The 121960-nt window shown below is 42.2% G+C and overlaps 2 protein-coding genes and 2 non-coding genes across 4 annotated transcripts; 2 read left to right on the top strand and 2 right to left on the bottom strand.

Annotated features, from left to right (window-relative positions):
- The first annotated feature begins 3059 nt into the window (after nt 1-3059).
- On the top strand, nt 3060-31947 carry anos1b (anosmin 1b). The gene is made up of 14 exons (XM_068743824.1): nt 3060-3236; nt 11513-11560; nt 17837-17899; nt 18474-18681; nt 19611-19795; nt 20944-21073; nt 23633-23752; nt 23992-24212; nt 27765-27903; nt 28947-29189; nt 29792-29886; nt 30756-30918; nt 31194-31426; nt 31807-31947. The coding sequence occupies exons 1-14, from the start codon at nt 3060-3062 to the stop codon at nt 31945-31947; spliced, it is 2166 nt and encodes a 721-aa protein (XP_068599925.1).
- Nucleotides 31948-50088: 18141 nt separating this feature from the next.
- pde4ba (phosphodiesterase 4B, cAMP-specific a) lies at nt 50089-120868 on the top strand. The gene is made up of 15 exons (XM_068743921.1): nt 50089-50130; nt 54648-54886; nt 88041-88235; nt 88786-88822; nt 89178-89248; nt 91209-91258; nt 108675-108787; nt 116229-116322; nt 118250-118536; nt 118642-118806; nt 119230-119329; nt 119431-119585; nt 119676-119798; nt 120156-120338; nt 120446-120868. The coding sequence occupies exons 1-15, from the start codon at nt 50089-50091 to the stop codon at nt 120866-120868; spliced, it is 2277 nt and encodes a 758-aa protein (XP_068600022.1).
- trnan-guu (transfer RNA asparagine (anticodon GUU)) lies at nt 53139-53212 on the bottom strand. The gene has a single exon. It is a non-coding gene; the product is annotated as a tRNA-Asn (tRNA).
- trnan-guu (transfer RNA asparagine (anticodon GUU)) lies at nt 54086-54159 on the bottom strand. The gene has a single exon. It is a non-coding gene; the product is annotated as a tRNA-Asn (tRNA).
- Nucleotides 120869-121960: the final 1092 nt, after the last annotated feature.

Raw genomic sequence — 121960 nt, 5'->3', positions numbered from 1 at the left:
GAAGACTTTGAAGGTGAAAGTCTAACAGATGAGCTGCGGGTCATACCAGCTGCAGGGAATAATCTCTGACCGCTTCAATAAGACTAAATGGGAATGATAACAACATGAACAAATTTTGACAGAGTCAGTTAAGGGGATTTAGGACTCAACAGATGACACAGTTTGTGTAAGATACATGACATGCTAAATACATAAAGATTGTATTTGGAAATTGGAAACAGTCTCTTTGTTTTGTTTTTCATGGAGACAGAAAATTCTGCTGGCTTCAGTTGTGATAAAATGCATTGATGTGGTAGATGTTGTGTCGAAGGTCCACAAGTCAAACGTCAAACGGGTTCACTAGATTAAAAGTGGCCCTCTGTTTAGCTTCGCTTTGTAGCATGAATCATGAAACTCAATCTTCTCTGTGAACATTAGAGAAACCCGAGCGATTACACCAACGGAAATCTGTTCTTAGGTCATTCTGAGAGAATAAGATCCAGCCACACGCCACACAAACTGATTTATGCATCACAAAACAAACATGCTTCTGATTTTATAGACTGAAATATTCACAAATAATTTGTTTTGTGAAATGCAAAATAAAGCAGAGTTGTTTCTACTTTTCCAATTAATTGATAAGTTGTCTAAGCGAGTAAAATGGCAAAAATATGAATAAACTACGAAAACTAAGGATCGAAACAACCTTAATGCTAAGACATGATGCCCAACTGTTAACGGTCATCAGAATCAGAATTGGTTTATTATCATGAGGTCACTCTATGGCCGACATCAAACCTTGGTTGATGAACTGTAAGTAAAGCATAAAAGCTAGACGGCAGTCACGCCACAGATAAGTCAAGCACATTAAGCATCAAGGATTCAGACCAAGGAGTAAATCAGTTTTAATAAGAGGCTGGGCAGGCCGGGTGTGAGAACACACTCCTCACTCTTCTGACCCATTTCTTTCTTTCTGTTTGCATTACTCTCACTTGCCATGCAACTGAAAGACATTTGATTTGGCTTTGATTAAAACGCATATTCGGAAAGACGGCAAATTCCTCTTTTATATGGGTGTGTCGTTTGATGTTTGTATATATGCTGGGAGGTTCATTACTCTATTAATGGTTTGAGTGGGATGTGAAGCAAATATAAATTAAAACCAGTCTCCCTGTTCATTTAAATAATGGTCTTCTGTATGTTCATCTCTGTGTGACAGACAGTGTGTGTGTGCGTTGTGATCCGGGGCTTGCTTAGGTCTCCTGAGGTCAGGCTTACATATGCATGCGCACACACCCTTGAAGAAACCACACGTTGTGAGGCTTTGCTGCACATTACTTATTCTCTTTCTGTCTCAGTGTATATTTGCTGCTCTTGTGGTAGAGATGTAGCTTTGATCAGATCATGTCGTTGGGATCACTGGTTCCCTGTATGAAGCTCTGACAAACGTAGGGGGGGTCAAATAAGTGCAAGAAATACAGTAATAAAAAATATATTATTTGCCCTACTATCAATGGTGCATATTTGTTCTATCTTTGCTTTGTTTTTATCTGTAATACTAGGTATATCTTACAGTCTTTTGATAAAATAATCTAAAGCCCCTTCTCACTCATGATGAGGGGTCCTAAGTATCAATAGTTAGTGTATATATATAAATATAGAAGATTGTTTGACAATTATAAATGCTAATTCACTGGTTCAGGTTTCTTCAGTGGCAGAATTAGATGATTTACTTTGTCATATATGATATTTAAATGCTGTTAATTCACCTATTTTCTGAAATGTATTTTAAAAATCCTATCACAAGATATAATGAATTATGTAGATTTCTTTGGAAGCTTAATCACTTGTCTAGATTATTGCAATAGCTTACATTCTATCTAGTTTTTCTGTATGAAGAGCAAATGAAAACTGGTTCATCCTACAGGTTCCAACAGGAGTCCTGCCAGTGCTTACTAAATATTTATGTCTCCATTTACCCCCAATCAAAATGTAGGTGATTCTCTTTACATCTCGTTGCCAGCAGCGATGACTGGTCTGTTGGATTCCAGTCTCACAGAAACAAATTGGACTTTCAGCCATGTGTACTAAAACTCTCTGCTTGCGCCTGGATCCAATAAAGAGCCACTTGGCTCTGCAGTCACCATAAAGTGGTGGTAAACACACCGACTGGCTCTGTGACAGACACCTATTTCACAACATTCTTAAAATCCCCCCCCCATTAAAAAATGCCCTTTTATTAGTCTGCTGTAATAATTACACCTGGAGAAAATTCCAAGACTATAAAGGGAAGTTTGTTTTTCAAAATAGTAATAGTAAATTCTTAATAGACCCGAACACAAAAACCTGACACGGAAAGAATGAGGGAATAAATTTGTTCGATCCAGATTGTACAGGTGAAGAGAAACACGGTGCAGGTCGGTATCAAACCTGGAGCATCTCATGTGGAATTCTGTCTAATTACTATAGTATTGATCTGCATTTGATCAATAAGAGCAGAACGATAGTGACAAATAAATAAATGAATACAAATAATCGACAATTGTATTTACATTTTGGACATTTGAGAAACTGACACGATTTTAAAATTGACTGCAAGGTCAGATGATGATGATGAGGGTCACACGCGACGAAGAGGATGCTGTCGGGCAGGAGGATGAAGATGATGACTATTTCAGATCAAATATACATGAAAAGTGATGACGACGAGAAAGTGGACGAAGGTAATGACGATGATGCGAGATCAAACGGGGACGACATCATAATGAAAGCTGCACGTGCGCAGGTGATGGGCGTGGTCGACAGGTAATAATGGTGACGAAGGAGAACGTATCAGGTAGTGAGGTTGAAGATGACGACAGTACGGGGATTCAGACCGTTACTCCACGTGGCCCCACTTGTACCGGTGGTGGGAGTGTCCGCTCCGCGGGGAGGGTACAGCCGCGTCCCTCCCCGCCGGCGCGCACACAGGAGCGACGCTCGGACACTTTCCATCCCGAACTGAAAGAAGAAGACAAAAAAAAACGAGCCGGAGGAGTCAAAGAAAAGTCTGCCGTTGAATTCCCTTCATGCTTCTCTTAATGGCAGCTTGTCGGGCCAGTCTGGTGCTCCTGTGCGCGGCGTTGGCGCTGACGCGCGCCCGCAGGAGTTCACCGGAGCAGGAGGATGTGGAGGAGAAAACCAACAGCGCCAGATGCACGTCCAGGTGCCTCACTCTGCACATGACGCAGCTCGCCGCCGCCTTCAGACACCTCCAGGTACCGACGGTCACTTTGTTCCCGAAAAGAGTCTTAACGCATCTGAATGACGCGTAAAATCCCAACTTTATTTAAAAACATCATAAAAAGGCCAATAATTCCTTTCTGTTATTATTTGTGAGCAGCTCCATCTTTAATCCTCTTTACCATTCACATATGTAATGAACTGTTGCCTGCTGCAGGAGCATGCAGCCGCTCCAACTATGCAGCGATCATTAAAACATTTTAATAAAGCTTGCCCATCCTTTCCTTTTTAGGACGTTACAAATAATAATGACCTCTAAATGCTGTGTTGTGCAATGCTTTGAGATTGGTTAAGAAGTTTTGTTGTGCACGAGAGCAGGAAGAAGCACAGTGAAGCACTTACTGCCCGGGCAATTAATCAAAGGACACTGTGTGATCTGGCCTGAAACAGTGAATTATTCCCAACATGCTTTTCATCAGGATGCTTTCAAACTGGAGTTGCGCCCATGTCACTCAGAGGGCCAAAGGTACCCTGGATTAAAGTTTGGCTCCTGGCTTACAATAGTCGATCAAAATGACTCATCTCAGAGAAATCGCTGGGCCATGTTCTGCAGCCTTTGTAGTGAGGAATGTGAGATTAACGGGGACATTAGGACGTTACCAAATACGAAAAGCCACTTATCGTTAACGGCTTCAACATGTGCATGCTGTGTAGTGGGTGGGAAAGTCATTAACCAACAAGTTTAGCCACAGTGGCTCTGAGGTGTGTGGAGGAAAGTGTGTGTGTGTGTGTGTGTGAGGGGTTGCATTTGTTCACGTATAATAGCAAAGGTTTGGTCTGGTCTTCATCCATCTAGAAAAGAATCTCGGCACCTGCACATTGGGGAAAGAAGGTGGCCTTTGGATGACTGTGTGTGTGTGTGTGTGTGTGTGTAAAGGGGCTTCTGGAATGGAGGTAGGAGGAAGGGAGCGTTTGGTTTTAATTTTATAAAGTGGCGTGCAGTAGTCAGATGTTGAACATCAAAGAACAAAGATGGAAATGAGATTGTTGTGCGGCAAACGGCAGACCAGACTTACGTGCAGCTCCACCAAGAGAAGAAGGAGAAGGTTATGTAATGAATAACCCATGTTTGTTTGCGTTTTTGTTTGTCCACCAACATATCCTGAAGGTTGAAGGTCGTCAACAGAGTTTTGTGAAACTGTGTAGGTCCAAGAAGTTTGTTGATTCAGTTTTGAAGCGGACGCAGGAATGAATGTGGCTTCTGGACTCATTTCCTCCAACACAGTGTGAGATTTTTCCGATATCTTAAAAAATGATAGGCCAATCAAAACGAGAAATACAGTCTCAGGATAACGCATGATTTCCACCATCATAGATGATTTGATCCAGATGGGAACCATAATGCAGATTTGAGAGATTGAGGTATAGATTTGGAGGTGTGCAAAAACGCACTGGTTCCCAGTTTGGTAAAGGTATGGGTACAGATGCGAAACAGTGCAAACTCAAAGTCTTCTGAATGGACTTCATGAAGAGTAAAAAAAAACACTTTCATATTATTAGTGATTTGCAGGAAAGGAGAAAAAAAAGGAGAACATTTAAGAATACGACGAGCCACTGAAAACCTTTGTATTGTGCCAGACCTAAAGGTTTCTAAGCATTTAAGCAAACAAGAAAACAAGTTTTCTCTCCGCCACATCCTAGGAAACAACATCGCTCATATTTATTATAGGACCGAGCAGCGGAGTGATTAACAGCCGGTGGGGGGGGGGGGGGGGGGGCTAACTGTGTGTTAGACCATTCATGCATTCTAAGAACAAAAAAACCCAAAACCCTCCTGATAACATCTCCAGTAAATATAACAGGACCAACAGAGCTGCACTCATCCTATGCTGTCACCACACTCAGACACAGACACACCCACACACACACACACACACACACGTTGCTTCCTGTGGGTTCATATGGTTGAACCCTGTGTTTTTGGCTCTTTCTCAATATGTGTGTGTGGCTGCTGTGTAGCCACTAGAATTTTGAGTCACTGCTTTTCTATTTACACCTCTTCTTCTGCCGCTTCTCTGGATTTTCCACTACTTTCCCTTCTATGGTGTAATAGTGTAATTGTAGCCTTTGTGTGTGTGTGTGTGTGAGAGAAACTGAGCATATATATGCTGGTATGTTGTCATATGCCCAAATTCTTCCTGTAAACTCCTAAAAGAAATAACGAAACAACTGCAGTCTGGTCTGCAGGACTGGATCCTTTTGCACGTTCCTAGTAGATCCCATTTGACTGCATGTATTAAACACTCACGGGTCTGTGGTGCCGATGAATGGACGGCGAGCAGCTCGAGCCAGGGCTGCCGGCCAGTGCGAGGCTGAATGAGCTGCCTGTGCATTCAAAGTTGATGCGCGTGCGCGCGTGCATGTGTGTGTCCCAGCTGCTCTGCGGTAGGTGACTCTAATCAACCCAAAGGTCGGTCAGCCAACCAGTCATGCTCTGAAATAGGCCGGAGACAACGGGCAGGTCGGGTTGCAGAGACAGACGGTGGGGGGGGGGGATAGACACAGGTGGGTGGACGCAGTCAAGCACAAAGACGGGCAGGAGGGATGGAAAGAGGCCTGAGTGAGCACAGACAGGTGTGACATAGACATAGAAGACAGACAACCTGGAGGACCGATATAGAGGCTAAAAAGCAGGCTGACCTGCAGGCAGGCAGGTAAGCAGGGAGCCGGGCGGGGAGACAAAGGCTCGATTGATTCACCGCAGAGATAAAAGCTCCATCTCTTTCCGCAGCTTTGTGACAGCTCTGTCATTCGATCGGCAGAAACAGGGCCGTTCGGTGATAAAACTGTGGCGGTGTCGTCTCACCTGAAGCCAGGACAAGAGATACCAAGACAGTAAATCACAGCGGGAACTCGCTTAGCTTAGCTCAAACCCCGGGGACAAGTGGACACAGATAGCCTGGCTTCAACAACAAGGTTAGCGCTAAATTGCATTTACATGTTTTCATTTACTCAAAAACAAACATTGGAAGACATGAAGGTTTACTTCCCAAAAATACTGAACTTCTCCTTCTTTGACATGTTCATTTGTTGAATATTTCCTTAGCTTATAGAATTCCATTATTGCTGCTGCAGGATCTGAACCGGATCAGAACCGGGTCCAGTGTGTCGCGATGCTTGTTGTTAACAGGATGTGGGGCGCCACGATCGCCGATGGTGAAACACTTGCTCGGAAAGTCACAGACGAGCACACGCAATACTAATTAGGGGCTTCTGTCGGGAATGCTCAGACCTCAACATGGGCTTTTTTGGTGAAAGGTTAGAGTCTGTTGAGTGGAAGTTAGTCATGATGCACTCACACACACACACACACACACACACACACACACGCACACACTGGTCATCTGGGTATGATTATCAACGTTAATGCCTCGTGCTAAATAGACTTTCTACTGCACCTCACCGCACCACACTGATCCCAGCGCACACACACACACACACACACAGACAGACACACACTTTTTATCGCTGCATTTGGCAGATGTGTGATTTATATCGCACTCTCTTTCAAACACTAAAGGATGTGTGCAGCTGTGTGCGTGTTTGATTGTGCACATATTCCCGTGTGTGTCCTTTCTTCTCCTGCTGTTTCATCCAAAAATATCATGTTTTTATTCCACAACAATGATTACTGTGCACTCAGCAATCCACAGAGCCATGTGGAAGTCCTTTAGTGTGAGTCTTCCTCACTCTCTCTCTAAACGGTCTCTGGTGTCTCAGGCTCAGACACATTTCTCTCGCGGATCCCAGGGTAGGAACAAAAGTTTAACATCCTGTGTTTTTACTGTTTCTGAAATCCAGCCCTGTCCACATCCATCATTAAAATGAAATCTGATTTTTCTACATTTTTATCCAGAGTTATACATCATAAAATGGGTTGAAATAAAATTTTTGAAATGTATCTTGTGAGCAATTTTGTAAGGGTCTGTTTGGTGCCGGATCCAAAGGGTTTTAGGTTCTTTTACATACGTTCTGAGGTTTAAAAAGAAATATCAAATCACATACAATTTTATTTGCATTGTATTTATGTGATGAAACAACCCTAAAGCTCAAGTGGTCTGTTGACATGTTTCACAACGAGTCCTCGCCATTTTCCACCCTGTTCCTGCTAATTAGTATTTATTATTTCCGTCTATTACGTCTGTTGTTTTCCTCCCTCTGCTCCTTAAATTCCGTCCCCCTTCATCCAGTCCTCCCTTCCTCTCTCTGACTTTAACATGTGCAGCTGTTTTGCCACAGACAGACACGCGCTTGCTTTGAGACCCTACAAAACGCTATTTTGACCACTGTTTAACAGCTGTGCGGCACACCGCTCTGAATTGCTTTGATTGGCTTCGATGCCAAATATGTCCCATGAAATTCGACTTTGGAATCCGGGTTCTGTGTCTTCTCGGTCGTCAATGCGTCCATGCATGTGTGTTTCTGAGGGGCTGAGTAGTAGCGGCAGGAAAAAGGAGGATGTTCTGGCAAGGAAGTCAGAAAGAGAGAGAGAGAGTGAAAAAGATGAAGATGGGGGGGATGAAGATGTGAGGCCGGCAGGGGGGCTGCAGCTTTATATCTCCTCAGTGAAAATCTGCAGATGTTTAGCTGGCTGCTGCGCTGTCCTCTGTGTCATCGCTATCATTTCTACTGATCTCTGTTCATTTTTACAGTGGTTGGCTGCAATGTGGAGAGAGAGGGGGGGTTGGAGGGTACAACAGAAGGATTGAATGGCCGAAGGAGGTCAATCTGGACGATCTGCTGCAGGAGGAAGAAGAGGAAATGTGTGTGTGTCTGTGTATTCAGCTCCTCTTCCTGCTGTTCTATAGCTCAAAGTAAGACAGACGAGTGTTTGGTGATTTTGCCTAAAGACGAATGCTTGACCCACCTTAAGTTATAGCTTGTAGGATCAGAACAGAAGAGAGCAGTGCTGCCAAAACCCAAATATTTTTGACTGGGTACCTTGGATACTGTAAATTGGGAACATAATGATATATTTTGAGAAGTTTAAGAAATATTTAGGACTGCAAAGTGAATTTGATTATGATTAATGTGGATATGATTAACGTTCAAACCCATTTCGATTCATATCACCAGAGCGGCATAATGAATTTGGAAAATGAGCTCATTTAGAAAGAAGACGTACGGGAATATTTAAATAAACACACTGAATGATTTTTGTTCTGCAGTCAGGAACTACATTTTTTAAAGAGTAAGAAACAATTGTCTACTTGCCACAGAAACAGACGAGATTAAAACGCAGCAGTGAATTCAGAAACATCAATTCATCATCTTGAGAAGATTTTTTTTTTTTGCATGCTGCAACTTTGTACGAGGAGGCAATGCAATAAAAGCAGTAAATCATTCCATCCTCAAGGATACTGCAGGCGTGCACTGAACATCACAATCCTTTTCTGAAAGAGGGTCCGAGGGTGGAACCTGTTTAACTTTGAACCTTGTTGCTTTCACCGTTTAATTTCGATGCACATGAACAACGCACTCACACTCTCGTAATGAAATGATGCCGTCGTCCTCTGTGATAATATTGTTATATTATCTTTCTGAATGGCAGGTGGTCGCTAAGTATTATCAAAAGATTGCATCTAGTTTGATTTCGAGGGAGGAAAATAGAGTCGGTGCCATTTTAAGCCCACGATTAATGCGACACATTTTGGTGAGTGGTAAGAACTTCGCAGGATGCATAAAAAAAAGTTAGAGCATGACTAAGTCTGTGGCTACACTACAAACTTAAAGAAGAATTGTGTTCAATCTCAACAATCCTCAACATTTGTTTTTTGCCCCTAAAAATTCATTAAATGTTAAAAAAAAGCAAAGATTCTTTGGATTATTAATTATGGGAGGAAAACGTGAACTGTCTGCATGGTGAGTCGACATCCTAAACACTGTGTGAATAAAATGCAACATGGATGACAACTTTATTTTCCCATAAGTGAATTTATGTAGGAACTTTGAAATGCAGAAAAGAGAGTCCACGTATTTGCCATCCACTAGAATCCCAGGAGCGACAGCTTGTAAATAAATAAGGAAATAAACGGCATGTTAGAGAGAAAACCTTTTTTGCGTGAGTTACGCTGCTCTAGTTGGGTCGTGTCCACGGGGGAATTTGTAATTTATGATTCACGATCCGTCCCACCTGGGCAGCGTTACATTTGTGTGGTCGGAAAGTGCCATGAAGACAGGAGGGAGAAAAATGGTGTGGTGGAGGCAGGTGTTTCTGGCTCTGCCGCGGTACCATGACAGCCATCCCTCTGTTTATACTCTCATCTGTTCCTCTTTCCATCCATCCTTCCCCACAGAGCTGTCGCTAATATATTCATCAGAGATTTAATCATTACTCATCATGGAAAGCTGGTTAAGCAGTAGCCCAACATGAGCTCTTTTTACAGCTCCTATAGATTAACATGAAGACAAGGACGCCCACCCCATCAATACTCACTTTGAAACACTCACAAAGACAGAGAGAAAGTCACTCATATGACGCCCAAAAATAATATCAGAGCAAATTTTGTGGTTGACCGAGCAAATGATTTGTGGCCTTTGTTCAGAACTCGATCCTGATTTTGGTGGTACCTCTCGCTTCTCCTCTGTGGAAAAACTGCCGCCAACATCTGCACAGCTGAGGCAACAGTAAGCAGCTGTAGCCGTGGACGTGGCCAGGAGTGAGATTACGAAAGGAATAAGGCAAACAAATGTCACGGAGAACTTGGAAATCTCTGCAATCTTCACACGTATGCTCAGTGGCCGGTTTCTGCACAAGGCCGCCGTGACTGATGATCTGTCAGTTTGGGAGATTTACAAAATGTTCAAGTGGAAGCCCTTCCTTTCTTTCTTTAAAAGTGCACAAACATCACATCATTAATCGCACCCTCACTTTGGTTAAAACCCTCGGCTGTTCTAGTTACAGTAAAAAAAAAAGTAACCTGTTTTTTTTGTCAATTTAGCATCTTCTGTACCATGCAAGCCCTTAACCCTTAATCTCTGACCTTTAACCTCTGCACTGTTACCCCAACCCTAACCCCGTAACCCTCATTATACCAGAAGCACAAGTCACCGAAAGCTGTGTGTGTGTGTGTGTGTGTGTGTGTGTGAAGTGCTTGCTTCAGTCTAAATACAGCACACACAGAAGAGGCTTTAGGAGTCATTACAAGAGCTTATGCCATGCACTCACACACAATCACAGACACACACACACACACACACACACACACCAGTATTCTAATAGTTGTTTTGATGTTGAAGGATGGCATCATGATTGTGCCGACAATGACAAAGCATTCCAGAGGGAATGTCAGCACGTTTTGTCCCACCATCTCTTCCCAATGCAAATTTAAAACAGCTGATGGGATATTCAGCCTATATTTAAACAATTAATGTAAAATGATCCAAAAGATTTACATAGTGTTTTGGTGTTGTTGCTTTTTTCATTTTCTAAAACCTATTTATTTCCAGGTTCTCAAATGTTAAAATGTTTGTAAATCAAACATATTTGTTGGTTGAATTTTTTATAGCATGACCAATTTTAAGATTAATCAAATGCAACCAATAGATTATTCAACACTAAAAATGATAAATGTAAAAAGTAATAATATAAGAATAGTAATAATAGTGACAAAATATCTCTCATGTACTTCAGGTGTCAACAGCTACTTTGTGTTACTGCTAAAAACACGTTGTGGGTCTTTGTGCATTCCGTTCAAAGCATGGCTGACTTCGAGTTTCTATGAAGCGTTTCATTTTTGACAAATCACCTCCACCTCCGAGTGGAGGTGATTTAAGGACCGGTGGGGGTTAGTCCTGCTGTCCCTGCGGTGAAACGATGACGCCTTCCTCTGTCACGCCGGTCATGGCAGCCGTGTTTTCCGGTGCAGTCTTGACTCACTTGATTCACACATACACACATGGAAACACACACACACACAACCATCTCACTGAGTGAGATGCCTGTCTGGTTCCGTAACCACACACACAGTGTATTAAGTCATTTTGCACCCTGAGGATAATTATGTAAATAACAGAAAGGTGTGTGTGTGTGTGTGTGTGTGTGTGTGTCGGCATGCCGAGCTTAAATGGTCATGCAGTTTGGTCTGTGACCTTTTATTAACGCTGCTTTACTTTCTGGTGCTGTGACCGGGAGCGGTCTCGCATGGATGAGTCAGATGTTGGCAGGACTCGTCAAACACAGGGTTTGTCTGTGGACGTTTATTTCGCGCTCCTTTCTCGTTTTAATCCTCATCCTCTCTGTCTCCTCCAGAGCGACCAGGCTCTTGTATGGTGTGAAAACCACAGACGCTGTGTGCAGGTAAGCACACACACACACACACACACAACATTTTACTGCTTCACTTAGAATCATTATAAAAACTGAAGGTTTTATTGCACCTAGCTCTCGGAACAAGATGCCGGTACACTTTAAAGTTAGTGAACCTAAACGACTGTGGTAATGAGCTTTTCTTGGCCAGGTCTCCCCGATCAAAGACATTACTCAAAGGCTAAAAAAGTGTTGAGTCTTATTGTAATTGTCTGGTGGTGAACAAAGCCCTCTTCATCCCTGACCTGAGGGGTAAAAAGGAAAGGAAATCTGTCATTTGCTTCCTTGTGGATGGAATCATTCTGGCCACCACGCAGCTGCTGTAATAGCAGACGTTGTGATTTTAGTCACAAAAAAAAGTCCTCCCTTACATCCCTAAAAATGATGCCCTGTTTATTCACTTAACACCACCTGCCAGGAGGTCTCCCTGTACATGTGTGCGTGCATTTGTGTGTGTGGGCGTGCGTGTTAATTCGCTGTTTGATCGTGTGGTATTTTTAAGCTGCCAGTCTGTCCATTCTGGTAACAAATGCTTTTTCAGATGGAGGGATCCCTAAATTCCAACCTAGTCTGGCTCTTACCACGACAAGAGCCACAGAAAGTATGTAATTTAATACGTTTATAATTTTATGGCATATTTAAAATATAGACGATACTGCAGCGTTGGCGGCGTAGTGATGACACCATAAGAGTATTATTATCAGAACTTTATTTCATTCATCAACAAGTAAAATGAACACAAAGAATCATCCTGAGTGAAAATTAACGGCGTAGCGCAGTATCTATTAGGACAAATGTGCTTTAAATAATTTAATCACCGTGAGTTTCTGAATTTACCGTCACTGAAGATTTTGTCCAATAATTTCTGTTTAAAACTCTGCAAAAGTCCCATCTTGTTGCCGTTGTGTGGCAAACGGGACGATCCCTGCAGAGTTGAGAGTAAACGTTTTATTTTTTTCTAGAGATGAGAGACAGATTAGTGAAACAAAAAGTGTGAAAGTGACAATTTCAAGCAAGTAAAAATGCACCTATGAATAATAAAAACGTCTCGCTGCTTCCTGTTTTGGAGCAGAGACGTTAAACGGGAGCAGGACGGATGTCTCACTGCGCTCTAAATCTAGACGTCACAAACAGACACAAAACATGCAAATGCAGCAGGAGGAGTTTTAAAAAAATAATAATTTCATCCTCCAAACCTCATCTGCTGTTTCAAATCACTGGGCCTGTGCATGAACACAGTTGATGCTCAGTTCTTGTAGGAGAATGCCTTTGGAAGCAGTGGCACATTTTAGAACACACGCATGAGAGGGAGAACTTTCTCCCCCCCCCCTCCCCCCCACACTGATAACGTCATGTGCAGTCCTGAGGTCAGCCGGGGTTAATATCAACATCCAAGCTCATGCTCCCTGAAACTCCCACCCATAGACTTTTTCAGGGAATACCACACTGAGCAAACACCAGAAATCACCTCTCATCTTTACGCAACACCCCTTCAGCACCTCCAGCACAAAAACACAAACACGCACAGCTCCTTTGACCTTGCTCCAACTTGTATCTGCTCTTTCTTTCCTCCTCTCCCTCCCTTTGTTTCTATTCCTGCTGTCATTGAAATCAGCAGACAGCCGGACACTGTTAAGACGCTCACACAGCGTCTCTTCTTGCTTGTTTGAATTACAAAAGTTGTTAATTCTTCCCATTTTACAGTGTGTTTAAAGTGGCAGCAGCCCAGTTTGGGAGAGTCACACTAGCGGGCCAAGAAAATTAAATTAGAACGGAAAAGCACATATCCTGTCCCGAGCAGTTATCCAGCAAAATGAATCCAAAATAATGACTTGTTAATGGGATAAGTGGGAGATATTTAGGTTCCCAGAAGATGTATCTTAATGAATATGGGGGGATCTGCTTCTATGATCCTGGTCATGTGATCATAGATCTCTGTGGTTCCTATGAAAAATCTAAACACCTGTTGGATGAATGGGAATTTAATTTAATACTCCAATAAATTCCTGCTCCCATGCTCGGGCTACATTGGTATGAATTTGGTGACGACAGCTGTGGGGGAAGCTGCTGTGTTTAACGCAGTACTTCTTTGGAAACCTTGCGTTTAGAGATACGAACAGTAGCCACAGCTCTCAGTATTTTATGATTATTAAGTGTCGTCTACTTAAGACTACTCTACCCAGATGGTATTGCTGAAACAAGAAGAGAACGTGAGTCAGAGGGGAGGAAGATGTCAGCCCACTGGTCCTCAGCTGGGAAGTACATTTTTCTTGTGTTTCTAAAGCCAATTTTAGAGCAAATGTCACAAAATTGTGACTTAATCTCAGCCTGCATTCCACTGCAAGATCTCGTAAAACATTTTTGGCAATATAACATACTGAGCGATTTTTGACAGAGACTTTTACAGAACAATTTGAGGACTGGTATTTAGGTCCTTAGCCAGACTTGAAACGGCGCTGAACTAGGTTGTCCTCAGTGAGTTTGAACATGTGCGACACATGTCCACACACACACACACACACACACACACACACTAAGTGCACTGGCTTGTCATCTGTTTTTTTATGAAAGCTTTCAAGGATTGTAGTTATTTCGCAAGCAGTTTGCATGAAACTGAAGAAATGCCATTCAATTTTCTTTAATCATTGTCAGCCTTAGAGTGTGTTTGTGGATTTTATAAGTGCATATCGGAACTGAATGGTTTTTTTAGTGCTGAGCGTGGACTGTAAAGTCCTCCAAATTATACATTCTTCATTCTTCAACTTTTGGTTCCGATGGATAAGATGCAATCATTTATACGTGAAGACTGGCTGTAAATGCATTTTTAAAAAGGATTAAAAATGCTCCGGGGTCAACAAGGTAAAGGCAAGCGTGGTCTTATCGATTGTGGTGATGCATTGGGGCCTTTGTTCCGTCAGGCCTTGGGGTCTCCATTGTGGACACGCACACACACACACATGTTGCCTCCACACATATGGCTTGTGTCAGTGGACTCTCGCTCATGGAGACACACATGGGAGTTCGCTAACATTGAACTCCACCCCTCAATTTCTCCATCTGCCCATCTCCATGTTCTTTTATCTCTTTCCTCTTCTCTCTCAGAGACACAAGCGGAGTAGACGTAGTAATGTCTACCAGGTGCGTGTGAGTCAGCGGGGTGCCCGCTAACAAACAGATGATGCAGAACAAAGGAGCTCTCAACATCCTCTCTTCATCACGCTTCACAACCTGCTCATAAGGGGTTTGAATTACCTTTGGAATAGCCGTGCGGGTCGAGGGCCCCGGGGCAGGAGGTGAAGCAGGTCGCCGCATGGCGGGCAATTCCATATCTCACCCAACCCCGACCATTTGTCAAAGAGTCGTTGAGCGAGACGCGTGGCTGGATGAGATCTGCCCGCCAAGGTTTAGCGGATTTTACGTCACGCTGTATGTAAGAACTACGAGCCCCCCGAACCCGCGCTGCCTTCCTTTGAATCGATCGTCCTTCAACTGAGATGTTCTTCACGATTGATGAATAATATGCTGCATAAACAATGCACCGCAAAGTGAACTCATCTCATGGTTCCAGGGTGCTACGCGGTTGGTTGGATGGATGGATCCGTTTGAAATTAAATGAGCACCCACAGTGTTTTAATTTAAAGGAAATAATGGGAAAGGCAAATGCTGGAACGAGTATCGACAATTAAAAAGTATTTTGCTTATTATCACTCCATTTGGAAAACCCTGCTAATTATTCCCCCCCCCCCCCCCACATCTATTTCCATTCCAGCCAATGTCTGGTTTGGACGTCTTGCATTTACTTTTGTCATAAATCTGAAAGTATATTCAGGATTGCCAACTCATGCTTTGCCGCACAATAGTGGGAACATGCAAGGTTTTCAAATCTGCCCCCTGACTCATTCTGATTGTTTTCATTTTTGTCTTTTACAACAAGAAAGTAGCTAGTAGCAAATCTTACAAAAACAAAAAGCTCCTATGAGTTTTTTTTAGTTTAACTTTGGATTGAAAGCACATTAATGGTGCCTTTAGTGGAGGATAAAAATATATATACTTAAAAATTAGCACAAATAGCTGCACTGCTGGAGCGTGAGCACATCTGGTCTGTTGCTGTCTTTTTTTGTGTGTCTCTCTCTCTCTCCACCTCTTCTCTGGACCTGTTTCACTATTTGTCTTTCATCTCCTTTCTTTTTTCAACGGATACTCACTACTTTTAACCCCCCCACCCCACAACCACCACCACTATCCACTCTGAAACCACATCTCTCCTCCCCTCCCTCTCCCATTTCCTCTCCTCCCTCTTGCTGAGTGTGGCTGTCATCCCTCTATCGTGGCAGGTGAGGCCATAAAACAGCAGGGGAGGCCAGTGGAGGGCTGAGAAACAGGGTTTATGTCTGTGTGTCTGTGTGTGTGTGATTAATTATTATACAGGTATCAGAGCAGCTCCTTTTCAGACTGTGCCCATATACAGACATGGCCATTAATCTGCGTGCTCTTGTTGCTGTGTTGGCGTGTTAAACAGTAACATGTATGACCTCTGCTGCATCTACCGCTCTCTCTCACACACATAACTCATCATGTCGGCTTCAAGGCCAAAAGTGTCCGCTCTTCTCTCAGTTCCTCTTGCGCAAATACAGTGGATCTACTTTTCCGTGATTTACAACATCTAAGTGATACCTGAGAGTGTAAGGTGCGTGCGCCGAACATGCCAAAAGTGTTTTCGGCTTAAAGCCATTAGCCTCGGCTCCCAATGTTTCCTTCTGACGGTGTATCAAAAATGAATATATAAATCATGCTGATAAAAAAGTGGAATCATGTACTTCTTGAGAATTGTTTCAATCTGTTGTCATGGAAACGCAAAAATACAAAAAACTGTGAAAGATTCTAACATGCAAAGCGTGTGTTTAAGGCATTTGTTGAAGGTATGAAAGAGGATTAAAGTTACGGTCCAGATGGACGCACCACGGTCCAAACCGAATAATTTTTGTCAAATAAAAATGTCAGAATAGTGAAAGGAAACACCCTTCCATATGGTTGGTGTGTTAGTCACGTTTTATGGTATGGTTTTTGAGTCACGCTCCTCACTGAAAATGTGAGGGAAATCAGAATCAATACTGACTTTTGGGAATTTCTTAAAACGAATACAATGCTATTACCTGTTAAATTTTTGCTTAACAAATTAGTTCAGGCAAGATTGTGTATTTAACTAAGGATAAAATATTTTAAACATTAATCTGTTCAAAAATCACTCTTCTGTTCTGGTCCCAAACCATCAAGGTCAAATAAAGGTGGAGTAAAATGTAGAGCTTGTTCCTGTTAAATATGGTTGAATAGTACAGTTTGTTGATGAGTAAAACGGAATGTACTCCAGTAAATGTGCTTATTTAACGTTGGTGATGATGAACAGAAGGAGGCAGAGGAAGACAGATGAGAAATCATGGAGCAGAAAAAGAAGGGCGATTGTGTGAAGACGGAATCCAAAAAAGAACGGAAGTTTACAAAAAAAGGAGGGGAGGGGAAGACAGAAACGGGGGAGAGCTGAGAATGAGTAGAGGAATGAAACATTTACCATGGCTGTAACGGATCAAAGTGGTAGCGACGGAGGAGGGGGGGAGCTGAGTGGGCTGGGTTTGGATACAAGATGAATTGTGTGTGTGGGTGTGTGTGTGTGTGTGTGTGAGGTGTTTTTGTGGAGAGTTTGACAACCTGAGCAGCACGTGGTTGGATGAAGAGACCCTTGAGAGCTGAAGAAACACATGACACAAGATCTGGTTACAATAATATGGTTTGTGTGTGTGTTTGTGTGTGTGTGTGTGTCTGTGTGTGTGTGTCTTGCATTATCTCCCTACTCATTCCCAGACTGCTTAATTAGCATTCTGGGGAGAAAAGGGGGGGAAATAACTTCAAGTGACGTGTCTCTCAAATTGTTTCTTCTGTCCACAAGATATTTAAAGCTGTCTGTAAAAAGTTTGCGATGTGACACAAATGGTTCTGATTATCCGAGTCTTAATAACCCTTGGATTCAAATGTTCAGCCAACAGAATGGCTGCATCCCGTATATCACATTTGTCCATCTGCATGACTGACACGCAATCGAAACATCTGGTGTGCTGCTCGTTCCTCTGTTTTCTCGATTGATTATTTTCTAGCTTTGTCTGTAAAATGTCTGAGAAATTTTATCATATATGATTCAACACGTGTGGAAAACCCCTCGCTTTATCTCGCGGCTAAAGCCTCACATTTGGTTTATTTCTATTTCTTTGTTTGTAGTGTCTCCAGCCGTGTAAAGATCTGTGGGAAACCAGGAGGGTGCTTTCGCCAAAGTCCTGTGAGGTAAGACAGAAAGAGAGTGTGTGTGTGTGTGTGTGTGTGTGTGTGTTTAAGTTGCAACACCCTCGGTGGCAGTGCCACTCTTGCCACAAATGAGCATTTCTGTGTGTGTTTGTGGAAGGTGTGTTATGAATAACACATCTGTGAGCTTTTGAATGCCCAGGCCTACATTAGAGAGTGCACATCACTCATGTGTGTGTATTGTGTGTGTAGCCCTAAATTATTATTTGTAATTCCTGTTACTGTGGTCTTAAGATTAGTTTTTCATCACAGTAGCTGAAGCATGTTACAGGCTGAATGGCTGACTGGCTGGCTGCTTATGAACACAGGGTAATACAGGACCATTAGTCACTGCTTGTATTTACATTTTGCCGATCCGCAGCCATGCACACACACACATACATCCTTTCAGACCAGCTCTTAAAGGCTGCCTTCAAAGTCAGGAGTTTACCAAAGGAAGCACCTCCACCGCGGCGGTGTGTTTTTCTGTCCTCAAACGTGTGCTTATACGCTACGTATTATTTCCGTTTCATGTCAACTCTAGCATTAACGTTTCCTTCGCTGTTCTCAAACTCAGAAGCAGACGGAGTGTGTGACCAGCAGGGAGTTTCTGGCCTCCCTGAGGTCGGCCCGTCAGGGTGACTGCCCTCCTCCTCAGCGAGCCACTGGGTTCGCTGCAGCCTGTGTGGAGAGCTGCTTGTCAGATCACGACTGCCCCTCCTCCAGGAAATGCTGCTCCAACAGCTGTGGACACACCTGTCAAGCCCCAGCTAATCTTTATAAAGGTAAAAGCAGATTCCGGGAGCTCACTGGGACTTCTTCATATCTTATGACCTGTATTATAAGAAGTGTGTACACTAATGGAAACGCTTGGAATAGCTGGATGCTCATCAAATATTTTGTTCCCGTAGTGTTTAGATGTACTTATTGTAAATTGCTTTGGATCAAAAGGTCTTCCAGATAAGTAAAATATAATTTGACGTATTAGATATCCTTATTTTCTGCGCGCTTGACTGCATCAGAGGCCTCATATGGCATAGCTGCGGTTTAAAGCTCCAGCTCAAGTTTGTGTGGCGCACAAACTGCCTCAGAGGCCTGTCTGCTGAAGACAGAAATAATTTAACACAAACAAAATACACTATAAATGTGTGGATTAATGTATAGGCAAAGAAAAATATGTTGGTATTGTGTTATAATGTGTAACATCTCACTTTCTGAATATGAACGCTTTCAACCTTCTGTTTTAACTTCAGAAATTTAATTTTACATGAGTGTTATTATTTAAAAAGTGGTAAATGGGATTATCCTGAACTATAGGTTTGTTCTTGAAAAAACTTTCACAGCACTTTGATGATTATAGGTTGGGGATCCTATCGAAAACAAAACCTTTCAAAAATGCAAAAGGAATTTTCTTTTCACTGAAAATGGTAACCGGAAAAGAAGGATGGAGCAATTTAACCACTTTGTGAAAAATACGATGGCAAACATGTGTTTGTGGGAAAACCACATAAAGACAATGCTGGCCAGCATAGTTTGTTTGCAAATCATTGCATTCTGTTTTGTTGTTTATCTTTTACACAGCACCGCAATCTTTTGTAGAAATGAAAATGTACATCCTTAAAATCTGCCCATCATAAAATACGACCATAAATCACACAATCAGTGACTGACATCTTTAAATTCATTTGAAATGAAGCTCTTTCTTGGCTTCCAGGTGTTCCTCTGAAGCCTCGCAGGGAGATGAGCTTCGTGGAGGATTCAGAAGGTCGTGTGAAGGTGGCGTGGGTGTCCAAGTTCAATGTCAGCGTGGAACCAGTTGTTTACGTGGTCCAGTCCCGCTGGAATGTTGGGATTCATCCTAGTGAAGATGAATCCTCGCCGTGGACTACTGTTGCCATGGTAACTCCAGAATCCAACAGCTGCTCTCATCTCCGGACATTGTTGAAGATTTTTTTACATCATCTACTATTTCTATTACTTCTCCATGTTACTGGTGGATATTAGCAGAAGCTCATATCCCATGAGTAACTGAAGCTACGCAGCCGGTTCCCTGCGCCTTTAACAGCGTGACGCCGCCAAGTTTTTAAACATATCTTTACATCATAACTCTCAATTTGCCTCGAATGATGAAACTTCTCAGCTATGGGGATGGATGTTAGAGTCTGTTTCCACCTCATCCGTCTGCTGCCTCGCTGTCTAAACCTCTCCACCCCATTTAGTCTCCCACTCTGCCAGGGTAAACCGTTTGCCTGTGTGCGTGTGTGAGTGCGTGCGCGTACTGTACATCGATGCGTCTGTGCCTGTGTGAGGTTAGGTAAATAAGCAGAGCTTAAAAAGGAACCACAGGCAGCCACAGTCATTCCACCGGCTGACTCTGAATGACTGAATGCTCATTATGGACTTAAATAGATAGCAGCCCGTGTCTGAATATGTGCGTGATTGTAGATGAGTAGATTTTCAGCGGTGATTACATTTGCACCGTCAGGGAGACAACACAATTGAATCTTTTTTTTTAGTTCAGTTGTTTAATGTCTCTATTATAACAGCTCGGTAAATTGTACTTACTGCATATCTGTAATAATAAACAGGACTTCATCTCATGTTTTGGAAATATGATATGTTAAAATATTTTGAGATATGAAAGCGGGTCTGGAACGATATGGAATTTTCATTCATGACAACAGTGATTTAGATGAAAACTTAAAATCATGTCAAACAAATCGTTTTGCATGCTGGGAAATGTCCATATTTGCTTGGTAAGAAAGAGTGAAATGAGATATTTCAATCTTGCACACTAAATGTGAAGCTATCACTTGCAGATAGTTAGCCAATCTTAGCAGAGCGACTGGAACGAGAAGGACAAACCCAGTAAAACATCATCCAGCACCTCTAAAGCTCTAAGTTACACCGAGTATGTTCAATCTGTACTTGTGTAAGTCTGACATGTTTCTGGACTGGACAAAGTCACATCCCATTTTCTCTTGCACCTGTTAGATTCTTGAACTAAAACAGTTTTTCTGCCCTTCAATAATTTGCTCTACAATTAGACCCTGTCTGAAGACCTGGTCCTGTCGGATCTGAGGCCTCAGCGCTGGTACCAGTTCAGAGTAGCGGCCATCAACAGTCACGGCAGCAGAGGCTTCACAACACCCAGCAAACACTACATCTCCAGCAAAGGTAATGCAAACACTGTCTAAACACGCCCCCTCGCTGCCTTTAAAAAGCGACCCGCAGAGCAGACCCAGGGAGAGCGATGGTTTCTGTTGCACTTTTGATATTCTTACTCGAGCAATGGCGAAAAAGCTCAGACTATTCAGTCTGTGTCATTTTCACGAGAGATATTATACCTCTGTGAGGAAAAATCAGGAACATTTCCTTTCCTGTCCTTCCCTGTTCTTTCTCTCTCTTTCACTCGGAGATGATGGATAAGGTACGTGCAGCAGGAAAACCATCAGGCAGTCCATAAAACACGCCAAGGAAAAGCACAGCTGCACGTGCACCTATTCACGCATACTGTACAGAAACGTAGGTGTACTGTACTCATATTTGCTCAGTTGGTTTAGTGCCAGACTGAAATAAATAGAGTGGGTTAGTGACACACACACACACACACACAGCAGGAGGTCTTTGCTCTAATCGTTAGCAGATTTTGATCATATTGGTGTTGTGCCAAGATTGACTAGTGATATCAATCCCTTGACAGGAGTAGCTGGTGCATGTTTGTACGTGAACGATGGCTGCAGGTTGGACAGATCTGTGGAAAAATGTTCTTTATCGATCGAGCACTTATGGCAGATTATTATGGAGAGGTGCCGCAGATAGAGAATATGCCTCATAGAATATAAACTCTGTTTAAAACATTTACATGTTTGTAAGGGCTCTTGCTTTATAGTGGAAGTTGCTCTCGTGTCTGTCTTTTATACATATAGCTGGAATTAAGCTGTGTGTCATGTTTAAAAAAAAAAAACCCACAATGTAAAGGAAATATGGGAGAGATCAGGAAACAGCGATTATTCTCAGTATTCCCAGCGACAGTGAAAACAAACCACCACATCCTGAAAGAAATGGATTTATTAATGACCAAGTCTGGAAGAGGAGTTTATTTTCCTGCGCTCTAATAGAGGATTGTATTACTTATCTGACATGCATACAGAAACCCTTAAAGATAAATTAGGTATAATGTAGAGTAAATGCTCTGCATGATGTACGGGACCACGTCACAGATTTGGGAGTTTATGTTGGTGATCGTCCCACATGCATAGCCTCTTACATGTATCTCCGCTGAAGCTTAATTCCCCCATAAGGCTATAGCCAGAGGACGGCATGGGATTATTTAGGTTATTGCTTGGCTGGAAATAAGCCCTTCATGAATTTTCAGCAGAATTATATGCAGAATTGTTATTTTAGACAAGTGAACTATGTCCCTGTTTTTATTGCCCTGCTCATAACCAGCTTTCTCACAAAATATATTTACTTACATTTCACTTTTTATGCGCAGTTACGTTTTTTTCCACCCTCTCATCCAACATTTAATTTACATAATACATTGATTAAAAACTGTCCCTTTAAGTAATATGTGGCTGTGTGTCAATGTGAGTACCTTCTGAATGTGTTTGTATTTAGAGAGCAGGGTCAAAGGTTAAAGACACACCGCATCATTGAAAATACCATCTGATCGGAGTCAGAGTCTTGTGTTTCCAGTTCAGCGGTTTTGATTTGTCAGGGGCTCGAGGTCAGCGGTGTGCTAATCAGGAAGATGGCCCATGGTGACTCGCTGCTAAACCATAGACTCCCTCTTCCTTCTCTATTCAGATGTTGCACAGGGATTACAATTACAAGGTAACATCTTGATCTGAAAACTCATCCTGATGTCTTCATCTAATGATCAGATTGAAGGAGATACACAGAGAGGAAAAGGAGAAGAATGTGTGTTTTGGTTCTCATATGAAAGTTACTGCTGGCACTGAGAGTACGCACTTGGTATTCCAGAGGAAAAACCACACATGGACACACAAACAGGCCAGGTCTTCGCATATGCTTCCCCAACTTTGATCTCTGCATCTGGTTCGGCGAAGCATTGCCTGGGGGCCTGTGGGAGGCCTGAATGGGGGATGTAGTTCTAATCAGATGCATTTTGTAGTTTTAATCAAATACAGGACTTGGGTTTGAGGTTCTAATGAGATACAGATCCAGTGTTGAAAGAGCAGGGACCTGGGGGGTTTCCTGCTGGAGGTAGATGGTGACTTAGCGGTGGTCGCCTTTGGTCCGCTTCATGGCTGCTACTGAAGACGGAGGATCCAGGCTTCTCCAGAATCGCTCACCTTTCATTCTGCAAATCCAATTAACTTAGTCGACTTGAATAATGCTAAGAGGAAATTATCCTTTCCAGTGTCTCCTATATTTCCCTACAGCAGCACCTTGAAATTAAGTTATGGAAGAACTCAAGCTGGTGTATGACCTCTGCTTTGAGGGAATCACAATATTAGCTCCAATTAATCTCCAATAAAGTCTACAGTAGTTTTAATGGCTCCTCTCCCCTGGGACAAAAGATAGCCAATAGCCGAAGACTTTCTATACCCTGGGTTTGGCTTTGCAGGCAGCATACAGCGACATATTTTAATGGAAAAGGTTTTTGTCTTATGGGAAGGCAAAGAGGCGCTCTTAAAAATCTATTATTTTGATGAGAATAACATTTCCTCTTTTGAAATCATCTTTTAACCATCTCTCTCTTTGCAGACCCCTCTCCTCCAGAACCTCCAATTAATGTCAGAGTGACCAACCAGACCATAGAATTGATCGGCTCACAACCAAGGACCCAATTCTTAGAAAGGTATAAAACAGATGACAGATTGCTGGGTTTTGCATCTTTACACGATCACAGAAATTGTCTGACATCAAATAAATAAAAAATAGGAAACCCAATCCTGAAAGAATGTAACACAGAGGTCTTTGCACAAAAACATATTTACTTCTAAACTTCACATGAAAGGAAGTTCTTTTCGTGCTACTTTATTACCATAAATTTGTTTACGCCCATGCTATGTTGTTTGACTTGGTGCTGTCTCTCCATAGGTCGAAGGCAAGTGGGGTCGCAGTGGCGGTCTTTTTAACTTGGGAGCCCCCCAGAGAGGGAGACCTGCCAGTCCACAATTACAGAGTCACCTGGATGTCTCGACATGCACACGCGTCGCACAAACGCACACACACACTGCATGCACACGCGCATAAAGTGCACAGCAATAAACACACACGCCCCTCTCACTCTCGCATGGCGGACCAGGGTAAAAAGCAGAGCAGCAGCAGAGTGACTCAGGGGGTAAGGAAACCTTTTAAGAATCTCAATAGCACTAAATGTGTGATTGGATTTGTGTGATTCAACCTGCGCATCACTGCCTCTAAGCCTCACTAATTAGAAAACTGTATTTTATATGGGAATCTGTTTAAAAATGTCAAGTTATGGATTTATGGGGTGCTATGTGCAGGACTGTTGCCTTTCTTGGCCAGAAGTCTGTAGCGTTTGCAGAGTCTTTGCTGATTTCTTGGCCAACTTGTTTTAGTCATTCATGGCCCAAAGAAAGCTGATAAGCTAAACGGATTTAGCAAAGTGGTGAGTTATTTCTTGAACCTATAAAACCTATTTTTTAACCGCAAAATTATTTTCACACAATCGCCTCCGTTTCTTGGTTTAAATTAAAATGAGATCCATATTAAATGCAGAAATTGTATTTTTAATTACATTTTAGTAGGTCTGCAAACCAATGCAATATAAACCAAACACACATGCACGCACGCACGCACACACACACACACACACACTTCCACACATGAGAATGCATATGCAGGATGCATTTCTCATGCTATCCTGGTTGTCATTACCACAATTATTTTAAAGGTCTCTGCAACATTCAAACAAAACTAAAACGGCTTTTGATGGAAAGCGGAGGTGCTCGACCAGAATTACTCATCATGTGTTGTGTATTGTGTATGTCTGATCTACAAGTGGAGAGAAAACAACACACACAATATACACGAGGAAGTGGTGATGTGTTATACTGAACAGTCCTTCATATTCATACTTTATATCAAACATTGAATGATTACCTGGAGATTAAAAAAGGAAGTAATATATGAAATATATGGATGAATCCAATAAGAAAAAAAAGCTAATGTAAGCAGTGCTCCTGCTTTGCTGCATAATTGTTAAACTTAAATTCTTGAATCTGAAGCTTACATGACAGAAACTTGACGAAACCTTTTAAAGATAATTTATTTTCGACATATTCACCCTGAAAATGCCTTCCCGTTATCTCTGCAGGCCTTTTTTTTGCGTATGTTTCTCAGACGGACGTACCAGTATCTTCACGAGACATAACTTTGTTAGAGCCCTTTGACAACAGGCAGTCTGTACGGCGGTGAAATGACACAACAACTTATACATGTGGATGGACTGAAAGCAGCGAAGGAGCGGCTTTGTGCATTTGGTTAGCGTGTTAACTCAAGTCGAAGCATCTGGGAAGGTAAAAGAGGGACTTGTCAGTCACTGCTGGACGAGGACCCTTTGACAGAGAGCATATCGGCTATCATAGACGTGAAGTAGATGATCTGTGCAGAGATAGAGTTCTAATGTATGTTCTGTGTATATATTTGGGGGCCTTGGAATCTATGTCCAGGGACAACAGATGTAAAATAGCCTTTTGGCTAATTCTGGCACATTTACAGAAATGTTTATTAATGTTCGCTGTCCCTGTTAAATAAACGAATAAATGAAAAAAAAATGAAATAATGATTGATGGCTGTGGCTCACAGATTCCATCCACATGTGATCAAATGCATCATACCTAGAGGATGATGGATAATAAAGAGAAGCATTGCCAAGATGAACTTTATAATTAATGCTGCAAAACCAGTGAGAAGGGTTGATTTCACTTTTATGATTATAGGTGTTCCGAGTCCAGTCAGCAACTCCAAACTACGTTTAATCACAGTAAACAGCACGGATATTACACCTTTGACGCAACAGCTCTGATTGCCTCTGATCTCGTTAAACTCGCTCTTAAACGTTCACTTCAAGAGCAGAGACAAAGAAAGAAAAGAAAAAACAAACAGCGAGTCTTTAATACAAGTGCATTCTTATGGACCTAGCTATGCTAAATAGCGATGCTGATCCAAGGCTGAGCCTGGTGGAGCCATGTATCTGCTTTCTGGTCCTCAGTTCTGCTTGGTTGGAAGGCCTGGAATTTAAATGAGGCCCCCCTAACTTGTGTTTCTTACATGCAGCTGCATCTAGATACACGAGGAGGCAGCGGCATCTCAACAGGTAGGCAGGACAGCCAAAACAACATTTTTACGCTGTGCAAAATAGCTTTCATAGAAAATATTAATATCTCAGTGCTCTCCATTAACACGCCATAAAACACTCCCTTACTGTGGATAAAACAGGCATCATGTCAATCAGGAATGCCTGCAGGACTGGAGGGACTTAGTATTAAATTATAAAAAAAAAAGGAAAAGAGGAAGATTTCAAACATGGAAAAAAACGCTGCTTTTAAATATGCATCAAATCCTGACCTATAACGTCCGCGGACATTATGCACCAAAATAAAAATCCAGGCTTCTCTTGGTGTCTGTGTTTCTCACACACACACATGCACACACCTCCACACACACACACACACACACACACGAAGCTGTACAGGCCATATGTTTTGTCTATCTTGGGCATGATGGAAATACTTCAACCCCATTTCATCTGCAGGTCACCAAGGAACTGCTTTTAACTTGCTTTTGTCTGTTGTAAGAGTATACATATACAGAACCACACACATACAGAGAGAGAGAGAGAGAGAGAGAGAGACTCGCTATCATCCTAGCATCTCTCTGTTGCGACTAGCTCAAATCATGGCAGACAGACTAAGACCCTCATAATGAGCTGTCAGTCAAGCAGTGTGCTAATGCATCACAGGCCTTGATGGAAAAAGCAAAGTGAACACAACACTCAGGATGATGATGGCAGTATAGATGATGAAGACGGTGGCAGTACATACGCTGGCTATCGTGGTGGACTCTGGTTCAGCGGTTATTCGGTTTTCATTTTGTCTCCAAGAAAGTTCTAGCGAGTGAAAGTGAATCAGGACAGACTGGGAGATAATAATCAGTGTTTAAATTTAAAAAAATAGCGAAATAGAAATGTGAGTGGAGCCAGGTGAAGCTGTCTGGATGCTCACGTGCTGAGCCCTGATAGTTAAAGGTCACCCTCTCCAAAGATAATATATGATGAAAACAGTGCAGCGACATTAGTTTGATGGTAAAGCAATGATGTAACAAAGCAAAACAATAACATAGCAACAATAAGTGCATTGTGTCCCATGCAATCCTTCATCTAGCGTCATTGTTATTCAATGTACTGTACAATCATGATAGAACATAGGTTCTGTCCTCAGTTATGTATCTGTATATTCAGACCCGATAGTGGCACTTTTTTCGTGCGGAGACACTGGACAAAGCACAACTTCCTGTCCTTGAAGTTTAAATCTAAGGCAAACAGACCTCTGTTTTTTTTTTTTGCTTTGCTTCAGATTCAGCCTTCAAGGATGAACTTCCTGTCCTCAGATGCACAACAGAGGCTTAATGCATAGCATTAACTTGTTTTAACTTTCAATAAAGAATGGATTACAATTCAAATACTCGCAAGGCAAAACAATGATTACTCGCTGAGGGTTATATAACGTGATTATGACATCATATCAAAGTATAAATGAGCTGAATCAGTTTTAACAGGTGGATGGGCCGGACAAATAAGAGAGCTTTGATCTGTTCATGAAAATATAATAAAAAAAACTTGATGTTTCCATCCTGTCGTCTGCTCTAGACACAGTGTGAGCTGTGGCTGCAGGGTCTGCTTCCTGCTACAACCTACTTCCTATCTGTCCAGACGGTGGCCTACTGGGGCCAGAAGAGGCTGAAAAGCCACAGAGCTCAAACTTCTTGTACCACTACGACACAATCGGGTAAACACACTTCTTCCTGGGTGCTATGTCTTGTCTTGTGTGAAAGAATATTGGGTGTCTACTCTATGAGTCTGACACAAAGTATTATTGAAATGCATCACCGGATTTTAAAATCTAACTAATAACATGCTTTGCAGTGGTTATGAAGGGCTCTAGTAAATAAGCTGCAGTTTAATATGACTGACCATCATGCTCTCGCTTGCTTGTATTGAGTTAAGTGCACAAATACAGCCTGATATAAAGTTACTGAGACATGTATAACCTTTATGGCGCCACTAATACTCCAGCAGGTATGTTACTGTTTAGAACTGCAGAAATAAACACACAGGGTTGCACAGTTCAGCAAAATTAACATAAACTGTCGCTGTTTGTCTTCCACCTCACGCAGGTACACATTTTTCATCATTTCGTGAACTCGTCATGCCTTTACAGCGTCTCTACAGTGAAGTGCACTGACAGCACCAGAACCATACATTATTATTATGAGTTCTTAGCGGCTGTATCTGCTGACTTTCAGCATAGTTTGTCTCCCTGCAGCTGCATGATTTAAACACATATTCCATGGAAAGTTAATGGTCGTCCAGGCAACCGAGGTATTTATAGGTGACCTGTCGGTCATCCCGCCAGAGGATTGCAGCCAGCTGCAGCTTTGTTATCAAGCCGCATGCCTAAAAATATTATGTGGCGCATATTGTCATATATAATGTATAATGCATTTATTATATGACAGTCTTTAAGGTGGTTTCTCTTAATGCTAATGAGGGTCAGGTAGTCTTTTATTTAATCGTAATCCCAGCACAAAGTAATATATTTATAACTCATTTGCTGTAGAACAGGTTTCACGCATCGTCATTTGTGAAGTGCTTTTATGATGGTGCCACTTTTACATAATCAGGAGTATTTACATAATTAATGTGTAAATAACTCATGCTTACTGTTTTACAAAAGACACAACAGGCTGGTGATGAAACCATTTTGCTTTAATGTTATTGTGAAAATGTGATTGAAAAAATTTGACTTTCCTCTCCTCTCCTCTCCCAAAGGTGAAGACTTCTCCAATGAGCTCCCTTCTTTCTCATCTTCATTGTCCCTGCCCTCCTCTCCTTCCCTCTCGTCCTCCTCCCCTTCTTCTTCCGACCACCCCCATTCCACCTCTCTCTCTCACCCCGAATCCTCCCTGAACCCTGACGCCGCCACCCCTGGAAAGCTTCGCCTGGAGGTCGCTGCCCCTCATTACCATGAGGACCAGATGCAGGTCAAGGTGTTCTGGAAGTGGCCTAACCACGGTGAGCCGATCACAGAACACGGAACAACTAGAAAATGTCCCCAAGAAGAAAAAAGAGAAAGGAATAAAGAAAGGATTACAGATAAACATCACATTGATTGATTCCTTTCTCAGCGTTTTGAAATCCTGACATGCTTTTAAATAGACTGGAATGAGACATTTAGCTGATTACCGATATGACATTATTAAAAACAATATCCATCTGAGAAAACAGCACTCTCTCTCTCCTCCCCTCTTTTCCTCTGCAGCTGTCCCTCACGCGAGGTCTAGCAGCTTCACCACAGACAGCATTTTCTAAATTCTTCTCTTTGCGCTTGAAAATATCAAACGCATTTCTAATTAATTTTCTGTGGTTCTCACTAAGAAGCTATTTATCCTGCTACACAAAAATAGTGCGAGAGCCAGGCATTCCCGGCTGAGGCTCGCTTTGGCTTTGTCTTGACTTATAATTGAATCCCGCTGCTTTCACTTAGCACGGGCTATCACATCACAGCTGTCTGCATTGATCCTGACAGTCAGGCCTCATCCAACCAATAAGAGCCAAGTGTTTTCAGTGGCCATATCATTAGTACTGTATATAGTGATTGATGTTTTGATCTACAGGCAGGCAGAGATACACCGGTCCATACGTTTTGCGGTGGCGTCCACACACCTGCAGTACTAATGTTACCAGAGCAGAGCGAACGACAACTGTGCAGGTATGACACACCTGGTCAGTTCTTATGCATCTGTGTCTGTTGTTGTAATAGTGTGCAGTGTTTTGTGTCTATATGTCTATAAATGTCAGATTTCAGCTCCATAACTCATTCATTCATTCATTCATTCATTCATTCATTCATTTTCCTGACCGCTTTATCCGAAAAAACACAAGACAATTCAAACCATAAGGATACGCTAACTGCAACCCACAGCTAACCCCCGTTGTCTTATTACGACCTAATACAAGGAGAAAACAAAAACTTCTATGCCTCTGTTTGTGTGATGATTTGAGTTATCTATAAGAAAATGATTTGCAGAATCATCCCAGCAATTGGAAACCATTAAACGTGACATCAAAATTAAAATAGACAAACCAGAATCTACCTCAAATAAACATTAGAAGCGTTTTCTCTGAAAATGGTGCAATTTTAAATCCAAATAATGAACTGACATCAATAAAAAAGGAGCTTTTTTAATAAATTAACTGTTAAACTGGAGTTTATACTGTGTGCGTGAAATTTGCCAACAAAATGTCACCAAGAAAATAACTATATACACCAATGCTAGATCTTTTCCCACTGTTGCCCCAGCGGGCGAAGGTCGCAGAGTTTGATTTCTTTCATTAAAGTTCAGAGCTGCTCTTTTTTCAAAGCAGTTAAGTCATTTCTCACAATCTGCCAAGCAGTGCTTCAAACTCCGTTGTTTATTTTAACATGGAGCTAATGAGCTGCTTTTATTGTGCAAAAAAAATAGAGGTAATATGTATATTTTAAGGAACCTTGTAATACATCAGTTTTAACAAGCAGCTGTCTACATTTTACATACTAATCTTTCTTTTTGTCCCTAACTTGACTTACTCTCTCTGCAGGGCACCCACTACACCATCACAGGCCTGCTGTTTGCCTGTAAGTACCAGGTTGTTGTGGCAATGAAGGCTGACCTGGGGTCAGAGGCTGTTGCTTGGGTTACGACCCCGACTTGCTCCTCCATCAGGGTCAGAGGAGGCAAAGCTTTACCCTGCAACACTGATGGCAAGGGTAACCAAACACACACTTATCGTTACACTGATCGGCGATAATCCTGCAAATCCCAATTTTAAAACTGTAGCTGTGGAAAGTAGTTTTCTAGTCGTCTTTTGGGAATGGTCAGAACGTCAAAAGATAAAACACAACATTGGGTATGATTCCTTGCTAATGCAGTTCCAGATCATTAATAATATATTCAGACAGGGATTAAATATGTCAATTCATCGTATAAAAACCACTTGGAGGCATCATGAGTGAGGAAACTGTATTGTTTGTGTCAGAGCACCTCCTGTCAGGCAAGAAGGCGGTACTGCGTCCTGAACGGTTGACAGCTGACTTCCAGCAAGTCAATGGCACCCTGTCCATGACCCTGCGCTGGAGGATGTCCCAGCATGCACTGGGCCCATCGGCTTTGGAAGGGTTCCAGTTCACCTGGACGCTGCAGTCAGGGGTTACAACAACATCAGAAGGGCTAGAAGACACACTTATCTCCCAGACGCAGACAATCGCACTGGTGAGGCACTGGGGAAATAGACAGTGAGGGTATTGTTCTTGAAATGTGAGTGTTCTATGTGTGTCATGAGTCATCTGGGCTTTTTTTTTTCTTTTTAAGGCCTCTTTTCTATTATTTAAATTCGGATTTAAAAGAGGCAGCATCAGAATTCAAATGATCAAACTACATTGGCGCATACTTCCACCACCTTTAAGTCAAGCCTCGTCCGACATCAGACTCATAATCCTGCAAACATTGCAGGGCTTTGACAGGCTATCCCTTGTGAAGTCATATTTAACACTGGTGGAGCTACATTTTACTTTAACATGTCATTAGATTATTTCTTCTCTTGCTCAAATCGAATAATTGTGTTGAAACTGACCATGCTTCTCCCTCCACAGTCTCAGCGTTCGGTGTCAGTTCATGGTCTCCAGGCTGAAAGTGTATACCAGCTGCAGCTCCAGGTGCTAACGGCAGGGGCCAGCAATGGCGCTGTCGTCTCCAAGACAATACACACTCCAGCAATCAATGCCACACTTTGATGGGTAATGGCACTTTCTTTGTAATACACTGTACTTTTATAACATATATCAAACATGCCACAAATCATCTCTTCCAGGCCCGAAGTCCACAGCTGTCACTGTCGGCTGAACTGCAGTCATCTTGACCAACACTTCTCCACTGCCCTCAAACATGCGTTTCATGGCTGTTCAAGCACAGAACACATGACCAAAGCCGTAAAATAAGAATAAAAGATTAATCTGTTAACTCATCCAAAGGTTAAGTATATTGCCTAAAGCATTATTTTTTTTAATATTGTAAAACTATGCTATAAATAACTTTACCTGTACATTGTACTAGTTAAAATAATACCAAGTACTTACATTTATGCTCAGTTTATTTTATTGAAAAATATTTTCTTTTTTTTTATTAGAAGTCCAACATTTTTCATTCATGCCACAATTTTGCAAGATGTCTACAGGATAAGTGATTGCTTGGATGACTGCATCTGGAAATACTTGGTGTTTATATAGAAATAATAAATGAGAATTTCAAATCACCTGACAGCATTGGATCCAAATTCCACTTGCAGGCAACTTTAATATAGTGTGTTTTTGATCATGCAAATAGAGAATACTATAGCACTGACTGATCTTATGTACAAATAGTAATGTATAGCAACAGACTGAGTATTTTTTATTTTAATACATATTCTGCTGCAAAATTGTTGTGATTTGAGTTGGTGTGCTGTAGTCTAGAAGTAAACTCAAATATATTTTGTTGACATGATTTTTTTTATATGTAATTTTTCATTTAAATCTGTCTGATGCACCATGTGACATTTATTTTCATTATACTTCTTTCATTTCACCAAACAATGCCATGTGACAACAACTTAATAATGCAGCTATGCCTGTGGTAGATGTCTTTGTTTCACAAAAGTTGTAGCATTACTTTTAAATGCTTTGAAACTCCAGAAATGATCGAGTTTATAGTATCCCTATGTAACCTTATTTGACGTGTTACTGTTAATAATTTTGTACTTAATTTCTTCACTTTTTGACTAGTGGTTTTATTTATTGTTTTCCTGTTTTTATAATTAAAGTTTATCAAAATAAATCGCGATGTGTCAGTGATCTGGTGGTCAACTGGTAATAACATTGATCATCACCGTTTCGATTATATTGTGCATTGTATTTTGAGAAGCGGATGCATTTATAATATGGAGGAGAAAATGCTGACGTAACTGAAGCTGAGCCCAGCGCCGTGACGTCATCAGTGAGCGACGACAACTTGAATTGTTGATTCTTCGTGTCGTGGTGGACTATAATTCGTTGACAAGGTAGTGGATAATATTTCTTTTCGTTTTCACACTTTCTATTGTTTTCTCCGGCATGAAAACCCAGCTGATAATTTGTAGATTATTTTGCCAGCGAAAACCTCCCACTTCCTGGAAAGGAAGGAATGTGCATAGTAGTTGCGTTGTGTTTTCATTTTTGTTTAGACTGCATCGAGCTAACTTTGCTAGCCTCAAACAAATAACTAACTAATACGAAACTTTGTGAAATGTGATATTAGACCTAGTTTAATTATGTAATGGTGAGTATTTCCAATTGCACAGTGGATATGCTCCGTTTACGTGGTGCCTACTGTTAGACGTCTGGAGCTAGCCCATTTTTGATTTATCGTCAAAAAATAATTACTTGTGGGAATTTTAGCCAACACGACTGGATGCTATGTCTAGCAAAGGTGCTAATGACTAGTTCATCTAACTACATTAAATATTTGCTTCTCAACAATCATCAAATGTCGCGGCTATGTTGCTAACGCAGCTAACTGCGAGTTGAGTTTCTGAAGGTAAAATGTGACCCGTTATCTAATTAGAATTAACAAAATGACAGTGCTTGTTATTGTCTTCCCGTAATGATACAGTTGGGCAAGGAATACGGTAGCGGCAAGCTAAGGCAGTGAATAGTGATTCAATTAAAGTGCTAAAGTCGTAATCGGTTTACACCAGTAGAATAGAATGAAGTTTCACGTCATTTCAGATAGCTTATAGTGCTTTGGAAAAGTACTGGAACCTCTCTTGATTCTTGTATGTTTGTGTTTATCTCAAAAATGTGTCACATATCAGAACAAAGTTTATCAGAACTGTAACAAGCAAAAAAAAAAATGCAAGTTCTCAAGGATTTTTATATTTTCTTAACCCATTAAGTTACCAAATACTAACAAGGGCTCTGAAAAAGTATGTTTCCCCTTAGAAACTACCAAACCACATTAATAACTGGTTCAAACAGTACTAGATGCACCCAGGCCTTGTTGCTTAGTCAAATCATCACTTAATTTGACAATTTTCAGAAGCATGAAGTTGTCTCACCACCAGCACAGAATGCAAGAATCAAAATAAATCCCAGAGGAGATGAGAAGGAAATCATTTGAAATACATCCATCTGGGAAAGAATGCAAACTATTTCCAAAACACCAGATACCGCAGATCAACGATGGGACTCGTTGTGGAGGTGGTCAGCAGTACTAAGTTCCTGGGGGTGCACGTCAAAGACAAAATTAATTTGTCTGTGAACGCTGCGCCACTGGTCAAGAGGGCACAACCGTGCACGTACTTCCTGCGTAAGATGAGAGCCCACCTGCCCCCGTCCATCCTCACCAGATTCTATAGAACGGCATCTCTGTGTGGTGTGGAGGTTGCAGTGCTTCTGATTGGAAGAGTGGGGAAAGTGGTGAGGGCAGCATAGAAATTAAATCAATCCATTGGTTTTGGAGATTCTGAGTTGGTTTTCGCCACCATAGTTGAAAGATCAGGAAAGTTGCCATTGATTCAGTGAAATCTTTCTGTGATAATCATATGGAAAAACTATTTATTCAATTCCAAAATCTTAATAACAAGGATATCTGGATCTGTTGTGTTTCTTTTTTCATCATGAAGCTAATTGAGAGGTTCTTACTGACATGTTTAACTCTTGCTTTTGTTCTCTCTGTTTTCCAGTTGCTCCTATTAGGAGACCATGGTGGTGCATTTGTGTCACAAAGAGATCCCCCATCATTGAAGAACTCTCAGTTGCCTGTCTTGTCAGCTCTGTGGTGGGAAAGGCTTGAGAACAATTTATTTTCCGTACAGCAAAAAGCACTTCACAGAAGAATACTTGGAAAAATAGTATCAGGATATAAACCAAGGAAAGGACAAATCACGACAAACACAATCTGACTGAAAGGGGGGGGGGGAGCAGGTGTGCAGGAGAGGTGGTGTTTGTGATGGGGTTGAAGAGCCAAAGGAGGACGTCATGGTGCACAGCGGCTCTTCATCCCCAATGAAAACATCAGCATCACCTCATTTAACTGTCGCAGCTACGGCACCTCCTCTGCAAGCAGCTCCACTAGTTTCCCCTCCTGGAAATACCACGGATCAAAGCCTAAACCCGACACCTTCCAAATCCCTCACCGCAGAGTTTAACTCTGACTCGGACTTGACTCGGCCTCCTGCAGATGCAGATCCTGCTCCTGCCGATGCAGATCCACCCGATGTAACCCCAGCAGAAACACTTGCTACTAACGCAAGCGCAGCGTCTTCCTGGTCGTGTTCGCCGGCACTGACTCCTGCTCAGGGCCCGGTCAACGGCCGTACGTCGGGCAGGAAGAGGACTCCCAAGGCCTGTGACTGCTGCACCCCCAACAGTACAGGGCACAATGTCAAGACCACTGGTAGAGGGAGGGGCAGAGCAAGGGGGAGAGGGAGGTGTAGCAATAGCGACCTGTGGGACACGCCTAGAAGGAAAGTGGGTGGCCAGCTGACAGATATGGGCTTTGACTCGACCAGAGAGAGGATGGAGGGAATTGAGGATGACGATGATAAAAAGGAGGAGACCCACTCACAAATGCCTGCTGACCCCCCTGTCTGTGTCTCTCTGCAGCATGGGCTAATAACAAACCATGCTGCTCCAGAAACGGGGGGGCCACAGAAAAAGGAGGCCATGTTGATAGAAATGTCAGATGTTGGGAAAAGGTGTGGTGATGGGAGGGAAGAGGTAATGGAATCGTCAGGAATAGCAGGCAGGGGAGCACCGGGAGTTAGAGGGAGAGAAGGGATGGTGAAGCTGGGAGCTACGTCTGCATCACAAATGGAAGATGGAGGTTTGGGTGGTGGTGTTGATTCTAAAATGTACGCCCTACCTCAAAACAAAGAGGCAGAGATGGACCACGATCCCGACTGGGGTGCAGTTAAGTCTTCATTTGAAAACGGAGTCACTGTTGACCTCTCTGACACGGACACTGGAGAGGAGCTTGGGGACATTTTGAACATATGTGAAATGGAAAACAAATTGCTCTCTGTCTCACAGCATTTAAGTCTTGCTTCAGTGTCAGGATCTCCCCAGGACCTTGACTCTGACATGCAGGTGGACCAGAGTCCTGACCAAACCGATTCGGTGTCTGCACCAGCGAGTCTTTCCAACGGAAACCTCAACTCGCCAACAAATGGCGAGCACTGCTCTGCGCTGATGGAGGTGGAGCCTTACCATTCTGCTACAGTTGTTTCTGATTACCAAGGCCCTGTTACGATATCCGGCACGGAGCACTGCTGGGCTCTAAGAGACCACAGACTGTACTGTCAGCCCCAGACATGGCAGAGGGGAGAGACCGAAGAAGAGATGTTGAGAGGGGTAGGAGAAAAGGATGGAAAGGTGCCAGACGAGGAAGAGATCCTGTTGCAACTCGTAGATCTGATCCATGGTAAGACCAAAGAAATATGACTGCATTCCCTTACATCAAGATAATCCTCATCTTGTGAGGATCTTTTTACACAGAAAGTAAGTGCTGAGCTTCATCTTCTATCATGCCCGTCACAAAACATGTAGCGTTGCCCCTGGAGTGACCTTTTGGGATGAACATTTGGGATCAGTTCTGCTCGGTGACATTTAAATGTGTAGCCATGATAATTTTTTTATCTGACGCACACACACATTTCCCCAGATGCACCTCCTTCTAGGTCCAGACAGACATGGGAAATGTCTTCCTCAGTTATCACACAATCCATAAAACCATTGTGGCTTTTGAAATATATTCATAACACACCTTGCAGCTTAAATCCAATATTAAATGCAGCAGCACGGTTAGGATGACGGTAGACGTCTGCAGATTTATGGATATCTTATATCCTTAAATGGTTTCGGGGGGCCGCTCGATCATTGCAGGAACAGCCCTCAGAATTTCACAGGTTATGCACAGTCCCTTTATTTTGCAAGGTAATAGCTTAATACATTTTCAAGGTCAGAGACTGGCCTTTTCTAGGTCAAAGGGCATGCCCACTTTTTCTCAGTGCAGTCCAGGCATAATTATTTTGATCTGTTTCAGACTTTCTGGAGAGCTTCTACATGAAGTACGGCAGCTTCGTACCTCTCAGTGAGACTGATGTGCTGGACTATCTCAAGAAGAAGGGCGACTTTGACCTCAGCATCAGGTTGGTTCATTCAAAACACAATTTGACTGAGTGTTGGATGTTTTTTCTGTCTTTTAAGCCTCATTCTGTTCACGTGGAGCATAATGAGGTAAAACAGAGAAGCCACATGCTGCAAAGTCTTGGTGTTTTTTTGTTTTGTTCTAGGGGCCTGGACATCAAAAGGGAGATGACACGCTATCGGACGGGGCTGGCCTCCGCTCCTATTGCAGGTTTCATGTTAGCATACAACAAACACAACCTGAGTCTGGAGGACCTGGGAACGCTGGAGGAACAGAACTGGCTCAATGACCAGGTACGGAAGAATGAAGGGATAACCATCACTTCTCATTCTGTTCATCCTTCTAACAAGAAGGTCGCAATATAAGTGAAATCCATCAATAATAAAAATAATTCCCACATCTATTGTTTTAATTCTGAAATGTCTCTTTGTCAGATCATCAACATGTATGGAGAACTCCTCATGGAGACCACACAACACAAGGTAAATTAGTTTTCAGCCAAGCATGGACAAGAAGGTCTCTGAGCTAAAGATGCATGTTTTAATGGCTTTATGTAACTGATATATAATTTGTCTGTCTTTTATTATTTCTCTGTCAGGTTCATTTTTTCAACAGCTTCTTCCATAAGCAGCTGGTTGCCAAAGGTTACGACGGTGTGAAGAGATGGACGAAAAAAGTAAGAAGAGTTTCCTTCATTTTATTTTTTTTATTTTGAGGGTGCTGCTTTTAGCTGAACTTGTTTTTGCCCCGGCTCTGCCAGTAATTAGCCACAACATGCAGCCAACAGGCAGTTTAATAACAGCATTTTAATTTCCCCTTGGTTCAAACCAGATGAACACAACTTTTGGTGTGCTCCGCCGTAATTCACTCTGCTAACGAGACATAGCAGACAGTTTTCATGTTAAATGCATTATACTTGTGCAAGATGAGTTTGCATTAAGAATAAATGCTAAGTAACAATAATGATAATACCCCATTTGCCCGACAGTAGCATCGTGGAACATCTGTCATGCATAAAACAATTATTTGATGCGACCAGTTGAGCACAGCTGGAAGCATGCATCGCGTTGTTTCTCAGATATATAATCGTTGGGGATTTTTATTCCAGGTTGACCTATTCTCCAAGTGGCTGTTGCTAATTCCAATCCATTTAGAAATCCATTGGTCGCTCATTGCGGTCACCATGGCAACCAAAACCATCAGTTACTATGATAGCCAGGGCATTGTCTTCAGGCACACCACAGACGTGAGTACTTCTACAGCTGCGTCTTTGGGGTCACAGTTCAGTGTTTCAATAAAGGAATCTTTATTGTTATGAATTAAAAGCGCAGATGAGACGAGATGGTCTGATGCTGCTGCTGCTGCTGCTGAAACTTGTCTCTATCCTCCACCTTCTTGCTCTCCAGAACATTATGAAGTACCTTTTGTCTGATGCCAGAGAGAAGAAACAGACTGCGTTCCAGAAAGGCTGGAAGATAAACATCATTAAGGTGAATTTACACACAATATTGCTGCGTGTATGTTCGGTAAATACATGAAGAGTTTCTCTCTGACTGTGACGCGTTGACTCCTCAGGGCATTCCACAGCAGAAAAACGACAGCGACTGTGGAGTTTTTGTGCTCGAGGTGAGACACTATTCCTCAACCCTTTTCCCACTTCCGAAGCCGTCTTCCCGTCCCCGGTTCACCTTCCATCCCTTTTGTTGGTTTCCTTCCTTCTGTCCCTTTTTTCCCCGTTGATGTGTTTTATCTATCTTTTGTCAGACGTAAAGAAATAAAGCAGGCGTGGTTTCACTCGGGTCTCTAAGGAGGCAAAAGACACTGGAGAGATTTGTCTGTCAATGTCGACATCTAATTCAGTAACCCGAGCTGTGGCGGCGCGTTTATCACACCTCCACCGCTCTCTGTCTTTCTCCATCAGTACTGCCGCTGTCTGTCGGTGAAGCAGCCTCTGCTGTTCAGTCAGGAAGACATGCCTCGCATCCGCAAGAGGATCTACAAAGAGCTGTGCGACTGTCGCATCAACGATTGAACGACTGTATTCCAGCCGCCCCGGCTGCTGGCCGGGTTACCCGACGTTGTCAGACAACTCGTTTCACTGAGAGCCTGTTACATAAGCTAACACAACATTTTCCAGGGAGGCCAAACTTCCAGCCTGACGGCACAGTAGACTAGGACTCTTGGACTTCCTCTGACTTTGGAGTTTCGCCTGAAACTTACCAGTTTTTTTTTTTTTCTTCTCTACTTGCAAAGAACTACTGACGTGGTCCCCCTACTGACCCACAAAAAAAAACAAAATGCTGGACTATATCCATCTGGTTGTTTAGAGTTCTACATTTACCATCCCCGGCCGAACAGCCGCCTTTCAGGATAAAAGGGAGCTCTGGACGCAGGCATTTGGCCAGCCCGGACTGATGGGACGCAGCATCCGTCCCAAATAGAGAGTGGCCTTACCTCTGTGTTGCCATTTTGACCTGAGTGACATTTTTAATTGTAATTTGAATTCTACAGATGTTTCATTCTCACAATTATATGCCCGTCATGTCAGTAAAGTTAGGATGAAAGTTTTGTTGGACCAACCATTCACTTTAGACGTGAAGATTTCAGTTTGCTGCGTCCTCTTGGGTGACAGATGTTTGCACGCTTGGAGGCATATCAATTGAAGGGTCTAGAATATTGACTGAATGTACCGATCACATATTCTTCCGGGCTGCCTAGCAGGTTGGAGACCTAGCATTAGAGAGGCTAACGGCAAGTTTTGGCTGCGTCTTGAAAGAAGGTTTCTTTTTATGAGTGTTTTGTTTAAATGTGCAGATTCGTAAAAAAAGAAATATGACCAGAACCGCAATTTAGAAATGTCTTACTTTTTTGCTGGAAGCTGATTCACATCAATACAAACGCTCTAAATGTAATGAAGTAACTGTAATACGAAAATACGACTGTACCCCTTCCAAAACCCTCTGAAGCCACGTCCGATCCCATTCCGCTGTATAGCCGTTTAGGTTTAGGGACTGTCCAGGCGGCTGCGGCTATTTGAGAGAATGATACCTACATTAAAAGGGAAAAAACAGTCAGCTGAGCACTAGCCACTTGGTTTTTACACCCAGCTACCGAATAGTTTCCTCCCTTTTCCCCCCCATTTTGCACAAGCAATCTCTGGCCATTTCAGCTGGGAAATAAAGCTTGAAAATGTACATTTGAAACCATCCGTTTGATTTGGAACCAGCTTCTCATACTGAAGAGTAAGTGAGGACCACTGTTTTTTCTATTTAATCCAGCAGTTTATCCATGTTGATCATGTATTGTGAAGGGTTGCTGCTGCTGCTTCATGCTTTTACACAAGTAGAAAACCATGGTACAGTTATGAACAAATGAATTTCAGATATTTAGTTTTAAATCTCCCGTTGGACCTGGATTTTGTTGTTATATTCAGTTGTATTGTACTTTTACCAGTCTACTACTGTACGTGCTTGCTTTGGCTCAAAACCACAATTGTTTCTGAACTGTTTTTACTGTTATTAAAAGGCCAAGACTGCTGGGAATTGTTGCAGCTTTCCCCCTGAAGCTTTTTTGCACTGGTTTGATTAAAGTCACAAACATCCCTTCTAATCAAACTTTGAGGCAGTGCAGTACAAGCAATTGTAGCAGAAAGAAAACTACCTGATTAAAAAAAAAAATCAAGCAGAATGTATTAAAATTAAAGACACACATAAGTACAGTAAATGTATTTGAATGGCAGGAGGACAAATTGCATCACATAGGCAACTTAGGTTCATGTTCTCAGAATGGAAAACTAAAGGTGAACTGCAGATAAGTACAAGTGTTAAAATGCCGCTTGGCCCGGCACCACTGCATCGGGCATATCTCCTCTTCTGCCTTATCTTTATCGGAGTGTTAACCTTCCACAAGGGTGGTGTTGGAGCTGTCGCAATCCTTTGCTAAACAATTGCTAAACAATCCTTTAGCAATTGGATTCACATTGACATTAGTTTAGAATTTAATCATAAAAATCACACTTTCAGTAATGGTGGATTCTTCTGGATCAGGATCCGTAGCTTTTGAAGACCGTTCGTCCACTAACTTGACCAAAACAACGTTCAGCGGAATAAAAAAGCAGCACTTTAACACTGTCCACTTGAAATGTTTCCGAACATCCAGTGTAAAACACATTCGACCACATTCTGAGCATGACAGTTGGTGTCGATGACGATATCTAAGCTCACGCAGGGCGCCTCAGACGAGGATGGGATGTGGGTGAAAGTTCTGCCTTCAGTGTTCAGTTCCTGTGTGTGTGTGTGTGAGTGTGTCATCAGGTCCTATATGGACGTAAACGAAAATGAATCATTTGTGCCTCCACATTTTCTTGTCTAACCTGCTGATGGTTGCAAATGAGTATGTTTCAGTGTGCGTGTGTGTGTTCATGTGTACAGACATTATGCCGGTGAGTCATTCTATTGGTTGCAGCTGCAGTCTTTGTCACTGTGTGTGTGTGTGTGTGATGAAGATGGTCTGAGGGGAGCAGAAAGATTTTAGATAGGACAAACTGTACCTGTAGCTCATTTGGCCAAAATTTAGTGTGAAAAATGTTACAATTCTTTAACATGAGTATGGATAATTATTCCATCTTCCACATAGTAATCTACATCCCGGCTTTGCGCTGTGTTCCTGCTGAAGACAATTATTGGTACCGAATCATAGGAATTAGTCACGAGTGAGCTCATCAAATCGGGAGATGCATCCACAAAAACAAACCACAGAAAGTCAAAAGTATGCCTTTCCTTTCCCGCGTAGGCACACGCTGTGTCATCATTAAATTAACCACGTATGACAAAAGTGGGGGGGCGGCCTGGGTTCAAATCCACCTGAGGGGTTTGCTGGTTCTCATGTCTGTGTGGGTCCCTCCTGCTTATCCGGCTTCCTCTCATCAACACACCTCCAACCCACAATCAGCTGGGATAGACTCCAGTCCCGCCTCGGCGACCCTACCTGTGACCTTTATGGCAATCAAACCTATCGCTAACGTTGACGCCACTGCAGACCTGCAGTGGGTAATAATATTTATGATATTCATGACAGACAGGCGTTTTTCCTGCAGTCAGCGGGAGACTGGAGCAAATCATTGTTGAGCAAACACATAGTTCTATAAAGTGTGTTGTGAGACCGTGGTTGTGTCATCCATGTGTTACTGCATATAGATTGTGCTGGGGAGACAATAGAGGACGTTTCTCTGTGTTTTTGAATTATTTATCACTTTCTGGCATGTGTGTGTGTGTGTGTGTTGGCTTCCTTCTCAAACTTCCAGATGGTTTTGCTTCCTAATTGCGGTCGTGTTACTTAAGTAGTAAATCCCGCTGTTGGAAAAAAAAAAACCTGGATACACCAATGCACATATGGAAAAGTGTGACAACATACAAACACCCAAAGACACACACACACACCTTGTTAATGCTGAAGGCTCACCCGTGTCTCACACACAATTCAATGCAAAGACAAGGCCCTTCAGGATTCGTAGGTTTGAGTGGGAATCAGCCATCAGAAGAGTGTGTCTGAATCTGTTTAGAATGCGTGCCGTAGCCTAAATAAAACACAATGTAACATTTAATGACAGTTAATCAATGAATAAAAAACTGATCACTTAGAGAGGCATCCAATCCTCATCTGTCCTAGTATCCAGGGGGGTAAGCTGTGGGGGAAAGGAATTGTGTCAGTGAAATGAAACCAGTTGGAAGCATCATGAAGAAATGATCTCATTACAGTTGGAGGTGGTGTTTTAATCTCTGCAGCCTCAATACATGGCGATTCACATGCTCTAGTTTAGAGATGCTCAATACGCAAATGTCTAAATGTGAAACTGGCTCCATCCACAAAGATGCAGGGGGAGGGATTGAATTGATTTGCAATCAGAAACATCACTTCAGTTTTGTTCCCTTTCAATCCGGCGTAATCCTTTTCTCCCTTCGATAATACTAGCCACTAGCCGTCACCGTGAGGGTCGAGAAATTATTTCTAATATAAATAACAAATAAATCCATTGAGGTGATCGGCACTCTCGCCACAGTCCCATTTTTTTTTTCTACAGACAAGATACTGGCTTTATATTTTCCAGAACGCATCCTCAATTCCAGTCTTTCCCTTGTGTTTGATCATTTCTTGTCCCACAATATACCAGAGTTGATCCTTGACACAGGAGGTTACATGGGTCGGTGATCTGGTTGGCAGAAATGAGTAAATAACATTTGTATTTGATAGTCTGCAGCATTGCTGCTGAAACCTAATTTAAACAGAAACCTGCTCCTGCAGCCGTTGAGGAGATTAGACATGCTTTGTGGAGGCAGGGAGCGATGGGATTAGAATAAAAATGGAAAACCCCCAATTCACTGTGTGGGAGGGAGGGGAAAAGGAGTCATAATGAGCACTAATATTGTAGGATATATAAATAAAACAAAAATATATTTTTAATCATTCATGCTGTCTCTAAATTCTAATAAAATTGTAAATAAAATTGTACATGGCACTAATATGGCAATAAATACACTCTATAGCTATAGGTGAGATAAACTGGCGGCCTGTCCAGGAAGTCCAGGAATGTACAGGAATGATAAACTCTGATCCTCTCTCTCTCTCTCTCTCTCTGCCTCCACGTTACGCCGCTGAAAGAGGAGGAGGAGAGGAGGACGGTCGGAGGGGACGCCGAGTTTCTGATGTGTTTGCGCCCCCCCCCCACCCAGCGCGCAAACTGCTCGCTTTCGGATGGACACCTTTGAAATGCAACCGGGACAAACAACATTGAGTTTGATTAAACGCGTCCGGTTTTGTTCCAATTATGTTTTAATCTCTGGGAAAACTGGGCAAGCAGTAATCCAGAGATGATGTAAAAAAAAGAAAAGAAAAAGGAATCGAGTAAATCTGGATTACGCGTTTCGTCCAGGGACTGCGGAGTAAACATATCCCAACAAAGGATGACCAGGATAGTGACAGACACGGAACAAAACGGATCCTTTTTTGTGTGTTTTTTACGCGCTCTCTGTGCGTAAAAATCGACGCGCAAGAGGCGTCGGGATTCCCTTTGTCCCCACGTGTGGAGTGGACGAGCGGTGGGAGAGGAGAAGGTAATCAGGATGCTTTTTGATTCTACGCTGCGCATTTATATTGACTTTACAAAATTACAATCGCTCAACGAAGAGTCCCAAATCTAGAGCGGTCAAGAAAAAGGGCTGCGTAAAAATGTGCTTTTAGAAATGTGGACAAAGAATCTGACGGGCTTTGTTTGGCTCCTGTCATCGTTTAACTTTAGACTAATCGGTAACCTCTGCCTGTCCACGCATTATATCATAGGGCTATGCGTAAAGATGCAGTGCCCCCCCCCCCCCCCCCCACACGCAGTTCAATTTAATCAATGTATTTTTAAATCGCATTTTAATATTTGATGTAATCGCGCTGCCTTGCGTCTCTATCGAGGCGCCTGTGCTATTTTATCTTGAACTTTTCATTGGCTGTGGGCACATGCATGTCTTTGACAGGTGAAATAACACGACAGGCAGGTCGGTGGTAAATTGGCTTTATTGTGTTGCAGGAAATAGCCCTTTATTCCCAGGAGAGGACGCGCCAGCCATGTGTTTGTTCCACAGTTTATGATATAACCTGTTTGAAAAAGTGAATTATTGTCATTATTTGAAAGCGGTCTCCCTACCCTGCCTTTGGCCTTGAAGCTCGCAATAATTGGACTTTATTTTCAGCTTTCAGAAGTGGATTAAATTCCCGTTCTCTTTGTTTATGGGGAGCTGTCAACACGGCTGCCTGGATGGGAAACTTGGTTTGAGATCTCAGACATTTCTTAATGAGAGCTTGGATAAGAATAAATTAGAATCAGTTCATGAACTGAAATAGTGACTTTATATGATGGGATTTCCACACAGGCTTGTCCACGCATTCTATCATAGGGCTATGATCTTCATTCGTGCCTTTCAAATCCTCCAGCTCTGCTCGCATTCTGCTGCTCCGTTTTTTTTTGCCTTGTTCTTTGTGTGGAGCTGAGAGGTGCAACTATTCATCCCTGCAGAATGTGAGGAAGTACATTTAATACTGACGGGGTTGCGTTATTTACAAATACTTAATTCTTATCACATAATTGTGACTCACTCTGAGGCCTTAATGCAGTGCTCTATAACACGGGCATTGTGGTGTGTGTGTGTGTGTAATAAGCATCATTATGTCAATTGAAATTAGTTGTCAGAAATAAGACATTATAAGAAAACTAACCAACTATTTTTAAGTTAAGGAACATTAAATATTTAAATTAAAAATACATAGAGCATTTAAGTTGATATAATGTATTATTTTTAATTATTACTTTACTTAAATATATTAGGACCCAAACTTAAACGGTCTTGTGTAATCAGTTTCCAAAATATTTTTGAGTAAGTTGAACTTATCAGGGTTTACAGTGTGTGGTGGTTATGTGTACAATTTTTCCTATATTCATTATAGTAATCCTACATTTAGTAATTGAACACTCCTGATGGATATCAACCAATTAGCATGCTTAGAAACGTAGTAAGTGGATATATCGCTGTTCTATTCTCACGAGGAAATCAGAGGCACTGATTACATTCCATTCAGCTTCCATTCTGAGCTGCTTTCTTTATTGATTGATTATGTTTAAGAGAGTGGGCCCATCCACTTGCCTCCTTGGAGTCTTTACTGTGTAGATGGGGAGGGAGGCGGCGTATTCATTGAGATACACGCTGCAGGATTTAGTCTTGGTCTAAGTGGGAACATGAATAATAACTCCAGCGGTGATGGATTAGGTTTGAGCGCTACAGTCCAATATCCACTTGAACTCGCTGACCGTTTTCAAGTGTCATGAGTCACCGTTTAGATGGACAGCATTGTCGACAAAACCTTTTGCGCTCCTACTTCTCATGAAATGTAAATCTGGAGAGCATCCACAGAGAAGCACCGTGGCCAGATTCAGTGTTGTCAAAGCAGTTTTTGAGATTGCTCTCAAACATTATTGCCTCCAAAGTAGAGAAATGACAGGAAATGAGGCGAGAAAGCATTCAGATGTCACACTTCACAGCTAAAGCAACGCATGCAAATGCAGCAACTGGTAGTAAAGAAATAGACTCAGTGGAAGTGAAGAATGAGGCACATAGATTGGGCCAAGGGTAGCAGATTATTTGGTGCTGATCACTGGAGAAGGCACCGTTCAGCTCTTGATCCAGAGCAGCCGGACCGCCTCGGGAGAAAGATCCTGGATGGGAGCCGTGCCTGCCCATCTCAGGCCCAAGGCTGTTCTTGGCAATGTTCATTTGGAGGAAAATGAAATAACCCAGGCTGACTGCAGACTGCAGACTGTTGTTCCCGCATCTTCACAGAGATCTGTCTCCACCGCAACATCTCAGATGAAGCTGTTCCAGTCCTGTATTCCAACAGAGTTTAAGCCTCGGGGTGTATTCTAATTATTTAAGATAATACTAATCAGTTTACACTGAATTGAAATTCAATCCTTGTGTACATTGCAAGGTTGGAAGATATTTGAGCCTGGGCTTCCCTCCTAAGGCTGCTGCGCCGGCGACCCGACCCCGGACAAGCGGTTTGAAGATGGATGGATGATTCAAAGCATTTTTATCAGTCCTAAGATTATTGCCATCATGGCGCCGTGTGTGTTTGTGTGTGTGTGTGTGTGTGTGTGGAGACACTCCTCTACTAAGAAATATTGAACTGTAACCCCCCGAAATATTACAATTGCATCCTAAACTGACTCAGTAAACCCGTGTTGTGAAAAAATAATGCGTTGAAGAAAATGTGGGAAGGTTGACTATTTCTGGCGTTCTGACCTCCTGCTCTGTGATTCTTCTCCTCCACACTGTTCTCATGTGGGAGGCTTTCAGAATGATGTAATAACGTAACATCATCACTTCATCATAGGCTCTCGGTGTGGCAGGACATTTTGTGAATGCTTTTTCCCCCTAGGTCAACAGGAGTCAAAGCCTTTAAGGAGCTATTTAATGCTCTCCATTTTTAAATAGACTGATGATTCAATGAGATGCAAATTGCTGTATTTCTTGTTGCTGTGGTTTCGGAGACTCGAGCAGCTGCACCAAGCTGTTCCCCTTTGCTATTATGTAGCCCTGGAATATTTTAAGGAACATACAGTTAGTTTCCAGTCACTGTCAAATATGATCATTTTTTTATAAAGAAAAGCACAAGTGCATGACATCATAGTGGATCAATGGAAGCAGACAGGCTGGGTGCTGCAAGCGATGCTCCTTTAGCATGCAATCTCCTTGATTTGCATCTTTTTGCTGGGACATTAATCAAGTTTCAAAAGACAAGAGAGTCTCGTAATCATCAGTGCTGTCAGCGTCAGCATTATACTTAATATTCTCATTCAAGGTAGAAAAAACCCAGACAGCTGCCTGTGACTGAGATGTCCAGGCTCTATGTCTGGTAATAGAATCATGGGCTGGAGGGTACGCTGACTGAAAGTAGACAGACAGCTGCTTAGATCCTGCTTCTCTGCCAGGTGTCCCACTGTGCCTCTCAGTCAACAGGAAAGACGGGCGGAAAGCTTGTTATCCCTGCTCGATTGGGCTGATGTGCAGCAACACATATGTTGTATGTGAAAAGTGTTTGAGGGGGGGTGCAAGATGACATTTGACAGGGCAAGTTGTTTGATTTTCCTTGCAAAGCTGCCATGAAATTGTCTGGCTGTGCATATTCAAATGAAATTAACATGAAATGCAGTCTTGGGAATGACATGTTTTTAAAGGTTTACTGTATATAATCCATTAACAGCCTGATGGCTTGAAGAGGAAATGTTTGTGAAATAGTCGAGCACCCTACAGGTAGAAATTAATAAAGTATCTCTTGCTTTTTATGCTGTGAGCAGCATGCACAAGCTACAGTGAGCAACGCGCAGTAAAATCAACCTGCAGCAATATGACATTCTCATGTAGTCAATGTACACAACTTGGCCTTCCAGAGGAGTGCAGCAGTATCGGCTCAACCGTTATGTGTGTCTGTAGTGTAAGGGAAGATCTCTAGGCTCAATGTGTGGCAATGCTAATTTCACATTACATCAGTTATGCAATTTATCTTTCCCTGGGATCTCTTAAGTGCAACATGACAATAAATAAATATCACCACAAGCATCAAAAACACAGGAAGACAATATTTTCACCCCAAATACTTACCGGTAATATAATCTTAAATTAAATATATCCAGTGCAAGTGAAAAACAGCACAATCAGGTCATTCCTGTGTGTTTTTGTTTTGTTCTGTTAAGTGGAGAAGGTGTGAGGGGTTCCCGATTCAGTGGCGAGTGCAGACATCCACTTCCGAAGAGCTCCTAACCCCAATAATCCGCTCTCCTCCTCAGGCTACCCGTCTACCAGCGCTTTACTTTACAGCCGAGGCTACCGATGAGATTTAGAACAGATTCGCTACGCAGTCATGCTGCGCTCGTCCACGGCTGCTCTCTTGAGCCAGGCGGAAGAAACCAGCTTGGAACAGAAAGCCCCTCAGAATGAAAAGTAATTTGTGTATCTGCTCTGTAATTGTGATCCACTCCAAGATTTGATGGGGTTGCTTCTTTGCCCACTCTACTGGCAGCTTTCATGAAAATCAGGCCAGGATTTTTTTTCTTGATTGTGCAGACAGACTGCCAAATAACCGGAAAATATGACCTCCCCTGTGATTTACAGCACACGCATTCATTGAAGTGAGGCTGGCAGAGCGAGGAAGAGCAGCTGTCAGTAGAAGAGACGGTGCATGTTTACAAAGTATACAAAAAACATGCTTTCATGAGCTGGATGGTTTTCCTGCAGAGAACATACATGTAGTATTTAATTGTGTTCCCTCTCAGTGCTTTTGATTCCCACACATTGACGCAACTCAGTCATCAGAACAATCATCTCCTGGGGGTTACATCTCTAACCAGCCTCGGTCCAACTCGGCTCACTCAAAAAAAAAACATCTTACATTTTATTTAATTTATTTAAATTAAGTCCAACAGCCATAGAAAAAAGCATTAATAGGATTAAACGCACAAACTGAAATATGCTAATTAATGTAGCCTTTGGGCTGAAGTAAACAAGCCGCGTAAAGTCTTCCTCGCTAAATCTCTCGTGCTTCCTCTGCTTCCTAATTTTACACCTCATTCCTCAACCATCTTTATTTAAACTGTATTTGTTTGGTGTTGTCACTCATTTGCTTCTAACTCTATTCGCTTCCTTCCTTCCTCATCTCAAGTTATTCCTAAATACCATCTCTTTTATATTCTTTAACCGTCGGGCCCTTTTTTTGGGGGGGGGGGAATCATGCTACACTCCAACTTTATTGTGATATTGAAGAAAATAGACCATCTTGGCTCACAGGAGGAACATACGAGATCCTGGAGCATTTTAATGATCAGCCTGAAATGGCTCTTTAGTGAGAAGCTCAATGGCTGCAGAGTCATTATTGTCTGCTGCTGTTGAATGATTAGCTTCGTGGGGAATTAAAGCGAGTCGAGCCATTAAGATGAATTAGATGAAGAGTGGGGAGGTACCCAGATAACTAGCCAGCCTTTGTTTGTCACTTTAATGAGAATTTCGCTAACATTATCAAATTGTGCATCACAGGTGATTTATACAAATATAATTATTGGTATATGTCTCATTTGCAGGAGTGCATGTGAAGCAGCTGTGTCTGAACATCGAAGGGGCAACATGAGGAAAAGCAGGAGTGTTCTTGCGGTGTCCCCCAATAACGTAAGTGTCCATTGTCACAAGAGAAACTTCTTTTTTATTGTTCTGAGTCGAGAACCACCTAAACCACATGTTCTGAAATTCTACGATACGAACAGGAAAAGAGACACAAACACTGAGCGGCAGACTAAAATCTGTCTGGAACAGTTTGGATCGTGAGCAATTATTAGAGAATCAAACAGTTTGATTTACACAATTATTCTAAGACTCCAAGCTTGCAGGTTTTTGACATCCGCCTACATCTCTGAACTCCTGAGCGGCATCTTCAAGGGAATTTAATAGAATTAAATCTCAATTCAACTCAGTTTTATTTATAAAGCACTTTAGAACAACCGTAGCTGATACAAAGTGCTGTACATGCGTAGATTAAAACATAAATAAGTGGAATCAATTGGCATTTAATTACAGGAGACAAGGTTGGTGCAGCTAAAGTATACAGCACCTGTACTTTTATAAGATACGTGACCACTATGAACAGAAAAGCACAGGTGCACTTCACAGAAGTGGTTTTTGTACCATCACTCAAATTGCCCGTAGCTAAAAGTGTATTTTAGCTACGGGCAAAATAGACTTTAGCCCAGTTTCAACACTACATCTTTGTTTCATTTTCCATTCAGCAGCCTTTCCTGTAAATATATTCCAGTATAGTTGCATGTTTTTTTTTTTTCTTTCAACAATGCTTCTCTTTGAGTGACTCCCCGAGTCTGAAGGAGTTAAAGGTCTAGACATCTACGCTCCTCAAACCAGCACATCGTGTCACGGCCTCAGGTGACCGGTGCTGACCACACCTGCGCTTTCTCTGTTCTGAGCGGCGAGGAGGCTCAGAGCCGGGTATTGTCTTATGAGTATGTGAGACCCGGTGGTTGTGAATGCTGATCGTCAGACTTAATCATCACGATATCACATTCAAAATTATGGGAATGTTCGAGATTGTTCTCCATCTGCTCCCTGTTTTTGGCAAGTGCAGATCTTGGCGTCATAATTTAACCATGGGATCCATCCAAGTATCAAGGCTCCCATCCTGGCAGCATTTACTCATTGAGTACCAGACTGAGGTTAATGAGCTGTGATCCAACTTTGCGCCTCTGGCAAATTGAATGCCTCCCGCAAACGTCCGATAGGGCAAATGATTGCTTTCCTAAATCAATTAGGTGTGATGAGGTGGGGTATTGTCATCGGATTAAACTGAAAGGATTTGGATTATAGCTAGTGATCTTTATCTTGGATTGGATTTTGGAGGTTTAAATGTGCAAAGATACTGCATGTGTCCGAGCGTGTTTAGATTAATGTTTGGTTTCACCTTGGAGCTGGAGCTTGGATCGGTTCAGTTTGGTGCATTGTAGATTTTTGTTTAGGTGATTAGCAGAATGCCCAAAGACTGGATCTTTGTACATTCATGTCAGTTTGACTGACAGACGTCGCATCTTATGGCGTGAGTGTTATTGGACTGAAGCATGCTGAGAGGCAGACAGATTGGATAATGTCTCTTTACCCCAGATGCGTAATGGTCTCGTTGCCAAGCAGCTCACACCTCTGATGTTATCAGCTTTGACTCTCCATCTTGACATGTTTGGGGTTTTGCTTCAGTGCTTTTCCAAAATGATTTCGCTTGAACGCTTTGCCGCTGGTGGCAAACCGCTCTGCACATTTATGCAAGGTTGCATGCTTATCTCTAAAGGTGCATTTTATGGTAACTTTCTCTGATTGAATTATAATTGAATCCCCACAGGGATGTGTGTCAGTGGGCAACTGTCAGTTGGTTAACTGATTGCACCATAGAGACAATTTACATCCCATCATCATGTGATAGTTATCAGACAACGCCTGTCATAGTTCTCATGAAATTTCTTCGCCTTGATGCAAATGCATCCCATATTTGTGTTACTCCCTCCCGTACCCATACATTTGTCTTATTCTTGAAGTGGAGTTTCCGGCACTGACTGACGGACAATAAAACAGCAAACTCTGTTTTATTCCACAGATCTCTGTTTAAAGATTAAGCTAAACCGTGCCTTCATTGAATCCGTCCTCACTTTCTCTGCTGCTATCTGTTGGTACGGTAACCTCGCCATCAAGGACAAAAACTGCTTGAGGAAAATTGTTCGGGTAGCATCAAAGGTAGAGTGAACTTCAGCAGTCTGGATGAAGTTCTTCAGCTTCACCTGCTGAATCAAGAATCAAGAATCAAGAAATGTTTATTGTCATTCAGACACTCTCATGCACGAACGAAAAACAGCACTCAGGTCCCAGCTCGAGGCGCACAACAAACAGTCACCAAAAACAGACACACATTCATTCAACTTAAAACTAAATATATACACAACAGTGATTGCACGATCCCCAGTAGCAGCATCCAGTGTAACAAAATTAGTCCAACAAGGAAGCAGTGCTGAAGAAAGCGAAGTTGATTCGCAGGGACAAAAATCATCCCCTAAATCCGGAATATACTAAGCTGCTTCCATCGGTGTGTTCGACTGGCACTCCCCGCGGTTACTAAAAATAGATATCAGTTCTCTTTTGTCCCACTCTCCATCATGGCCCTGAATGCCACAGAAAGGAGGTGACCCTGCCTGTGTACGTTTTTATCACGTACAATATTTAAAACCTTTACAACGATGATGCTCTACTTTGTGTCTTATATGTTCCTTAATTGTGTCTTACGTGTCCCATAAATGTTGTGGAAAATGTGTGTATATGCGGTAAAACAAATCAATAAAAGTGAAGTGAAGAATGGTTGTATTTGTTTATTGTTAAATACTTTTTTATTATTATTACATGAAGGACTTAAGCTGCTGGGAAGCCTTAAAGTACTAACCTTTTTGTTCCACAGGGACTGGTAAATAATTAATATCCCATCATGGTCTTCCTCAATCAGCATTTTCTATGAACCTCATGAAATTGGGTTGCGCAGAATAAACATTGTGCTGTCATGCTTATCATTCACCTAATTTGGTCGAGGATAGTATTTATTTGCTTTGAATCGAACCTGTTAGTTAAGCGCAAAAGAACCACGTCCCTGGGTGGGCTCGAACCACCAACCTTTCGGTTAACAGCCGAACGCGCTATCCGATTGCGCCACAGAGACATGCGAGCGGCGAGTAGATTTCCATATTCGATCACAGCCAGTCAGTTTACAGTGCAGGCCTTTAGTATGCCCCAGTGCTTTGTGTGAACGCAACGTTGGCCGTGGAATCAGTAACAGTGCTTTTGGTTATGCCAGGTGATTTTTATTCACGTCGATCCATGCGTGGCCGGCGCTGAACGTAATGCTGACCTCAACCACGCACCTGGTAGTTAATTACCAAGAACAGGTGAAGAGGCGCTGGACTCGGACACGGAGGAGAACAGAAACCGGGCTGGACGGACGGAGCCCAGGAACTGGCACCGGGCGCAGCGCCGCCCTACACGGCTGAGAACTAAGGTCTGCTCTGGATTTGGAATTGGAGACGGCGAGGTTTGGGACTTGGTATGATGAACAGTCAAAACTATGGTTTCCCCTTTCTCTTTGGTAGATACTCTTCTGTTTTGAGCTGTGTGAGTGGCCCCATGCTGGGCGGGGGAAATACCGGAATAACAATCTGAATTTGACGGTGAAAGAACAAAAGCGCCTTGCTCGCCTCCTCCCCCTTCTGCGTTACTCTGGCGTCGTGCGTAACAGTCTGCATTAACATTCATGTGATGTAGGTGTTTGAGGCAAAAGACAAGTTGGTTCCCAAATGCATCTCAGTCAGGACTAAAAAGGCAATGACGTATTATTATTGTGTTATTGATTTAGAAGGACACGCATGTATCCTCCTACCTGGTAAATAATTAATATCCAATCACGGTATTCCCCAATGAGCATGCATTTCTTTTATAAATGGTGAAATTGGTTTGCGCAGAAGAACAAACGCTATTGCTGTAATGTTCATCATTCACTTAATTTGGGCGAGGATAATAATTTTCGCAAAAACTGGCACGTCCCTGGGTGGGCTCGAACCACCAACCTTTCGGTTAACAGCCGAACGCGCTATCCGATTGCGCCACAGAGACTGCTGTACCGGAGAGCGGTTTGTTTCATGACTGTGTTGCTAGGTGATGTTATGGGGTTTTCGGCTTGCCGATTGTTTTGTCTATATGTGTCTATATGTATTGCATGTACCCTAACTGACTTCAAATTATGGTTGCAAGGCAGTGTTTATATATATTTACTTTAAGTTGAATGAATGTGTGTTGTGTGCCTCGAGCTGGGACCTGAGTGCTGTTTTTCGTTCGTGCATGAGAGTGTATGAATGACATTAAAGATTTCTTGATTCTTGATTCTTGATTCTTGATTATAATATATTGCCAGAAATTGTGGCTGGACGGATGTGATTTATTTTTTTTGATGCGTCATCTTTAGTCAGATCCAAGCCTGTGGCGCCCCCTAGAGCTGGTATAAAGAGTTTATGCTTTAAGAAGTGACACAGCATTGACTTTATTCCACACTCTTTCCAAATTAATGTTTATGTGCTTTTTCCATCCTTTCTTTTTCTTCCCAGGACAGCAACGATCCTCCAGATTGCTGCCTCAGTGAGTCTTTCACATCTCCGTCCTGCACGCTGGGTGTTGACCTACGCCGTGGCCGGCGCCGTTTATCTGGCAACCTTCAACTGCCCCCGTTGTCTTGGCGTCAGGGAGAGAGGCCGCGGACGCCTGACGATGAGATCATGGTCAGGCCAACGTCCTTGCCCTTTGGAGCCCCTCCTCGGATCGACATCACCCCGGTCGATCCTGAATGGTGAGGAGAATAGATGGAAACGGCGCCTGATGTTGCTCAGTTGTGGTGGAAGAATGTAAAGCCACCTAATGAGGGGTCAAACAACATGATAGAGTAATTAAAGAAGGTTTTATTGTTGTTGTTTCATTTTGGAGAACAACAACATGTGATTTGTGTGGGTCGTGTAACGATGGAAAAGGATCACTCTGAGCACTGGACCAGAAAAACCTTTCAGACCACTGACCAATTCATCTATCAGGTCATTGTTGCAGCTCAAGACGATATCACTTTGCAAGATGGCTCTTTTAAATTTAAATCAGTTAAAATCCATCGATTGCTCACGTTTGAAGTCTGAGATCACGCATGCACTCGCGCCTGTGGGGAAATAATTTGAGGGAATGCCTGCAGCGCTGCAATTTCTACTTCTTCCAGGAGAGTGCAGTGTGAGCATAGATCACCGAATGCACGCGCACGCACGCACACACACGCACGCACACACACGCACACACACGCACACACACGCACACAGTTGACTACCTTAGGATCTATAACAGGGAGCTTTCGTGTTTCATTTCATTTATAACCCATTACAATTGATCTAATGATGACTTCCTTTCCTTTCCTTTGACAGTGAGTTTATTGATGACTGTACAGACCACTCAGACAGCTGCAGACTTTATAGAAGGTGAGGTGTGTGTCAGCCGTCGGTGACCATGGTGGTGGAGGCAGCCGTGTTTTCCCCTGTGAGCTTTTCTCTGTTGTCTCTTCCCTGTTTTAAAAAGCTTTCTCCTTCAGGCATGGCAGCTACTAAACATCAGGGTCAGCAAAACCTCGCAGAAGGTCCTCCAGTGTTTATTCCCCTCCTTGTGTGTTTACATCTGCCTGTAAAACGTATTTAAATAACATCATCAGCACTTACCTCGTCTCTTCTCAATCCCCTCTTTCCTACTTGGATTTATTTGAAATGATTTCATCAATGTTTGGAAGGAGGAGGACGAAGGAGCAGGAAGTTATTTTAGGATTCAATTAATTTTCCCGCTGACGTGCACAATTTGCTTCAAGGCTCAGACTGTCTATCGGATTGATTGCTGAAATTGTGTGTGGTCTGGTGTGTTTACAACAATGGAATCAGACGCAGTGTATGTGCGCATGTACAGAATAGAGACCTTTATCATTAGATCAGGGCTAATTGAAAGAAAATGCATATATTTGCAGAACATGCTTAAAGTTAATTCGACCTTAACGTTGTGTAGCTTAACCAAATGCCTTGAATGCATTAAGCTGAGCTCTGCGTTACCACTTACTCTCTAATGACTGCTGTTGATAGCCGGCTGCTTGCAAACCTCCAGGAACAAATGTTCATTAGTTTTGTATTTTTCACTCTATTATTGTAAGCGTGCATCGGACTTCAGACGGTGATATTCTTTGTAAGAATGTTTTATTATGTGCTGTAGATTCACTGTATTTTCATTTTTTTTTACCGCTACATTCAGACATGAGGCATGAGAAAGGCCTGATTAAACATCTGTCAGTGAAGGTTAAGTCCAGGTCAGCGCTTGCTGTCATAAATGATTCTGTTGGAAATCCAAACTAATGCTCTCTGTAATGTCACAAAGTTGATTTGCAGTTATATTTGGATCTCCTGCTCAGCCCGGGTTGGGACGACACCGGTCAGATTTGCAGCGTGTCTGCACTTTACCGTGGCTGTGGGTTACCCGCACAGTCAGACCAAGGGTTTTTACTTCAGTATGAACAAAGGCTAAGCCAGTCCAGGCAGATGTAAAAATCATATCTCACGTTAGAGCAGTGCAAGGATTAAAATAGCACAGAGAAAATAATTGATCTGTCTCCTTGAATGAAATAAATTCTGAATTCTAATTGCAGTTCTAAGTAATCTAAAGACTTTCATGGAACTGTGTCAAGTAGCTTGTGCACAATTTATGAAAATAACTACCTCACAACTCACGGATCCGCCTTTGTGCTCAGACCCACTCCAAGTTTTGATGGTTTCTTAATTGGTATGTGCCCCACATTCCACACTGCCTCATGGTAATCTGTCAAGTAGTTTCTGCATGAAAACAAAATCGCAGAAAATACGCCTGTATCGCAATCTTCGTGTAACGCATCCTTCATGCATGCCACGGATAAGTGCCTCGTTATATTGCTTCCTGTTTAAGGATGTCAAGCCATCACAGGAAAACGGCTTCGGTTATTCAATTCCAAATTCCTTATGGACTCTCTTTACAGTTTCGTGCTCCCATTATTGCAGAAAACCATCGACATCCTTTGTTTAGTCTTTATCAATTTAATATCCTTTCCAGATCAAGTATGGGAATCAATTCATTATTTGTGTCTACATGACTGATCAACCTTGCAAAAGCAGTTATGTATGCACATTAATGCACACTATTTTAAAGGGAAGCAATGCTCACGGGAGCAGCAACTGATCCGACATTAGACCCAAGTAGTCCCTTAATCTCTTCGGCTATGAGCGCAGCAGATGCATAAGGACGATGCAAAGGACAGTGTGAAGTGGAGAACATTGATTTGTTGTGGCGACTCCACGGGACAAGCCGAAAGTACGTTAGTAGTAGTATGAGCGCAGCACATGCACAGACCGCCGTGTGTGCACATTTAACTTCATTTAGGTCATATGAAGATGATAATTTTTAATGCAAGACAGCTTGTCCTTAACAACCTTAAAAAATCCTTCTCAAAATGCTCATTCGTTGAATCAGACCGGTGGTCTTATGTTTGGGAATGTTTCTGAATTTTCAGCAACCCATTCATTTGCTTGTGTACATTGCCACCAGCTGCTCCATGAACCCATCCCCGCAAGAAGTGCAAACCTTTCACGGTGTCAGCAAGCAACAAAAGCTCTGCTTGTTTGCAGACAGGAAAAAACAATCAGAAGATTTGCTTGTAGTTGTCTCCTTGAAGTCTCCTCATAAAACTGTTGACGCGAGTTCACTTCTGAGCAGTGACTCATGCGCCCCAAGGTAGAAACAAAAGTTCAAAAAGTGTTATACTTTGGAAGTCTTCAATCGTGTCCTCTCATTGCTTTGGTCTGTCGGTTTGTCGGCAGGATGATACGAAGAACACTGGATTGATTTTCACAAAGCTTGGTGAAAGACGGGGTGTAGATTCATTTAATGGCTTGGATCCAGAACATTCTTATAACTTCCCTCAACATTGTCCTGAATCAGACTGAACCAGTTTCCACAATGCTTTAAGGAGCTGTGGGGACGGAGCAGGATTGTTTGATCTTGTGGAGGCATGTGCTCCACGACTGGCATTCTAGATTGAATTAAAAATTATTGCAGTTTATTTTATGGTCTTTTGAGTTCCCTGGCTAAATACTGCTGGGCTGTCTTATTAATATATAAATAGAAGCAATTGAATTCCTTCTATTTCCAAGTATCCTTATTTTGTTTGACTATTTGATTATTTGTACTGGAATATGAAATATGAGAATGCCATGAATCACTGATTAAAATCACCCGCCGTCACATTCTGGGCTATTTGTGCTCCTACGATGTCTCGTATTAGTGCTTGCTTCTTCTTCCTATACAAACCATCGTTAAAAAAAACATTTAATTGGCAATAATTTCATGAGATGTCTCAGAATCATCAGTGACTCACAACCAAAGCCAGCTCTGCCTCCTCTGATGTGCTTCTTGGATGCTGGGTTTTTCTCCAGCACCATCTCTGTCCATCTGCCTTAAGGGTAATAATGCTGCTCTTCTTTTCATTACACAGAGCCCTTTGTGTGGATCTATGACTGTCAAGCCATTCGTTCTTTCTGTGTTTGCATGAGACACATTGATGGAATATGCATTTAATGTGCGATTGGCTTCTGGCTGCAGACACACTTTGAGTTGCTTGTGTTGGGGTTTATTTGAATCAGCTGACCTTTGAACGGCATGTATTTTCTCCTCGCCGACTCCAGCGAAGCTGTTTACCGTTCCAAATTGCCATATTTCTTTTTTTCTTGGCATGCACGCAATAATTGCCTGCTGCACTAAAAGGTCACGGCATCTTCTGCAACATTAACACAAATCCTGGCTAAACGTGAAATAAATAATAAATCTGACAACCTGTTACTGTGCCTGCCTGCCTGTCGTCACAACAACCAGCAGCCAATCATGAACAGAGGGGGTGTGGCCTTCTCTCACTGCGTGCCTGCGCTCAGATCTATGTGGATATTCTGAATGAAACAGCAAGTGAAGCGTTTGCCTGTGCGCTGCGCTGCGCTCGCCGCTCTGACTCGGCAAGCGAGGGAAAATCTGACTTGAGGCTCGGCATCAGTGGGAGTCACTTTGTGCCACACCAGGAGTGCCTATGGGAGAGGTGGGGGCTGTTTGCACAGATGGAGGGGAGAGCACGGCAGGAGGAGGCAGAGAGCAGTTTTTAGCCTCTCTGAATCTTTCATGAGGGAGATACTTGAACATCAAGTTGTCTGGATGGACTAGGAGAAAGAGTTGGTCCTGAGGTTGCATTTAGCGGCGACAGAAACAAAGGGACGCAGAAGAAACAGAGCGTGCATCCGACAGCCACAAACAGCAGGAGGGAGATGGGAGAAAGGGAGTGTTGAGAAGAGGATTTTTTTTTTCTCCTTGGAGGAGCTGTATGTGACTCTGCTGTTGGTGAAACTCCCGTGAAGCACGGTGCACAAGGGGCAAAAGCACGACTGCTTGTAGGCTAATCCCTAAACCAGTGAAGAACAAGAAAAAGGGGGAAGGATTAAAAAGCAGAGGTCATACGTCAGACATCATCTCAACCCAGTGTGAACTTCTTTACGTCTGGATAAGGCAAGAAGAGGACAAAATCATCTTAATGTGATTGGCTGATCTGTACCGAAAGGGGCCAGATTGGAAACGGGGTTCAACCCACCCCGCAGGGATGTCATCCAACGAGCTGAGCGTTGAGATGGACTCCTGCATCCGGACATTCAAGGAGCACATGCACCTGGAACTGGAGCCTCCCAAAATGCCAGGTGTGGCGGGAGGAAAGAGGGGCGCCACGTCACCCAAATTGTCCCCGAGAAGCTCCCCGCGCCTTTTCCGCAAGTTGATGGTCAACAAGAGCATCCGACAGAGGCGACGCTTCACTGTAGCCCATACTTGGTAAGACCAGGGGATTTTTTTTTGTATTTTTTAAATGAAAGGAGTGGAGGGAGGAGAAAAAAACAGGAAGGATCAGAGGGGGTGGGCGGAAAGGTGCAGGGGTTGAGGGATGTGGAAAGGATTAGGAAGGAGAGATAAGATGAGCGCATAAAGGATGTAGAAAGACGTCACTCCTTGAAAGAAAACAAGAGTTTTGGAACTGTGGAGATGTGTACTACGACTGCTGTCTGGTGATTCATTGGGTTAGAGTATTACATAATAATACAAAAACAAACATTTAGCAGAATCCCCTGTCCACCATTTTGATGCTATATATCTCTGCCCAGTACCGAGGTGAAGGTGTGTGTGTGCGTGTGTGCGCGTGTGCGTGATAGGATTCATTCATCTCAGCCTCACTTGATGCTTCCATTAACATTTTATTGTGTATTCCACATCTCCCTAGAATAACCCCAGAAGCCTGCTGGTGTAACTTTCTCAATCGACCAAGATTACGTCATCAATACAATTCTATGACTCACACAGTCTCTGAATATTAGCATTATTATTATTACCCCCCCTACACAAAGTCCCCGAGCATACCTTTTCATTTAGCATCAGTCAGGCGCTGTGAAGGGCATGCTTGATGTGTTACGCAATGTATAGATTTGAAGCCATGGATTTGAAAAGAGCAGCTGGGATTTGCCTACGACGGCTCAAGGTGACTCTCCCCCCCCCCCCCCCCCCCCCCCGTCCAAACAGATCTGACTGTATATTTCTGAAGGTTAAGTTGTAATGAACCCGATGGGCTTTGTTTTCTTTCGTGAAATCCTCCGTCTACAAAAGATTAAGACGTGAGCATAAAGATGTAGTGTACATATCTGCGATGTATTCAAGTGGGCGGTTAAAAAAAAGATAAGATGGCCTTTCACGGCTTTGACGATGGAATATGAATCTGCTCCTGTGTGCTATGATGGAAGACAAATTATGTGTCACGTTGACATCCGTGTCTCCTTTTTTAATGGTGCTTTGTGGACACATGTATCTGAATATCATGACTCTTTTCCTCTGTGTATGACTGGTGCTGTCCTCCCCCCCAGAGCAGCAGTCACTGTGGAGACGCATGTCTGTTTATCTCTCCTCTCTTTCATGGTATAGCCTCTGTCTGAGCCGAGAGACAGAGATTTGTGTGTGTGTGTGGGGAAAAAGAAAAGACAGAAAGAATGCCTCCATTTAGAAAACATTTAAGATGTCAGCTGTCACAGTCGAGTCCGCTTCATGGGCTTGATCCAAAGACACAAAGGCACCTATTACAGGCAATTAAGGGCCAGGTTCACCATGAAGTGCCCTTGGAAAATGAAAGTGGGGCGTAACTGCTCACTCATTGCAAATCTCAAGGAGCGGCAGGTAAAAAGCTGAAGATGGAAAAGGGGACGGGGGGAGGGGGGGAGCGAACAGGCGGTAAGAAAGAGCCCAAAGGTAAAACATTAGCAGTCATTTCCACATGCAGGAGGAGGAAGTTATGGGGATGATGGTAACTTCCCAAGCGCTATCCGGTGTTTTCAACTTTCATTCTTGTTTTCAACAGACACAATATGTTAGCTTGCAGTAATGTAATTGGTAGGATCACGCCATCACTTGGCTTATTACACGCCATTATTTATACTGCGTTTGTCCCAAAAATATAACAATGCCACCCGCTGTAAAAAATGACTTACCTGGGAATCCTTCAGGCATCACTCTCTCTATTCCTATCCGAATGGTTCTATTTGGCAGCTCTCTCTCTCTTTCTTTTTTCTTCTTCTTTTTACTCCAATGCAGCACGACGTAAATGTTTGATGGCTCGCTGGAGCGTATGACCGCTCTGTTTTCCACTCACTCTAAAAGAACATTAAGGAGGGATTTGTGGAGATGGGAGGGATGGGAGAAACCGTCATGGGAATAGGAAGAAAGGGGGGTGGGAAAATATGCCTCTTTCCTCAACTCAATGTTTGATGTTAAATAACGTGCTAAATATCACCTCGCACCTACATCACACCTAAATATATGTGAAAGATAAAAACACTTTGGATGGTCTCATATCTGGCCACACTAACTTTAATTGCGTTAAGCATGGCCTCTTCTTGCGTATTGATCCATCCATCAGATGCTTTCCCATGAGATGAAGGGATGCTGGAGGAAGCTAGACGGATGGATAAAGTGTTGGAGTGAAGGAAATGGTAGATTGTATGTGCTGAAAGAGTGAGACGGACAAACAGAAGAAAAGAAAACCAGAACTCGTCTACCATCGAGGAATCAGTCCCTGCAAAAACAACCAAAGGTAGCAAAACACAGACGGTTATTTACCTTAGCTTAAATGTCAACCTGAGCATCCCTCGGCAGTCTGTCCGGCTCTCCATCGGCTATTGATTTGTTTCTTTCTCCACTCACTTCTGTGACTCAACAGAAACCATCTTATCGTGGTTGTTAGGGACGGCTTGACGTGTGTGTGTGTGTGTGTTTTACGCACTGAGAACTGGAGGCTGTCGGTTGTGAAAATGGTGCATATCTTTTTCAGACAAAGTTGATTTGAACTGTTTGGAGAGCGGGAATGATAGAAGATGTTAAGCCAGATTTGAAGTGTTGCAGTTCTAACTCCATCAGGATATCTCTTGTTATTTCCATACGTCATACGTCTCGGAGTGTGCATAAAGTAATCCAGGTTTCTATTCACCTCGCATTGACTTCTACATCTTAAACAGCCCTCTGGAGCGGCGCCGGGTCGATCTGTGCTCAGGTCTGCATTGCATATTGTTTGACATTTAGGAGGTATGTGTGCGCTGACTAGTTTGTGAGCTTTACTGTCTGAAGAACTGTAAATCCATTAAATCACAAACCGGTCTTGCAATGGAATGTTGAGCCTCCTGGATAAGAAAAAAAAAATTAAGCCATTTGGTATTTCAATGACAAAGCTCAGTGGATCCTCTTTATCTTAACGCTGCTTTTTAATATTACCCGTATTTGTCCTCCCTGCAGCGGTTCTGATTGGCTCAGCTGTTTCACCGACCATAAATCGGCCATTTGGACCTGTTGAGTCACTGATAAATTTGGTGATGTGGCCGGTGAGTCAGAGATCTGGAACCAGGCCACCCCCCCACTCCCCCACTCCCCCACTCGCCTTCCCTCACTGAACCGGCCAAGCAGAAACTATCACGGATGGGTGAAGGAGTTTGACAGCGCAGGGGCCGTGTTTGTGTGCACGGCTCGTGGTTATCTTCACCGGGATTGGGATTTTTAAGGGATGAAAGCACGTGGCAAGTTAAGGGTGACATGTTTCATCAGCACACACGGCTTGTTGACGTCGTAACTGCTCATTAATTACATAATTCTTCCTGGCTGTAGATTTTAATCTATGCCTACTCAAAAATAAGCAGCATCAGAGATGCTCAATTTCCAAATTAAGATAGGCTTTATGTTTTTATGCATGAAGAGGTACAGTTTGTTTTCTGCATTGAAGTATCTGGAGGTTCCATCATGCAGCACCGAGAGAACAAGACCTGCTCCAACCCGACGCCTTTGTCAAGGCCAGTGTCTGAATATTTAACATCGCCTCCTAAATATTTCATCCTAATTGGTGGCACACCCAGAGGAAACCCATGCAAACACTGTAAACAAAACTTCCGCATTGAATTGCCTTGTTGTCTGTTTGACCTCTTGACTTTCTGACATTGAAACACTTCACTGACCAGAGGTAAGCCTTAAGAGCAAACTGATCCCTTTGACCCCGCTGCGAACGCGCTGCTTTGCATGCAGGGTTTCATTTATTTGAATCACGTGCATTTGAACCAGCTGTCTAAACACACACTATCATTAGAAGTCATGACAGGAAGAAGAAACCACTGCAGATGTGACTTTTTAGACGGTGGTATAATGAAGGAGTGAGGTTTTGCCAGTGTTCGTTAAGGTTCTCCTTTACCCCCCCCCCTCATTAAAGATGCCTGGATTTAAGGAGCACTTTTTAAAACCATGTTTTCTCTATGTATTCCAAATATGTTTCTCAATAGAAACAGGAACATTAGCATGATCTCCTACTTATAAAACAAGAAAAACTCTATTCAGTGCGATCTACACTCCTATAGTGAGTTTTCCACTTTGCACAGGAAGTCATATTTTCATCCATTCATACTGATTGGAAATAGATTGATTAAAACTCCTCAATAAATATCAATCAAACTACATCCACAAGATGAAGCTTGACTGAATCGAATACATATATAGTGCATTATAACGAATCAATTACATATTTTTCTTTTTTACTTCGACCTGCCTCTAAGTGTCAGCTGTGTACAGATAATGGATGAGCCGACTGGACTGAAACACCCTGAGGTCCGGTATTACATACGGATGGATGCCATGCTTAATAGCTGTGATAAAATTCTCACATCAGCCTCATGTATACTCATTTCAATACATTTACATTGACGGGCGATTGGTAAATGTGAAACAGTGATTAGTATACATGTACTGGATTTAAATAGCTCCATCAATCAACATTTGTTGCGCCTGCAGTGTTGCCGGCACTCATCCTGGGGGGGGGCCCTAGTAAACATGTGGCCTTTAGTGTTAGCATTCAGAAAACATCGGAAAATCAATTTCTCTTCATTATGTTCGACGCTCTACTCCTTTCCTCCACCTTCTCTTCTTTCCTCTCCTCCTCAACCTCTAACCCCGTCTCTCCTGCCATCCAGCCTTGATGATAATGAGACATTTGCAGTGAACTCTGGGACGATGCAGAGGCCCCGTCTCCCCCCTTCAATTCTCAGCATTTTGCATATATTTTTTGTGGCGCACAACTCATCTTGAAATGTTAGAACGAGCGCTTTTTTCGGTCAGGGCAGCAACGATTTCGGCTGTAATGGCTGAATCCTTTCGTGGAGACGCGTGACATTTCTTGTTAGAGTGATAAAGTCGAGAAACAGAGGGAAGCAGCGCGAGAGGATGACACAGAAAGCACGAGAGCAGTCACTTTCTCAGTAATTCCACTTCGGTTTGGCGATAGAGAATATTGGAAGGATCATGAATCTGTTCATACTGTGCTTCTTACCGCGTGCGTGTGTTGATGACATGCGCGTGCTTCTTAAATCCCCTCTTAAAGGGAACACAGCTGTGTCATTAACATATTACTCACTACGCCATGTGTCTTCGCCTTTGTGGAGGTTTGCATGTGTGCGTACGACCAGCTGTGTAGACCTTTCAGACGAGCACAAGCATTCATTAGTGGCACAGCATTTGTTTTCTGAAGTAAGCACAAAGCGGCAGTATATTTCTTCTCAGCCTTTTCTCTCGCTGTCTGCTCTATGGAAGACGTATTCCCCCCTACTTGATCGTTGTGCTATTGTTATTCAGCCGGCAACAATGTGCAGAACCGCATTGTGCATTATCTTATGGAACGAGCGCAAACTGAAATGATTATAGCTGGAATTATGCGGTAGCTGAGCATGAAAAAGAACATGCATCGTCACGCTGAATCGATGATGCATCAAATCCATCATTTCTCCAATGCAAAGGATGCACAAAGTTTAGTTTGCACCCTCAAAAAAATATCTAAATGTGAGCTTCATTTAGTTTAAGTCAAGTAGATGCAACGCGAATCACTGAGAATCTCCAGGAAATCAAATGCCCTTTTTATTTGTGTTTTATTTAGATTTTTTTTATAGCAAAAACAGATTTGGAGAAAAGTGAACTTAGAACATTTGATAATGTGATGAAATGTGAAACAGTTTGTTTCACACATGCCAAATGCGTGAAATATTATACTAAAAATTAACGCAAAATTAGATTAGAAAGAGATCAAATTTAATCAAACATTATTTGAGAAAAAAAAGGATTTCAGTCTATCAAGCTGCAATTTGCATTTTCAGAACTTTCAATTGCTTGGCCTTGGAAACTCTTCCCTCACATGATTTTGGTGCAGTGATTGGACGATGTGTGGAGGTGAGACAGGAAGCAGTTCTCTTTGAGCATAACTTTTAGCTAAGGCTGTGTCTCTGAGCTGCCAATGTCCTCTTTGGAGACGTCCAGTACATCCTCAGCATCAGACTGTGCACCTTTGTCTGCATCTGGGTCTCTGCAGACATCTCAAAATAATGTTCTCTGGAGTCTGTGACATTGTCTGGATGATAAAAAATCCAGCAAATGTGTATTTTGTAATCAGAGTTTCTGCAGACTCGCTGGTCGTGGCGGAACTGTTCAGCAGGGATCTGCGATAAGACCCGGAGCAGACTTTGGAGTTGTCTTTCTTCTTCTGGCCGGACACTGGATTTGGAATTGGATTTTATTTTGGGTTGTGTGTCTTTCCAAACAAAGCCGATCATAATTCAATAATTAAATGTACAGCATATGCTCGTTTCATTTTGCAGTATATATCACAGAAAATGAAAATAATACACAATTCAACAACACATTGACACATTATCTGAGTTTAATGGGCATAGTCTTTTTTTTTTGCCGGTGCCTCTTCACACAGCAAAGTGTCGACGCTTTAGCTCAAGATTCGGTGATTTGGCGTTTTTACAGTAAGTCCATCTGTGCCTGTGGTTTGTGGATGTGGGTGCGTGAGCCTGCGTGCACACAGCCCCTGTCTCCTTGACTCATTGTCACCACAGGCCCATGGGGAACTCACCACCCACACACTTTGATATGCAGCGTGACATGAACTGTGTGTGATGTGTGTGTGCTGATGTGAATGGAATCGGACCTTTAGAGAGGCTGAATGGCTTAGTGTTTGTTGGTGCTCAGGAATAATAGGATTTGTGTGTGTGTGTGGGAGAGGCACAGTAAACCCAGAAGATTATATGGAGGAAAAAGAGGAATTGATGGATGGGCTAGGTTTGGTACATTATTATTTGGATCTTTTTCAAAGCGATTAGATTATTTCCATCATGCGTTTACTTGTTTACTCCCTTTATCTGGAACGGCAGAGTAATTCAGTGAATACTTGTACGGCGAAATGCTGTTTTTACATTCGTGGAAGCCTTTGAATGACGTTGGGACATTGGACCGTGTTTTGTGGAAATGTGATTCACATGTCAAAATACATTTATGCAACAATCACTTTGCATGAAAAAACAAAAAACACATTTCATCAAACTGTTTTTTGTTGTTTTTGAAGCGCTCGAACTAAATCTAGTTTTTGAAGCGCTTGAACTAAATCTTTCAACTGAGAGATCGCAAAAGAACATTGCAGCAATGAAAACCACCATTCAAAAGCGGTCTCTGTTTTAACGTCAGTTATTATTAGCGAAAACAGTACAGATGGTTGAGGTTAGCGATTGATCACCTTTGTTTGTCTGCAAGATATCATCAAACTTTTACAATGCTCTTTGATGAGATTCTGCATCAATATTGATCTCAGGACAAAGAAGAATTGATGACATGGGACGTCTTTCTAACATTTTATCACTATCAGGAACAGTAATAATAATAGCCAGCCGTGGACAAGTCATGACATTCCATCACTGGAATTGGATTCAGTGCAAGATCATAATCCAGATCTGGGAGATTATTTGGATGGGGATGAATATTTACTGGGTCACAGTATTGAAACGGGGGAACAGCCATGGCCGTGGTATCAGTATGCAGCTGAGATAACGCAGATTCAGATGCATCCCTGAAACGTGACAACACACAAAACTGCATGGAAAACTGATCTGGATTCCTCCATTATGAATTAGGTAGTATTAAAGAACTTGCCAAGAAGCAGATCCAGAGAAAAATGCTCATTTCTCTTGAGTTTATATATCCCTAATATATTCATCCCCAGCTTATCACACTTTTTTTTTTGTAAACACCATCATTAAAACCATTTTTTTTCCCACAGCTTCATATTTGCTTTAAAAACTGAAGTGCTGAAGTGATGACTCACAGGCATACGGAAGAGAGGGCACTAGAAAAATATTAGAGTCCTCTTGTTCATTGTGAGCTTCGTAGAAAGGTGGGATCCACTGTGGCGTGCAGAGCACTCTGTAGCATTGAGTGCTGATTTCTCTGTGAGCTAAACACTTGTTTTTGTACGACTGTATGACTTCATACTTCTGTAGTACATGCCATCCATTTGACACGCTGATCCTTTTATTCTCTTTGTTTAAAATTAAGCCGATTTACAATTTGAACATGGCATGATGCATTTATTTAATTTTCCCCCTAAAGAGCCTTGTGTGTCTTCTCATGCTCACCATAGCCCAGCGACTTAGATTTTAACAGCATTACAGAGAACCTTTAATCCATTTTATTTGAGCGTAACATATGACACCATTAATTGTACAGTGGACTTGTGTTTTAAACTTCCTGGACTTACAGAAGGCCCAAGACGAATGTGAATATAAAACATTCTGCTCTGAATTTTACAGCAGTTTATATTCGATTGTTCCCTCGTGCTTTTTTCCACCTGAGTGCTCTCCTCTTTCCACCCAGTACGCCCCGTGATTTAGATTCAGTTTGCATCCAGTCCATTTCTGTTCATTATCCCAGTGCTCCAGCAGCTTTTGTTTAGTTAGTGTCACATTGATTTATACACACAAACTGAGAGAGGCCTTTTCATACACTCTCCAGAGGTCCTTAATGAGCCTGGTGCCCTACAACCAGAATGGGAGACTCGTGTTGCAACCAGTACTTCTGACGGACCTTAAGGAGCCACTGTTGATGCTGTTTTTTTTTTTTTTAAATGCTTCATCTACTATGAAAATAAGATGCGGCGTGTATAGCCATATGTTTGCTGCACCACCCTTACCCACTATGGAAAAAGGAGCACAAGTGACAAGGGATATGTGAAATGTTTGTTTTTTTAAATTCCTAATCCTGTATCTTTATTAGTGAACCAATCACTTGTGTATTTTTCAAAATAATCTCTTTAAAATGTGGATTTACAGCAAAAGCTGAAACAACCTGTATGTATCAATCGACTGTAGTGCTTGAAGGAATCATCATAACTCAGCTACAAGAGAGGAAACACAATCCAGGTTGGCATGCAGATAAACACGCTCACATAGAGCGACCGACACACACAAAAAACACACTAAATGTCTTAAGATTGATGTTAGGATGGAATATATGGATTCAAAAAACTTCATTGGGAGGTGAATGAGGAACACATTTCACTGGAGTGCCAAAATGTGCAGTATTAACACTTGTTTGTGAACAATCCATCCCAAATGTTGGTCTAAATAAAGAGAACATCACTGGTGTTAATGATATATTTTTGACATCAACTTGTGTTGAAAGGAAATTTGCGTCTGCATACAGCGACGCCACAATTGTTGATGCTCATGTAGTTCAAACTTTTTAATGAGGCGTCCAACGCAGGACGTGACGCTGCCTAATGAACTCTATTTTCTGTAAATGGTCAATCAGATATTTATGACATCATATTCCTTGTTGTGTTTATTTAGTATTCTTAATACTTCAGTTTTAATTTATATATCCTCTTGAAGACCTTTTGCACAACTCTGCACTGTTTTTTATAGTGCAGAATATACACAGTGTTTATTCTGCCCCTATTGACTGGGATAATTAAATCCCTTCTTTGCTCGCTTCTTCCTCTTTCTGCTGATTCCTCACGACACTTCCTCCTCCGCTCTTGTCTGTTCTTGTTCTGCACATTGCTTCTTTTTTCTTTTCGCTCCAGTACTTTGTTGCGGTCGACTCCCTTCTTATTCTTCTGCTCCTCATGTGTCACAGGAGGCAAAGTGGTATCTGCGTCGTAGTCATCATTTATTCAACGCGGCCGTGAGCCCTCTCTTCCCTCTCTAATCACAAGTCATCCAAAATGTGGTTTGCTCCTCATCGACGCAAAGCAAAACCTGCATTGCTTTTATAAGGCAAAAACTTTCTTTTCTCATAAAATATTAACAACATGAGTGAAATCATCTTTGGATTTAAGTTGAAAGGAACAAAACTTCTGCCGAGAAGAAAAGATGCCTTGAATGCTTCTTTTTTTTACGCAAAAGCATACAAATATGTAAAGTTGTTGCTTCGAGAGTTAAATCGCGCTGCAGCGATGTATAAAGCAAAGGTGCTTATTAATAGAAAAAACACTTTCCTTCTTGGATGTCACCTGGGGGGGGTTCAAAAGGATAACGCACTTATTTCCAGTTGCTTTTGCACTCTGCTCAGTCTACTAGAGGGTTCAGGAAACGGATTGCGGCTCTCAAACACATCGCCGTCTGCTGCTTTGCTGTGGAGCTAAGAAGATATTTTATTAATACCCTCTCGCTCCCTCGCTTTCCTTCTGCAGCCCCCTCCAAAACAATGGCCACCCTTCACCACGTGTACATTTACTGCACCAGATCATCGACTTTATGTCACAGCTGCCGCCTAATGACACTAATCGTAATTGAAATCAATAGAGGGATATAGATTTTTTTGTGGCCGGAGGGACGACATCGACTGCATTTGTTTCTTTACTTCACTGCTTTCGTCCCACTTGCCGGCCTCGCAAGCGAAATCCTGCAGAGATCAATTGTTGACAGATGAAAACCGCCATACGATTACTGTCCTCTGGAAGCCTCTTTACGCGCTCATTTCTTTCCATTTTTCTGCTGTCCGTGGTTGTTATCAGTTTAGAGAGAGCGATGAGGAGAATGGAAGGGAGGCTTGATGACATGTGACAAAGGTTGCTCGCCAGATTGCCGGGTACACAGTGTCTGTCTGAGTCATCTGCCACAACACCATCAAACCCCACGATTTATCGCACTTGCTCCGGCTCCAAGCAAAATGTATCAGATAATTCTGCAGGATTGTGGCATCTCTGTTATTACACAAAGAGGGACTTTTGATTGGACAAATGTGTACTGACTCACATTCAATGTACACTTTTCTTCGGACAAATATATTGTCACATCACTCCAGGTTTTCTTTGTGCAGGGAAAGTACCAACTGCGAGGTCGAAGCTAAAGACTCCAGTCTAAGAGCCGACATTGTTCCCAGTCCTTGCAATGCGAATACAATAAACAAGGGGTGGCTCAGAAACTGAGCAGCATTCAATCAGATTAAACATAAATAATAAAACATTTGTTCAGCTGATAGTGTTTTTATTTGTAAAATACAAAATATATTTTGAAATATACTGTAAATGTCAGTGTTGCCCACATTTAAAATGCACAACTGCTGTCACTACGAACTGTTGTAAAGAAGAAATTCACTCTGTCTTGACATCTACCAGCAGGGATCAGATTTCTCTCCTTTAATTTGCCTTGAAAATTAGAATTTGCTTTTGATGTCACTAGTAAAGGGAGGCTACTTGAAGTCCACCTTAGTGCATCCTGTTTTGTTATAGCCTGACAGTCATGTCTCCTTGACTTTCACCCCCATGTTTGGTAATCTTCACGCTTCATGCTCAGATCAAAACAACCAGAATAAAGGTATGATTGAAGACGCTTCTTAGGAGTCCGATTTCTGCCTGAAGGGTTGTAAATCCTTTTTGGTATTGTGATATGGTACAAAAGTAATTAGATGAATGAATAGATCAGATGGGTGCCAGGTCAGACAAATCAAAGCTGTTTGTAGAAACTAATGAGAATGGAGGACGTCCAATGCTGCGTAGAGGACACTGCAGAGTCATTTAGCGTCTGCTGCACAACTGTAGGTGTTAACAACGACGCAGGGCGGCAGTGCCCTGGCAGCGAGCTGAAAGCAAGAGGAGCAGAGTGGCGACGGCAACGGAATTAAATCAGAATGGAAAGTCGATGCCTTGGCGTGTGTGTGCTTGCTTATGTGTGCATCTCGAGCATTACATTTAGATTTTGTGTGTGAATCTTGAAGGTAAACAAATGATTGGCATGCTTGGTTGAATAACAATAATACATGCAAATAGTGCAGCAGCCAGCTGTTGCTAAAAGAGCAGCATCCTGTTTACATAATGGAAATCGTGGAGGCCACTCTTCTGCCATTCTACTCTATTCTATTCTATTCTATTCGATTCGACAGTCTGCTGCAATTATCATTTTATCTGCATAAATATTCGCCTAATTGCTTATCAGTGTTACAGATTATGCTTTAATACTCACCTGCACGTACACAAACAGTACGGCTGTTCATCTACGTCAACAGATCTCTGTCCCCCTCCTCTCCTTTTCTGTCTGGCCCAGTTATTTTTAGGTTAGGGCCATAGTTTTAGGTTTACTGTCTCGACAACCACATGCACACTCTCTCTCGCTCTCCCTCTTGCTATCTCTGCATGTGTTTTCGTGCGGCGTTGAATGAATTTGCGTCTCCTGTCAGCAGTGACGTAGGGCGTTGGTGTAACCCCCCCCCCCACCGAGGAGATTTATTATTTCCTAACTAGAGAATTTGTAATAAATGAATGACATTAAGGAGATCATTCCTTGTTTTGCTGCAATGCCTCTCTCCCGTTTATCCCCGCCCCCCGCTGGCAGATTCCAGACTCTACTTTTACTACTCCTGGCCCAGAAATCTCTGACCAGACCCAAAATGAATTATAACACTTCAAGTCTTGGCCGCCTCTTAATCCATCTATGTAAGACGGTATAAGTGTGCGTCTGCATGTGTTTATAATTGCCCCTGCAAGTGTGTTTAAGGTTGACCTGTCTGCCAGAATACTGTGTTAAGTGTGTGTGGTTTAAAAAGCCTCCCTTTGGCTGTACGCGGCTCTGCGTGCAGAAGGGAGGGACCGAGCCCCTTCTGCCAATGTCCTTTCATTGCTCCTTGTGAGGAGTCCGGGAACCGAGAATCAAGCAAAAGTAACAGGCAGACAAATCATGCACACTGGTTTTTAGGAACACACGCACACACACATCTCGCTGACTCTTCTTGCACCTCTTGCTCATCATGCAGCAACTGTTTAGGGTGATGGAGCTGGAGAGGACACGGATGATAAAGGCTAGTAATTCTGAGAAGCCTTAATGGCTCTAATGATGATTAATAATGACAATTGCAGGGATTATTTAAGGTCACTGAAGAGGGCTATAGGAGTGAGAGTGTTGAGGGTGATGACTGAAAACCATCATGGCTTTTCAACAATCAAACCCTCTCTCTCGTGATGTTCAAAGCCAACCTGTGATTCTGCACAGCCCGCATTAAAAACGGAATATTAAAATAAATTATTGTAGGCAGCTAAAAATGCTGGTAGTTTTGTTGCTCTTAGGGTAAATCGTCCTGTCTCGTGGCGAAAGCGATCCACTTCCTGCTACTAGGGAGACAAAGGAGATGAGCTTTTAATTACAGACTTGTTTACTGTTGTCATTTTGATCAACTAAATATGCCCCTAAGGGATGATCTGCCTCTCTCTGCAGCTTTCTCTTTCTAACTTCCTCTGTCATCACACACCACAGCTCACATTCAAGGCAGCGGCAGGCAGTGGTATACCCACTGGCCTCTGGCTCATCTAGTGCAGGAATATTCCTGCATAAAAAAGGAAGTGGCAAATGTTTACTTTTGTTAACTTTAAGCAGCGCAAACAGCAGACAGCCCTTGTTCTTTTTATACAATTTTATTCCTTAGACACAGGTAGAGATTTCAAGTTGTCATCAAAGTCTTTATTTCTACTTATTTCTATCTACTTTTGTTTCTTCCTCTACCAAATTGTATCCTTTACACATCAGAAGCAATTGAAAAACATGTAAAAACAAAAAGAGAAAATGTTGCTGGATATGCAAAAGCTGTTCTGGAATGACGAATCTTTCTTGGTTCTTTTGTCGACTTAAGTGGAATAAACCGAGCATGAAGAGGCCTTGATTTATGGTGTTTAGGCATACAGCAGTAGGAAGTGCTGCTGGAGTTGCGTGGTTGTTAATGACGAGCGTAGATCGTTTCACATACAAGTGCGAGTCCCATGGCAGGAGTTTGGCGGTTTGTGTCATTAAATTAGCGCTACTTTTTCCTCGGTGGCTCATCAAAGCTCGGAGGAAGGTGAGCTTGCACACTCTCAGCCATTAAAATAACTTTTTCATGTGGCGCTGTCTTGCTGAATACAAACATGTCTGGGAACCACACTGTCTATCCCACTGCAGCCTGGATTTTAAGGACAGCAAGTGCCTAAATTCAACCTCATTATAGCTTCAAAGTGCGCTGCAGTCACTGAGTGTACCTGTGCTTGTCGAGTTATTAGGCACATTAGCACAGGAAGTCTCAAGTGATTTGTCTCAGCTACGAGACACAAATTAAAAAAGGTTCGATTAACTTGAGTATTTAATACACCGCTAAATCACAACAAGCGTTCTGACACGACATTTTCCAAATGATCAGGTCTAGACTGTGCTTTTTATAACACAGACGCCTAACGATGGGAAAACACTGGCCTTGGGTTGAAGGAGAGAGAAAGAGACGGATGGAGGAGGAGGAGGAGGAGGAGGGGGGATTTGGAAGATAGAGGCACTGATGAATAAAGCGACGTCAATAAATAACTGCTACTATAGAAAGCTGTCACAGCCGCTGGGGTTGTCTGATAATCTGTCAGACCTGTGCTGTGAGATGAATGCAGGGCAGACGAGACGGGGCTCAGCTCTCCGGTTGCTCTGCAGCGAGTGGACGGTCCTTCTCTTTGATCTCTTCCTGTCCTCTCGGTTTATTCTGGATGCCTTTATCATGCCTGCTCGTCTGATATTAACTCACTCTCTCGTTGTCTTAATGCTGTCTTGTCTTTTCTTTCTTTCTTTCAGTTATCTTTTGAATCCTCGGCGTGTAAGGCTTTTGTTTTTGAGGGGTGGGGGCAATGTATGTTTGATCAGAAAGCAATGCATCAATTACAGCAGCAAAGGTCCTACTAGGCCCATTGGGCTCATCGTCTCTCCCGTCCCTTTGTGTTAAGGATGACTAGGTGTGAACGCCGACTTGCACGGCTGTTACACCTGCAACATGCAGCAGAACCAACGATCGTTGATCACCCCTTCTGTTGTGTATAGTCCACTGGAATGCTGCACAAACAAAAAAGCACACCAGCAGCAACAGGAGAACGGGAACAATCCTGGAGAGTAAGGTGAGAGGACATCGTAGATGATTGAGTGACGGAGATGAGCTTTGAGGGGAGCTGATGAGAGTGCAGGAGGAGTAAGAGAAATAGATATGTGGAGGATAAGCGGAGCAAAGAAGAGAAAGAGGCTTGTTCTCAGTGTGGCCCTGCTGCTGAAAGACTGGTCTGTTCTTTGTCGGTTGTAAACCAGCATGACGTAGGTTTCCCTTTAGTCTTCTCCCTTGTGGTGCTTGTGTTCTATAAATTATATGGCTCGCCGTCAACACTCCATTGGCCTATTATGCGATGGAGACTGTGGTGCTTATCTCCATGTGTGTGTGTGTCTGTGTTTGTGATCGTGAAACTCGTATGTGTGTGTGGAGAGGCTGCAATCTGACTCCCAGGCTCAAGTTGCAGACGGTACATTTTGTGTGTGTGTGTGTGTGATCAGCTGCAGGGGGTGAGAATATGAGTCTTCATAACACAGAGGTCTCTACATGAATTTCACCGACGATGTCACGAAACACAAGATATTCTGGCCCATTGCTGAACAAGGTAATTGGTTAATCCACCCATGATTCTACGCCTAAATGACCCTTTTCTATTTATTTGACAGTCAATATGATTGTATGACAAAACAAAAGTTCAGTGCTCCCATTTAGCTGAATGTCAGGCCTCTAACTTGTCATCGGGCTTGAATGTGAATGTGTTTTCTGTATATTGGCCTAGTAAATGTTGGCGACTTGCCTCTTCACAGCTAGGTTATGGCAGCTAGGTTAGTGTCTAGCCTCTGCGACACACACAAGATAAGGTGATGTCTAAAATGGATAGATGGATTTGTACAAAGTGTCATTGCAGAGAGAAAGCAGAAAGAAACAGCTGAGTCCAGGGGATGATGTGAAGATTAACCAGAATGCAATTTTAAATGTGAATGCAGTGTTATCCCAGATCATTGTGGTAGAGAGAGCAACACCTCAAAGGAAGGAAGGAAGGAAGAAAAGTCTGAAATGGGCCATTTAGCTCTTATTTGTTGGAGGAGAACTCAAGACATGAATACGTGACCAGAATAATCTGCGCATCCTGGCTGGCGGCCATCTCTTCATACACTGTTCGTGTCTGAAACTTACGTCTGCACAAACTAATTCTAAAGAAGCACTGATAGAAACTGAAACAAAAAAACAAAATGAGTGAAAGAAAGATGGGTGAGAAACTCTCTCTCCATCACAAACGACTTAAAGAAAAAGAGGTAAGACCGAGTCGGAAAGGAGATACAGGCAGCAATTTGAAACTCCGCTTTGTTGAAACCGTTGGCCATGGCAACCAGGCAGCAATGTTTGTTCGTATCTAAGTGCATCGCATTTCACACACACACACACACACCATGTGAGAACACACAGAATACCATACAAGCAACATTTCCAATGCACTCAGATTCCTTACAAAGGGTAGGACTAAAGAGGCCAAACCCACTCTTTGGTGTGTTTGATGCCACATGGTGGGATAATAATTACCTGGGTTTGTCCACGGTCTTTTTCCTGCCTGGAGAAGACATCTTTCCAACTTTCCCCAAGTTCTCTGCAAATTCTTCGTTCAGCTCTTTGCTCATCTTCCACGTCCCCTGGACTCGCGTCTACAGAGAGAAAAACGCCAGTACTTTCTATAATGGTCTCCAGGAAAATGGCGTACTTGATCAGCCACTCTCTGGCAGCGATGATTGTCACCCAAATAGGGAACCGGTCCGTCCTCACTGTTACCAAGGCCCAAGCCACTTCAGTGTCCTCTCCCCGCCAAGGTTGTTCTTGTAATGAAGAGAACCAGGATGACATTCTGTCATTAGATTCAGTCATCGCCAAGGCTGGCTTGTACCTTTCTGGTCCTCAGCAAATGGGTAAAATCATCCTTAACTTCTTATACCCCCCCCCCCCCCCCCCAACCTGAAATATAGCAGCTGTAAAGAATGCTTTTTATCCATTTAGTGCTCTGAACTTAGGCCTGACAGCACTCTGCTCCCTGCTCTTAAAGAGTTATGAGAAAGACTGACATTTAAAAAAGTGACCTGGTATCAAACGCTGCACATCCGCATCGTCTACATGTGCATTTTCTATTTGTCTACATGCTAAACAATCCGTTTTATTGCAAGAACTACAAATCGGGCATTCTGTTCACACTTGGGCGCGTCATCCATGACTCCTTCTGTGTACAACGTTCTTCCAGAATTGTTTGGTGTCTGCTTCCCCACTTCTAAGCATGAAAAAGATGACATTACACCTTGATTTGACTTTTGATTTGACACGTGCAGTCTCTCCAGGGTAACACAACAGCTGGTTTCTCTGGCTGTTTGATGCCTGTTGCTTCCCATTGCCAGGGATCATTCGTTGTTGTAGTCCTTATCTCCCGGTACCGATTACAGTTGTTCTGTGTAAACGAACCCCGGAGCGGTACTATCAGCAACGCAGGCGTAGTTGTTGTGACATGGTGAGTGCTGTAAAGGAAATTGTAAGGTAACACAAGATGGCACCGCCAATAAGAATGTGATCAATCTTGCATGTTGCCAAAGACTTGAATGGAAAGACCATAACTGATGTGAAAACGTACGCTTCCCCGTTTTTATGCCAGGATCAAGCTCTCTAATCATAATCCCCATCCAGCTTCTGTTCTCAGGTTTATATATGTTCACCACAAGACAAGCTTGCATGCATGTCACCGTGGCATGCTGGGAAATTTGTGTGAAGGCTTAACAGCAGCACGACAAAGGACAGTGAGAACCCTTGCGTTGGGGCTGCAGGCTTCGCTCCACCTTTGAAATACAGCAGGGAGGATTTCTTCCGCAGTAAACAGCTTACAGCAATTCAGAATCAGAATACTTTATTGTTTATTCCTTTGTGCGAGAATGTTTTACATCGACAGAGTAGAACCAGACGCTGCAAAGATGTCTCCGAGGAGGCAGATTATCAATTCCAAGTGTAAAGTTATCCTGTTTAATAAATTAGCAGCGGTCGAATGTGACTAAACACAATCAAATCAAGAACTGTACATATTATTTTATTAGCTTCTTAGAGCGAGGCTGCAGCATTCGATCACATCATCAAGCCTTACTGTTTATTGCCGTGCAGTTTCATTGTGAGCTCCTGTTTTTTAAGACGCTCCTGCTAGTTCAGGCTAAGTACGCCTGCAATGCTGCTTATAATGCACACATTTTCTCAGATTATGCCTCCCGGTTATCACAGCCAGAGTGCTGCTGACGTCAAACACGGCACTGAGAGGATCACCGCTCTGCGATCGCTGGATTAGGTTCATCACAGGGGACTGACTGCAGTGCCCTCTTTCCGAGAGGAGAATTAGATTTTTGGAGGGAGAGACAGGTTCGGGGGCTGTGTTGTGGATAGACTGGCATGATGGCCTCAAATTCTCCCTATATCTGAAGAATCCAGCACGGCAGACATGCTGATAAGGGCTTATTATCTTTTGTTTTCAAACTCATGTCTCTTTTTTTTTTTATATCCTCCTCTCGAAATTGCAGAGATGCTACTCTTGACCCTCAACAGGAAGGAAGGTGTTTGCACCTGGTATGATGGCCTGTAGCTTTCTTATCTAGCGTCCATTTGTGTGCATGAGGAATATGCTCCAAGTGCCTCCAAGAGATCAATACCTGCTTTAAATGTGCTATATTAAATGATGGAACAAAGGTGTCACTTTTAATTGCAAATTTGTCTCCCCCTCCAATCATTCACCAATCATACATCCATTGCTGTGAAGCTTTCAATGAATTAATGAATCTACGAGATCCTGGAAACTCACTTTGGTGACAACACTGATGAAGATGCAACATCTGTTTTTTCACATTGGAAGTCGGGTTTTGGGAATTCCCATCAGTCTATCCCTCCCAGCTATATCCACTTCTTACTCTTTCTCTCCTTTTTTAGAATTTATATACAAGTAGCTCTCAGGGATCATGCCTGTATTTTTGATCCTGATATAATGCGAGTTAATGTGTGTTTTTATGAGAGGGGCCCGCTTTCATGACAAAGGGGATGCTGTGCCTGTCAGGTCCTGTCATAATATGCCTGGGATTCTGTTTGTGGTCTTTCTTTTTTGGCCCACAGGACAACAATTTTTTTTTTAAGTTAGTTGCAAGGTCTGCGGCGCGATCCTAATTTAATTCCCATGAATGCACCAGAGGAGCAGTTTGTTGGCGACCGCTTGACAGGCTCCTCTGAAGCTATCAAGCAGATGCCTGATCACTGTCTAATTACGTGTATTGTTCTGCTTCTGCAAGCCTTCTCTGTCTCTGCACCCAAAATATAAATGGAAAACAGTCAGATAAATATGGAGATGCATTTAACAGTTAAGAATCCATTCTCATCCCAACATCCTGTTTGTCAGAGCTTATGAACAGAATTCACAGATGATGATGAAGAATATATTTATTAGATAGAATGTTAGAGTACAAGTACAGTCACACAGTAGCATGTATTACAGTACAAATAAAGTCAAACATCCTGTCTAAGAGGAGCATTTCAAAAAAGCCCTTGCGGTCTTGTTTCCGTTGAAAGTCCTTCGTACATAAATCATCCACAATTAACAATACAAATTTAACAATTTGTAATCTGTAACAAGATGTAGGATGTTGTCACTTTGCTGCCACACTCCTCGCAGCCGTTTCTCCGTCTTTCTGACCCAACACATAACAACCCCTGAAAGAACTGAAGTCGCCTCTCATTTAACGCCACCTTCAATAGTTTTCCCGAGGGGATGTCTCATGTGGCGACACGTCACGCAGCTCGCATCCTGAAAATGTGAGTATCACGACACCAGCCAGAAACGACAGCCGCACACTGTCATCTAGTGGATGCAGGCCTGAACTTCATCAGAAAAGCTCTGCTATTTTATTTGGTGTTTGTACAATCCGTGTTTCACCAGACAACACCGGCGTTTGTCTGCGGTTTATTGTTATGTGCCCTGCCCTAAATACTTTTACAGGCTGTAAATGGTTTGGTTTCATCAACAGATTTTATTGGAGCGCACACATTTTTATTGTCTCTAATTAAATTTGTCAATACAGTGTTCTGTTTCTACAGTGGTTTTATTTATTTCTGCTTTAAAAATGTTGCGACAAAAACACGCTAATTCTTTATGCTCTCTTTATGCTCTTGTGTATTTTAATCCATGGTTTATTTGTGTATGTTCCATGGAAGAGGATCATCATATATGACGTATGAAGAGGAGCTGTTTTTTTTTTTAAATTCTGAGGAATTCATTAAGGAGGAATGGCTTTGGCATTGTCACACTTAAGTCACACAGAATACATAGCCCTGTGGCTGCCACATCTTCCGCCTCTCCCATCTCTTTGTGTGTATTGTGAAGCAGTCAGGCGAACTGCATGTGGGAACATAGTCGTGCATCAGGTTTGACCTCTGAGATCTTCTTCCTTCTCTTGCGTGGCTTTAGGCGCTTGTGTAACATGTCAACATTTTGAATCATTTCCTAAATAGGAAAAAGAAAAGAAAGGAAGCTTTCATGACCCGTCAGGGTGACTGTCAGGAAAGAGTCTTACTGTCTCTTTAAAATATTGCAATTCTGATTTATTTTTTTTATAGTTGTCTGTGTCTGAAGAAATAACTAATAGCTACAGCTTTACAATAAATATAATAAGTTAGAAGCACCTTAGAGTTGCCACGGATCTTTGGGAAATCATCATAAAACACACATACGTATTGTATATAGCACATACTTTGGTATACAGTTATTGATGAGGCATAATGACTTTAGAGTCATATATTGATTGATTTATCTTCTATTTTGCCACACCTAATGTAGTTAGACGTCCTGCAGCAGGTTGTGCAGCTATTGATCACCAATCGGTCATTTAAACATGTGAGGGCTGAGTGATCAACCATCAAACACTGCAAGAGCACCAGCTAACACCTTTTTCACACTCACAGTCACACACTGTCAGTTAAGGTAGACCCTGTAGGTTAACCAGACAGCTATATGACTGTTAGGAATATTATGAATTATTTTACGTTTGTTATAATACTGTATAATATAATGTTTGAATGTTTACAGACTGCTTAAGGTTTACAGTGTGTTTATTATTTCATGCATGGAACACTTTGCTCTGAATACGATGACAAGACACGACGTTTCACATCATATATACAGTAAAATATTCTAAAATTGACAAAGTGGTGAATCTGAAATGGTAAGAATGATAATCTGCTTCATTTCTAAGACGAGGTGCAGAACAAACATTGAAATTAAATAAATAAATAAAAACAAACAAACAGATCAGAACATGTTTTCGTAAAGTCTGCAGGGATAGACTAGTGTCTAAACAGTAATTAGTTTGTGCATATATTGAATATTAAATGATGCATTTGGGTTTATTTTCCAGAGAAACTTCTGTAGAACAATTTATTGTAAGCTCATCTCTGTGAAGTCATTGCAGTTTGTGCGTTGCACCGGTCGCACACTTCGTGTGTTCTATTGAGCAGCTCTGTGTGCAGCTTCAGGCGTCTGTTTCCCGTAGATACAGGGTGAATGAAAGATAACGAGGCTGCTGCTGCTGCTGATGATGAACTTTGACTCCACTCCACTGAGTCCACTCCATAACTTGTATCCTCCTCTTTACTCTGTTGGGCCACTCTAAAGGGAACAGGGCTCCAAACACACACACACACACACACACACACACACACACACACACACACTATGGAGAGGAAGTACTGTTTCTGACAAAGCGAGGAGTCCGCAGACAGAGCGCTCAGTGTGTTTGGAGAGTGTCAGAGTGCATGTCAAGTGTGGATTGCTGCTTTTGTTGCTTTTGTGCATGGCGTGTGGAGATGTTTGGATACCTGTTGTGTGTTTTTATGCGTGCCGACGACTGACAACTTTTCAGTGACATGTTTTGCATGTGATAGTCTTGTAAACGCAGGACAGGATCGGACAGCAGAGCCCGAAGCGGTGATGCTCTTTATGATTTCTTGTGGATTGGCCAGTTTGTGTGTCATTTCAGTGAGTTTTGTGTTGGTGAAATGATGTGCCGGGGTGTCTGCTTGTTGACCTGTTTGTGTGTTTATGGTCAGGTGTGTGAGGGTGCGCATCTGGCAGTGTGTGCATGAGCGCACGTGTGTGTCGGGGCAATGTACCGGCGTTCGCCATGTGCCAGAGGAAGGGTTCATTTTGACTTTAGTGAGGAAGTCATCAGGAAGCTTCATGCCAACAACCACGGCCTTGCTTACAGGTTAGGACACACACACACGCACGTACACACGAAACTCCTCATGATGATATGTAAGTCTTAACTCCTCCCCTTGCTTTGTGGTATCCTGTAAATGTCTCTTACTTCTCGTTTCCCATTTTACAATGCCCAAGCTTTTCTTATTAGAATTATGCATCTGATGGAATGTCGTGTGTTTGAGTGAGAAAGAAGATCCTGAAGAAAGAAATGGTGAAATATTGCTTTTCTACAGTGGCCACCAAACCCACAATGATGCCGGTTTGATTCTAAATTCTGGGAACAGGATTTCGCGATCTTGTTTTTTTTGGTGAAGTGAGATAAAGTGGAACCTGAGCTGTTTTATCAGAGGTTTGCCCTCTGCAGGTCTGACCCTGTCGGCAGTACAGTTGAAGTCTCTAATCTTCAATAACACAGATGACATTGGCGGGTGTCACTACCAGAGACTAGTTCAGAGTAGCTTTTTAAACTCTTTCGCTGTGGCTGAAAGAGCTCAATGCCCTTCTGCTAAAGAAAACACAAAAAAATAAACATATTTTTGAAACGGTGATTTCGTGACGCTTGAAACATCCAAGCTGGGGTATTCGCTTCATTATCATAGTGCTATTTACCATGACAGTCTGTGTCTCAGGATGTCTCTGTGTGACTTGATTGTAGGTTAATATTATATATTACCTTATTTAAATTATTCACTTACTTACTAAGTTTTTGACAGGATGCTCCTTGATTTTATCTGATGGTTTTTCTCAAGCTGCAGGGTGACCATGAAGTTAAGTAGCAGAGGGAGGGCTGGGAATGACCGGCAGTGATGCTGATTGTATTCGGAGGAGAAATAAAACAGCGTGAAGAAGTAGGTCGAGCCTCACCCCAGGAGCACTCTGGGTATACTGGCTCAGCTGGAAACCTGAGAGTGCTTCGGACTGGTGCAATATTTAAGGGACATTATGCAATGTAATTGAGCAAAAATTGAGAACAAACACAACAACATTAAGAGACGTCTGAGAGACTGGAATAGCGTCTCTCTCCGAATGACATCACACTTCATCGGTTTTTAAAATAAAAATGCACAACATACTAAAGTTTCCTGAGCAGTTTTACTGTGTACTATGATCTGTGGTCACTATTAGATTCTCTAATGTGTGCAAATATTGACTTATTTAACCTTTAAAACAAATAGTCCAAGTCATGGTTTTGTAATCATGGAAGTGTGGAGACACGGCGCCCAAGCGATGGTTCCACACGTGTGACTGAGGGTTTCCTGTGGAAAGTTCTGGGCTGAAGACAGTACACAGATGGTGTACTGTAGTACAACGCACGATCCAGCCACTTACACAGGTAGATGAGGCTGTGTGAATAATTACTTCCCGACTCCTGATGTTGGCCTTACAAATGCATGTGCTCTTGTTTGTACGTAACCTACAGCTCATGTACACCCGGGTGCCTTAGCTGCCATAGGGCACGCACCAATTTGCCTGTACGCCAGGGAGTGTTTGTCATATGCCCTGCTGGGACAGATAATCTCTAGGAGAGATGGGTTTAACCAAATGTTTGGACAGCGATCCGGATTCCTATGACATAACAGCAAAGACCACATTGTTTGGCCGGTGCCGCCGAGTCCACCGTTTTATTTGCTGTACTTGTTGGGACAGAAATGACCTTGACTGAGATCCATGTGAGGTATTTTGGAGGACTTAGTTGTAGTACTCTCATGTTTAAAAGCAAAATTGTTACTTCCTGGGAGCACCAGATAAATAACGACATTCTACGTCATTTATTAAGTTCACTAACTGTTAGCTGCTTTTTGTTCACCAACCTGTTTACAGTCTATGATTTTGAAACAGTTTTTATTGCTTCCATGCCCATGGGTGGGGCGCAGCGCTGTGAGTGTGCATTTGTGGTTCAGGAGCATTTTGCTAATTGTTTACTTAAAAGTCTAAGCTGTTGTCATGGAGGCAGATACCCCGGGGGGAGAAAAAACAAATATTGGAATGGCTCATGAGTCTGTTGCGATCTTTGTGGTGTGGCCTTTTGATTTCTAAATTTCCTGCCAACCTTTAAATTAGATGCTGTCAGCTGTGAAGTGGGTTTGAGGATGATTTAATTCACGATAATGAGAAGGATGAGAAAAAGTGATTACATTCCTTTTAAATCTTCTACATACAGTAAGCAAGAGCAGCCAAGCAGGTTTTGGCCATCGAATGTCAGAGTTACACTTTGTTCACTTTACCTCTTAAGTACTGAAAGAGTGAGGAACAATTCTTAAAATTGAAATCATCTAATGAGATTTATAGGGGTGTTAATTCATTGAAAGATGTCACCTTCTGAAAAACATACAATCTTCATAAGCAAAAGTGGGGGGGGGGGGGTCATGTCCCCCCAAGTGGAACGTAAAGGTACTGCAGGTGTACCTCCAGAGGTCATTAATATTTAAAACAAATATTTTGGATTAAAGCGAAAAGAGGGAGTTGTGGAAATGTAAGGATATAAGGGAATATATCTTATACATTTTACACATCATTATTTGTCCATTTTTAGCTTTTGTCCTTTTTTCTTCTTTTCTTTGTATTATTCCTGCAAATTTGATTGTGGGACAATCTGCTCTAACTCATGATACTGTGCTAGTTGGACCCCGGTTTTTCCCGACCCTGAACAGCCCATCTTTGCTGTGCAATAGCTGGAAACTGAATCAGCATGCACTGAGGGCGAGCGTCTGCGTGTTTGTGTTCATTTCAGCCTCCAGCCTAAATAAACTGGCTTCCCACCAGACGCTGCGGTTCCTTCTGTGCAGTGTCCTCTGTTTCCCATCTCCTCTACATGAGGATTTGTGTGAAGTTAATATTGCATGAAGGGAAGGAGCCTTTTGCAGTCATTCAGCATCCAAATAAGAGAATGACAAGTATTTTGCACTTGTGGAGGGAAGATGCATCGACTTATTGACCTCAAAACGTAAAGCAATAAACCGTGTGTTGTGCCTCTCTCTCATAGAAAAGGTGGGATAGGCTCCAGCAACAGCCATGACTCGCAAGGTGGATAAAGCAGAGATGAAAACGAATGAATGAAATATTGGCCATTTCTACTGTACATTTTATATACATACTCACTCATGACTCTGCAGTCAGTCTGATTTTTCGGTTTTTTAAGCCACTTAATGTAAGCATTGGTAGAATTGCTCATTTACGGGAGAGTAAATTGCAATTCAAGTGTGTGCTGAAGAAATAATATTTAAAGCGTGGCTAACACAAGGACAAACAGGAGGTGTTGCCATGGCACCTCTGTTTGCACAATTTGGCAGACAAATGGTGACTGGTTTCCACCTCATCATAACACACAGGAAGAAAGAGATTAATTCAAAGCATAAGAATGTCCTCTGGTCCTCTGGCCCTCTGTCCATGGAACCAAAAATCAGTTTCTTCTTGAAAGATTGCAGCAAAAAATAATAATGTGTCTTTCTTTGTATTCATGACTTTCAGAGTTTGGCAAAAAAAAGAGTAAAGGATACTAATACATCTCATAACAAAATGAATCATGTCAGATTATCCTCAGGAGAGGATGTGGAATATTTGTATCCTCACACCTGCACAAGCTTTACCCGTAAATGAGCTTCTAAATGCGGACAGTGACTTCTGTTAAGCTGGAATGACACTATTGTTCTGGAGGGGAGTTATTTCCCAGGAAAATAAGCATTTCACTTTCTGTCTCTGGATGCTCTCAGTTCAGTCTTTTCTTTTACCACACTGTAAGCTTCCTGTGCGTTCGCTTTCAATACACACTTTACACAACATAAGGTCACGATTATTATTTATACATTCTAAAGATCAATTCAATCTAACTGTAAATATATGTGACATCCATCACAAGGAATGCCGCCTCATCACAGGCGTTTTGTTTTAGGGTCAGAGGAAGCACTTCCTGATCGTCTTAGTGAAACATAACACTGTCGGTCTCGCCCACACCAAACCATAGAGATCACAATTGGCTGAAAGCAGTTTCCAAGGCATCAGCTTTCCCATTAGTTCTTAAGAAAGCCATAAATGATATACCATCTGTTTAAAAAAATATATAAACACAAATGAGCGTCATGAAATTTGGGGCCGCCACCATCCCTTTCAACCCCATTTACACATTGACAGATTCCTTACTGCCATCTGAGTTTGACTTTTTATTTTCCTTTGAGCATGGAAGCTCCCAATTGCAATAAAGTATTTGTCCTCAGGTTCTCCAGATTGCTCGGCCATTCCGGAGACCATTAGAGCATTTAGATAAGCATTTTTTGTTTTCTTTGAGTTTCACCCAGAGTTACAAATGCATAACGGAATCATCAGAGGTCTACTTAACAGCTTATGAAGAGCTCTCAACTGCATCACTCGAGCGTCATTTAGAAAACAGAGCTCAGGAAAAAGGCCTAAGTTCAGAACGATTATTATATCATTGGATGTTTGTGACGTATTTTGTTACACATGTTTTTCCAAAGATCAAGAATGGACTTCAAAGATCAAATAGTTCCACACATGTAGACGTTTTGGCTCTCGTCTAATGAGAGTTGCAGCTAATGCTACGCAGGGACACGACGAGACACAAACATTGGCAGCAGTCAGTCTTTTTTTCATTCATTCATGAATGCTTGAGTCTTGTTCCTCTTTATTACTGCTGTTTTCTGAAATTAAAGTATAAAGAGTGATCATTGCATTTTCGAGGCTGAATTGTAAAGGTTTAGTGTCCTTTTTGTCATCCATTTCTTAGCTGGACATGTAAACAACTGTAGGTTATTTAGTATTATTTCTGAATGGGTCTTGGAGGGATTTCCTGGCCCTTTGAAGATGTTTTCCGGTCAAATTTCCTCTGAACTTTGTTTTCCAGGGGGCGAGTGAAAAGCTTTGGACGGTTGAGAGATGTGTGCATTCTGGATGATCAGCATCGCCTGTGCTGGCTCCAGAATTAGCCATCCTTGCACGTGATCGCAGCACACAAAGCAGAGAATTGACCTAAAGGCAGATCAGTCAGGCGCTCAGTGCTTTAGTGTCTGGTGCATATAGTGCAGGCATGCATTAAGGGGCGTAACTTTGATGTCTGTTTATCAGCGCATTCCTGTAACGTGATTAGAAACAGAAAATTGCAGGAAAAGCGAGTGCAAGTTCAGGAGCACAAATACTTTACAAACAACATGGCTGGGTGGATGAACGTAGCCACATAATCCATGCGCAATGCAATGTGATATTTACAGTTCATGAAGCAGACAGTTCCGGAGACCTTCTAGACATCCTCTTATAGGCCTGCCCTTTGGAAAATCCTCTTTCGTAGATGAGCTGATGGGTTTTCCATTCCAGATTTTGTTATAATAAACACACGAGAAGCTGAGTAGGAGCAGCGGGAAAAGAAAAATACACAAGCCTGCTGGACATTCGGCTGCTGCAAAGACAGAAAAAAACCCCTCAACTTTCATGTTTTCATTCCTCCTCTTCCTCCTCCTCTTGAATGCAGGAGCATCTATCTCCCTCCCTTGTCCATCCATGAATGAGCACGGTACACTCTGCATGTCTCTCTGCCCTTCTTTGTCCAGTAGTGTCAATTCCATTCATGACATGTGTGCACATAAGTATGTGTGTGAGTGTGAGATTCTCAGCCATTCTAATCTGTTCACTATTCAAGCCTTGATGTTGTATTTAAGATTTATTTTGGGACAGAATAGGAGCACTTACTTTCATTAATTATATTACCTTATAAGGCCATATCTACTGCGATTAGAAATCCCAACAAAAGACGCCTTGTAGCTTAAAACTGGATACATCCTGCTGCTGGAAATGTTATTTTCCCACTCTTTTATTTCTTTTATGTTTCACATTCCTGCTTCAATGAGAAATTAACATCTAAAATCTTTGCGTTGATCTTTGCTCTCAGTTTCGATGTGGAGAATGGTGCCTCTGCCAGCTGCAGCCCGCTGGATCCCCAGGCCTCCCCCGGCTCTGGCCTGGTCCTCCACACTAACTTCCCTGCTCATAACCAGCGGCGGGAGTCCTTCCTCTACCGCTCTGACAGCGACTATGATCTGTCGCCCAAGTCCATGTCACGAAACTCCTCCATCGCCTCCGAACTGTAAGTAGGAAACGCACGCACAGGATTGTAGCTGGGCAAGGAGGGTTTTATACACAGCATATCGTGGAAGATGCACATCTCATTGAATTCAGCTATTATCACGTTGGCGTTAATATGTGAATATGAACTACTTTGAAAAGCATGATAGATACTTAAGCAGTCCCTGCTATGTATGCACAGAGGGTGTTCGAGTTTAAGGAGTTCAAGGCAAAACAGTGATTTGTAGCCCACAGAGGAGTAGTGCAGTATTTTGTCGTGTCCTTAAGCGCATAAAAATAGGTCTCTTCTCGGGGAACGGGCCTTACAAGGTTACATCATGGAACTAAAGAACCACAAGCCTCTTCTCCCTTTCTGAACTCCATCCCTCTGTTAATTATCGGCGCTGTGAGTAAAGGGAGCCATCGTTTATGGTTCTTATTTGACATGTATGGTTTTTGAACATGAGCACAATCGCAGACAGCACTAAAGTAAGCTTCATTCATACGGCACAGCCTGACCTGTGGTGTGTATCTGATGGTTCTAACCACCTGTCTTCTATGTGGTTTGGCAGACATGGCGATGACCTGATCGTAACGCCTTTTGCTCAGGTAAATATCGTATGGTGTGAAAGTGTTGTGCAATAGTAATGCTGCTTCTATTCACAGATGTTAAATGTAACGGGGGACAGTTTACAATGCTGTAACAGTTTTAGATATAGTTATAGATATATAGAGTGGCTTGTCATAGTCTTTTTTTCATTATTTAATTACTTTTATTTATCATTCTTTCATTTTATACTGAAGGGTCAGTAACTTAGGTAGATATCATTGTATGTATAACTATCTTCTATCCATGCCACACAAAACAAGCAAAGCATTGCTAAAAAATGTGTGATTTTATATGAATTCTATAGAATTACTGATTTAAAGTTGACCATTTGAATGATTATCTGTTCCTCTCTAGGTTCTTGCCAGCCTTCGAAGTGTGAGGAATAACTTTACCGTATTGACCAATGTCCAGTGTGCCTCCAGCAAGTAGGTGTTCATCCGTCAAGACCAAAACACAACCTGGATTGCTTTTTAGCTGATAATATATATGAGCGACATCATTCCTCCACTTCATTATAAGCCCTTATGAGCATCTCCAAAGGGTGTTAAAAATAAGGTCTCCACTTGAAAAATTCCCTTCTGCCAGAATTCAGATTAAATTTCTGACTTTTAATTATCTTTAACTTCACGCAGTTATTCTTACCAAGGAGAAAATACATCAGACTCTAATTAATCCTCTTCGCAACTTTCAAAATAACAAATTCACAAAAACAGCTTTCTGCATGTAGTTCCACCATTTGACCACAGGATGATAGCGTTGAGCTTTAAACAGGTTGAGGTGTGACGTCAGACACTGCAGGTGTTTTCAGCCACTTAAACTGGTTAAGTCTCCAGCACAGACACACACACACACACACACACACACACACATTTAAACTATCCATACTGCAGTGACATCACAAAACAATATTTGAATAATAGCCTTTGCTCTGTAATGAACTGCTCGGTGGCGTTGAGGCACCAACAGACTCACAGATCTCACCCAGGAGGAACATGCCATGCATGCATAAGTATTCGCCCCCCCCCCCCCCCCACCCCCACAGCATTTATGCTGCACTGCTTCATTGATCAGTGTGTTGCGGTTTTTTGTCAAGTATATAGGCGAAGCTGAAAACAAATGAGACACACTCATTGCAAAGCTACTGTTAACACAGGGATCACAATTATATTCAGAAGAGAGTCCAGGAGTACAGCAGCAGCAGCATCGAGGAATAAAAGGTCCTTGAGGATTCATTTTGTAAATTCTATCCTAGTTGACAGAATAATGGGGGGGGGATAACATTTCAGCATTATCATGCCATTGCTGTTCAGCTTTTTACCTGTTTTTCATGCTATTCATGTCTTTTTCTTTTTATTAATAGCATGTTTGCTTGGTTGCTTGGAACAAATACCTTAAATTACCATTATTGTAAAATAATATAATATAATATAATGGGAACCAGGCAAACATTCTCATCTCTGGAGTCTGGATCAGATGATACATTTAAACAAACATGCCATTGTGAACACAGTTCGCTGTACAGTATTGAATGTCACTCTGAAGTCTGTTCTGACCTACATTCAACTGTAACAACTAATAACCACACATAGAACAAGTGATACTAAAGGCACACAAACGACCGTTCAGTCACGGACCGTCTTGTAAAACCACTCTGACCCAATTCCACCGTCCCTGCTGAAATCAAATTAATCGACTCCCGTCGTTATCCTCCGTCACATGATATGAACAAACGATGCCAAAGTCCTGGCCGCATTGTCGCTTCAATTCTACTCACAGGTCATTTAATTTGCTTCATATGGGAAACGCTATCATTACACCCTTTAATTATAAAGTAGAACACACATTTTACTTCATGCAGATGCTGAGATACAAAAAAACCAGGAAGACGCTATACCCAGAACTGATGTTGACGTCAGCTATGATGTCATTCTCAGGCCACAAACCCAACCACGTTGTCCCAGTTGGGACATTTTTTGCTTCATTGTCTTCCCAGGCTTTGAGCCTGTGGGCTATCTCAAAACAAGGAATTTGATGTGTTGGATTAGTGTGATAATGGCATTGCAGCCAAAACCTGCCCTAAAAGGTTGTTTAAAAGGTGGGAAACTTCTCCTGCCACTGGAAGTCAGGAATAAACATGTCAAACTAAAAATACTAATAATTTTTGGATGCAGCCATTTCAACACGCATGATAAGCCGTGAGGGCTTTAGTAGAGTACTTTTTGTTTTACCTTTGGACAGAGCCATACCACCTGTTTTCAGACTTTATGCTACAGAGCTAATGAGCTGTGGGCAGAAGCACTAAATGAGAACATGCTATTGTTTCAGGTGAGCCAGCCCTTTATGCAAACTGCTTTCCTTATGTTTTCATGTCTTTATTTTTTGCAGAAGGTCTCCTGCAGCAACTCAGCCTCCCATCACCAGAGTCTGTCTCCCAGGTAAGAGGCTCAGAGGACGGCCTGCTGTATCTCTGACTCCTGTCAAGCTTCTTCTGACACTGTGCCCCCCCCCCCCCCCCCCCACCCCCCCCATTATTCTACCTCCTTCTCGGCATCTCTCCTTTCATCCTTCATTTGTGAACTTGCTTATGTGGCAACTTTCCCTTTTTTTACCCCCATCTGTCGACAGCTTCAATACTGCCGTCCAGACGGTTTTGTCATCAAGCTCGTTAGCTCGTTAAACAGGCAAATACTGTGCACATGTGAATGCCTGCTCACACACGGCATGGTCTGTTGGGGCTGCTCGCTCAGAGAGAACAACAAATGCTCTCTCTATGTTTAAATAGGAGCAGGTTTCTATGTGGATATACATAGTGTGTGTGTGTGTGTGTGTTGATGGTATTTGTGCATTGTGAGGTGAGATGGAGGATCAGATATTTATCCACTTTTAAAATGTATACAAGGAAGAAACTGGGTCGATCAATCAATAAATTAATCACTGTAGTCAATAGAGAGGGTAGTAAGTTCTGTTGATCTCATTAGGTATAATGGGTATTAAATCCTATCTTATCACAATAAAACTATTGATAATAAATGTTTTTTTGCTATTATTATTCCATATTTATTATATTATTTTACTCTATAAATCATTACATAAAAATCATATATACAGTAAATGTTGTTCTTTACTCAGAGTTTATGATTGATAGTTTCTTTATTTTTTCCACCTCCACAATTAATAAGGAATTGTTAACGATTTTTATCCTAAACTGTGCTATTTGTCAACTGTAGAACATCCAGAGCTGAGCTTTAAATTGGGTTCATCATGATCTAATGGTGACAACTTTTCATAACATGAAAAAAATACATATTTTCACTACAGGACCACAATGATGCTTTTAGAGCAGCGAGTGGCGACAACCATCAAGAAACATGTTTTTTGTGAAACCAGCTAAGGTTTAATGTGGCATCAAAGTAGAACCGGTGAAAAATAAACCTTCAGTAAATTCTGCAAAGATACTGTTTGCCATAAAAGAAAAGTAAATTTTCCTTACAGCAGATTTTTAATCAAACTGAAACGCAGAAATTTCCCAAATAACAAGTTTTACATTCAGATTGTCTGCGTGTTTGTGCACGTGTGATGACTATAAACTTAATCATACATGTGTGTGTTGGTATTTTAAGTTAAAGGTGTCTGATTCGCGCGTGTGTGTGTGGGTGTGGGGAGGAGTTCCTGTGGCTCTGATTGACGTCATTGCGCACGTATGTGGCTTCTGTTGACTTCCTGTCAAAGCAGATGGACAGAGTTTTCACTTCCTTCTTCTGAACCACAACTCATCAGGTGCTTTGGGTGTATGCATGTGTGTGTGTGTGTGTGTGTGTGTGCGTGTGTGTGAGTGTGTCTGTGCTACAGGATATGGGGGAATTTGAATGAGGCTCCATAACGTGCATTTTCTTCGTACAGGAAATCATAGTCATGTAATAGTAAACATTTTTATTGCGTCCCTAAGATTAGGATGAAATAAAATAAATTAAAATTAAATTAAATTAAATATTATCCAGCAAAAAACATTCTTATTAAATGTCATTCTGTGCAATATAATTATAAACACAACCAGTGAATGTACATGAAGGTCATACATAAATGTGAGTTCATATTTCATTAAATAACATTTTTTGAATACATTTAGGTTTTTGTGTTCTCATTTGTCTGTCCAATATTTTTTACTATGTTATGATATTTTATAGACCAAATATGTGATTGAGGAAATGGATGATTTATTTTAAGTGTGTACATAAAACATACGTATATAGAGCTATGTATGTAATATTACAATATGATGCGTTTTATATAAGGCTTTTTTTTCTTATTTTGCTTTCTTCACTGCAGACCTCCTGTTCACACGTCTGCAGTCATACCTGTCTCTGACTCTTCCTATTTTTGTATTATTCATTTTCATTTTATGTTTCCTTTTCATTCATCTGTTTCACTCCTTCTCTGTCATTATCCTCACCAGAGAAGGAGGGGAAGGGCAGGAAGTGTGAGGCAGGAAGAGAGGATCAGATTGTTCCTGTTTTGCCCTCTCTAAACTGTTGTAACTTGACAGAAGCTAGGAGGAAATGTGTGTACTGTACATGTGTGCGAGAGTGTTTGTATTAATGTCTGTGTCAGCGTCTTGAGAAAACTAGAATGCAGGGAGACAAAGACCTATTGTCTGACCGACAGACTGCACCAACATGCACATGCTGACATAATGATATGATGTGTAAATACCTAAAATGATTCACAATCACGCTGCACTGCACCCAGAAGGACACACATTAAAGACACACATTTAATTCATCCAGCTCCGCGTACAGACAAATAAACAAAGTAAAGCTAAAACTACAAATGTTTTTTTTTTGGTCCATTCATGAAAAAAAGATCTCTCGATATTCTTTCTTCAATTTTCAGTTTCAATGACAGTGGGATAGACAGTGGGACTATTATATTTAAGAATCAATAGTCATGTTTCGTTTCATTAATAAAGAGATTAAATACATCCAAATAGATTTTTTTTTTTTTTTTGCTCACTATAGATGGGCAAGTTTCTTTTGACAGCGCAGTATGTGTTGTTTCCCTCACAGATTAAGTTGATGTTATGTGGCTTTGAAACGGTTGAGCAGAGGAAGGTCATGGGTACCATTAGCCAAAACAAGCTCTCAGTGTACCTCTATCAGGACGCAGCGACATGCACACCCACTCAGGACTTTAAATAAATACTTTCACACACTATTTAAAGTGTTTTAAACTTGTTTTTTAACCGTGTTATAGAAGTCTGAAGCATCTAGGCCACAATTAAAACATAATGTACCATAGACTATACTTCAAAGTATATATTAGACAGCGTTGAAAGATTCTTTTTGTGGTTTGATTCGATGACAATAAAACATTAGAACACAAAGTGCTGGCAAACATTCAGTGTCAACAGCACGTTCCGCTGAGCAGGCCTCGTGTACCAGGCTGTGTACCATTTATCTGTTGATTTTTCTTACAACCTGAACACGTCAGTTTGCGCATCAGGCTGCACCTATGAACTAATCATAGAGCCGTATGTACTGTTATTTTTACGGTTGTTAGCACATAATGCTTGGCTGTTTTACAGCCACAACACTTACGCACAAAGCACATAGTGTCAAGCCTTATTCTCACATGTAGTTCTTAACGCAGGCATACAATCCAGATCAGATAACGCTGATCATAACTTTAACATCTGAGTAGATTCGTATGCAGAGCTTCCTCTTAAATGTCACATGTGTGGCAACATATCTCAATCGGAATTACCAATATTTCTATCCTCAGATTTTTTCGTGTCGCAACACTTCATTAAACTTAAACTGTGAAAGAGTCGCAGAGACATATTTTTTTTAAATGAAAATCACAAAGATAAATGAGGATTGCAGAAAAATGCCCCGAACATTTCGACATGACACGGTGTTGTGAAAAGAATATCCAGCAGCCCAATGCGGTTCAGGCTTTGATAAGGACAGAACTTGAATTTGTTTCCTTCTCAGACATTCACAGGTAGATTTAACTTTTATGCTTGGGATCCTTGTCTTCCCGCATGAGCCAGTTCTGCTCGACCTTAAACTCACGTGATGTGATGTTCTCCTTGAGAATATTCTGGTGTCATGGCAAGACGTCCTGGCCCTGAAGCAGCAAGGCTTCCCCGCAGCATTGACACCTCTGTGTCGGACTGTGGGGATAATGTTCTTTTTGTGGAATGCTGTTTGGGTTACAGCAAGTGTAACCTAACCCCTGCCTTCCAGACAGCTAAACCTTTGACTCATCAGTCCATGGAATATTGTTCCCTAAGCTCTGAGGGCTCTTTTGAATAGTCGAGCCGTGAATATTTGCCTTTATCGGGCTGAGAAAGTCTTGCAGTTCTTTTGGTTATTTTGGAACCTTTTTTTAAAAAAGACTTCCTGAATGAACTTTTGCCTTGGAACTTCTGGGAAGGTGTGTTTCCAGAAGTGTTCCAACTCTTGTCCTTATGAAGATAGTGAGTCTCTCTTTGGTTCCGTATAGTCCCAGACACTTTCTGATTTTGGTGCTACTGGTGAGACCTACCAGCAGCTTATTTATCTGAAAAGTGCTGTTAGTAATGAGTATTTTGGAGGAAGATAATTGTATACGCTGATGATTTAGGTGTATGATATATGACATCGATCAGAACTTCTCGGGTTGTTTTTCACTTTATTTTAAATGTTGTTTTAAGTCTGAAATCTTACTATGAGATCCAGACAAAAGTAGAGGAAATCAGGTTTCGCACCGCTCTTCCAAAGCAGCTGTTTCGTGTCATGGTGTCATAACAGAGCCAGGAAGTATTCTGTCCCATTCCTACAGCATTTAATGGTGAGAACCTCACAATGGCATGACCTGACTTCCTGCTTGAGTCAACCTCTGTGATGAAATGCTGCCATAGAGGATGTATGCGAGGCGGAGGGGGCTTGAACTCTGCGGACCTTTTCCCAATATGCACCGTGTGTGTGCATGTCTGGACACTCGATTGCGTGGATAGGTGTCAACGAGTTGGCTTTTAAATCCCATTGTGCCTTTCCAATGTGTAAGCGTTTTCATAAGGGGCGATCAGTTAAACATTGTGGGATTGATTTGCTTTTGGCATTCAATAACTGCAAACTAAACTGTGATCTTGGCGTTCACCTGTACCGTACTCGTTGGTGAAAACCAAACCACATTATTTCGGCTGGATAAGATCAATTGCAATTTAGTCACGCTTTCACTCCGACTGGATTCACACAATGGAAACAACATCTACAGTCCTTTTTAGGGCAAGAAACCATCTTTGGTTGATGAGGTAATGTTGTAGCATTGCCTCACAGGCTCAATGTGGCATTAGTCCAAGAAGAGATATTGTGGCAGGACTCGCACCTCTAAATGCCGCAGATGAAGTATCTGCCAAACGATCATTCTGTCTCAAACTCTGTTAAGCACAGAGCAGATTCCATGGCAGTCTGTCCTCTGACTGTGACCTACTACACTCAAAGCAAAGCTTTACACCAACTGATCGTACATAGAAACATAGAAAAATATCCTTGGCTTTGTTTCTTTCCATGTTTGTATTTTTGTCTCTGGCTGTCTAGAGTCACCTGTCCTCTTCCTACTTCCCGCTCCAGGTTTCTTTTATGGCCTCAGCTTTGGCTCGCCGAGCTGTCTGGTGACAGACCCTCGACTATGACGTTATACGAGGGCACTGCAATATCATCCTGTATAAAGGTTTGAGGCCAAATTGTGATTAAATTCCTTTAAAGAACAACAGAATGACTGGACTGGAGGGTTTACACACCTGGAAAGTCAAACAGCTTTATGCATCCAGGAAGAGCGGCGTCTCACTGGGCAGGGTAAGAACGTGAAACCTTAAACAGATAACGTATATGATGGTGAAAAGGTTTGGGTTTCTCTGGCGGGAATTATTTAGACAGCTGGCAGGAAAGGCCGTGATGTCTGTCCCCCTCTGATTTACTGCAAGTGGAGCTCAGCGGTCTGCTTTATCCATGCCTGACCGGGTGTGCTAACAAAGCAAAGTGTTTGTGTGTCGTGCTTTTTGGTGTACGTTCTAACGAAAGAGCTCCTGCCATAACCTAGAATCCAGAATAGCGTGCACGTGCACTTATCTTCTCGCTGAAGCTGTTTAGAGTTAGCATTGGATGAGCTTAAATCGAGCTTTATGGAACCGCTGCAGTCCCGACTGATTTGTTAAGTTAATTCAAGCCAGGTGTTCAACTTGAATCACCGCTTTTCATATCATCCTTTTTTTTTATGGAAGAGGCCTCTGAGGGAGGCCTGGTGTTAATACTGTTTTACCAACACCCTCATGGCTTCTGAGAAACGATATCTCAGTCTCTGCTGATAATTAGATTTATCCTGGACTTTAGACAGCTTTTAGTATCTGGTCTTGATGGCTCTGGAGTCTCCCACCCTTATTCATTTGTGTCGTATGGCTTGCAATACTTTCATTTGTTTATACTGTAAGTTTTTGTCCATTACTACGCAGTGAACAGTGAGTTCATTCAGTGAGTCTTATTATGAGGACCCTGCCGTTTCAGAGGTACTTGACCTCAGGACAAGTATTATCCTCTCTCATCCTCCCACTCTCACTTTAGTGCATCTATTCTCAGATGGATGCATTGTGTTGGGTTTGACTAAGGACAATGATCCATTCGCAGCGGCATCCTCAGATAACTTGTTTACTCTGTAGTCGATGAATAGGATGGCAGCAGATGTGTGTTTATGCCGTGCGCAGTGACCAGTTTATTTTCTGTCTTAAAACACACTTGCAGACTGAAGGAGGATGACTCATGGTTCTGAGACAATCTGGTTTAGGCTAAAGGCCTTACTATCAATCTTCCGCACTCTTTTATACAAATTATTCCTCCTGATGATTTAAAAGCCAACAACGAGTCAGTTGATATAATCTTTGCTTCACATCTTCCATGTTTGACATCAGATAAGCTTTTATTTATGACTCTAAAAGCCACTTGTCTTGTCCACACGTGTAGGAATGCAGCTAGTAAGACTTTAACAAACGCACTGGTTTTGTTTGAAGATACAGGCTGATTAATAGTTAGGTTATTAATATTGTAGATAATAAATTAAAGAGGGTTTGACCTTCATCAGAGGGATGCTTGACTCTTCCCACTGGTTGTACGCGAGTAAAATAGATGCCTTGACATATGTAAATTATCGATACAGTATGCATAAGAGAATGAATCTTTGCTTAATCACTTTGTGGATTTTATTTCTAGAAAAGTGCTATATAAATAAAAATCATATTATTAATGCCTTCCCTGTACCTATTTATATATAATCAAATGTCACTGACCTGCCAACACACACACACTGATGCCTGCTGCTTCGGAGGGGCTTGATCTCAGGTCATGCATTATCCTCTTCAGCCATTCAGTGAGCGCTCCTTTCATTCTCACATCTCTGCTATAGAGTCTATACATAGATGGAGCCTTTGTGTTATGTTGTCTCCTCACAAATTCGAGAGTGTTGATGGAGGACAAAGATCCCTGTATGTCGCGTCCTCAGGCAACACCTCAGTGCTATATAGTGCAGTACTGCAAACATCAATTACGTTTTTTTTTGTAACCTGATACATTTTATGCAAGACAAAGGACAAATATGAATAAGCTAAAGAGTTTAATGCAGCTGAAGCTTACGCCCAACAGTTTACCTTGTAGATAGCCTAGATGGCACCGCCAGTAGACACATATTTAGTCAGCAGCATACACAAAGAAAACTAAATACAACAAGAGTCCGAAGATGAGTATTACTAAACACCTAAGAGTCATCTTTCATCTTTGACTGCTTGTAATAACACCATCGTGCTACTTTGGGTCCAACCCTGTCTTCTCATACAGATCATCACGTGAAGTTGCAAGGATCGCCTGTCATAAGTGTGTGTGTGTGTGTGTGTGTGTGTGTGTGTACTTTTGCATGTTTGCTTTCAGAATTTAGGTGACAAATATCACACCCCTCTTTCAAACCACCCGGCTAACTGCTTTGGTAAGATCTAACAGATTTGTACAAGAGCTGACTCTTGGAGACAAGGTGATGTGTCATCAGTAATATTTTCTGCCACAGCCTCTCTTATAGGTTTTGTCTTACTGGCTATGATATTGGTGTGTGAATGCGTAACAGTGTAACCTCACCAAATTATCAGTACCCTTACTCACAAGCACATCATCAGTCTGTCGGTGAAGGTAAAAAGCCTGTTTTTACTTGTTTTGGAGACCAAGCAGGAGTGAAAACGGAGGTGAGGTCATGGCTCGAGATCCAGTCGGACTCTCATATGCTCTTCATTTCAGTTTCTGTTTTGTCCTTGCTCGTCTCCATGTGGTTGCACAAAGACATAGGAAACTTTTCATACCATGCCAAGATTAAGTAAGTGTAGAGAAATCTCTGATTAAATTAAAAATATTGAAAGATGAACACTGCAGATGTCTTTCATTGTTCAGGTGTTTTGCATTTTACGTGAATATTTGTGATTTGGAATTTTAATCATTTAAAGTCAGGAAATTATTATAGTTTTTTTCCTCTCGTGAAATAAACTTTAAGCAAACATGAAAAAAGAAAAATGCCAACAGATGCCTTTGCAACTTTACCCTTCATGGATCACTGATGTTAATGCATGTTGCAGTAATGTCCGATGTATAATTCATATTGAACATATGCTTTAACTGGTGTCTTAGAATATGTAATTGGAGAAATAAAGACCCATCATTCCTCGTTTACATCATGAGATGTGTTTTAGCCACAAAAAACCTAACAAACCTTTCCCAAAATTGTTACTTAACAAATATTACATTATAACTCATCAGCATTTGTTGCGGAGGCAAGTACAAGTACAAGACTGATGACTGCTTGTCTAAAAATTGACAACTTTTAATTCTAGCTTAATCAAATAAAGTGATGTGATTTCAGAGTGTTCTTTTTCTGCACCATACCTAACAAAATTAATTTAATTAAATAAAAGGCTGTCTTCTTGTCAATCCGCTGAGCCCTGCATTCACCTGAAAGCCTTTTGCAATAGCCTTAAAATTATCTTCTGTCTTTAGTTTATTTCCAGGAATCTTTTCTTTGTAGCTGAAGATTGATTAGTTGGCAGCTGATGCTGAAGCGCTAGAGAAAGACGGAGCGAGGGAGGGAGATATAGTGGGATGTGTATCCCCCACTTGTAGCCTGGAAACTGTTGCATAAGAGCTTTGCTCATTATCACATTGTGATGGAATGACTGATTCATGCGCCACTCATACACACTCTTTGTCCTTTGAAGCCCTCTGTCAGCCCTGCTTTTATTGGCGGCGCGGGTTTAATTTCAGTGATGTGTAAGTTGTTTGGAGGAAAAATCTGTTTCATGAATCAGACGCAATTAACAATGTTGACATGGAAGTTTATTCTAGGATCATGAGCTTGCAAACAACTTGGAAAAAAGAACAGTATAAGGGGCTTGATAAAGCGGAATGATTTGTTTCCATATATGCACATGTGAAAATATATACAGTAATACCTCGGCATACAAGTGCTTTGACATACAAGTGTTCAGACACACGAGCAAACCTGCAAGCAATATTTTGCTCTGAGACATGAGCAACTTCAAAAAATAGCGAGTTTCAAATGCTTGAAGGTAAGGGTCAGAGAGTATCCTGATATTTGAATGTAATAAAGACACCCCAGTACCGAGATTGGTGCCGCATCCTCTGGCTTCTCTCCAAGGGAGGTCCAGAGCTATGATTTTGGGAAAAGGTTGCGCGTGTGTGTGTGTGCGTGTGTGTTATATTGTGTGTCACAATTATCAGATCGTTGACCAGAGAAACATAAATATGGATTTCAAAACCAGTTAAAGGAATGTGTTGGTTATATTAAGAGAGCTCGAGATGTTGCCAGCCTTTTTCTTAATCTGGCCTTGGATTAGCGGGTCTGTAATGACTAATGATGGAAAAAACGAAATTATCATCACTGCTTAGGCAGTTATGTTTTCACTGTTGTTTATTTGTCTGTATATTTGTGGGATTATGCAAAAAAGTACATGAATAATTGTTTCCTTATGGTTAGGCTTGCTATGTTCAGGGTTCTTCATTAATAATGATGGAATAACTACTTTTAAAAATATATTTTAACGAGTCTTTCTTCAATAGAGCTCAGTTTTCCTCACTCTTGCGAAAGCAAGCTAACTGTTTTGGACCCTTCGTCCGTCTGTCTGTAGTCGTCCACGGCTCCAGCCAAGTATGTCATCGTCACTTATTCTACAAGTCATGATGTCATTTAAACTCTTGTTAAAAGTCCTTACACATCAGATATCAAGAGCAAACAGACTCGCGACGGCATCAAAGCTCAAGCATTCCACTCATTATCATCAGTAAATCTAAGCCTGTTAGATTTCCTTGTCATCATGACCACATGTTTCTCATATATTTGCACGCATTTTAAAACAAACTACATTTGGTTCCAGTTCTCTTAATACGTGCATGATGAACCACAAACATGGAGTTTAACTTGTCGTCGTAAATTACTGACAGCAAAGCCTGCATCGCGACTTAGTAAATTAGTTTTGTAAAGTAGTAATTCAACAGTTTTGGACCGTATCTTTTCCATTTTCATTTTATTTTACCCTTATTTTTCCTTTGTAATGGCCTAGCCTTGCTTTGTCTTTCCCTCATCTCGACTGCTGTGATGTCCATGCAAATCATTCTCCACTTGAATACACACTCAAATAGAATTAAAGTATTGATTATCCCTATTTTTTCAACAGGTCTTCAGTTTAATTGTTGTATGTTTTGGAAGTCACTCGGCTAATCCTGCTTGGTGAAATTCCCTCATCTGAACTTTAGTTTCTGGAACACATGCATGTCTCTAGTGAGCAATATACATAAAACGTGGATTAAATATTGTTTGCTCCTGCCCCATGAATAGTGAGGAATGTTATTTTTATTGGGTGATATGTGACTCATAAACAGGTCAGGAATTTTTGCTAGAAAATCAACTCCGAGGATATTTTTTCATTTCCTCCTAGGTTGTTATTTCTAATTGCGATAATAATTTGCATGTTGGTGATTTCAGTTTAAGCTACATTTCTGAAGTAGTTCTAGTTATCCAGTCTAAATGTCTTGCTTGTTCCCGAACAGGGCATCACACACACAGAGTCAGTGTCATTTCCCTCTTTCAGTAAACGAGAACGACTTCACATAGGAAGAGGCTTAATTGTTTTTTCTCATGGTAACTATACTGGAAATGTGCATTCCAATTCTTGCTAATGAGGCTTTTTGGCTCGCAGTGGGCAACATTTTAAAGGTCTGAATTTTAAAATGTCTGCCATGAGCCTCTGTGACGTCTGAAGTCCTTGTAAATTAATATCATGTGGTTTTATGCCTTTCCAGGATGACACGACTCCACTCCAGTTGTTGTTTTGTTATTCGGTCTCACCGGTGTCTAATTCCAGGTCAGGTTTTAGCTACAGCCTGCCACAGAGAGAGAGCGAGAGAGAGAGAGAGAGAGAGGTTCTGAAAGCTGGAAGCAAGCACTGTGCAAGTATTTGAATTATGCCATTGACGTCAGCACAGTCATAAAGTAGACTGCTGCCCTTCCCCTGAAGTATTCCCCTGCCAGCAGGCCCGTTCAGCTCGACGCAGATGGATTCAAGCTCTCTGCCTCACAGACCGGCTCTTTTGTTTGGGTATTTGGGAAGCATTTGGTCCCCCCCCCCCCCCCCCAACAGCACACTGTGGAACAAGACAGAAAGTCTGCCTATTACAAACATTCAACAATAAAATACCCCGCTTGGAATTAACTCCTGATTGTTATCAACAAAGACACAAGACAGCCAAATCACGGTTTGATTATTTTTCCTCTGCAGCATAGTTTTTGTTCTTTGGCAGAGGTGGAAATCACATTCCTTTTTTTTTTTCTGAATTTGCTGCTGGGCCATAAATCCCTGATGCCTATTTATTTGTTACTCGGGGGGGGGGGGGGGGGTCATTTTATTTAATCTTGATTCAATCAGGAAGCTTCATTTAGACAACGTGGACAAACACAATCAATCTTTTTGTGCATGCAGCATCAGTGCCAATAGTCCTCATGTGTGTGTGTGTTTGATTGTATTATGTGGTCTGGGATAGACACACACACAGACACACACACACACCAGGACAATGATACATTGACACACAATGCTTACCCATCAGAAGTAGGGATGGTGTCTGAGGTCATCTGAAGTTTCTCTCAGCTGGTCTTCATATGTTACTGGAGACGCTGAAGTTTCGTTGCACGCAAGCCCCATAGTCAGACAGCCCCTCTGGTGCCTGTCTCACTGCACTCATCAAGTCTGCTCCATCCTGACCCTGGACCAGCCCGGCTTGGCTCCATTTGAAGGCCTGCACATTAAATCCGGTGAAGATAATACTAACGAGACAGTCATGTTTTTCTTGACAAGAGTTCAACAACAGCTGGGGAAGTGCTGAGAGCAAAAAAAAAAAGATTTCTTGCTTGGCCTCAATAAATCTGGTATTAAGACCCAAGACGCTTGAACTGAGCATGTCTACTCCCTCCCTTTTCTCCCTCATTATTAGAATATAACCCGCACAACTAATCCGATTGTCAACCTCAGAGCTCAACGTAAGAAAAGAAAAAGAAAATTGGACCATACACCCTAAATGCATGACATTCCACTGACACGTTCATATGGCCGGACGAGGGTAACCCCACATGCCCCCTTTGGTCAGGGGCATAAAAATAACTGCATGCTGACGCATTCTCTCCAAAGGTTTTCCTGATGATTTTATTAATACGACCTGCCCACCTGACATCAGAACCACCTTAAGCCAAACAAACTAGCGTCAACAGGGACAGAAGTTTGGCTAACTGGGCTCCCCTCTCCTGTAATCCACGCTAATCAACCCGGTCACCGTGACAATGAGGTCCATTCAGGCCAGTCAATTCTGTCGCTGCTAATGTGGGAGTTCACGCCAGGTAACGTGAACAAAGCCGTGTCTGTTTCTGTGTATTTGCACGCACATGTTTAGGGTGCAGAAGCAAAGAGTGAAAGACTGATGAGGAGGAGTGAAAGAAGGCAGAAGAATAAGGGTGAGTTCTTGAGAACAAGAGTCAAAACAGATGGAAAGACTGCAGCCCAAGGACAGAGCGGCATTTAATTCACACGTCCGCTGAGCAGACTCGCTGATAGGATGGATAAACAGCCTCATTGACGTCCATCCGTTTTTATCGGGCATAGCGAGAGACATGCTGAAAGAAAACATTAGCGAGTTTTACACCGGGACATGACGACCACTCAGATAGCTGCAGTGAATATGACACAGACGACTGATGCAGATGCCTGAGAACCTTCAGGACCTGTGATGTCAGGTCGCCCCTCACATTACGTTCCTCACATAAACCTCCCACATGTGTAAATTGCTGCATCTGTGGGATTTGTGTGCAGGAGACAGCCTTGTTATAAATGCAACCTGAGAACTTTCACTTTTCTCTCTCTACTTGGATTGATGCGCTGTTTTTCAGGAGCGCACTGTCCACCCTTTGGGAGCTGCTGTGTGCTTCTCATATTTATAGTTTTCTGTTTGCTTTCCCACTGAGTTCTATAGTGAAACAGAAAGGAATGTGTACTTTATGGGGAGTCCAAGGCATGATGGGGGGACAGGCAATAACCATGAGCACACAAACCTGCATAATCGTTACATGTGACTCGACCAATCAGAATTGATTTGATCATTGTATAAGTATGAGCAGAAATTGTTTTAGATGTGAATCTAATATTGTTATTCCCCAAGGCAAATTTGAATGTTAGCAACGTCCCCCCCGCAGCTCCAACAAATTTAACACCAAGACCACATGCTCACCTTTAAAAAGCCGAGTAAACATTTCCTGCTGACTGGAACCATTTTTCCTCATCACAATATCTCCATTTCCTGATTCAATGGTTTTTTATTCGTTTAACCTTAAAACAAGCCTGACATTTGAAACTGTAGAGAAGCAGAAACATTAAACTGTCGTTTCCGCACGGCTTTCTGAGTATGATGATAAAGGATATGAGCAATAATGCGTCATTGTCTGTCCGCACAAGACAAAACAATCCCATGTATATCTATACTTCCTAATAATCACCAGGTTTAGTATAATAAAATGGTAGATTTAGTAGATAAGACTTTAAAACCACGAACAGTATGACAAAGACCAAATCTTAAAGCCAGTTAATTATCTTCTTCCTCTTCTGTAAACTCTTCCGAGTGATTTAAAGCGGAGAAAATAAAAGCCTTGCTTTCCCATCTCTAAATTTGCATTAAGGACAGACAGCAAATATACAAATTAAAAACTTCACTTGGAAGCGTTTCAGCGTTTAACCATCTTCGCCACATTAAAATGCATCAGAATTCAAATGTGTGCGTCAGCATCTAAAACGGCCACCACATTAAAAGAACACCAGTACGCTTTACGTATGCTGCATCCCACAGCAGTTAAATACCCGTAAATGCAGCCATTGCTTGTCTGCTGCAAATTCATAAGCGGTGAAGCACAACTACAGGGTGGCAAAAAAATAATCCCAACAGCATTTATGGAAACAGTATTTGTGTTCTACTTCCCAGTAAATCAGATAAATGAGCTCTGATGAAACATTTTGTCACTTCTCAGAAAGCCACCGCACCGAAATAAATGTGTCAGTCGTTAAATGTTTCAGGGCCTCGCTGCACGCTCCCAAAGCCACAAACTTCACCACAACTTTTATACACTCTTTTCCCCGTCTTCCTCAGTGATTGGTTATGCAATGCTGTGCGTGTTAAGTCGTAATTTGATTTGCATTAAAATAGCTGAACGCCGCAAATTCGTAGGAAGTCATGCATGGCAAAAAATAAAAATAAAAAATGACATCAAGGTGCTCTGTTTCTTGTAAAGCAGAATTGTTATCCCCCCCTTCCTTGTCTCTATGATTCAGGAACCTGCTGCCAGTCAGCTAACGTCAGAGCTTGGTTTCTCTTCATTATTGTGGTCTGTTCATGCTACTATATGCCAGATATGTGGCACCTTGCAATTCAAAGCAGAGATGTAGATGATGATGAATGCTTGGGCAGTAATTAAAAGCAGACACAAAGAGCGAGCCTGTCCCCCGCTGACCTCCTATCATTTGTGTTTTTGTGTGTGCCTGCATCCTACCTGCATGTATTCTCTGCAGATGACGTCACCTCCACTAAGCCATAGAGATGCTCGCAGCTGATAACAAGCTGCAGCCTTTTTGATCGGCCGCATTTAGCGTCACATCGCAGGCAGGAAGCTGACAGAAGCAGCTGTGACACACAGACACACACACACTCTCTCACACACTATCACACACACAGGTTTAAATCCTCCGGTCCCATGGGCACACTTGTCTTTAAATAATCTAATAGCAATTTATACTATCTCCTTTATATGGACTGAGCTTTCAGATTGTATGTGTGTGTGTGTGTGTGTGCGTGCACCAGGTGCAAAGAAGTAGATCCCCCTTAGAGTATTGCTCTTTTTTGAAGCGTGCATAGCGGTTGTAGAGTGCTTTTGTAGATGTTTCTCCAGACCTCCATACATATGCACAGCACAGTGGTGTGAATGTGTGTGTGTGTATCCGACTGGATTGTACATGTGTATATTTGTGTTTTCCTGACACTGCCGGTAAAAGCAGTGATCAGAAGGTCAGTCCTTGTGTCAGGGTGGAGGTGCTGGAAGTCCCCTCTTACGCTGTGTTGCAGAGTGGGTGTGGGTGTTTGTAGAAATTTGGCTTTTGAATGCCGTTTCTCTGGGTCCATCTGATGTCAAGAGATTACACTGCCTCAACTGCTATGACTGAAGCATTTGGAAATATGCGGCTGATCAGTTAGCGCCTATTACTAAATTACTAAATTGGTTAGAATTCGAAAACATAAAGAATACTCTTTTCCTTAATTTTTTTTTGTTTTGTTTTTTGCCTCAAATATTATGAGTCATGAAGCAAAAAGAACATAATCAAAGCAGTCTGCTTCTGAATACCAGTTTTATAATCGAGCATGCAATACACTGGATCATTAAGTAAAGCCTGAAAGATAAGGTCCTTCTTCTTCTTCTTCTTCTTCTTCTACTTCTACCTCTTAATTAATGTAGATGCTGATGATATGGCGTGTGTCATGAGCTATTTTAAAGTCCCTAAACATACCCCGAGGTGTGAGGCTGCTCATATGATACTGTGTGTCTGAGCAGAGTTTAAAAGTTCATTTCAACCAAGCTGTAACAGAGTCAAGGGCCTTTGCGGGCTCTTCAAAAACAGAAACTACATAAAAGTGTTGAGAAAACGAGGAAGAAACATCTCAAATGAGTGTAAGCCTTTTTGACATCAGAGGCTTGAGTTAAACTAAACACACACACCTCCTCAGAGTGATGGAAGGCTGTGGGCAGAAAGCCAGCTGCCTCTCATATTTAGGAGAGCAAACCGGCTCCTGTCTTTGATGGTAAGGAGATCAGAGCAGGGAACACATTCTACAAGGCCGCGCTAAGGTCGTAGCAGTGCGCACCCTGCTGCCATGTTGTGTTCTGCAGCTAGGAGACTCGGTGTACACACACGAAGTAGGGCAGCAGAGACGTGTGTGTGTGTGTGTGTCATGCCGGCCTTACTCGGCCGTGCCCTCTGGTCTTCAACAAGGCCTCACTCCAAGCTTTGTCGAGCAGTCCTAGCTGTCTGAAACACGCAGAGCAACCACAGGGTACGAATGCTGAGAAAGATACATGGAATAATAGAAGTATTTTGCATTTACAGACTTGCAGTATTGTAACCGCTGATTGCACGCTGACAAATTCAACTAGAGTCACATGTAAAACGCTTATATCTTGTAGTGCTGAGAAAGAAAGTGAAAGAAAATAAGGAATTTACAAGTAAGACATATCCTCCAAACAAGTGTCTCGGACAGTCTTCAGTAGTCCTGTTGACAAAGGGACGGCCCGGATGAGTTAAAAAGATTTACTGAATGCTTTCTAGGGAAAATAAGAGCGAGCCCCACTCATATTGTCGACATGCATGCCCTCGCTGTTACTCGATGTCACAGAAATATTTCTCCGTTATGGTAGAATTAATACCACAACCAGTTCCTGTAATTTTGTCTCCATGCTACGCGTCTGTCTGTAATTTGTTAACTATATGTCTTTACAGCAGTTGTTATTATTTTTGGAGCAGAAGAGAGTAAAGTTCAAACTACGCATGGATTCATTAAAACATCCAACCGGAGATGGACTCGATACAAAGTCGGACTCTCACTTCCTGGTGGTCAGAATCGTATCACTGTCCATCTGCTATCTGTCCGAAATCAATAATAATATGTGGTTCAAAAAGTAATGCTATTTAATCATTGTTATCTGGTTTTGCGGTGAAATGTGTCTTTTTTTTGTGTGTGGATTTTAGAGGTGTCTGTGTGCTTCCTCAAGTTGTGTATGTGTGTGTTAGTGGGTGGGAGAATATGGTTTCCTGCTTTAGGGGGTTGATTTATGTAAATGAGCTGAGGCCCTCAGATTTTGTGTGTGTTCACACACACACACACACACACGGAGAGAGAGAGAGAGAGGAAAGTTGAGTGTGTGACGGGGCGAACGCAAGTCCTACAATAGATTTCCTCAGCTCTACTGACAGCTGCGATTCCAAGCAGCTAGCCACAGCTACACCGCCTCATGATGAAGGAGCGCTGCAGCCGGGGGCAAGCCGTCGCTATTACCCCCCCAGCAGCAGCAGGCGGCCCAACCAGGACCCGTAGGTGGTGTTGCCTGCATGGGAGTGGTGGGGCAGCGCTCGGGGCTCCACGTTCACCCTTGGTTCTGACTGTGTGTCTCTGTGTGCCGGCTGCTTGTTGACAGATGAGGCGTATCAGAAGCTGGCCATGGAGACGATGGAGGAGCTGGACTGGTGTCTGGACCAGCTAGAGACCATCCAGACGTATCGCTCTGTCAGCGACATGGCCTCCAACAAGGTAGGAAAGGCTGCATCTCGGTTGCTATCTTTATTGTTTCTGTTCATTCTGGCTGGCTAACTGATTGAAATAAAATAATGCTCTGTTTGTTATCAATTAAGGTTAAGCTCTTTGTAGGCCAATGCTACAGTATCAATAAAAACATGACGGCTATCATGACCAAAGGATGAGAGGTGTGAACACGCACGGTAAGAAGATGGTCGGTTTAGCAGATGGAGCTGCAGCAGCAAATCTTGTCCATGACTTTAAGACACCATGTGGTGCAAATACATTCTGGTAGAAATTGCTCATTCAGCACATCAGGTGCAGACCCACAAGGTTTGACATCATCAAGCAAACAGCTTTTGTCAATTTAGCAGCAAAGGTTTAAGAAATATGTTTCAAAACTAACCGCAAATGTAATTTTCAAACTTAAAACTAGCGTTCCCAAATTATAAGAATGCACCTCGTCTTGAGAGATGCATATAAAGTTTTTTGTTAAAACAATATTAAGCCGTTTCTGATTTGTATTTTGAACATGAAATTATTACAGACATGGTTACCTATGGTTATTATTTTGAATATTTAGGGTTTTATAGAAAGAAAGAGAAAAACAAGAACTAAAGTGGGAACATGTGGGTGAAAGGAAATCCTGGAACCAGAAAAACAATTATCTCAGGCATTTTAAATTTGCATGACTGGCTGCCACCTCTGAGTCTTCAGCAAAGTTCCTGTAATGCACCCGAGGCTTTAAAGTAATGAGATCTGTAAGCACAAGTGAGATGTTTGGGCGTCTTCATGACACAACTGATCTTCAGAGAAAACGTTTATGGGAAGTGGCAGATTGTCATCATTTTGTTCACTCAAAGCTTTCAATGCTCAACATGAATCTGCGTACTTTACACGTGGAGGTGACATCCCCAGGAAGCTGTTGCATAGTCTGACCAGCAGTTGCGTGTCGGGGAGCCTGGAAAGCGAGTGAAGATGATGAGCTTGTTATTTCTCATAAAAGTGGACAACAGGATGCGAGAGTATCCCACTGCGGTTCAAACACAATAAACCAGAGAGGAAGAAAATAGGAAGTTTGCTTGTTTGTGTGTGGAGTCGTACGCATCCCCGGGCAGAGGGACTCTCTTCCTGTCGGCTTCCTGAGCCCCTTCTTTCTCTCCAGATGACAGTAGGCACACCATCGCAACCGTTCTGACTGTCAGTGCTTACGTTTATTTATTCAAGTGCTGTCATCAGCTGGACCGGCTTCAGTTAAGACACGTTAAAATGACATAAAAACTGACGCGCTACGGCATGACGAACATGTCAGAGAAATAGAGAGAATATATTCAACAAGGATTTTCCCCAACCAGAAGAAAAAATAAAAACACAGTTTCCTTCTTTTTTCATAAATATGTTAAAGCTTCTGGTTCACATCAACCCTCTATTGAATTAGTGTCATTTTAGCAGTTTTGCAATTGCTGAGACGTTAGCAGGAATCAGGCAAAAGTTATCGGCAGGCGATGATTGATTTCAGGAGCCTCCCGGACTTGAGAAATTCTAAAATAAATTCTAACTATGCAGGGAACAGCTGTAATCCTGGTTTTTCCAGAAAACACTGCAACAGACTTACTAAAACAATCAGACCGTTACGCAATGCAATGGTGTTGATTTTAACAGATCGATGTGCGGCGCTTTTTAACATCGTACTTTATTATTTACTAGTCTTTTATGAATAACCAGGTGTAGGGGGTTACAGAATGAAGCAATGGAATGAGATTTGAGATTAATTTAAGGACAGGTTAATGTCTAAACTCTAAAGGCTCCGCTACTAATGTGAGTTTGTGTGTGGAGCTATTTTAAAAAGCGGGCACATCCTTACATATATACCCTTTTGTGGAGGAGATGTGTAACTTTCATCTGAGGTGAATGCCTTTAGAGATGCATCAATATTCTCTGTTTGACTTTCTCAGCTAAAGCAAATCATCAATAAATCAGGGATTAAAATATAATTGAGGCTGAAACCTATTTGTTTGCCCTGGTTGCTGCTGACTTGGCCGTATTGTTTGAGCAGAATGGGGTTATAAAACATATGAGTCGTGGTACTGTTGGTGTTCGTTTGTAATTCATTGTGCTGAGACCAGTGTTAGTGGTTATGTAGTTTAATGCTGCAGACTCCTGGTGAAGAGGGTTTTCTTTGTTTGGGGGGGGGGGGGGCATTAATGCCACTCATTCTAAAGTACCTTATAAATTCAACTGATAACTTCCAGGAAAATAATGCAAGGAAGGAAATTCAGTGAATGCACTGAAAAGGGAAGTCTTTAAGTAATCACATGATACTGTCAGTGTAAAGCTCAGAGCTGTAGCCGCCGGCTGCAAACAGCAGACATGGAGGACAAGGAGCAACAGGCGGGACTACCGCCATGAGGGTGTGTGTGTGTGAGCCAGACGCCTCTCTCTCTCTCTCTCTCTCTCTTCCTTACACACACTATTACACAGACAGAGTCATAACTCAACATACAAGGGTTGTGAGGTAAAACCTAGTCAGACCTTGCAACCCAAAGTGAGTCACCGGAGCTGTGGTGCTTTCCAGCATCACACAGCCAAGACTTGGCCTCTTTTGCCTGTCGTCAGACTGGGGCAGACGCTTCCACGGCCAGCAGCCTCGCTTTGCTGTGCAGTCTACACACAGCAACATGGGAGCTTACTTTGACAGGAAAGACAGGAAACTGGGAAAGCTAAGCGGTTGGAGAAAGGTATGTTTTCTTTGATGTGATTTTTCTCAGTTCTATATTAATATTTTTTTCTTAAATCTCTGCAGCTTTTCGTTGTATTTTGACTGACTGTCTGAGTAGTTAACTTTTGTGGTTGGTTTAACCTAGTGTGAATTCTACATGCTGTGTAGAATTGTAATTTTTAGATATGTTTTAGTTAAGGCCTTTTGTCCCTCGTTGCTGTTTATATCTTTTAACATATTACGCTATTGTGATGTGGATGGAGTGTCTTATTGCCAGCTCGTCTAGCTGCTATAAGTTACCAAAGTTATGGTAGTTTGTGAATGTTCTATTCATGGATTTGCAGGGATATGCAAGAGGTACGGGTGAATGTATTGCAATATTAAGAAGCATTGTTCACAGAATACACAAAGCTGCATTTAAATGTATTTGTAGCCGCTTTTAACTATTGGAAAAAGAATATCAGTACCTGGATGATTTTCAGATTGTGCATCTGCTCAGTTACAGGTTATGTTTGTGGAATGCCTTACTTGTGATCAAGTAATGATTGACTCAAGTATTGATACTGTTTTTTCCCACTGGGAATAAGGTTACCTAATTTGCTCCAAAGTGCTGCCCTGTGTAGCTCCTACTTGGATGTTAGATGCTGCTCAGTTAAATTAAGGGGATATATGCCATCACTTTTGTTGACATGTGAAAACTGTGCTTTCTGTAGAAGTTGAGAAATCATTTATCTGTTGAAGTTTGTCAAGGAGATGGAGGTGTTTCAAGCATTACACGTATCTTCGGCTTTTAACATGATGCTTTGATGTAATGCTGCCTCTGTGGTATTTTACACGGGGTGTTCTCTGCCTTCAAAGCAACCAGGATGGGCACAGTTGTGCACTTGGTTCCCCTTCAGCCAAAAAAATGGTTAGTCTGCATCTGAGGCTAGGGAGGCCTTGAACTGCTCTGAGTGATGGAAATGAATCACTGCCTCCATTTTTGTCTTTCGTCCTTAAAGCTTACCATTATTTTTGAATACATCTTGCTGTGAACTATACAGTAGACTCAGACACACATGAATACACTCTCATGCTGAGATAGATTTGGATGAATGAGTGAGTCAGAGGAAGGGAGAAGTTGTCAGCCGTCTCTCGGCTGAGCTTTCAAGCATATGCATGTTTCATACGCAGGTGGGGTTGATCCGAGTTTTGTCTTTGCTAGACTTTGCCGCCGTGATGATGATAAAACCTTCATCTTATTGTCGCTATAACAAAGTGGAGATGTACTGCAGCGACTGGAGGTTTGAGATGCTTAAATTCTACAAATTAATATGAACTAAATGTGTCTCGTATAGACACAATATGTGCGTTTTAATGGGGCACTTACCAGTGAAGAAAGAAAACGCTTGCTGAAGTTACCAAATGATGTTGCATTTGAGAATAAATTGATAAAATAAGAAAATTCAGAAATATTGTATTTAAATTATATTTCAATTTAGGCATCTCTTAATTGTTAGATGAACTAAAGTGTAATTGCTTTACTCTTACAACCACCCACCCCCTCATCAGTGCATATTCATACCGGTATCATCAGTCAGTGTTCTGTCACTGCAGTGTCGGTCTAAGCAGACCAAGCATAGTGCGCCCACGAGTGGCCAAAAGATGCAACTTCATTATGAACCACCACGTTTGTCGACAGGTGCAGGAAAGATGGAGTGGTTTAAGTCCTCAAGAAGAAGAATATTCCACAAATGGCAAAAAATTGCTTCTGATTATTTTGACACAGAGTAAGAAGACATCAGAAAACACACGTAATGATGGGAAGAAACTAAACAGTTATATAATAACAAATACATATTTCCAGTCTAGAGGTAATAAATGCACACAGATGCAATGTCCTCCAAGCATCATGGCATCAGCAGGAGGTAAAAAAGGCTTCCCTTCTGCCATCAAACGAATAAATTCAAGCACACACTGGCAATAACACATTCGCAATGAAACATGTGGGCATGACAGTGAAAAGCATGCGTGTGACATGTCAGCATGAACCCGTGATTAATGTTAGATAAAGATATTTTTTGGCTGTGTGTGTGTCGAGGGATTTCTTTCAGCCTCAGGAGAAGCATAAGCATTCTAACACATTGCAGTGAGACATCCCCCTGCTGTTATTTCTGCTGTCTATATATTATGCAGCACGCTATTATATAAGGAGCTGCCTCTTTTTGTCACTCCGTTCTTGCAGTCCGCCTTTCTGCTTCTGGTTCTTTCCCTTCAGTGGGAGGATAAGCCGGAATCCTCTCCGGGAAGCCCATCTTTCCAAATGTGTCCACGCCTGTACATAAACACATACATCGGTCTAAGAGAGAAAATGTATCTGCGTTTTCTCATTAGTATAAGCATTATAGTAATTTTCAAGGGCTTCCACAAACAAAATTTGCCAGTGGTCCTGACGTAGCAGTGAGTTCCAGTCTGGCGGCCCCAGCCTTGCATACTGCAGCAGTATCAGCGCCTGCTCCAAGGACAGCCCATTGATTTTGCCAGCGAGGCAGACACACAGAGAGATTGATGACTATGTTGTCAAGTGGCAGCCAGGAGAGAAATTGACATGTAAGTGGTGGGGAGCGAGAGGAGGAGGGAGGCGGGTGAGCGAGTCTCAGTCTGTACATCGACGGATGCGAGCAGAGGCAATATGTGTGGCGCGTCCTCGTGACAGCTCAGCAGTTCCAGCACATGTCTGCCTGGGAAAAAAATAAAAGAGGGGAAGCCTCTCCTCCTCTCTTCTCCTTTCAAACCAGCTTTGCACTGGTGGCCTGATGCTGTTGCTATGGTGCTGGGGAGTTCTGGTAATTGGTGCACACGCGCAGGCAGAGAGAGGAAACCGTGGGCTGTTGTCACCTCAATTGGGGAAGGAGGCAATTATCTCCCATCTATCCTTTTCCTCCCCCTCTGGCCGTCTTCCCCAATCTTTTGTTTTCTGTCGGTCGTTAAAAATAGCCATCCACAGATGAACTGAGAGACTACGGATAATGAACAGGCTTGTGAACTCTCCACAATGGCCGCCACTCTCAGGGATGTCAGGAAAAAATGGAAGAGGGAGAGGAGCAGAAAATAATAGCAATAATAGTGATTAAGAAATTACAGTCACTGGGCATTCTTTCCCCCCCAGCAGAAAGGGAAACATAGCATTGCAGCTTGCTGACATTCCTCCACAATTACAGAATAAAAATATTGCTTTTATAGGGAATTACAGAGGCTGAGAATCCAAAAGGATGGGATTTATGTGTTGCCGGGGAAAAAAAGGGAAATCTGGAATCATGTCAATATAAAATACTTCACCTGAATCTCATGTATACACCACTGCAATAAGGGTTCCCCCTTGCTTTCTGTCGTATCATATGTTCTGAATAGAGCATGTTGCTGGGGCTGGCAGACTACAGCAAGGAAAGGAGAGACAGAAGAGGGTGGGAGGGAATGAAAGCGAGAGAAACAGAGAGAAGGGTGGGAGGGGGGATGAGCATTACAGCAGTGAGAGCAGCGAAGCAAGACAAATCCAGTAGAGAAGCCCCCCTCCAGTCAGATGAACATCGCTACCTCCCTTCCTCCTCCGCCTGTCTGCACTGCTGTTTTTTTTTTTTTTAATCCCTCCTCCTCCTCCGCGCTTCCTCTCCATTATTCATCAGTGCACTCAGATTCCCCAGCACACGGCTCCAGCTGCTGCTGCTTCAGTCGATCCATCCAACCTGCTGGATCCACCCCCATCATATAACCTGGCGACAGCACCTCTTTCTTCCTCAATCCATCCATCCCCAGGCATGGAGACCGGCCCTTTTCTGCTGCTGAGAGTGAACCATCATCAAACTGCTCTTTTAGCTGCTGAGAAGAAAAGACAGTAGTGGAGAGGAGAAAGGACTTTTTTTCTTTTCCTTTTTGGTGCAGAAAGAATCCTGTTCATCTAACCTCCATTTTTATTTCAATTGGATTACAGTTCTGGCTTTGTATAGGAACGAGAAAACGGGGTCCAAAATGCCTGAAGCCAATTACCTGCTGTCGGTGTCTTGGGGTTACATTAAGGTGTGTGGCGCTTATCTACGTAGCTCGCCGGGATGATTTTACTTCATGCTATGTCGCTATTGCTCATAAATTCACCTTTCTGTTAAAATCGGTTTCTTTCTGTGGGGATCTTGCACATAGCGCTCTATGTTGCACGAAAAATATTTGTATCATGGTGATGAGGTTCTAGCAGAACCGTGTTCCGTGTTTCAGGTTCCATCCTGAGCCCTCTGCAGACATGAGACTGTTTTTGTATGTGTTGGTGTGTGTGCACGCGTGTGTGCATGTGAACAAGCATGCATTGGGCCGTCATAAGCAGCTGCTGCTGCTGCAGTGCTTGGGATCTCTATGTACTGTCAAATAAATACATGCGTCGCTGTGAACTATTTTGATACCAATAAAAAGTAAATGGAAATCAGTTATTTGTTGGAATTAAGAGGAAATTTTCCTCTCAACGTCACTCAAATTCTTTCACAATGATGTAATTAGAGCTAAATGTCCTGGTAACAAATAATCTGCATCTAATTAATTGCTCCACTGATTTAAATACTGTAATTAAATAATATCCTTGAGCCGGTGAAATAAAACTGAGCACTGTCGTGTTTTCCATTGAATGTTGTACAATTATTTCTCCCAGGTTTTCCCCGTATGGAAACTGATGACATTTTTCCTCTCTCCTCCCCGCTTCCTCTTTTTCTATTGCAGTTCAAGAGAATGTTGAATCGGGAGTTAACGCACCTATCTGAGATGAGTCGGTCGGGGAATCAGGTTTCCGAATTTATCTCCAACACCTTCCTAGGTAAACGCAAGTCTTGAGTACATGTGCTGAAGATCAGACTAACATTACCACAGATTGTAATTATGTTGTCCAAAGATCCACCAATCAGTGGCACAAATCCTCCTTTCTGTTATGCTGCTTTGATATTTTTAGTGGTTCGGTCTCTCTGTTGAGCTGTGCAAGTTGCTCTGGCTGGGTTTTCTGTGGGGGCGTACCGCGGAACACTGCGCCATTAAGCTCTGCCTTGATGTTTACGCCGTTGGCCTTGAAATTCCCGTTAAAATCAAAGACAATTATATGCATTTCACAATAACTGAGAAACATCATGTATTTAAGATGGCTGGCTACTGTACTACATTGACCAGAAAGCTGGTTAGCCAGAATCAGAATCATCCTGCTGGTATGTAAATTAATTAATTTGTCACCTAAAATGTTTAATTTAACTCACTGATAAAAATAACCTCATCCAGAATTCTGATTGACTGGGCTCATTAAAATGATCTGGAGGAGAGAAAAGTGAATGATTTCATTTTACTGCAGTTTAGCAGAACACATAGATGCAGAGAAGTCTATTTATAGTCACTTCCAATGTGATTCCAATCGATCCTGATTCGGTGTGGCGTAGTTAGTGGCTCTCCGACCGGGAGAGCTCGGGAGGAGGGGTGAGGAGAGACGGAGAAGGAGCAAATGAGGGAGGGAGGGTGGTGACTGCAGTGAAGCAGTATACAGAGGTACAGAGGAACCCCCTTTGCTCGCATTGAGATGAGCTCGGTAAATTGGGTGACTCATCGCCATCTTGAGACTTCCTTGTCAGCAGGAACACCTTGTTGTCCTGCCGCCCCTTCCCTTCTCCTGTCGCTGCTCCAAGATTCCGGGAACGGATGACTATTCCCACAATAAAGAGATCATGAGTACCCTACTGGTGGTTGAAGACAGGCTAGCATTAATGAAGAGTGAGGGGGAAATGGCTGAAGCATGACAGACGGGCCTGGTTTGACCTCAGCAGAGGTCATTCCCAAATACAACAGAATTAATTCAAAATTCCACTTTGTGCACCGACACTTGTTATGTCCTTTTTGAATAATACAATACTCACACACTGGTCTATTTTTGGGTAATACATTTTTAATCTGTTATATTCTGAATAGCAATAATCAACTGATGGCTGATCTTTAACATCCCTACTCACTTGTTGAGGCAGAAATAGCAGGGAATGATGGAGTAATCTGATTTCTTTCTCTCACTCACAGACTAAACACTAACACACAGCCACTTCAAAGCAGTGGAAATTGATGGCTAGTGATGAATGAGAGGGAGACGCATCGCTCTTGCCCACATTTTTCACGGCGCACATGTCTTGAGAGTGCTTAATGGCCTATTCTCAATTACAGCTGGAGGATTGAAGAGAGAGAGAGCGAGAGAGAGAGAGAAACACAGGGAAAACTGCACAAGAGAGCGAGAGAGAGATTATTTGAATTACAGCTGGTAATTGAATCACCCTCCACAGGGGAAGTCTAATAAGCAGAATCCAGGCTTGATAGACGAGTGCACAGCTCCATACACACAAGCCGCTAGTCCCTGCAGAATTTCATTCAATTCTTCTGTGATGACAAATAAAAAGATACGAAGGCCTGGCTGGTTCTTAGGAGAAAAATAATGTTTTTTTTATATATTTAGATGAGGCACACTTTTATTTTATTTTTATTTTTTTAAAGAAATAGTCTTTTTAATGCCTTTTGGTGTGGCCAAACCAGAGGACAAGGACTATGAAGAAATGAACCAGCTGCAGGTGCTTCTATAGTGTACCTGGGTGTTTGTGCTGCCCATTCATTTTTACTTAGTAGTTGATTATGAGCCAGATTTGTGCTGCAGGCTGATTGAGGATTTTAACTTCTACAGCCTCGCAATGTTCCTGCTCATTGAACATATTTTCTGTCCCCTCTCTCAGACAAACAAAATGAGGTGGAGATCCCATCGCCGACGCCCAACAAGACGCGAGAAAAGAAGAAGCAGCAGAAGCAGCAGCTGATGACACAGATCAGCGGGGTCAAGAAGGTCTCCCACGGGCCCTCGCTCTCCAGCAGCAGCGTCTCTCGTTTCGGCGTCAAGACCGATAAGGAAGAGCTGCTGTCCAAGGAGCTGGAGGACCTCAACAAGTGGGGCCTGAACATCTTCACCGTTTCAGAGTACTCCCACAACCGGCCGCTGACCTGCATCATGTATGCCATCTTCCAGGTACGAAGCGCCTTCACTTATAGAACTTCTGGTTCTCTTCATGTTTGACTACTGTGAAAATGACCCACACTGATTCCTGATGATATCGCCATTCTGTTTTTCTAGGAGCGGGACTTGTTAAAGACATTCAGGATCCCCACGGATACGTTTGTGGCTTACATGATGACACTGGAGGATCACTATCATTCAGATGTGGCCTACCACAACAGCTTGCATGCTGCTGACGTGGCCCAATCCACACACATCCTCCTCTCTACTCCAGCCCTGGACGTAAGTTATCATTGAAAGAATTTACTGTGACTTTAGAAATCAACCTTCAATGATTTTATCTCCATTCCTTGTTGTTAGAGTTTTCCTCTTAAATGTTCTTTCTTCATGTAGGACTAGCTGGCCAAAGCCAGAGATCATGATTTATTTATGCTCTTGGCTGTTAAACATTCATCTATTGAAGCCAGCAAAAACAGCGTTTTAGGCTCTTTGCTTAAAGAAACAACTCAGTTTACTGCGTCAAATTAAGTAAAAAAAAAAATCAGATGTTAACTGCAAGTGCTGTCAGGAACGTTGTTATTTATGGCCTGGGTATGTCATCCCTCAGAATGTGCTCTATTAACTGGCAGGTGTAATTTGGATGGTGTTTTTAGCCTCAGAAGCAGTTTAATGTCATTTCTTTTTCTTACTCCCTTTCCTTCACAGGCCGTTTTCACAGATCTCGAGATCCTAGCGGCCATTTTTGCTGCAGCGATCCATGACGTCGACCATCCTGGTGTATCAAACCAATTCCTCATCAACACCAGTAAGCTTAAATATTGCTCAACATGAAATTATAAACTGTACAATACACATAAAAACGTTTGCTTATTACAAGACTAAAATGTCCTCTTTTTTTCTTTTTAGACTCTGAGCTGGCGCTCATGTATAACGATGAGTCTGTGCTGGAGAACCATCACTTGGCCGTGGGATTCAAGCTTCTGCAGGAGGACAACTGTGATATCTTCCAGAACCTTACCAAGAAGCAGCGACAGTCGCTTCGCAAGATGGCCATTGATATGGTAAGATTACTCGATTTTAATTATTTAAATCCCAACCCGTCCGTTTGAGCCCCGAGCTGAGGATGTTTCTTCTTTTTTTTCTCTACTCAGGTTTTGGCCACCGACATGTCCAAACACATGAGTCTCCTTGCTGATCTGAAGACTATGGTGGAAACTAAGAAGGTGACCAGCTCTGGAGTGCTGCTGCTGGATAATTACACCGACAGGATACAAGTGAGTTCATGCATGCCACATGCAACAAAAAAGAAATTTAAAAAATCACACAATCAGTCACCAATATCAGGAGGTGCCTTAGCCATGATCATCGGCCCATGTCCGAGCTAATCACACTCATTTAGGCACTCAAACATTTGTTCTAATGGCCTTTCTTCTGCTTTATTGGATTGCTGTGTAGACCTTGTTTTATAAAAATAAAAATAAAAAAGCACCATATTGGATTTACTTTGTCTGCTCTACAAGAATCAAAATTCTCCTTGTTTTTTGGGTGGAAATAACAAAGGCTTGAAAAGAAGAACGCCCAATATGGAGCAGACGGATATTTCCTAAATGACTATTTTGTATGATTAATAGGTGCTGCGTAACATGGTGCACTGTGCCGACCTGAGTAACCCCACTAAGTCCCTGGAACTGTACCGCCAGTGGACTGATCGGATAATGGATGAGTTCTTCCATCAGGGAGACAGAGAGAGGGAGAGGGGAATGGAGATCAGCCCCATGTGTGACAAACACACAGCCTCAGTGGAGAAGAGTCAGGTACATAATGATGCATCATGTCCAAACACAGATGTATAAATACTCATGTCAAAGAAAAAATAAAATCTCAACACCTTATAATGATTTTTCTCCTTACTCCTCTCCAGGTGGGTTTCATCGACTACATTGTTCATCCCTTGTGGGAGACCTGGGCTGATCTGGTCCACCCCGATGCCCAAGATATTCTGGACACACTGGAGGACAACAGAAACTGGTACCAGAGCATGATTCCTCAGAGTCCCTCCCCACCCTTTTACGATCAAGGCACACATGGACACAGTTTAGGAATTGGTGGCCAAGGAGGTGGGGAGAAATTTCAGTTTGAGCTTACCTTGGAGGAGGAGGATTTGGATGGAATAGATAAAGACGGTGAAGAAGAAGAAGAAGAAGAAGAAGATGAGGACAGTCTAGGAGATTCTCGGTCTCCCCTCGACTATTTGGAAATCCAAGAGCACGACCATGGCGGCATGATGGAGTCCACCACGGCAATAGAGATTGTGACGCATGAGGCATCACCCACCGACACATAGGGCTTCTGTGAACATTGCAGGCTCACATGGTGATTTTAAAGTTTTTGGGAAAAAGAGGGCTGATCCTCTTGCAGCTGAATAAGCCGGCAGAAGCAAGGGCTTAGTTTGGTCCTGCACGGAGGCATCTTGCACTTGGGTGTTTGAAGCCAGATTCGAATGAACAGTTTCATGGACGTGGCTTCAGAGTTCTCAGGAAATAATTAGTGCGAACATTTTAGTCTTGATGGACAGGCGAGACTGAGGGTGGCAGTTGAAGGACTTTGGCCAGCTTGTTTTCTGGACTGGCATTAAAAAGGACATTGACACTACTGAGAGAATTTTTGTACCTTAAGATTTTTTTTTCTTTTTTTTTTTTTACAGATATATGATCTAGAAGTAGCATAGAGTAAGATCTACTGATGGAGACACATTTGTAAAGCAAGAGAAAGTGTTTACTTTTTTCCTGTACCATTTGTCCATGGACTTTTGTGTGCCTTTTTTTTTACTATTGTCTTTATAATAGGTTTTTTATTTTATTTTATTTATTGAACACTCTCGTCTAGTGTGTCTCTGAAATGTTTCTTTTTTTTCTTATCTGAAAGAGCAAAATCTTTTTTGTATGTTGAAAAAACAGTCTTCCATGTAATGGGCAATAGAGAAATCCAAACAAACGCCATCAAATAACTCTTTGACAACTCATTGATCATCGTCATTGATCTACATGAACCACCCACATCATAGGCACAGTTTTGTCATATGCATTTTTCAATCTGAGCACAATTTTTTTGTCTTCACATGTGAAATTCAAATATTTGTAATCACTCATTGTTGATACTACACGTGAAGTTTGTCGTTCTCTACATCGGATCTGTCAATGAATGTCACAGTCACACTGAAATTAATAATGCATTTTTCCGACTGCAGACCATTCAGGTCATTTTCATGGCCAATTTGACTTTTAATGCAAAATTCTCAGCGAGGATTTGAAATCTAATACTTGTTTCTATCTGGCCAGGTGTTCCTTTTAAATGTTCAGCTGAGTTACTTCAATCAGGGAGCATCTGATATATATATGATTTTGTCTTCATCTTCCAATTGTTGGTGTTTTGGTGT

Source organism: Brachionichthys hirsutus, chromosome 9 (genome assembly GCF_040956055.1).
Source record: "Brachionichthys hirsutus isolate HB-005 chromosome 9, CSIRO-AGI_Bhir_v1, whole genome shotgun sequence".
NCBI lineage: Eukaryota > Metazoa > Chordata > Actinopteri > Lophiiformes > Brachionichthyidae > Brachionichthys > Brachionichthys hirsutus.
The sequence above is the reverse complement of the archived record's forward strand: the minus strand, read 5'-3'. Positions and strand labels throughout refer to the sequence as shown.

Bases quoted from the DNA above. Each gene is read 5' to 3' on its own strand.
- anos1b (XM_068743824.1), top strand. From the start codon at position 3,060: ATGGCAGCTTGTCGGGCCAGTCTGGTGCTCCTGTGCGCGGCGTTGGCG. The intron at 11,561-17,836 runs GTAAGCACACAC...CTTTGTTTGTAG, and splicing joins ACCACAGACGCTGTGTGCAG to TGTCTCCAGCCGTGTAAAGA. The intron at 29,190-29,791 runs GTGAGCCGATCA...TTTGATCTACAG, and splicing joins CTGGAAGTGGCCTAACCACG to GCAGGCAGAGATACACCGGT.
- pde4ba (XM_068743921.1), top strand. From the start codon at position 50,089: ATGAGGAAAAGCAGGAGTGTTCTTGCGGTGTCCCCCAATAAC. The intron at 116,323-118,249 runs GTAAACGCAAGT...CCCCTCTCTCAG, and splicing joins TATCTCCAACACCTTCCTAG to ACAAACAAAATGAGGTGGAG. The intron at 120,339-120,445 runs GTACATAATGAT...ACTCCTCTCCAG, and splicing joins CCTCAGTGGAGAAGAGTCAG to GTGGGTTTCATCGACTACAT.